General features: G+C 34.9%; 1 protein-coding gene across 1 annotated transcript; it reads right to left on the reverse strand.

The window, feature by feature from the left end:
- Positions 1–23,077: 23,077 nt before the first annotated feature.
- LOC132554983 (probable G-protein coupled receptor 158) lies at positions 23,078–120,380 on the reverse strand. The gene is made up of 14 exons (XM_060219311.1): positions 120,311–120,380; positions 118,337–118,987; positions 70,965–71,148; positions 45,123–45,246; positions 44,263–44,406; positions 42,783–42,977; positions 37,964–38,032; positions 36,749–36,858; positions 35,955–36,100; positions 34,669–34,737; positions 32,730–32,868; positions 31,087–31,198; positions 29,965–30,165; positions 23,078–23,498 (listed from the first exon to the last, which is right to left on the reverse strand). Exons 1-14 carry the CDS (start codon positions 120,378–120,380, stop codon positions 23,289–23,291), a joined length of 2,424 nt encoding a protein of 807 aa, XP_060075294.1. The 3' UTR covers positions 23,078–23,288.
- Positions 120,381–144,179: the final 23,799 nt, after the last annotated feature.

Below are 144,179 nucleotides of genomic sequence, written 5' to 3' on the forward strand. Positions count from 1 at the left end.
TGTCTTATCGTGCACCGTAGTCTTACAGAAGTAGTTTGCAGGAATCCGTGACAATGCCAGCCTAATGGAGCCTTGAATGGCGCCACTGCATTAAGAATTTATTTTGTTATATGACAACGTCGCAATCATTGTAAATTTATGATTTGATCATTACATGATAATCGACAATTTGCTGTTAAATCAGACATTACAGTCGAGCATTGCTATACAAATTCATATCTGTGGCCGAATAAATTACTGTGTATAGGCTTATTATTTGTGAAATTTGTAATTGTATCAGTAATTATGTTTCTAAATGAGCGAAAATCTAATTTGGACAAACCAAACTATTTCGATTAAGATTTATTGTATTATGGTGTCGCCAGTGGACCAGAAGGCGCTGAACACCTGATCTTATTTTCCTTGAACGTTTTCAGGGGTCGCCGTGTAAATCTTACTTTTATTAATATTTTGCCCATGTTTAATTGAATATGAGTACTGCTGACGTGTCGGTATTTTCAAAATGACGACAGCTTCAGGAGTAAAAAAAATAAAAGAAATTACCTAGAGGTGCGAGCTAGCAGATGAATGACATTTATTACCTGAACGATATCTAATGGACGATTGCATTTATATTTTTACGTGTTCTTTTTATGTCTGATCAATATTTGATTTCGAGGTTCGTTTTTATTTTATTGCCAGTGTACAAGTGTCTTTAAACTGATAACTATGGCCCAACTGGACAAAAAGTGATTGATGATTAAATCATCATTCACAATGTCAAGCAAGGAAAGGCTGTAAATATCATGAAAAAACACTCATTGATTAGGAGATGAATTTCAGGATAATTATGAATTCCATTGAACACCATCTCAGAGAATGGGTAAAACGAGAACATGCTGGGGTGGATTCACTTTCTGAGTGTGTTTAACCTTTCGGTCCATCATTTTTAAAGGAATTTGTAATTTGAAGTCAAATGAAAACAGGTCAGCTTTCCTCGATTCTGATGTTAAATCCACACTTCAAGCTGTACGTGACAGGTATATCATCGTGCCTGCAGATAAGACGTTCAGTAACTTGTCTGCAAACATTATTACATTTCCTGTATACAGAAAGATCTGGGCTTGTTTGACAACGACGGAAGCCCCACCAATACCTTATCCACTTTCCAAAAAATAAATACGTACTAAACATCTGCGTCGAGTTTGGTAGTAAGATATTCCAACAGACTATTGGCATACCTATGGGAACTACAAAGTAATTGTGCCTCTGAGCTTTTGTTTTCATACGAGATTGCATTTTAGTAGAGCTTATCGAAATAGGTCAAAAAGACTTTGCATAGTCGTTCAATTCACTTTCGGGTATGTCGATGACGTCGCGGCTTTTAATAACTAGAAATTATCCGTCGTATATACCCAACAGAATTGGAAATCTGGAAGACACGACAGACTCGTCTACAACAGCCGCTTATCTCGATCTTTTCCTACAATGAAACCAACATGGACATCTTTTCATAAAGCTGTATGATAAGCGTGATGATTCCGTTTCCCTATCTGAATTTACCATTTCTGGATAGCAACAGACCTGTATCCCAAGCTATGGTGTTTTACATATCGCAGTGAAATCGATATCCAATTTCCTGCTCCCAATATCATGACATTCAAGCAAGAAGTCGTCAACTGACGGACAAACTCGTAACACAGGGTTTTACGGTCATCATAGTGTTCTCATTGAGAAATATTCCTGTTCATTGTTCATAAAAGCTGGACTTCGGGTATCGCCGATGAATAAGATGACGCTTTCCCTTCCGGAACACCTGGTCTTATTTCCTTTGTCCGCTTTCAGGAGTTCATATTTTACCATAATTCTATTGAACTTGAGTTTGTATTATGATTATGTTGGCATGTTGGTATTCTCTTGTTTTCATGAATTCATAGCTTAATGGTACGTTTTATAACAAAATTCAGCTCAAAAATATCGATTTTATTGCAAGACAATTTCATAATTTCGAAATAATATCTTGGAGTATTCTATCTCATAGGCGTTGATTAAAGCTGAAGTTGAAACAAGAAAATACCATCCTGTGAACAAAATCTTCTTTAAAACAAGAAATTGATTAATCGAACGCAAAAGCATTGAAAATAATTATCGAGTGTCTTGCGACAATATTGAAACCATACAATGTCAAGCAATTGTCAAAGTAATCTTTTATTACACGTTTTCAGAAATGAGAAAAATCTAATGTAAATCGGGTAGAAAAAGTGTGTTTATTGAATAGAAAGATCTAGTATGTCACTTGTTTCTTGAATAAGGACAAGTGCATCAAAGAAATTTAATTTACGTGTCATTTGTTTTCATCTGACAATTCTTACATATTTTGTTATTTTGATGCGCTACACATGAACAAGTTGGTTTATTTCTGCTTTTCAGATATATGTAACAGTGTATGAGAATTGATATCATAACGCGCATTGATCGGCAGTTTTATTTTTGGGAACGGAAATTATTTGCCTATGCAAAACAGAAAGCAGCTCAAAGACAGTACAAAAAATGCGCATGTTAATTGCAACTTTTAGTGCTGAACAACGAATTAAACGGACGTCTCGCACTTAGAGTACCTTTATGTTTACTTGTCATTGATAACGATGGTGTTCGTTACTTCGTATGAGTGATATAAGTTATAAAATATCTATATTATATATTGTCTTGCCGTGACAATGCCCACTTAATGGAGCCTTGAATGGCGCCACTGCATTAAGAATTCCTTTCGCTATATGACAACGTCGCAATCATTGTAAATTTATGATTTGATCATCACATGATAATCGACATTTTGCTGTTAAATCAGACATTACAGTCGAGCATTGCTATACAAATTCATATCTGTGGCCAAATAAATGATTTTGTGTATGGACACATACGTGTTATTTCTGATTACATCAGTGATTGTGTTTTATTGTATTACGCTGTCGTTAGTGGGGCAGAAGACGCTCCACCTTCCAGAACATTTTTTTTTTCATTATATTTTTTCAAGGATTTCCATGTAAATCTTTCTTTTGCTTATATTTTGCCCATTGTCGAATTTGATTACTGTTGACATGTCGGTATTTTCAAAATAATGATAGCTTCGGGATTAGAAAAGTAAAGCCAGTACTTACAGGAGAAAGCAAGACTTTTATTACCTAAACAACATCATCTTCAATACTCCAGTGGTCACTTTCGCTCTCTGCACCCCTGAAATATGTCAGGGCAAAGTTGAAGGTACAAACAACGTAATTTGATTGGTTTTCAGGAGAAAACTGGCCAATCACAGGCACATACGCTCCTTTTGAAGATTACAAAGAAGCGACATCCAACTTCAAAGCCTTAACAATATATCGTTATGCGACCTCAACATTCCTTTGATGTACATCAAAGGATCAAACTAGTCTTTTCGTCTTGTCTACAAGATGGAGCACATGGAACTTTCAATTTTGCCAATACTTTGAACCATTTCATAGTTAAGATCACCACTACTTGGTTTAGGTCTGGTTCTTTAATGTTCGGTAATCTTGTAATGGAGTGTCTTTTACATGGAAACTTCATGTCAATTATATACCATTCCTTTTAACTTAATACGTCTTATTTCGTGTATTTAAAGGTGAATTGAATATTCGACAACATTGGTAAGGGTTGGGTTTCCTTTTGTTTGAACACGTATCCATTTCTTATTTTTCTTAATTATATATATATATATATTTTTTTTTTTTTAATATTTTCGTTTAAACACACGAGATAAATGAAACAACAACTTTAATACATAATACCAGTGTAGCAGCTGAACTTAAAAGTATTGCGGTTCTGGAAAAATCTATTACAGAGTCTCATCAAAGAAAATCATGTTACATTAATTTTCAATATTCGAAAAAGCCACCGATTGCTCAGGTGTAGATTGCATGTTTTTTATAAGAAAAACACCTTTCCTCCCGTTTAAGTGTTATAATCATAACTTGATTTTGACAAACTACTGCAGCACGTTCATATGTTCGTGCACTATATTGGATTAAAGTACACATGATGTGATTGAGAATATTATTAAAGAAACATCGTAAACAACTTTTTTTAAAATTTCTATCTCACTTCAATCAATTTGGATATCATATTTTAAAATTGTTATTGGATAGAGATCTCTTCATTAATTTAGATTTGTTGATATGACATAAGTTATCCTTAAGTGATTTTATTTCTGATTACGAAAATGATATTTATATTATCTAAATGTGCAAAACGAGCATTTTTTTCTTTGGAGAAGTTTTAGAATACATTGCCTGCACTTGTTGTCGATAACTCGTCTGCAGAACACATACCAAGTATTGACTGAAATCGCTAGATAACACAGTTTTAATATTATCAAACAATCTGAGATTTCTAGTATGAATTTCGAACACAAAAGGGTGTGGTTTTATCTGCTTGAATAATATTACAACATATTCCTTTTCCCTCTGAGATATAATGAATAGCTGTCGTTATTTTGAATCACAAGATCATAAGATTGATAACAAGCGGCTTCCGCTGATTTTTATGACCTTGTTTACCAATATGTTCATTCCCACAGATGATGGTAATTATTGTTGGGTTGATCAGAGTTAACACAACACGACAATGGTTCATTGTCTTCCGTGTCACGCAGTTGTTTTCTGACAATGGAAAAAGTAGTGTGCCTTCATTAATGCTATATTTAGATGCGTTTCGATTGATAGAAAAACAAGTCTTAATTTAAACCCGCAAACAATGAGGGAAATTATGCCAAACTGCAATCAAACGACATATTTACACGGCAACCAATGGAACAATACACGAAAAAAATAGACCAGGTGTTCCGAATAAGTAAGCGTCTTCTGCTTCATCGACTAAAACCTCCATGAAAACCTCGATTAATCCAAAGAAAGCAATTTCACATTCTCAAAGGAGCAGCAAGTTAAGGGCATAGAAACCACACAACAAACGACTATCACCGTAAACATCTACTAACCTATGGTAAAAGAAAACACACCATTTCCCAAGGTGTTGGAGACAGAATAAATATGTGTACGACTGATGACTTATACAGGTTTATAGTCACCTTCAACGTCTTAAAAGACATGTTCGTATATAAAACTATATATCACATCATACAATAGACTTCATTTTTGTTTTCCTTACCATCTTTTTCCAGAAAGTGTCTCTTTGGACAGTTTTTGTTCCTATTTTGCCTCCGTTTAAGAATCTATTACTTCTCAATTTTTTTTAAAGAGGTTGTGTCTGAAATTGCGTATAGTGGCGAAGTGATATATTGACGACAAAGGATGCCTTCCCTTTGCCTGTGCCCTCTAAAATATTTGTAAAATATGTATATCTTGTCTGTCGTTTTCAATCAAGCCTGGATTCAAACAGTGTCTTCTGTATATATAAAAGTGATGCATCTGACAAAACGGTCAAGTTATATACCAACGAATGGAAATTTCGCCATCTAGATTATCTAATACCCACGTGTCCTATTATTGCAGGGATTAAATTTTCGCGCTCACGTTAATACCGTGATATAGCGAAAATATCATACGAGTGAAAACAATCCGTCTAACGGTTCTGACGATATATTTTCATCATTATGTTTAAAACGTATATATTTGTTGACAAATACACTATTGAAGCGATTATTTGGTTGATATTTGTCTGAATACTCACTGAATACAACTAACGTTACTGGTGTCCTACTCAAATGAAAAAAAAAATAAAAAAAACGAACAGCATGAAAAACAATTAAGATCAATCTTAACCACGAGGATCTGATTCTTTTTTCTCGTTTTTTCAAAGCAAGGACTTATCGGATTTCCTTCCTATCGGATTTTACATTTGTTACTGGAACACATTCTTCCAATGCTTGGATAACCAATGTATCATTTCACGCCGTTAACGGTGTTCAAACATAACGTGTTCAATGCCGGTTTTACCTGAAATTGTGACTATTTTCTTTGATAATCCCGTAATTCAATAACGTATACTATATCCTTTAGTGTGTTAATTAAATATGTGAATGTATCTTTTTTATAAATTCATAATTGAAGTATTGTGTCACTTTTTTGTAACAAATCTTTCTTTACAATTTATATTTTTCATACTGACACAGCGAATCAGACAATCGGATAACCGGGAATGAAATTTATAACCACAGACAGGAAATCTGGAATGCTAATTGAGTTTCACAGTTTCAATGATGCATCCCATAAATCTACGACGCGTGGAACTCAAATTAGACAGAAATTTTTGTCGCAGCAAGGTTTGGTTTCTAAGGTAGAAGTCGTTCTATTTTATTCCAAACCATACGGTAATATAATCTCCTATAGCTCACCCTTAGTAGGTATAGAAAGGTACTTTTTTTACTTGTATGTCTTGCGTACAATCTCTAAAATATAAACAAAATGTTACGGTACCAACAGATTTTGTTTCATTTAATGTTATTCAATGCATGTTTTTCGGCTCACTGACGAGCTTTACAAAAACTATAAGAAAATACCAACATTTCAATAGAATCATAATCCAAACTGAAATGCAATATATCAAGAAAAAAAATCGAACAAAAGCAAGATTTACACGACGACATCTCAAAAAGCACAAGAGGAATACGACCATGTGGTCTGGAAGAGTAAGGGTCTTTTGCTTTCTCGACGGCAGCCGCATTGTAACGCTTGGTCAATCCAAGTAAGAAATGTTACGTTCTCAAATGAAAGCAAGGTAAACAACAGCGGAACAGACAAACAAACAGAAGAATGAAACAGTTGTCTATAAAGAATATTTTGTATCTAATTCTGAACTATTCACTTATTGATAGGTACTTGTTATTTGTGCATATTTTGTAAAATCTTTGATTGTAGAGTATACATGTACATAACGTTCTCATGGAAACAAATTATATCGACATTTTTGTTTAATTCATTTAATTTGCTGGGCTAGTGCAACCTTACCAATCTGATTTCCAAGAGTTACTTTCCTTCGTTTCACGGTGTCAGTATGGTATAACGACAACCGATGGGATGCTCCCCATCTGCGTTTGATTTTCTGCATTCTTCTTCTAACTTTCTACATTTAAAGGCGTAAGCATGTTACTTCACTATTCAGCTTAAGGTGTAAGCCTTACTGACGAGATCTACGTGGACGAAACCGATGCATGATGCAGTTTACTTTACGATTCGGCTTAAGGTGTAAGCCTTACTGACGAGATCTACGTAGACGAAACCGATGCATGATGCAGTTTACTACACGATTCGGCTTCAGGTGTAAGCGTTACTGACGAGATCTACGTGGACGAAACCGCTGCATGATGCAGCTTACATTTGTATTTTAAAGTTCTTATCACTTGTGAGACTTTTGTATATCATCTATTGAAGTACTGCACGTAGCAAACTATAAATGCTTCGAAAATGATTAATCACACTTGCAATCAAGAACTTGACCTCTGTGTCCTTGCGGTGAAAAGAACATTTCACTTCTCAAGATTCAAATTTGTTATTACACATTAATTTCCTAGCTGAGAGTTGTATGGAAATGTTACGTGTAAACTCCAACATATCAAGTTGTCAATTCCATTTCGGTCTTTAAGTAAGACAACTGTGGAAGTGTAAACATGAGACAATTTATAAGGCTAGAGTTATCAATTGTTGTACAAATGACACACAAGTGAATATCTAACATTGTTTCTTTTTCACAGCAAAACCTCTAGGATATCCATTCCAGGGATCATTTCATTATGAGACAAGTATTTGCCATGTTTTCTTAACAAATATTTTCTTATATGTAAAAAGTGTACTTGTAATATCTCCTCTCCTGCCGAGTCCTTATGTGCTAACCACGTGAGGTTGTGGTCGCCTGAACAAAAAAGGTTACCACGTCAGTGTGGATGCGAGATTCCTTTTCTCCAGATTGTGAATTGCTTAAAATTACGTTATTCCATCTTCTCAATTAAAATGAAATAAAAAAAACACTGTGTTATTTACTGTAGTAGTGATGCTATATATCTAGTATCGGCAATGGAAACCCTAGATTACACGTTTTTTTCATTTGAGCATTACGCATGCGTACTCATCTGATTAGACCATCACATTAACCAGGAATAAACCTCTGCCCTAATAAGATCTCTAAATGCAATCTTTATGGTTCCAATTAAATGAAATTTCAAACTGCTCTTTACCGCTTGTCTCGATGATTGTGATTAGATTTGGTTCACTTCTATTGACATTTTAACCTGTTCTCCTACAGCGTTTCTAAACAATTCTTGAGAATATCATTTCTCTTACGGATATGATTTAATGAATATGATATTGAAATGATGATGAGCTGAATCAATGAGGAGATAATGAATCATCAGTAAAAAGTAAACCAGAAAATGGGTGAATCGTGCGCAAAATACTGTAAAGTTGGAAATATTCGGGGGTTTAAATTTCGTTATACTTGTGGTAATTGTTTAAGATGCTGCCGCAAAGTTGAATAGTCAGCAAATATTTACTAAGAATCAAAATCACAAAAAAAGTGATGAGCCTATTAATACGGATACCAATTAGCTATTGGAATGCTTGCGCGAAATTTAAACTCCCTAAACTAGACCAAACTGATTCATTGGATGAAGACTCACCAGGGAGTAAGATGATATTGAATTAAGAAGTTCCGGAAGGATTCTGCTACATGATGATTTAACCGGCGCTACCTTAGATACAGAAATCAATTAGTCGATTTAATCCTTTTATACCTCATTGTGTTTTTTACTTCCTGTTTTTTTTCCCTTATACAAGACTTTTAACGTTTAAAGTAACCTTCTTATATAATGATGTTTATTTTGTGTCAGATCGACGCAAGCCATTGACCTTATCTGCTACTTCTTGAAGCAGCAAGTGATTGGATACAAATCACGACATTTAAGAACAAATGTTTACCATTAGCGAGAAAACACTTTCAGCTTTCTCGATTTTCGATTCTTTTAAGGCTGGGAAAAATATTGCATTGCAGTTTTCGATGGTAGAGCTATTACGTGTAAATGTATATTTAAAATGACTTATCCAACGAACCATTGCTGTTCGATACCTTAAACAATCAACATGCAATTTTTGTTTTCTTTATTTTCTCGGTGAAAGATTATTACAAATCCTGGCTGGTTGAAAGAAAATGAGTTTCTGCTTTTCGTTAAACTAATATGGGTTCTTTTTATCTTAGTAGGTATTGAATGGCCACTGTAAAGCTAGATAAGTAACAGAATGTCGCCATGGTAATTTGCTTGTACAGAAAATAGAGATTTATTTGTGAATGTAAGATGGAAAGAAAAAGATGATTAAACTTTACTATAAAATCCTCGGATTTTGAAACTAAAGAAATTGGTTTAAAAACCAATTTCTGTATTTTATAAGATATGTTTCGCTGAATGATCTTTATATTTTCGCAATGACAAATTTCTATCCTTATGATCTGCTTAGAGAGTAGAAAATGACAAGGTTTGGGCGACTTTATCGACTTTCGTGATTTGATAAATACATAATGGTTAAAAGGCTCAACAGAAAATATTTATGAATGATTATTGGCTTTGTGAATGCTGCGTCGTAACAACGAGGGAAATTAGTTGTCGTTTCCCTTATAAAACATCAAGTCTAACTGGCTATGTTGAAAATATTTTCACGTATTTGACAATGGTATTACCGATAACTGAATTTAATATGCATTTTCTATGTTTATTGTATCAGAAAGGAAACAAAAATCTTGTTGTTCGTATTGTTTTTGTCTGTAGGAAATAAAAAGGTTTAATTTATCGTGAACTACGATTTTCTGTCACCTTCATTCACCTAGGTCGTGAAGTGCTTATCCTAAATTGCAATCACAGCAAAAACACTGTAATTGAATTTAAAATGAAGACGTCTGAAAATTCTGCTGTTAGTTGTTTTGTTCAGTATTGAATGTCTCTTTATCAAACAAATGTTGATACAATGGTTGGGACAAGTTCATTGCTGTGATATTAAGATGATGCTTTTTGTGTGGTAGGTGACATGTGGTACGTTCAAATTCAAATATATCTAACAAGACAACAACAAAAATCAATAAAATTTTTAAAAAAAATTACTGATGTAATATTTTATTATCGTTATTATTATTTTTGTAATTTGCCGAGAACATAATCCAGCGTTGCGACTGGTTTAGGAGTACATTGGTGTCTAATACTAATTGTACAATGTTTTTTCTACTTTAGGCAAATTTTGTTTATATCCTTGTTTTGAGAGGAATGAACTGTTTGGCCTGCTAGCAACTCTATTTCATGGCTAACATGTCGAATGAATGTGATTTACGATAGTTTTCGTTTTGAATTGCAAAAAGGAAAACGCGCGGTGAAGAAGATCATGATGCTCCGTACTTAATGTTTCGCGTGAAGTTGTATTACTCGGGGTGATTGGGTACGGGCAATAACTGTTCGAAGACATAAATATTTCAAAGGTTCGCTGAGGTTAATATTGAGGATATACTAGGCAACCATACGAAAGAGATGTGTTTAACGAGAACATAAGAAACTATAGTTGGTTAAACGAGTTGTAAGTGCAGATTATTGTCGATAGAAAATTAATTGTTTTGTATAACGATGCATAGGGTATAAAGCAATCTGAATAGCCGGGATAAGTGGACAAACAAATATTATGATGGTAAGAACCCAGAAAGGCCTAACATGATAACACTTGCAAGATCAAGGCTGTAGAGAAGTATGATTGTCGCAACTATTATCTCAATTCTAATTGCACATAAATGTGTGCGATGCTCATTAGTATGCATGGCGGTTTCATTGTTGTTTTATCCGGTTATCTTGACCAAGATGCACAGTATACATGATGGTTGTCTTCAAAGAAGCAGAAGACGCTTAACCCTCAGGAATGCCTGGTCTTATTCTCCTAAGCGTCTTCGTGCGTGAAACTTTCCTTTGTTCAATAATTGCACTCGTTTAATCGATTTGGAGTGTGAATAACGAAAACATGTCTTGCTTTCCTGTTGTTTACCTCGGTCGGCTTTGTGTAAGACAAGAAGGCTATCCAATACATCATCCAACTAGTACTTGATATATTTGAAAAGTAAACGATCTCTAAAGTTTGAAATAAATTACGTAATATTACATTACGGATTCTTATGACTAATTTTTCAACCATTGTTTGGTAACCAAATGTTATTGATATCATGGGACCAAACATAAAATGAAAGAGGCGGAGAATCAAGTCTTCAAAATCGCTTATTCTATTCGGTCGTTAGCAAGCCACAGAGACCTTGCAAAGACCTTCAATTTCGCTTTTATTAAAATTGATGACGTCTTGTCTTTAATTAAAAAGATATTTATTGATCATATCCATCGTATATACCTACCAGAATCAGAAATAGAGGACGCGACAGACCCATCGCCGTCTTGCGCTTATCTCGATCTCGTCCTACAATGAAACCAACATGGACAGTTTTTCATTAAACAGTATGATAAGCGCGATGATTAATTTCCTATTGTGAATTTTCCATTTATGGTTAGCAACAAACCTATGATTGTTACATGCCTCAGTTGAATCGATATTCAAGGTCCTGTTCCCAATATCACAAAAATCGCGATGGACAAACTCAGAACAAAGGGTTACCAAAGATTGAGGCTGTTATAAATTATTTGGAAGTTTTACGGTTGTCATAGTCATCTCTATTTTTATGGTGGATATGAAGTTGGTCATGTTGGATGCTTATTATTTTGATTGTTGGTTTTGTTTTTATATACCTTGTCACGGTCGGGTGGCGCAGTGGTAACGCACTTGCCTTTCACCTAGCCGTCCGGAGTTCGATTGCCCGACCACCTTGGGTTTTCCGCAGATACTCCGGTTTTCTCCCACAGTAAGACCCCTCGCGCGCTTCCATCCGGGTCAACAAGAGTGACTAATATAAGTAGGAAAAGCATGCTCCGCCATTGCTGTGAAATAAATAAATCTTATTATTGTTACCTTGTTCTTATGTTAAAACGTGATATTACTTGGATTAATCAAGATTTATAGGTGAGTGCCGTCGATGAAGCAGAAAATGCTCTTTCTTCTGGAAAACCTGGTCTTATTCTTCTTGCACTCTTTCATTTTTCTCAACGTAAATCTTTCTTTTCTTTGGTAATTTTTACGCTGTTCTTGAAATATTAGTAAAATGTGAATAAAGATATGTGTCGGTTTTTAGGTAGGTTTTGGTGATTGTCAGGTCGTTGGTGTAGTGTTTGGTGGCATGCATCCATTTAATGTTCCTTAGATATTTTTGTACTTTTTGTCAGATAATCAAATACATTATATTAGTCCTCGTCGTGTGAATGTTGTAATGTTAAGACGTATTTACACTAAAGTGCGCTCAGTGGTGTACACTCGTTCATTACAGCACATCAGCATTACATATCATGTAACAAGAGGTGACATTCCGCCAGCAGAAGTCTTGCAAACGGTCTTGTGTTTTTGTTGTTCAATTTATCTTAAAAGATCTGTTGATCTACCAACAATTGGGAAACAAATTCTAATGAAATGAAGTACAACAGGAATTGTGATTTTGAAATCTGGAACACTTCTGGAAAAGTGCATGTGATCGGAAAGGTGAAACAACTGCGGTCGTCGTGGTGTTTTATCACAAATTTCACATTTGTGGTTCTTTCCATGAAAAACAGTCTTCGCCTCGAATAAAAATGGAAGCCGCAGGCTAAACGATGAAGCTACAGGTGAAAAGTTACTGCGTTACAGAATAGGAGTGTCTAACTAGACAAGAAAAAGGTCAAGAGAACTAGCGAAATCGACACAGTCAGACGATATTTTTTTTATTGTACGATAAAATATAGCGCGTAACAAGTTAAAATGGCTGGAACAAAATCAAGTATAACAATACACAGATAACATTACAGCCGTAAGTCCAGTAATTGAAATTCTATATACTTTTATGAGCATGTTTCACAGCTGTCTATTATATTATATAAAGCCATTGAGAGTCTGTCGTCAGTGTCCTGTCTAGACATTTGCATTTTATTGCTGTGTGTACTTATCATTAACCAAATCGTAGTTGTTGAATCAGACATACCAATTAGGCCATACTCTTCAAACCTTAATGGGATCTTGATTTTGTTACCATGTCTTACAGAACTTCCTAGAGTGGTTATAAAAAAATTTGTGTAAGTCACCCTCAGGACAATATAAAATTTACATATATACAGGTTCGATAAATTTGATGAGATATAAAACAGACATACAATATATCTTACTTCCTTTTCGGAAAACACGCACTGCAGTTTTGGACAAACTAAAATTTAGGCAATGTTTCTTTATATTTTTTATAATTCTTTATATTATTTCCCAATTAGAAGGTTATATGCCATGCAATTATTATAACTATGGAACCATTCTACATTTTCCCTGAACTCTGCGCGGAAATATTTCATATACCGTTATATGTTACTGTTCTAACTGCCTATCGCGTCTGGAACACGAGGTGGTCTGTTGAAGTAGTAGTAACGTACAAGGTGACCCACGTTCACCTGTCCGACCACATGGGCTTTCTTCAAGCCAGCAGCAGTAATTGATATCCATTTCTTTATCCGGGTCATCAAGAGTGATTAATAAAATGTCCATCCGATTCAGACAGATTTATACAAATTGATATAAGTTCCAACTAAATTGTTCTGAAACAATAAAACATCATATCTACTTATTCTAGAAAAAGTAGCGTTACTGTAGAAATTTTCAAGAGATTCAAGAGGAAGAAATAAAGACACGGAAGTAGATATCTTGTGAAAGTTAGATTTAGTTCAGAGATCTAAATTGTAATTTGTTTCATATCTTTCTTGAAAAAATCATTTTGATTGTCAATATACTATAGTTACCAGTGTTTGGGTTCGTTTGACACCACCTCCCCCTCCATTCTGATAAGATTATAAAGTAGTTACACACATGACTCATTCGTTGAACTAAGATTTGTAATTCATCAGACAGACTTCAAAACAGTATATTCTATTCTCACCTAAATCTGGCTAACGACATGTACGGTTCCCCGGCCATGGTCGATAAGATGGAATAAGGAGTGAGAATATAAGTGCTTCATTGTCACTATTTTCTCTGTAAGAAGAAGCTCTCTTAATTACTATCGTGATATTCATACATATATCTATTAAACAAGTAAATCAAGGAGACACTTCGCCTCAGATTTAATATTTATTTATCTGTTGAAAGTTTAGTACCATAAGTAAATACATTATGTAAATCCCTTTCTCAAGACGTCACATAAACTCGGTCTTAAACAGTGATGTTATACTAAATTCATTTAAAAGTTAACTTTTATACAGCAGACGTAATGCCAAAGATAAAGTAAACGCGTTGAAAAAAATTATAAAAGGCGAGAATCAAATAACATTTTCGTGTTAAAAGGCTTGAAATATTACCCAAAAATCTGTCTTCTAAAATCACAATGAGTGCTTTACGTTACTTGCATTTCCTGACATTTCCCATCAATAATACCTTATTATCTTAATACTTTGTGTTTATGATTACAGTGGGTGGTATATACGGTGTGTATGATTACAGAGGGAAGTATATACGGTGTGTATGATTACAGTTGGTGGTATATACGGTGTGAATGGTTACAGAGGGTGGTATATACGGTGTGTATGGTTACAGTTGGTGGTATATACGGTGTGAATGGTTACAGAGGGTGGTATATACGGTGTGTATGGTTACAGTGGGAAGTATATACGGTGTGTATGGTTACAGTGGGTGGTATATACGGTGTGTATGATTACAGTGGATGGTATATACGGTGTGAATGGTTACAGAGGGAAGTATATACGGTGTGTATATTTACAGTGGTTTGTATATACGGTGTGAATGGTTACAGAGGGAAGTATATACGGTGTGTATGATTACAGTGGGTGGTATATACGGTGTGAATGGTTACAGAGGGAAGTATATACGGTGTGTATGATTACAGTGGGTGGTATATACGGTGTGTATGATTACAGTGGGTGGTATATACGGTGTGTATGATAACAGTGGGTGGTATATACGGTGTGTATGATTACAGTGGGTAGTATATACGGTGTGTATGATGTTAGTGGGTATTATATACGATGTGTGTGATTGGAGTGGGTGGTATATTCGATGTGTATGATTACAGTTGGTGGTATATATGGTATGATTACAGTGGGTGGTATATATGGTATGATTACAGTGAATGGTATATACGGTGTGTATGATTACAGTGGATGGTGTATACGGTGTGTATGATTACAGTGGGTGGTATATACGGTGTGTATGATTACAGTGGGTGGTATATACGGTGTGTATGGTTACAGTGGGTGGTATATACGGTGTGTATGATTACAGTGGGTGGTATATACGGTGTGTATGATTACAGTGGGTGGTATATACGGTGTGTATGGTTACAGTGGGTGGTATATACGGTGTGTATGATTACAGTGGATGGTGTATACGGTGTGTATGATTACAGTGGGTGGTATATACGGTGTGAATGATTACAGTGGGTGGTATATACGGTATGATTACGGTGGGTGGTATATACGGTGTGTATGATGTCAGTGGGTGGTATATACGGTGTGTATGATTACAGTGGGTGGTATATATGGTGTGTATGATTACAGTGGGTGGTATATACGGTGTGTATGATGTTAGTGGGTATTATATATGATGTGTGTGATTGGAGTGGGTGGTATATTTGGTGTGTATGATTACAGTTGGTGGTATATACGGTGTGAATGGTTACAGAGGGAAGTATATACGGTGTGTATGATTACAGTGGGTGGTATATACGGTGTGTATGATAACAGTGGGTGGTATATACGGTGTGTATGATAACAGTGGGTGGTATATACGGTGTGTATGATTACAGTGGGTAGTATATACGGTATGATTACGGTAGGTGGTATATACAGTGTGTATGATGTTAGTGGGTATTATATACGATGTGTGTGATTGGAGTGGGTGGTATATTCGATGTGTATGATTACAGTGGGTGGTATATACGGTGTGTATGATTACAGTGGGTGGTATATACGGTATGAATGATTACAGTGGGTGGTATATACGGTGTGAATGATTACAGTGGGTGGTATATACGGTATGATTACGGTGGGTGGTATATACGGTGTGTATGATGTCAGTGGGTGGTATATACGGTGTGTATGATTACAGTGGGTGGTATATATGGTGTGTATGATTACAGTGGGTGGTATATACGGTGTTTATGATTACAGTGGGTGGTATATACGTTGTGAATGGTTATAAACACAAAACAAATACCTTGCGAAAGTGAATGTTGGCTGGAATTTTTTTTTCTCTGTACGTCGGGAATAACCATTGTGTTTTGTTATTAGTTATGTCGTATGTAGTAGATTTATATATACGACTAATGCTGTTTTTATAAATGGAAAAATCTATTTATTTAATGGTTTTGTAACGACAATTTACCCTTTCTAGGGGGCGGACTTTCGTTTAAGTATCCCCATGAGGAATATGTTTCATATGGTGATATTATTGCGACCATAAAACTATTGTAACAAAAGTTGGAAGTAAACCTTTGAAGGAGAAAACTATTTTTCCGGTTAATAGTGTCATTTCGATACACATTGCGATGGCCTTGGAATGCAGACTTCAAAACAATCATCGCCGAATTATATTGTGTAAATCAATTTAATGTTGTAATGTTTCAACTGTTTTATACAGCAAATCGTCTCCGTTTTCAGAATCGAATAGTCTCTGTTTTTATAATTGGTTCGGTTTGCTGATTTTTTTCGGGTGAATGAAATCATTCACGTAACAACGAGCAGAGTGACGAGTGACTATTTATGTAAATGATTTTGTCAGCTTATCACATACACTAGTTTCACTTGATGCGATCTCCAGGATTTTCTCCTTTCGCTATATCTATAACATAAATAAATAAAGTTTCAAAACGATATTTTATCGACTAGTTTGAATTTTTCTCTGGATTATAAGGAGTGATGATAAAAACTTATTAATTCTCCAGAAGAAATTCAAAGGTTTTTATTTTAAATGAAAAAATAAACTGTTTGTTTGATTGTTTTTATGTTTTATCAACAACATCTATTAGGATGAACAGACACAAGATAAATCTCCTGTGTTGTTTGTCCTTAAATTGATTGCGTAGTAGTCATTAGAATATCCTTTAAGAGAAATCACATCAGTTGTTGAAGGAGTGTGTATAGACGGGACTGACAGTAACGAAATCTCATGGGTTTATCAACTCTCCCAATGATCAAGACCGGTATGTTTTAATCTCTTTCATCAAACAAGAACTTAATTCTTGAAGCTGTAATCCCGCATATTACATTGAGAGGAGGTGTTGTTTTTAACATTTGGAGACACTCCATCCTACCCCTATGGTGTTATATCATTAATTCAAACTCGGAATAATTTATTGCTCTAAACTTGTGAGTTATCTCAATCTTACGTTACCTTCTCCATTATGTAGGTGAAGTGCAATATATTAATTAAGGAACTAAATATTAAGTTCCGGGTGTAGATTTTTAGTTTAAATTGTGGTAGAAATATCAGCAAGTCCTACATTTTGTAGCGTTCTAATTCTGAGGTTAAAAACTGATATATCGACATGATAAATTGTACACGCAAAATCTACCAATACTAAAACACAATATTGAATACCGTATCATTCCTGTGACGTATGGGATCGAAGATTACGAATAGAACGATAAAAGATATTAAGTACACGGTGTAGATTTTTAGTTTAAATTGTGGTAGAAATGGCAGCAGATCCTATATTTTCCCACGAAAATTCACTCGACCATTCGTTGACTTTGAAATTGTAAAAAATGTTATGAAATGACGAAAGTCTCAATGACGCAATGTCCGATAACTGCGCCATGGTTGAGGTCATCGAAGAGCACACATGGCCAAGATACATGGTGGTCGATTTGTGTAGATTTAAGGCAAACTGCTCCAGTTTACAGGAAGGAATAAAATCGTCGTCACGTTTTGATAAAAGTCGTCATAGGCAACTACCGAAAGAGTTCGCTAAAGATCTCTCGCAACTAAATCAATCACTGTCTGTAATAAATTGACATTTAAGCTTATAGCATTAATATTTGATGTTCAACACAAGTAATAACTGTCTATATTCATAGAAACATATCTGTCAAAGGCCACAAATGGCACAGTTTAGTATGTTAAATGGCATCTCGAACTGTCATCACCTTCAGAAGTCAACGACCGGAAGCTGACATATGAAACTAGCAAACCCACTTTTGGAAAAACCTCAACATTTTACACCTGTCTAAATCCGCCCCAGACACATTCGAATGTGTAAAACTATACATTTTCATGAAACCCATAAAATGCAAATTCTTTTATATATTAAAATTATAAATTTAAACCCCCAGATTTAGTTGCGTAAGTCCAAAAAATACCAGTACATGTGTTATTATCCAGAATCCTTCATATCGAAGAGGAGGATAAAATATGTTAGATATCGTTAATAGCACCAACGGACCTTTGTTTGACGAAATATCTGTTGAAACTAATCGGGGAATTACACCTTTCAATATAGAGTAATCTCATTCCGAAACAATTTCCTTCGATGGAAGGCCAAAAATAACGTTTTTAACAACAGATAAAATGGCAAGTATTGTTACCGTGCCTCAGTAGAAGATAAGGATCTAGTTTTAATCAGTGTGGTTGTAGGTTAACTTAACCTGTGTATGTACTTTTGTAATCACGAAATTACGAAAGTTATTCGATAATTGGACGTATGCATCTCCACATCTAAATTTTGACATTTGTTTTGATAAGTTTAGATTTTCCTCAGTGTCACCTACTGGGTTTCAAAATTTAGGCCCGTAGAATCATTGACGAGTCCTAAATGATAAAAAGTTGTATGATGTAGTTTAATTAATTATTTAACTCTACTGTATCAAATTCTTAACTTGTATTAAAACACTATCTATATGTGTATATAAAAGTATAATGTATATAAAAGAGTAAAGCTATGACATACTGGTTTATATTGCAAAATCAAATTTGAGTCTACAACGTATTACTCATTCCGATGAAACGATACCGATTCAACATTTCATATCAGGATATGATTTGAACAATATAAAGTCGATACGACAGTAAGAAAATATAAAAAGAAGACTTTTGTGCCTCATTATAGATACTGTTGTATAAAGCATTTTGTCGTACATTTTATTTAAATGACGCAGGTATGCTAGTTGTAATACTTTCACAATGCAGGAAAGTGGTTTATCTCGATACTATGGAAGGTGTTGTCTTCAACTTGGTTTCGTAACGTGACGCTACTCAAAAAAGAACGCTTCCCAATATACAACGCTACTAAAAATAGAACGCTACCCAAAATAGAACGCTACTCAAAGTACAACGCTACTCCAAATAGAACGCTACTCTAAATAGAACGCTACCCAAAATAGAACGCTACCCAAAATAGAACGCTACACAAAATAGAACGCTACTCTAAATAGAACGCTACCCAAAATAGAACGCTACACAAAATAGAACGCTACTCAAAATAGATCGCTACCCAAAATAGAACGCTACTCTAAATAGATCGCTACCCAAAATAGAACGCTACCCAAACTAGAACGCTACTCAAAATAGAAGGCTACTCAATATAGAACGCTACCCAAAATAGAACGCTACTCAAAACGGAACACTTTTCAAATATTTAGTGGCAATATAAATCACAATTCTAAACGGAAGCAAATATAACTCCAAATGATTACGATAGGTTTTATTCAGTCTTCTACGTTCTTTATCATCTTTATTTAAAAGTGAAAAATATGAAATGAGAAAGAACTCCCCGGAAAAGCTTGTATATTTTTACTAAAAAAGTGACTTTGATTAATGACATTTAGGAGGCGACCCAATGTTGGTATCCGCATCTATTGATACGCTTGACATGCTGTGTTTTTTCTATACACACATGCTCCTGACATGAATCAAAAGCAGGACATGGAATTTGAATAGGCCTATTTGTGAATTATCAAAAATAGTGCCGTATTTATACACTTTACAGATATTTTCGTTACAATTTTCTTCAATGTTCAAATCCAGGTAGCGCCACGTTAGAATCCGTTATATCAAGTACATTGAAAATAACAAACGCCAAATTTTGAAAAAGCATATGGGAATTTTTATTTCAATGAACACATTTGATTATTACATATACATGATTGTATGCATGAAGTGACGTCATTTTGACGTGAAATCTTAAATTTGACACAAACAAATATTTATTTATATAATCAGACTGATAATGTCAAAACATTGCAAGATGATAATAGTGTGAGAAAAATTATTAATATGACAACATATTCTATAATTTACTTCCCAAATAATACATTACATACAATGTTTATTTTATTACATAATTGTGTATATATATTTGGTAATCAATATCACATCAATAACACACATCACAGTCACACTAATGTCAGTTTTACTCACATTTAATCATAACATTCATTTTTCGTTCCAGCCGACCAATCCACTTTATTTTGGTTAGGATCAAACTTTTTTTTATATTTGATATTTTCGAAGGCATGGATAGATATTACATAATTGTAAATGAAAAGTGTTTCTTTTCCTTTGGTATTTTGTACATCTACAAGGAAGTGTGCGTATATTCTGTTCTGTGTTATAAAAATTGACGTTATTAGTGACCAATAAAGTAAAAGATTTTTTCTTTGATCATCAAAAACCTGTATTTCATGTCGACACAACTATACATCAATCTCTTTCTGATAACCCATAGATCATTAATAAAAACCAAACGAAGTTCGTCATTAGAACGTTTCCTGGTTTAAGAACAATGATAATCTTGATTAATCAATTAGTGTTAAGCAGGAAAACCTATTTGAGAAATCCGAGTTAAAAATCAACCTTATTTGGACTATTTACTTTGGCATGCATAACTGACAATCTTTGTAAATGGATAGGTAGAAGATACCTGTCTGTTACATCTCTTTAACATACATATATATGAATTCTGTACATAGCACCTTAGTGATTATCAATTTCGATCAAAGTCAATTAATTATTGAAGACTGTCATCGATCAATGTTTATGTACATACATATGTATAACGAATTCGAGCAAAACTTTTTAAAGATGCAAACATGTTTTTTATCGACAGTTCTATTTACAAGCGAATGAAAGTGAAAAGATCCACTTACTCTTTTTGTAATATGTAATGATTTTGTCTCTGATTTGCATCAAACATGACGTCGCCATGAAGTCTAAAACCTATGATTGGTATCGATCATGACGTCACCAGGAAGTCTAAAACATATGGTGGTATTCATTATGACGTCACTATTAAGTTTAAAACCTATGACTGATATTGATCGTGACGTCACTGTAAAGTCTTTATCCTATAACAGGTATTGATCATTACGCAAAGGGGGACATAAAGATGGCATGACGCCATGAAGTTCTTCTTGAAATGAAAAAAGGCGCACCTTAACGCTCTAATCTGGTGGCTGACGTTTGAAATAGAAAACTTGTACCTATGTTAAATAATTGTTATCTCGATCTTTTCCAACAACGAAACCAACATGGACAGCTTTCCATCGAGCTGTATGATAAACGTGATGATTTCAATTTCCCTATTGTGAATTTTCCATTTCTGGATAGCAATATCCTTGCATTTCCAACCTATCTTATCTATATGTTACAGCTGATTCGATATTCAAGGGCCTGCTCCCATTATCACGATTTTCGTGTAAGAGGTCGTCAACTGACTAACAAACTTGTAACACAAGGGATCAAAAGATGCAGGTTGATGAAAATTATGGGGAAGTTTTATTGTCGTCATAGAGATCTCATTGAGAATATTCTATTTCTTTGCGTGACATTTTAAACTGTTGTGTTTATCTTTTCCGTTTTGTGCACCTTTCCACCCTTTCATTGACAATTTTTACGGCGAACAGGTAATGTTTTAATTGTGTTTACAGGTACTTTTTGTAAACATTTGGTAAGATCTACGGAAACATAAATATACAGGTGAATTAGTGGCAACGTCTGAAGCGAGATTGTTCTGCTGTTCTAACGTATGTGTTTAATCCTAATCAGTTATCAGTATTTACTTATGATATTTACTAAGATTTTACTACAGCGTTTTGAAATTAAGTCCGTGGTTATTGTGACAAGTGAGATACCTTACGATTTATATAACTCCTGTCGTACGGTTTCATTTGTTGTCTGTGTCAGGCTTATTTCTTGTGGACATAAGTATTTGGCTCTGAACATTTTGATTTCCAGTCCTAATAGTCACCAGGAATAGGTCAAGGTCAACAGTCACACATGTGATTTCAATGACATACATTGTATTAGATTAAGTTGGATAATAGATTTTGTAAGGGACGAACTTCAAGAAAAATGTTAAATGGAGCATATTATGAAGTGAAAACTATTTATTTATTAATCATTCGATTAACTTCACTGATGCTTTCTCTGATTTGACCGCAACCTGACCAACTGTTTTTTTCGTATCATATGCACACTAGTAAATGCATGCAATCCTAGTATACATGTATATCCCATGTAGCCAGTTCATTGTGTGTTATCTCTACATGTAGTAAGATATCAAAATGCTTGAGATATAATTTTAACAGTTGATAGATAATAATTCAGAATTAATTTGTCTTGCTTACGCACTGAAGTCAGGTTCCCAATAATATGTGATATCTAAAATTCCAGGAAGACGCAAACATCATTATTATTGTGTATCGGATTCATTGTGATTACGATTACATAGCGAAAATTTAAACGGAAGGAAACCTGCTTTTCACGGCAAAAATTAAATCGAAGAATTCGTATTGTATTTGAATAAACATGAATGTTTTGAACGAGGAATACAGGGAAATTGTTGTCTCTTACCGATGTGCTTATAGTTCAGAACACATAAAAACTATTCATACGTTTGGATTTGCTTATTTCTTACGAAGCATTACCTTTCACCTTTATATTTCGGAACTATATATTGCAGTACCATTATTAATATATTATGCTATATACATATACATACAACTGCGTATTCACACAGCCATACAATTAGTCATTTAAGTTTGTCCCTAATCATTTCATATCACAACAGATGCATATTATTTCAATCGTTCAAGAGTGCTGAATCAACGCCTTATATTTTTAACATAGTTGAACATATGTATTCAATATAATGTTCCTTTCAAGAAAAAGACACCAATCCTTTACGAATGAAACAGGACAGATGTGCTATAAAGTTGTCGCCTCCTTGAATGAGTCCAGATTTATCACAACCCGTTTCCCGTTCATACTTGGGGAAGAGGGCGAGGAATTAGGCGAATCCTCCTTCTGGGCTGCTTCTGTCATCGCAGACAGTTTATGTTGGAGATGTCTATTTCCTATTTTCATATTCCTCTGTTTTAAGAACTCAAGTTGAGTGTAAAGTCGCCGAAACTCTTCCTGAAAAACATAAAAAGAGAAGCAAATTTAATATAAAAATGACTGTATGGTCATAATTACAGAGGAAAATGTCGAATTTTTCGCATGAGTAGAACAGAACAATGCGGAATGAAGCACATACTTACGCGATTTTGAACCTATGTTGATTAATGTTATTGATTAAAAACTAAATTTAAGTTGTAATTATGACCGAATTTAGATTTTACAAAATGACGTTTTTGGATATATGAGTTCATCCGTGATTTGGCATGTCAGTCATCAAATTGCATTAATAGAAGTGTCAAATGTTCTGATATTTCTACATCTTAGTGGAAACTGAGCTCCTTAAGTAATAGATTTACCTACGCGATATAAGATATCCCCCCTTTACACGGAGATTCATGGAAAAGTACAAGGAGAATAAGACCAGATGTTCCGAAAGAGTATGTGTCTTCTGCTTCATCGACGACATCCGCCATTCGAATCTTGGTCAATCCAAGTATGTAATGCTGGCCGTGTTGGTTTCGTTGTAAATTTGAAAAGATCGAAATAAGCGGCAGATGTAGAACAGTATGTCGTGTCTTTGATTTACAATTTTGGTGGGTATATACGAAGGACGTCGTCAATACATTTCTTGTTATTTAAAGACAAGATTCCAGTAGTATATCTGAAAGTGAAATTTAACGACTTTTTGTGACCCGTTTTGATAAGCTATTCGATAAATTCAGCCTGGTATGAATACAAAAACTAGTTAGCCAACAGAGGGGCACAGTTAGTTTCCATCTATAGCAATAGTCTGTTGGAAAACCATACCACCAAACTCGACGAATAGGTTGTCAACCGGAAACTTGATTTTCTTTTATGATTTTGTTCTTCGCATGTTTCTCCTTTGATTTGGATAGATATTTTCCGAAATACGCTTCAGTATAGTTCACAACCCTATATTTGTGCAGTTATTCACCTTTCGTGGAGAAGAAAACTCCAATAACAAGACAACAAGGGCAGTCTTTCAGTTAAGAATGTGGTATGTTGCTGTACAGAATGGAAAAATCAAAGGATCATATGGAAACTATTGTTCTAGGAAGACAGCGATTGTCATACGGTCTTTGGAGTTCTTTATCATCTGCTTACTAATAATTCCACTTCTTCAGTAAATAGTATCACAATCAGACTGTAACCCAGATTTGGAAGCATTCAGAATGTTAGTAGTTTTGACAAAGGCTTGGTTGAACAGCTAGACGAGTCAGCAATGAAACGTTGTTTAAGAGAATCCTTGTGAAGTTAAGGAATCCAATAAAATCGGGGGAGGTCTGTATTTGTATCATTAATAGGTAATCTTAAATGAGGAAGGTCCGTATCTTTATCATTAATAGGCACTCTGAATGATTGTAATACCGAAGCATGATTAGTCGGTATTTCTTCTTTGGAAAAATTCATAATACATCGGTGGGATTTCCTTCGAGTAATTGGACTCCATATTTGTGGGCACAAGAACATCAGGATCGAGGAAAGCTGACCTCTGTTTTGTTTTCATTTTAGACTTCAAGCTGCAAATTCTTTTAAGAACAATGAACCGAACACCTTTAACCTACTCAAAAAGTGAATCCAACACAGCTTGTTCTCGTTTCGTCCATTCTTTGGCATAGTTTTTCAACACAGTCCATAAGTATCTTGAAATTCATATTCCCCTATTCCTATTTCACGATATTTGGGACCGTTAATGAAAAGCTCTCGTACAGTGTACCTTAACATTTTGAATAAAACACTAGTTTGATACAACGTAAAAACCGATTAAAATCGGATCCAGTCCATGTTGATAGGTTCGCAATGTTTTCTAGTTAAGGATGTATTCACAGTGTCTTTTTCCGTGACAAATATGAACGGTGTAATCTCCAGAAACAGATAAGGGTTGTTGGATGAAACACCTCTTTTTGTAGAAATTTTAATGACGCTTTCGATTAATCAGTTGTATACCATCAAAACTATCTATCAGAAAGTCAATGTTCTTTTGTTTGCGACTAATTTTGTTAGTATTTCCACCGCATTCTGTCACTGTGTCACCACCAAACAATTCAATCAGGACTTTTTTCTAGCTCGACTTATTTATCAGGAGACATTCAGGAGGTATTCGCTCTGTTCTCGCTCTCCTAAACACGTTTAGGTTATACAGTTCAATAGGAGCTGTAATAGATTGCCACGACTTCAGAAATGCCAATCAGCTTTTCATATATCATATATATTTCAACATCGGAACACAGTTGATAGAAGAAGGTGTCTTATTGTGTCAAGTCTCTTCATGCATTTTAATTATAAACTATAGAAATGGGAAGTGTCAAAATTTCCGTTTGAAATTTTAAATGAACATATCAAATACTGCAGGATACAGCACAAAAGACATTTGACATGAAAAAACAACATCAGTTTTTCACGTGTTCTCAAACATTATTATAAGCACTTGTAAATTTGAATGCTTGATGAAATAGATGAAAGGACGTGGAAAATATTGTTAAGAGAAAGAATATGCAAAATGACCATGAAAAGCATTAAAGTAAATGGTAAGCAGCCAATGTATCAAAATTTAACATTTTAAGTTTCGTATAAATAATACGAATTCGGAAATATCTTGTGAAATAAGTTTAATAAAACAAAATAAAAAAAAAAATACCAACAGAGCAATATTTTGTAGCAAAGGCACGTAATAAAGACACAAACAATGGCTATATAACATTGTGATAACAGCAATCCACCCAATGTTTTCACAATCATTGTTGTGTACTGTATGCGTCGCCACCTGCCTATCTGTACAGGTTAGACAGAATTTACTACGACGCTAACTTGCGAAAGGTTGTCGACTTTTTCATGGGTCATCGTTTGTTGCAGTAAGAAAATAGAGAATGAAAAACAAATTACAACGGCAAACTGACTGATATGAAATGTCTTTTCCTGTTGTATCTATCCATGGTAAACACAGACATAAAATCTTTAAGAGCATTTTTTCTTGGTTTACTCATCTTTGGTGAAGGATGATCGATGATATAAAACGTAAAACACGTTTGAGATTCTAGTCAAATACTCTTTCCTGGATCTTTGAGAAGAAATGGATTGCATCGAGTACTCGGCAATGAAAGACACCTCATGACAACGAAGGGTTTGACTGGTGTAAACAAGCTCCATAATATTTCAGATGTTGGCATATTTCATATTGATGCAGAGTGAAATTCGTGTCAATGTCATTTAACAGCGCTTCTTCTCAAGAATGAGTATTGCTTCTTAGAACGTGACTGAGGATTGAGAATGACAAACAACAGTGGACAGTCTAATACAGCTCCTGAAATCCGATAATTGTTCCCGACTTTAGGTGGCTATGACACGCAAGGCGCTGATTCCGAGACAACCTATCTGTCATTGAACCTATTTTGTTTCCCCGTTGTAGCATTGTCGCACACTAATGTGAAAAAGTTATACAGTAAATCAGTTTCATCTACTTAGTTTCCATGGTACAACGTAAATCACATCGGTGATATTGCTTTCAACTAGTACAAATACAATAAAAAAATATTAAAGTGTTTGTACACTGACTGAAATTAAAGCAGAAAAAACAGAAAGGGATCAACTATTTGTCAAGTACTAGCGATATACAACGTAACCCAAGAGCTCGGAAATGTGATGATTTCTATATGTCACGGTTTTTTCTTCTTTTGGTATAAATGATTACTTCGCTTTCTGTCAACAGTTTAATTTATATTTGCTGTATCTGTTTGATTCTTGAAATTAAAACAAAAGGATAAAGCAGTGTTTTCAATATATCGTGGAAATGAACCTAAATCGATTGGTATTCTTCTTCTCTTTTTTTTCACACGATCATTTTTTGAAGTGTTGTATTTGTTTTAATGATTGTGTATTTGCCCGAATGATTGCTGGTTGTTTATGCAATGTTAATATCAAAACAAATGTTATTCCCTCCAGATGATTAACATGTCCGTGCAATAAAACATGAAAAGCCCAATCATTATAGGACAGATAGGTAAACATAGCATACGGTATGATATCACGTGCGATGAACGCGACGAATGGTGTTATTGATATAGGTATCTGGTTGAACTCGTTTCTGAGTTATATGAACAGAGTACAGCAAATAAAACGAAAATGATATATAAATGTTTATATAAGTTATTGCCAAGTAATATGAAGATTATTTGACTTTTCGCGACCACGGGTCAGACTACATATTGTTTTCCCATGATATATAAGCAGTGTTGTGGCATTAACAATACGACAGACTGGACATTCCATTGTGGCTTGAAATCAATTTACGTTTATAAAAAATCTAAATCAAGATCCGTCACCGCCATCCTCCATAAAGTTATGAAAACAAATAAAAACAAATAATGACAAATAAATAAATTGAAGTAATAAACGCATTGTCGTGGAAACCGCCTCACTCATTTTGTAAACCACCAGGTCTCAGATAGTGCTCTAGAAAATCATGAACTAGAAGTATATGCATAGATACTACAATTCATTAAAACTTGTTTGATATGAACCTCAAGACCCGCTTTTTTAACATCAACCTATACATTTACATGTCGTACCGAATATAAAATTTACTGATATAACGTAGTTTAATCAATGTAAAGATCTATTAAGTATCCCCAAGAGTACACGAATCTGCCATTTACGATGTAAAGTACACGGGGATCTATTTACAGAAACCAGTTAACTTCATCATCAATAAACCTGCCCTAGTAATAAGACTTTTCCTTGCAGTTTACTGATATGGCACCGTATTTGTAGGACCTATATTGTACTTACACCTAACACGGAAAATATCAATATATCTCAGTTGACAGTAAGATGTCATTATCTCAATGGTGTTTAGGGCTTTAATTACAAGACTATGCTAACCAGGTTATATCTAAATAAGCATTCCATTCTATCATATGATCTAACCATCGTATATCTTACTAATTCATGTTATTAAAAAGAAACTATCGAGATGAAAATATTGTCTTTCATCATAATAGTGACAGTTATGGCAATTAAGCACAATATTCAATATACTATAAGAACAATTTGTCAAAGTTTCCAACGGTAAAGCAGTTACATGAAGCGGTGACCTACAAACGTGGAGGCATAGGCATGAGGGAATACAGTGTAATTTTTTCCGCGGAGAAGTTGTCACGCAGTATATCACATGTAGAAAACCTTCCTAGTCCATGAGAGAAGGAGCCAGACACCATTACTGTCATATTAACACTCCATAAAATGATAGATATTTTCTCATATACCGTCATAAAGATGCTGAAGGCAAAAGATTAAGGAATGTAGGTCAAAGATATAATGACGTCAAAATAGGATGTGTTGAATCGATTTGAGTAATATTAAATATGCACAAAATATATAATCAAATGACTTGTATGGAGAGATGGAAAAAACATTCAATTTTTTTTTTATTTAAATATTTCTCTAAAATGTTAAAGTGAAAATGCAATTACAAATATACAACAATCATTCTGATTTCTTTCTGCCATAATAACACATTCTTTCAAATGGGAAACTGCGTGATTACGTTCTTTTAATATATTGACTTTTTGTTTTCAAAAATAGATTTTTTAAATCGATCGGTACGTTTTAATTTCAAATATCATTTTTTAGAAATTGAGAACTGAGTCCGATTTTCAAAAGTTTAGACACATAATTCTCATATTTGTCATAAATGTTTTGATTCAAAGAATTAAATCACCACAGTTTACCGTGCATAAGGTACACCTGGTAAGTAGCGCTACTTGTGGATTAATGCTTAATTAACACTAGGAAGAATGATTTTCGTGTTACCTGTCACTAATCTAATTGATATCTCTAATTTCAAGGCCACAAGACTACTGTTCTTCCTAGTGTCACATTCCTATTTTGATCGTATCTTGGTTTCTATTTCCAGGCTACTTTACCAGACATATCTTCAGACATCACAGAATTATAAGGCTAGCTTCGTTGCGGAGACATGCATTGAATGTATTGATTTTTCACTATATTGTACTCAGTTAGATTTTAAGAACAGAGATGTCTTCTTTTATCGGAGTTTTTTGCCGCAAAATAATTATGAAATACCAAGCGACCCAAAAGAAATAAATAAACTTAGGACTATTGGTTTACTTAGGTATACGTATTCTTATAACCGGCCTAGTCATCTTAAACTATTGTCAGTCAAAATATTCCGATAAAAGAGCATAGCCGTAAGCACGAATGCATAAAAATTAGTAGCAGTGATTTAGTTCTTCAGAAATATGTTATTCCAAATATCTAAAAAAAAAAAAAAAAAAACCCATAAAACGTTGTTAGTGGTGTGTTACGAATGTATACTATTGCAGCAAAAGTAGTTCTTCAAATATAGAAATACTATTTTTATGCAAATATGCAAGATATATGACATCCTTTTACAAATTAATCAGATATATTTTCATCCTGAACCTGGGGTAGCGCTACCTACCTGTATATCTTTTTCTAGCAAGCTTTCACACTCCGCTTCGTCCCCCTTCTCCGAGTAGTTATAATTACAGGAAGAATTACATACGGAGGCGTTAAGGGTCGATGAGGGTTTACTGGAGTTGAGGTGCTGCTTGGAACCTTTACTTATCATCGTTGTATGATTACTGTTTTCTCCTTTGTAACCTTTGTACACCAGGTAGGCCTGGATAATAACATAAACAAAGTTATAGTTAAATCAATGTACATTATTACGAAAACGAAATATTCAAGGGGTCATCAATGAGTAAAGCAAAATACACCTCACATTTTGAGGCAGGGTCTCCTCATATTAACTGATAACTACCTTTCTGAATAACATACGGGTGGCCCATCATATGGTTTCAACACGCTTTTAATGTGTTGACGCAAGAACACAACCACTACAGTACAGTTCAATTAGTTCTCAGTTTACTGAGCAGTAATTGTTGAACAGCACAGCACATAAACAACGGTAACTTTAGGCTAACCCCAATTGCAATACCCGTACATCTGATATGCCTTATAGATGGTTAACATAGATTTGGAAAAAATGTTCTTTTACGTGCGAAAGAAATCATTAGCAAGATGTTAAGTGCAAAAATAATAATGTCACACTGCAAAATCATTCATATTTGAGTAGGGTTTATTTCCGTCTAATTAGTCGGCACTCAAAATCCATTGAGTTATATGTTGACATTGATTCGTGAATTGTGTGAGCAAGATTCATCCACGAAATTAAGTGCCAACGAAAACGTATATTTTTGGAAAATTACGAAACTATATGATTTCAAAGTAGTTGGCTTAATTATCATGTAGTAAAATTTAGTTATTATCTTAAATTTAGAAACTGTAACAGACCTAAGCCAATCAAAGAACAACTAAATGGATTAGTATCAAATTCATCTTTCACATGAATGATCAATCACTCTTAACCATTTAACTGAATGTTGAGAAACGAGAATAACAGAGAACGCACCTACAGAATTTTAATCCAAACTTGATAAAACTAGCGCAAAATATGATGAAAAGAGAGATTGAAGAAAGGTGAAGAATGCTGAAAATGTGCTAAGGCTTTGCAGTGACATTTGTATCATCGAATACTTACCTTACTTCCAAACAAAAAAGCTAACGTAACAGTGGTGGTAAGTTGTGTATGTATAAATAGAACTAAAAGGAGAAGGTCCGGATTCGTGGGGAAAGGATCTTGTAAAAATATCCTGGAAAGAAAACAGATATATAGAAGCTTTCAACAAACATAATATTATATTTTACGTCGTATTATTTTATCCATTGACACAAACGAACATATATATCAAGATAAAATTACAATAAACCAACTTTGGTCGAATCTGTTTCATTTTTCTTTTATTTTTTTCATACTATAGAAAACATCAGTATTTTCTAAGGAATATTTCAATTGAATGTTTATTCAATACCAATGCCATATATACGAAAAACATGCCATTATCAAAATCTCGTGCATCACTTACTCTTAACTTTCATTGAAGACTATGAATTGCACAACAAACCTTAAACAGTATATCTCGAAATACAGATATAAAAAAAACCACATTTACTTATTAAGATGAGGAAGTAGAAAATATCACTATGTAAATTCAATCAATTATTTTTGCATAGTTAACAGATAATTTTCTATAGAGTTACTGGAGAAGTGAAAACATCCATAAACGAAATAGATAAATTCCTTTCGTGGCGATAGTTACACATACCCGTTGGATTGTTTATTGTTTACCTATATGTGCATATCTGCAGCATGTATATCACGTTTGATGTAAAGCATTTACCATCATTTAACTTATTGATCTGATTCAAATAAACTGAATACTAATGAAAGACCAAACGACCTCTGCGATTGATGGATTATCAACGTCAGAATGTCAAATGTGAATATTGTCACATATTCGAACATTTTTTTATTTGTTTATTTAATTTGATTAATTGAGTGGAAAAGCGAGCAATGCATTAGGACTTTAAGCTAAGTTTGAAGCTTTAGTCTTTTACTGCATTGACGGTGCAACAAAATATAGTTTTCTTGTTGAAAAGACGAAAACCTTAATCTCCTGTAATTGACCATGTTGAAACATTGACTTACTGTAGAGCTAATACCGTCAGTTTTATTTCTTTACCTATTTAGGAGAGATAGCTATCAAAGCAATAAAGGTCATGTCCTATTTAAGATAATGTGTCTGAACTCACATACCGCTACGGATATCCTGTGATATATCCCCTATAAAAGCAGCGGACTAGACGATATATATTTCAATTTCTAATCGATCTTCAGACATACTCATTAGCACCAGAAATAGTATAACTTGATCACTATCAGGATAAGCGAACATTATCATAGGTAAAAACTTTTTCTAAGGTGAGACAAATGTCTGTTTATTTATAGATTTAGTATTTATTGTGTTCATTGTAGCGTTGAGCTGAACGCAGAAATCAGTTATTTTTTTTGGACAATATACATATATATAAACGTCAATATTTCTGGTGTTATGAAATGTAGTTGTAAAAAGCATTTTTTTTTTTCTTTCGAATTTTGTTGTCTTAAAGTATAGAATCATATGCATATGAAAAAAATCATATGACTCTTCTTAGCAGAATAGCTGGGGATGGATAACGGTCACGTATTCCAACATGAAAGGTAAACAGTTCCAACACTACGAAACTACGAGATGAAAATGAAATTCCGCTACATGTAAAATTGAGGTCGACGTGTAAACTTACATGGAAACATTAAGAAATAAGGAAAGCAGTGTCTCGTTGTAGATTGCCCAGCTAATAAAGCGACTCTCGTTGAATTCTGAAGGCGCTTTTCTCACGACTATACACAGGCGAATTCCCCACAGTAGGAATATTAATTCCGCTAAAACAGAAACAAGTATACAATCATTTTAAAGAGATGAAGTTATTTGATTTAAAACCCATTTCAACTTATTAGAAGAACATGTGATAATTAGGTTTTCACTCATCGAATACACGAATTCGGCTTCAAAACAATATAATTATATAAAGAGTTTACCCAATTTCAGACGTCATCCTTTAAGATTATATCATAACACTTCTTTTCACTGAAACATTTAACCCATGCTAACTTTTGCTGACGCTATCAAATTAACCCTGCATTGTTCCGACTGTTATCAATTACAAGTAGATGTGCCTAATATATTACCGAATATCTAATTTGTACTGACGACAACAATACATTGATTGCCATCCATTTCAGGCATGCGTCGTGCTTTACTTAGCATTATTCTGATTTACAGTCGACATATTAATGATTGCATATCGTATAAACATCTAATCGATAGAACTACCACAAGACAAATTGTCATCTCGACTGACGATTGCCGCGAGAATTTCAATTATGGAATATAATAGCTTCTGTCAGCATTAAATAAATGGATATTTACGCATGACATATTGGATAGTAGATACATGAAGTATTCACTTAGTTTCGTATCATTAATTTAGTTTCGTATCAATTCGCAATCTGAAGGTGTCAGACTGCTATTTGGAAGACAGACAAAATGCAATCTTGTCTTCACCTTTTCCAGTTAATGTTATGTCATGATAGCACGTTCTCAAATCCCTAAAGGTATATATAATTTATGCTGTTGTAATGTTACAATGGCACGTCGATTATGTAACTTTGCGGCAGAAACGGTGTTTTTAAATCTGTTTCGGACTACATTTGAAAAAAAATAATCAGTTAGATTGAGCTTCACAAATCACACCTATTAAATGAGCCTTGTAAAGTTTATAGATAGATAATGTTGAATATTGATACATTTCAATGTCATTTCTCTAATTGTATAAAGCACACCAGAACAACGCCTCATTAAAGAATAGAGAAAGTTGAGGCTAATTTAAAATATGTTATGTCGTAAATGAATATGTACGTCAACTGTTGAAAATGCATGTGTATCTGGAGGCGCTATTAATGCTTCAGTTGAAAATCAGACAGAAATTTCAACTTTATACGAAAACATGAAAATGCATCAGAATTCAGAAGATTTTTGCTAAATGAAAATAGGGTTATTTCAAACTGCTCAAGATACCAAAGTCAATACTTGAAATACTTAAAATTTGCTCAAATAAGCTGGAAGAACATTTTTGAAATACATGTAAATACATTTTGTTACAAATATTAGTTTTGATAATTGAGTCTCATTTTTGTGTTGAAAAATATGAAAAAGATATGGGCATCAAGACAACTTTTGAAGTTTTGCCTAAAACTCTCGGCCCAAATTACGCCTTACATGTATTATGAAGTTTACAAATATAAACTAGATCAAACTTACAAAAGAAGACTTAAGCTGATATTAATCTTTCGTATTGGCCTGGATAAAAGCGCGTGATGTTATTGTGGGAGGAAACCCAAAGAAAACCCGTATGAGCAGGTAGGTGAACCCCATACCTTGCCACGTCAATTCTGGGAATCTAATCCCGGAATTTAAGGTAAAAATCCAGTGTGTTACCACTGTGCCATCTGACAGCTCTCTGGAGTTTATCATGATACCATGGCAACTGTGGTAATAATGTCTTGATTAGAAATATGACGATTATAATTAAATGATCATTTTATAATCATATATGTTAAGTCATTGATGATTATATCATAATCACAATTATTTTTATTAATGTATATTGATGTTCTAAATACCGATAGCTGCCGAATGGTCCCACCAATCTGCCGAACACTGGAAAGCCTTCAGGTCATCTACATTACGACCTGCAACAGACGCAAACAAACCTTATCCAGGATGTATTAACATATCCGACGTAACTGTTACAGCATTGCATAGGAATCACATGGCATTTCAAGTGTTTTTATAAAGTTTAGATGAATATGTCGGCATGACATAAGGATTCTATATACTTACTGGTAGTGTATAATATTTGTAACTGCCTTTCCCAGTGCATGATCGTAAGAACGGCCTAACATTTTTTATTTGCTCTCTCTCTCTCTCTCTCTCTCTCTCTCTCTCTCTCTCTCTCTCTCTGTCTCTGTCTCTGTCTCTCTCTCTCTCTCTCTGAAGGTCTTTTTCTTCCTACATTTCCTCTCGATACTTCTTCATCGCTGGATATTAAATGAGCGTCTGCCTTGGTGAGAAAGATCACGCTCTGTTCCCTTGCTGGCTGTGACATACACAAGTTATTGAACAGTTCCTTCTGCTTCTGTGTGTTGCTCACCATCGAAAAGAATGTAAGTGGGTAGGTTAGTCTGTTATCATTAGAATGTGACCGATACCTACTGTCATGTTACTGTATCCAGTTAAGACATTTCAGTGTGGTGGCACTATCAAACATGAAGCAGGTACTTTATCATTCGTGGACAATATGGTGCTAACTTTTGTGAAGACGAAAATTCAAAGTAATAAACACACAAGACCAAGAACTACAATAAAGTGCGATTCGATATTGAATGTTAGGTTAATGAAGAATTATATGGCAGTTATAAGGTGCTCTCACTGAGAAATAATCCATTTCCTAGTGCGATATGAAGCTGGACATATTTGATGTTCGTTAGTTTGCCTATTGATTCCGTTGTGGTATACTTGCTCTCATTTGGGAAAGCGGCTTTATTAACTTGGATTTAACCTTCAAAGTTTTACATGACGATGTCGCTCATGAAGCAAAAGACGCTGAACTTTCGAAACACCTATGTCCTATTCTACTTGTACGTTTCTAGGAGTTTCCCTTTTATTATTTCTTTAGTTCATGTTTTACACTAGTTTCATCGACTATGAACTTGTTGAAGATTCTGTTGACGTGTCGGTTTTTTTCCATTTCCCATCTAAATGGATATGTGAAGCAAAATCAGCTTTGACAACTTGTCTATTTGGAGTATTTCGGAAATTGTGAAGATTCGGAACACAAATGAAATGCAATATTAGACAGCACGTAATATCATCAAGAACAGAAATAAGATGTGTCTGCCCTACCAACCTTCTATAACTCTCGGCGTGCCGGCTATAGTCCTCGCTGTGAGATAAGCTGCACAGACGAAAATGATGATGAGAAGACGTTTGATGAGGTCTGCGTCAGAAATTTTCACACGTTGTGCTGACCTCACCCGGAAGACGACCGAAATTCTGTGAACGAGTTAAATCCAGATTGCATGATTGCAAGAAACCTTCAACTTTTTCGTGTTTGTCGCATACAAAGAATGAAATATGTATTTCATATATGATATAAACATTTTGATTTGAACAAAAAATAGTTACAAATAAAAATACACATTTGATAATATTAAGCATCACAATATGAAAAATTTAACACAACGAGGTGATATGTTATGACGATGACAAATATAGCGAAACTTTTTAATTTAAACGAAAATATTTTCTCACAGTCATCGACTTCACTTATACACGACAGCAACTTCTACTGCCACATATCAACAATAAGAAAAATAGTTTAAAGTCCTTGAAGAAATAACCATCAAAATCCCTCAGTTGGAATTTTGTTTAAATTCATCTGATATTTCTTTGGATGTGATACCGTATACATATTATATGATGATTTTCTATCAAGCGGGAACATGTTCATTTAGAAAAAAAGTTTTAATAAAGTACAAGAAAGTCAACGGCCGAGTAATAGAATGAGGTGCGTGCGACATTCCGCATCCGTCTAGACAAATTTGCCACTGATGTTGTGAATACAGTTAAAAAATCCAGCAACTATAGGCTTACTTCCTATTTGCACATGTGTTGCAAACACAATAAAAAGTGTTAACTTACCGCCATGTTTTCAAAAGAAGGGCCCCATAGGATATTGAAAATCCAATTTCTCTAAACCAAAATCTCAAAATGCAGGTGATAACTGTTGCTTCGAAGTATCCAACAATTAACTGCAAAGATAAGTACAACGGAATATAGAATTGCTTATTCTCAAAAGAGCAGTAAATGACAAAATCAAAAAAATATTTTTCTTCATGGGTAAATAACACGGAATACGTCCACTATAGGTTAGAAAGAGTTGTGTTACCATTCAGATTAATCAACAGCTCGGAAACAATTCAATCATCGGACGTGATAAGTGTTTCGGAACATGAAACCGTTTGCGATTGTCTGGACTCTCGTCTCTATTTGAATCAATTGAATTACCTCCCTTTATTGACGTAATGTCTATCGGCTTTTTTAACTGTGTATATTTCGTTATACAACCATTTCGCACTTTCAATAGTGATAAAATGTAGCAAAACAAAATTCAGTCCATAGAAACACTATTTGATAGCACTTTTACCTAAGAACTAGTATGACAATGTTGATTATTATATGATTATTATATGATATAGAATAGGACAGTAAGCTAGACACGCCCAACTACTTATAACAGTTGTATAATACTTCAGGTGATGAAACAATTCGCAAACGATCGCAACGGTAACACGTTCCCTGAATTAAAAATGAAAAAATACCGGGAGAATGTCTTCAAGACATGAATGTCCATATCCCATTCAGATAATGTTTAACGAATTTACCCAGAAATGATGAAAAGTGATATTTGATTCTTTAACCTTGACCTATGACCACATTAAAATGATAAGCTAAAGAACTCCATACTTTGATTAAATTATTCAGTTTTGCTTGATTCTTTTATATATTATATTGTAATAATTTAAGTTTCTATTATACTGATTTATTTCTGTTTGTTAATGGTAAGAATCAGGTAATCTTTTAAAATTGATATGAATCTCTGAAATGATCCTTACGGTTTCTAATAGTAACGCAAAATAATATCACTAAGTTTCAAAACGTGTTCACGGATTCGGCACTCAAGATTAGTTTATGAAACGTCATCGCAAAGGAATAAAAATATCATTCACAACCAAAATTTAGAACTATGTTAACACAAATTGACATTGCCTTTACTGTTACTATTACCATTACTAAGATTCCTTTAAAAAAGCCTTTCTATGAAGATTTCTATTATCAGAAAGGAAGGTTACCAACCGGACAATACAAAAGAAATGCTCCAACGAGAATTATCCTCATCAAGACAGGACTGCATGCCTTAAGGACCTAGAACAAAAAACATAACAGACGATGAAGGCAACAATATTGTTAGTCTCTGAATCACTACAAAGTCTGGAGTAAAACGGATTAATAAAGGATTATTGCATTTGCTTCCACCATGTATACCGTGTATCCTGTGGTTGCCAGCGGAAGTTTAAATTTCTCATTACATAAGTTGTTTTGGTGGCTATAAGCTATAAACCAGGAAATGTAAGCATATTATATCAAATTACGGAAAGGTCAAAACGAATGACTAGCGAATGACCGAGAAAATGAAAGGAGAAATATCATGTGTACCTGGAGAGTCTTCTGCTGCTTAGAAAATATTGGATTACAAAGCTATTTCAATAACAAGACATGTCACGTTCTCAAAAACAAATAATTCCGTACAACAATAATCACTGCATGGTTAAACTCGCGCGTGTGTGTATGCGTGTGTGTTTGTGTGTGTGCGTGTTTTTTATTCTTCTTGCTTTTCTTTTAAACTTTACTTGACGTAAATTCTCCAAACTTTGCGTCTTTTAACAACAAATAATGATAACGACTAAAAATGAAGATACATGGCCGCACCATTTTGGCTCAATAGTTTTTGTTCCCATAATATCACAATGTTCTTTGACATGTGATTAATGGACTATCTTTAATGACAGTATAACGTTTTTTTTCTATATTTTATGACTACAGTGTATTTGAAAATCTATCCTTCATTATTCGAAATGTTTTACTGCTTCAAACGAAGCTGCCATCATTCAATTTTATAATCGAATGATTTCCCAGTTGTCAGAAAACCAGTCGCTTCCAGTACATACCCTTTGATACTTAAGTACACATGTAACAATTAATTGAACCGAATGAACAATTTCCTTCTATGATGGTCAGGTGGCTATCGTTGAGCATGTTGACGATCTGAAGAGGTCGAATCAAGGGAGATGATCAAAAAGTTATCTTTGACTGAGGGATCCATGTGGAATGAAAACGAACTCAGCAGCCACTTTGAAGTACATTGTATTGTGTACATTTCCGGAAGGCGATAGAGTAGTAATCAATCTTTTTATCTGGGGCAATTCTAAAAGGCAGTCATTAACAATATAACAGCCAAAACAGAAATCTTCCATAACATCATTGCATGTGGTTATAGAAAAAGAAAAATTGAACACGTCAACGACAAGCCACATACTGTAAAATAAGGTATTTGTGGGCCTCAACTTCCGCGAGTGAAAAAATAAAACATGGTTTACGCTTGACACTTACCTACAATGTAAACTAATATTTACGGATATTTCCTTTTAGCTGATTATCATTAAGTGAACATTTGGATTGAATTTATAATTAAATACGGTATACATATATGCAAAACAATGAAATTGTTTCATATAACTATCTCAACTCCTTAACACTCTACAGCAGTGGCGGAAGCCAAAAGTCTGAAACCAACAAGCCGAGATATGACAATCAAAATCAATTGCTCTCATGATTTGAGACACACATTGAAATTGATTTAGTAGAAAATGAAGCGTGTTTGTAGGATTAACAGAGAATAAGTGACCATGTCGCCTTGAACTCCCTTAACTAGTCTCATTCTTGTCGCTAGATAAACTGACATCGTCTGACATATTCACCCTAACAGCACTTTATAAACTGTCTTTGATATCTGCCGAGAAATTATTCAACGACCTTTGCTATTTTGTCTGATCTTTTGACAAGTACACATAATATGTACTTATCCATTATAACCTCATGGGTGGTCTTTGTATGTGGATGTTTTAGAGTCCTGTTGCCTCTCTGATCTGACTTTACGGGCCGTCTTGTTTTTAGCGCAAATACATGAAATGATGTTTATTTCTAGGACCATAATAAAACAGACAACATAATTATATGGGATGCGTAAAGGAATTACGGTAATAATATATGTTCAAATCAATAACTCGCCATTAAGTTAATAATCACTTTAATTTGTTTCCATTCGAAGTATTGACAAAAAACGATCATTTTTGACAGATTGAGGTCTTGTGTTCTTTAAATCATTTGTTCAATAGTAGTGATCTTTTTATTTAAAAAAAAATGATTTTAAAATTATGGATAAAAAGCTATTGAGTCATATTTTTAATTGAAATCATATTTGTACATTTTTTTTTACATAATGACCTCATATATACACTTATATTTGAAGTTTAAAATACATACTGTTTTGAATTTTGAGATAGAAACTTTAATATCTGGCGCTAACAATGACAAAGTAAAGAATAATGCTCTTCATAATCAAAGGAAAATTTAAGTAGTTATGTTAAGCTACACCGTGATTCTTGTAGAATTGACTTATAAATCTCAGTATAATAAGCAAGTGTAAAGTTAATGAGAGTTTGTCTATCAACACACTTTACAAAGAAATTTTTTACGACACTGACGATTGATAAACTGGAAATGATAATAAAAAGTACATTTTGACGGTATAAGTGGCATAAGCTGTAACTTTCACTCTTCTCTCTCATTGTTAGACTCTTTAGCTACCATTTTAACATTTTTATTGCTTGGTTCCAAATTTTGTCCTAGTGAGTTAAATCCATTGTTTTTGCACCTTTTTTATCCATACATCTCTCGATTATTATTGGCATATTTCAATACAAATTAAGAATAGGATATAGTAGAACCAAATGAGATTAAACACTACACCATGCAGCTGTTGCAACCTTATAGGACTCGTCAGCGTCTCAAGGGCCTAATACTTTGAAATATTATCTCTTTTATAATGCACAGACTCATTTGGCGCAGGTTGTTGTGATATGATATGTATGAATCATTCGCCAAAGTGATAACAACATGTAGACGACCGGTTATATAATGATCCATTTAGAATAGAAACAAGGATAAGCCTTCGGCTACCTCCGTTTAAAAAACGGAAAAAATCAAGTGCACTTTGGTCACATATGATTAGTCTGTTAGCTGCAAGCAGTATGCAATTATAAAGAAGTCTAAAGAAGCCTTTTTTTCTTTTCAGACAAGGTAAACGCGGCGTCGTTTAAATATCGCAAGCCATTTAAGGCACAAGTCTCCATACATCGATTTGCTATCGGATAGATATCGGTAGACTTTTGATGTCTAAAGAAATCGTAAACGTGTCGTTGACCGATCTGTGCTGTAATTAACACTTATATCTTAATAGCAAAAGGTTATTAAAGCCTTAATAGAATATTAATGTATGGCTTTGGAAAATCCTGAAGAGCCTCCGGTGTTAAGTAACAACTATTCTGAGTCTACTTTTGTGTAAAGAGCTTTTTGTGTGAGAGAGCGATACCTTCTGGCTGTCGATATAGCTATGCTAACGTTTTCATGAGATTCGCTATTAGTTATTATTGTTTTTAACAATTTTCGCTGACATGAAATTTCCTATTTTAATTTTATATAAATAACATTTGTATCGATTATTAGCTTACAGATTATTCCGATTAGAACACCCAGCATATTGTGCTAAAATGTCGCTGTAGATTCGACATTCAAGAGCTTGCTCCCAATATCACGATGTTGCTTTGAACACATGACAGAAGAAAATACATAACACTGTGTGATTGTGAGATGCAGGTTGATGAAGATTAGGAAGAAGATATGAAATATTTTATACTTGTAAGTATGCCTGATGGTTAACCAAAAGCCGCTATCCTTTACATCTATCTAGTCTTTTGCCATTCCCTTGATTTGTTTGAAGTCCCCTTATGATTCTTTCCCTAGCTCATATTTTGTCCATGTTTCATAGAATTTGAATGAATCTGTTTACATGTCTTTATTTTTGTTGTTTCAGATACTATTTTGAATTTTTTTTTCGTCAAGTTATGAATAGTTTTCCTTGTATTTTCATTTACTGGTAAAGCTGATGTAAAGCTCTGTCGCGCGTTATCCGAGATAATGCAGGACAACATGGCGCCAAAATGACGTCACAATCTTGGTTTAATACTTATATATACAATAGCGCAGGTGAATTTAGAAATATGCTGATGTTAATGGTGACACCATATCATATTTGTGTCTTTTAATATTCGCTCTACCACATCACAAAAGCAAGATGTTCAGTATGGAATGTGTAGTTTCCTACTACAGTTGATGTGGAAGTGATTCCTAAAATACTTTTTTCGGGAAATGGTATACCATCACAGTAATTAAGGCTATCAGTCCGCTGTAGTTTTAAAAAAGAGATACAAGAAGTCTCATATCCAGTCCATTTAACATCCATGTATCTAATCATAGATATTTATAGATATTTATTTAATTATTAACGAAATCCTATTGCATAAGATGTAGGCTTCAGGTTTGGTTAACACTTTTAAACGTGTTGTATTTCTAGTAGTTACAGTTGTCTAATGAAAAATCATCCTTGTGCAATCTAACATCACGAAGCTGACTGACGGCGTCACGCATTTAACTTGAATGTCCATATGACTCAGCAGAAATAATTAAAGACGGTTCGTGAGAGAAAACAGCATGAATTTTTATACATACTCTACTGAATGTGGTGAAGGTCTTACAGTGGATGATTGGAAATAGACACTAGTGATAAGATAAAATGTTTCTTTTTATTTTTTCCTAGATTTGAAAAATCAACCATGCCACCACATTGTACTCGTGTGATGTTTTAGCCGCGATATTCATTCAATTGATGCCACTAGACGAATCAAAATATAATATACTTTAATAGTCTATAGTTTATATAAAGCTACTGAGTATGATAGTAGAAGAGGATTACCGAATATTGGCAAAAGAAGTTTACCTTGACATCTCGATAATGCACCGTAAACCATATCAGTAAAGGAATGCAACACATGATGAGTCCCGAGACACCCAGAACGACGCTACGCTGCATCCAGTTAAGTGTTAGGATACAGGGAGAGGGATCCTCGCAGGTGTCACATCCGGCTGCGCATGGCAGGCATTCAAACGATATATCATACACGTTCTCTTCCCCCTTCGATAGAACAAAATGCAAGTTGATTACTGCTTGTGAGTTTAGAAGTGATAGCATACATTTTAATCGTAAATTAATTCCATATAAATCTGCATTTTGATTATGTCATGTGGTGCACATTCGCAAAGGAAGATTGTACGATAGAAACACAAACATCTTAATTCAAAACTAAACCATATTTTTAATAATTTTTTTTTCAGATCTAGTGACTAAATTAAATATATACAATGTTGATCGCTTGGTGTGCCAATATATCTCTATATATGTAACCTCTAAGTATTCTTTATCACAACCAAAGGTTTTTCCCTTACTTTTCCCCCTACACTTTCGTTTCTTACCTATATGCCTTTTTTTTTTTTTTTTTTTTGTCGAAATTAATTGTTATTATTGATCATAGTTCTGACATGCATTTCGAGTTACAAGATTAAATAGCTGCTTATCCCTTAGAGAAATATTGATTTTAGGCCGATTACACTTATGAAAATTTATAAAGACATACAATTTAATTAACGAGAGATCCCAGTGGAATCTTGGCGCCCACCATTGTTGGAACTTTTCCCATCTTTTCTCTTCGTATATCTTTTTTTGCTCTTAATGATAATACATTTCAGCATTCCCTTGCAGAAATTGCGATGATAATCTTTACCTGCCAAATCCAAAATGGCAGCCTGGGAGCCATTTTGTTTCTTCTGATCAGTCGTAAAAACAAACGGGCACAAGGAGAGACCAAATGAAACATACGTATGAAATGTGAGATATCCATTCAGTACTTCAGAATTGGAATAACAATATTTACAAGCCGAAATCAAATATGGCCGCTTGCGTGCCATTTTGTTTCTGATCAGTACCAAAATCAAATATGCACAACTGGAGACCAAGGGAACCGATGTATGGAATTTGAGAACGATCTATCCAATATCGCTCGAGCAATAGCGATAACAAACTTGAAAAGTCATAATCCAAGATGGCCATCTGCCAGACATTTCATTTCTTTTGATCAGTCCCAAAATGAAATGGGTACAACTAGGGATAAAAGGAAACTAATCGGTGCAATCTCAGAAAGATCCATCTAGGACTTCTCAAGAAATAACGATAACAAAAATTGTTTACGGCGGGATGGACGGACCAAGGACCATTGACGCATGGTGATTTCAATAGCCCATAAAAATCGTATTTTGAAATGCATGTGACTTTAAGCGGACTATTCTTTCAAACCACCTTACATCTTCATGTCTATAAAAATACCACTAAAATGACACGCCCCCTTGGTAGTTCTGATACATACCCTCGACCTTTTGGCGTACTCGTACTCCACTTCGGTACCATTGAAGTAGCGATGAGGCGAATCAAGGTTTGGAAAGTAATATCCATCGAGGCAAACACATTTGTATGAACCACGACGGAACCCCAATCGTGGAATTGGCTCACACTAAAAGGAATTAGATTTCATCATTAGCCAAATTAATGTGAAGTGACAATCGACTCCATCAAAATTCGAACACTGAAGCGCTACAACCTATAATGCTGAGTAGTAAAACCCAAATATCAATGTGATTTATTAGTATTTTTTAAAATTTAAATCCTTTTTTTAGACACAAAAAGGATGATTATGCATATAGTGTCAAGTGAGGACAAAACATTATCGCGGCTGATTTGAAACATAATAGGGGACAATGTAAGTGAAGCTAGTAATTGCTTTTATGGATTCCGCCAACAATGGGCGTAGGTGGAAGAACCATCGAGTACCTATATGTTTGTTTATTTAAACAAATGTATCAATTTATTAATTGAACAATTTTTTTTAACAAATATATGCATTTACCTACATACTGTAAATTCATAATTTTTCGTTGGGGGACTAACTTTTGTTGATTATGTGGATGGTCTAACTTTATAAATATTTGTCCACGAAATAAGAGACAGATAACATTACATATTACTTAAGTACTGATGAATTTTGTGATTTTAAGGGTAACATATATATCCATTAGTTCTGGTCAAATCAACCATCACCGAAGGATCCCCACTGAAGACGATATTACTTTGTAGGTTAAAAAAACCTGCCTATTCCGATTTTCAGTACAATGTGATGTCAAAAATTGAAAAGGTATAAATCTGTTTCAATGTCATCTGAAATATATTTACCCTGGTTGTGGAGGGTTTACATCGAGCTGAGCCCGCAAAGACGTTTGGTTCTGTGGCCCCTTCAGGCTGCGGACATTGGTCAATATCTACTTTCTGTAAGGCTATGTCGATACCACTTGTCCCTCTGAAAAAACAAAACAAACATATATATCAACATTTAATTTGAACAAAGATGTTAATTTACGTCCCTCAGTAAAATAATAATAAAACAGCATTAAAACTACAACAGTTGATATATGATCAAAATTTAAACTTAAGGTCGACGGAAAGTCATGAAAATAGGAAATGAAGTGATATCAAACAAAAGCATATGTATCTCTTTTATCTTACTTATTTATTTAGGTGACTAACTTATTAATTTTACATATAGTCTCAATTATAGAAAGTTTGGAAGGTCCTATATGTTATGCCTGGCAATATTTTGCTCTTGTGTGCCCCATAATATGTGAAAAAGATATATGGTTCTGGTGTTCCCCATTATATATGAAAAACATATATGGTTCTGGTGTTCCCCATTATATATAAAACATATATATGGTTCTGGTGTTCCCCGTCATATGTGAAAAAAAGATATTTGGTTCTGCTTCTGGTATTGTGGTTTCCTTCAAAATAGTCAGCTTTACTTATTTCACAATAACATAGAAATGATACACACATAACACACACGAGTGAATAGCGCCTTTTAACGTGACTTTAGAAGTAGATAAAGGAGAGCCCAACAATGAATAAGACTGCATCACAAAGCTGTTTCGTCCTTCTAAGAGTCGTCAGTGATGCTAAGGGACTAAGATTTAAAACCTAGGAAGTGTTTGAAAGAAATGTCAAAATCTTGATCGGGAGATGCACTATTCTCATAAATAAACATATTTTGTAATTTTTATGTTTGACGAACTTTTAATACATTAATAAAGTGTCATGCAGGTTACGGCAAAACTCAACAACTAAAAGTTCATCAGCAGTATCTACCCCCAGCCATCAAGAAGATTGTACAGAAACACACAAGTTAATAATACCTTTTAATATAATGTTAGTCTTAGATATTGTAGTAACATTTTATAATTCCTGCGTGTCATTATTAATGAAATCCAAAGTAACCGACATGATATGATAATATTCTCGATATCAAGGTAAAAAGCAGTAAAGTCTTTTCCTATACGTATTTGTGCCCTCGAGAGAAATTTTCTAACTCCGATAAATTTAAGAATAAAATCTAAATTTCTTCATTCTGGAAAATCTCAACTGTGTCACATGACTGTCGTGCGTTGGTAGAAATATCATTGGGTTTATAACTACCACTCTCATCAAAGAACATTTACTTTCTCTCCCTTATAGACAATTACCGATTAAACACATTATCTGCCGTTAATCGTTTTATCGCAATATCAGCAATCTACAAAAACACTTATATCTGCATAAACTGGGTTTGATAAAGATCTGTATCGTTTAATATCCTTCGTACAGATGTCTTATACCATTGTATTTCTAGACTACCACAAAATTACAGTTTTAGGTATCGATTAGTGGGTAAACCAGTCTCCATACAGTAATGTTGTGTTGTGCTTTAAATTCTTGGTGTCATTTTTTGTTTAATTCATGAAATTAAGTGGTGTTTTTAATCTAAAGAACGGATCTGGCCCTTTAATAGAACCCTGAAGTATACCAGTTATAATGTTATGGTCTGACAACAACTGTGAACTACGTGGAATCTTTGATTTGGCAGCAGAATTTTTCTTTGTATGTCTATGTAGCTGCTACAGACCTATCCATAATGTTCAATTGCACAATGATTGTTGCCGCTTACATTCTGACGCTTAATGGTTCACATTTAATTACCTACCAAGGAAATGTTGCATATAAAGAATGTGTTGTCAGTATCAAATCGATATTTTGTTTATTATCTATAAAATCTTTTTTAAAATGTAGCGTCAATAGATATCATCAAAAAAAAAACATGTGTCGCATTAACGATTAGCTGTTTTATCAAATGAATAATGAAGAATATTATGTAACCCTTTCCTTTACGATAACTATAAAATATTTCACTTTGGACGTTTGACACAATTCCTGAAATATGAATACTCTTATATTTCTATATAATGTGTCTGGTTTTGCCTTCATGTTAAATCTGACAAAGGATGAGTATGTCCGATCATGCGTTTAATTCTATTTTCATAGAAAAAAAGTGTTAACATCATTAACGTTATATAAAATCGATGTGGCATAACCTATTTGGCTTGGCCGCAATTGCTACCTAACTACCATTGATGTGAAGTTATAAATTATCCTGACCTTCTGCCGAGGTATAATAACATGGTCCCTTTAGAATGAATGGGGACAATTTGTCGTGGCAGCAAAGACTAGGTGAAAAAACACTAGCCACCGTTCTGCGCGGGCAGTAATTTGGTTACTGAGGACGACGAAAAGGAATTCTCAGCGGACACCAACAACGGGAAGCAAAACAGCAATCATATGAGTACATATCAAAAAGTTTAAGTATGGTCAACGAATCTGCTGAAGTAAATGGACCAAAAAAGGAAATAGATAAGATATGTAATGTTGGGCAAGCGTATTACACCAAAGGGAATTGAATCATGGTATGATTACCGCATTATACGGTTAATACACTGATGTAATACCTGTGTGTATTCTATTTGTGTAATATCACATGTTATGAAGTTCATTATCCACTTACGTCACACACTCACAAATCACAGACCACCGATACAGATCATATAATTACCTCACAATGGAGACTACCAGTGTGGTGCTAAGGTGGATTTTAAAGTGGCATGGGAAACCACGTGATAATCTCACATTTAAACATTCATGTGACCAAAATTATCTTAAATTTCCTAAATGACGCAGAAGACGCCTACTCTTCCGAAACACCTGGTCTTATTCTCAGTGAAATTGTCAGGAGTATATTTTTATATATTTTGAGAAACACTTTCAGACGGCTAAAGGGGAAAATCTAAAAATGATCGAAAAAAGTCAATATCCTGAAGAAGTAATGAATTTGCCCCATGATTAAATAAATTTCATAATTCTCATATACGAATAGAATGTCGTATCTTTTTTCTATTTTCTTAACCATGCCACTATTCGAGTGAATTAAACATAGCATGCAGGTTACAACAAACCTCGGGAATTAACATTAAGTGATTTTCGGAACCAAATAAAATATATTGCATATGTTTTCTCGCGGAAAACCTTTAGGGTTTATATTCTACCTGGTGTAATAAGTATACTAGGAGCCTTCTTCCAGGTGTCATTATTGACTGAATTTACCAAGGACTTTGAGTCACTACAATGCACATGTCTCCTTTCACAATAAATGTCCATATACACTCACAGCTATTTACACAACGTATGTGTTCGTGACGACACGAAAAGCGTGTGACAGTTTAATGGTTTTCTATGGAATCCTTTTGAGTCTACGTCTGTTTTAGATCTTTTCCACATTATACATGCTTACGAAATAAACGATAGAAACAATGTAGCATGTTAGAAATAAATTCGTCATCAGCGATTATACTGAAACTACAATCTGGAGGACATCGCCACTTAAAATTCGTCTCACATTCACCGGAAGTACTGGTCGTAACCTCGCATTTGGATTAACATATGCACGCAATGATATTAAGGATTCGTGTAATGGAAAGAACGTCTTAACGTTACTACTCCTTACATAGTTCAATTTTCACGATAATTTACACAACATACAGCAGAAATCGTATAACTGTACAGGTAAATCCATGACAGATTCCTTCGTAAGGATTAAACTTTCTTAAAGTTTAGACAAAGTAAGAGTGATATTATCTTGTTGATAGTATTAGGAACGTGAAGTGTGCCTTACTTCGGAAAGGAACCGAGGAACCCAATGCTTTTGGACAAGTACGATCATCAGAGCATAACTCTGCTGTCACCTGAACAAAATGTGGTACCAATCTGTCGACCACTTTTCTTTGTGTGTTGGCATCTTGGCAGGACCGTGCCATGATGAAAAGCGTTCCTTGACGACAACGATGGCACTGAATCACATTGAAATATATGTAACATTTTCTAACGACTACAAACATTGTGGTGCCTTGTGGAATAAGTAAAGAACGTCCAAAGGTCACGTAATACTTTTTGTTCTGTTTAAAGGAAGCTATATTAGAATCTGACAGCATGTACCACATAGCAGCACTATAACTACGGAATTATATATTACAATTAAAAAAGGATGTATATAAAGTATAATAAAAATCAAACCATAAATCCCGTATAACTAGGTGTTTCCACAGGGATGATATTCTTTACCGTTATATTAACGTGGTTGCGAAAATTAAACCCATACGATATTGAGACTAGAGTGTATTGGACACCGTTTCACGTCCAGACGGCAAAAATTTCATTCGTTGAAATATCATTCGGTCGTTTTAAAAGAAAATATTAGAGCGGTGAAAATAGTCAGCCTTCCACGTATTGTATACATGATAAATTTCACTAGTCAAAATTTCCATGATATTTTATTTAGGACGATCGAACTGTGTTTTAACGAATTGAAATTTCGCGGTCTGGATGTAAAAGAACAAGTCAAACACACTTGTCTCATTATTTCAAAGATTATATTTCCTGATCACATTAATGTACCGGCAGAAAGCAAATATAACATACCCGCGAAAATAACTGGCTACACGGTATTTTATAGAACCATATGTTTGTTTTGACCGCTTAGTATTGGTCAAATAATGCACGACAAGACTGTCGAAAATTTAGTTGAATTATTGTAAAACGGAAAGGTGTCTAAATTTCTAAATTCACTTTATCACGTAAACTGACATTTTACTGCAAAGTGTTACAAAATAAATTTCTGCTAAAACGTCAAGTTAAATATCCGAGACTGCAAATTCATCAACACTGTCAACAACACCAATGACGTAATATTCTGACCTTTGACTACGTAGCAAGGAAGCTCCATATCTCGGTAAGGCAACGTAGAAAGTAGAAGTACATATCTTACAACAAAACGAAGCCATTACAGACCTATAACTATTTACAGCCATCAGTGACCGTTTCGTAATGTCAACCAAACAAAATTATAAGATACTTAAAGAAGAATTTTGAAGTGCAAAGATCCGCGTTTTATTCATGATAGAGGTGACAATGTATTTTGACATGTCACGACCAAGACATTAATTGAAATATATTTCTTTTTGACACACTCACTTATCCCACGCGTGCAAACAGGTTCGTGTTTACGGTGTTTGAATTTTGTAGGTGAAGACGAAATGTAGATGGAAATATTACCATATCATACACATATGACTTAGTGAAACATAAACTACATGCAATTATACATTAGAATATAATTACGCTTTCTCTTTGCCATAAGTTAAGTCTATGAATTTCATTATGAAATTTTAATCAAGACTGATTCTTTTTATTCGTAAAAATATGAATAAATCTTAGGATGTCTCCATTTGTGCTTGATGCGGTAATACACCAAGAGATGCACCAAACTGAACGATAACCCGAATTCAACTGGCAGACCATGAACCAATACAGATGAAGAAGATTGACTTCGTTGTAGACAGGCATGACAACCCCTACTCATCATCGCCATCAGACTCAAAAGACAGTGGAACGTCTAGGTCCACGTTAACCGTTGTACCGTGAACAGACATTTGAGCAATAGGCGACTTCGCTTCCGCCGACCAGCAAAACTAAGTCTGTTGACTGGAAGAGGAAAACGAGCAAGACTGAAATGGGCACGTGGCGACGGACATGGAATATTAGGTCTTGACGGAGAGTTCACTGTTCTGATAAAAGCCGCTCTTTACATAGTCCGACAGACGGCAGGGTCTGTGATTGGAGACCAAGAAATATGGCATATCATCAGAATCACATTCCAGGCACAACAGCATTTGGTGGTGGCGGATTTATTGTGAAGTGATGCTTTTCTCTAAACAGTAAGCTTCGCTTGTATATCCTTGGCGAAGCTTTAAATGGACGATAATACCGTGATCAGATTCTTCGACTTTTAGTTGTTCCGCCTAATCACGCAGTGTCTGCAAGGCTTCAACAAAAAGTGATAGGGACGTTTTCATGCCCTGGAATGTCAACAGACATGAACCCAACCGAGTGTGTATGGGACTCGAACAAAAAGTCAATGTACGGGATCCAAAAAGCCACACAATTACTACATTGATTTAGGAGTGTCAGATGTTTCGTCAAAACAAGCTTCGGCGTCTGATCAATGGTATGAGACTGAGACTATGGGCACAAGACTTGTACCAGAAATGTTATGGCTATACGCAACAGAACTCGGTATCTTCCTGATCAGTTAACATGTTAATCGTATTTTGATGACGTAACTGTTAACAAGACACGGTTAAAGTCAAACTGTTTTCTAGAGTATGGGAATGCCTTTTTAAGCACGTCTTTTTGAAATGATACAGCACTTTCGGTTCTGTAAATGTCTATTCCTATTGACTGTTACGTTTCGATAGATGTCTACAAAGCATTCCAATATATCTTGTTTTATTGCATTTGTTTTCTTTTTAATACAGCGAACAAAATCGACCCCAATTTAAGCTATGAGTGGTCCTTAACTTCAGGTCAAATCTATGAAATATTTTCACAGATTCTGCTTAAGATCATATTTGCGTTGACTTCTTTATGTTATGATGTTGTTAGTATTGTATGTTAATTGATTTATCTGAACAAAATGATACAATGTTAATTTACTGTTGGATACACTCCAGAATGTATTATGTAATTTCCGCATTGCAATCACTTGCTTCGTTTTGTTTACTCGCAACAAGCAAGGTCATTTGAAGCCGATGTCCAAGACTGGTAGGGTAAATGACAGAGACTTCTATAAGACTGAACTGTCGTACTATAAAATCTTATATATTCGTTGGGCTCAAATTTCGTCGTGTTACAAAATTTGCGTTTTCGTTGGTACTTGATTTGTATCTTGTTCACCGGTACATTAATCAATGTCAGTATTTGCTTGTTTTTATTGTTTCCAGGACATTTGAGTCCATGGGTTTAGAGTTAACGAAAATTCAACAAAAACAAAAACCCACGAAAATTAATTACCTTACAGCAGTCTAATCTTGGTAGCATTACTTCTCATCTGGTCACATTGTAGACAACGGACTTAATAAGGTGCGATGAACAGTGAATATGAAAAGTCGTGTTATGAATATGAACGATGACTCTTCACTGCAAATCAAATAATCAAATTTCGTTTCTTTTTTTTCTTGTGTGTTCATATTATTAACTATCTTTTGCTTAAACTGAATGTATATGTATATTTCGTTTTGTGTTTATGTTTGTTTTCTCAACAAAAAAAGTACATAGGACTTTGTGTTCGCATAGGATACATTTAGTCTAGACATATTGTAATTTGATATTTTAGGAAATGTTGCATGCCGAAAATGACAATATAACAACTAACTTGCTATATCACCAATGGAAAAGTCAATGATAATGTTACAAATGTTAGGTCAAAAACAACCCTGGAAAATACATCTCAACTGTATTGTAACAGATTAACACACCAACCATGTATATCATATGTTCTAAATAACAGATAAAGAGGAAATAAGATTCAACGGATAGAAAAAATCACCCTTTTATAGGCAAGAGCAAAGTCGTATATTTCTCACAATTCAATTCCGAGGTAATTTTATAAAAAGCACAGAACAAGATCTAAATATCCAAATCTAAACTTTTGAAAGACATTTATTAAAGGTGTGAACCTTAAAAGTACGAAAAACTTATTCTAATAATGGTATCGGTTAAATGTACAAAACAGACGTAGATCCTCATTTGTGTGGTGTCCTCTTCGGATATTGCATTTTAGTTTTTGTTAAAAGTTAGATTCTGCAGCAATGTAGAGTTGATAAGGCAGATATGTGGGGGGAAAAAGACACAAAAGTGATAAAACACCAAATTCAAATAATGAAATTCAATGCATTACACAGCTTTTCCGTTCTTCTAGAGCCGTCAATTAATGCTAAGGGCGTTCAGTGTTGGCACCTATAAGGATTTAAGACGGAAAATCCAAAATGGCCAAATAATGCATATTGATAAAACAGACTATACTTAAGTTATAAGACGTTATTGAATCGTTTAATCTATTACTGGCGATCAAGAGTGATTTAACACCTTCGAACCAATCCCTCAAGCATGCAGTTGTACATTTTTTTTCTGTCTGAATGCACTCACTAAGGTGATTGATGTAACCGAACACCTTTTCATCCAACATCACATCAATCACAGACGACTTCAAAGGATAACATTTTAGAAAAACAATCTATTTATAATAGGAAGTAGGTATCCAATTTTCTTTTGTGTCTGATATGTTACATAACTACCTACTCATTCGTTGCGCTGTTGGGATATTTCTACTCAATCTGATTACGGAAAAACAGTTTTGTTATGTCATTCAGTATCACGTTAAATATAGTACTTCAAAGAGATAAGGAAAAGGTCATTCAGCGAATGTCAGGACAAGAAATTACCTGACATCACTTAAAATACTTTTTAAATAGAATTTGTATGAGATAATCACTGTTTTGTGCATCTTCTCTAGTTGATCAATAGACTGTTAGAGACATCTTCTAGTTGGTGGTGTTGGCATGAAGAATGCTTTGTCTGAGTTGTCTGCCCTTTGGTTGTTAAGACTACTTAATCCCGGACTGCATATGTTGACCGATGACATTTACTCGGGATTTTCTGATCGTTGGTTATTACGTACTTAGAGAATTCGACCTATTGATTTACAGACTATGCAGTCCACTTTTTATAAGTATAATCAGATACAATATGATATCGCTCTCTGTTGATAAATATACCACTTAGTTAAGGCTTTCTGTCTTTTGTCTAATATATTATTTATTATTGGAGTGGTTGACTAATAGATTAGCGAGTCAGGGATTTTACCTGTTTACTAAAAGACTAATTAAGGTTATCTAAATGTTGGCCTACTTAGGGAGTTAAACATATCAACAAAGAGATTACTAATGAGGGATTCAACTTGCTGACAGAATAAGGTATACGAAAAAAAACATAGTCATTATTTTCATGAAAATTGAGCTTTTTAACGCATTTCAGAAATAAATGTTATATTCATGCTATTTAACAAGCCATTTGTTTTGTAAACGACGAACGCTTCCTCTTAACGCAGATTACATTTGACATGACAAAACTGTGGAGCAACATCAATAGAAAAGACACATCTTGTTTGTATAATTGACTATCAAATTTTTACCAAAGGGAACATGATTTTCCCGTTGAAATGTTTATAGCATTTTTACAGCTTCATATGAAATATTGATATTTCATAGATAATAGATGTCACTTTTGTAGATGTTGGTTGACGCAAATTATTTTGATCGGTCAATAAACACTATTATACTGCAAATGAGAAGTTATCACTTGTTCCCTGCTGATGAAATATTTATATTATGACGATTGGAAAATCAATTACGGGGAAAGTTATTGCAGAAAAGAAACAATAAACCAATCAACAACAGCAATAGGATAATTGTAGCTAATGTATAATTCTAAGTCTTTAAAGCGTTTTCAATATATGTTCCATGCCATTTGAAATAAAAGCGTTGGTTGTTCAGTGTGGATGTTTTCCAGTTTATGCACAAAACATAAAACTCTGACTACGCTAAAACGAATTATCAACATTTCATAATTTCAAGTTATTTACAACAATGTAAATATGTTTGTTTGACTAATACGTCTTCTTAATTATAATTCAATTTAATTGTCATTGTTCAAGCAAACTCAATGAAGATCATTTAAACATCAGTATTTGAAATGAATTCCCGCTTTATTAAAATGGGATAACTGGTGTGAGCCTTAATGGAAATATACGATGATAATTGGCGTGAAGTATTGTAGATATCTATTAGGAATGTGATGATGCAGCTATGTCATTAATATCTCACTTCTAACAGGGAAGTCGGGTTTTAGGTTCAAACTAAGCATAGAAATAATTGGTAGGTGTACATATAACTATGGTATTCGTCAATTATGCAGAATTTTACTTCACGTAAGTATGTTTGAGTGGCTAATAAATCTTCTTAATTCAATTAGAAGCAGAAAAGTTGAAAGTTTCATGCAGAACCAATGAAGATCATTTAAACATCAGTATTTGAATTGAATCAACGTTTTCTTAAATTGGTGTGAACCTTAATGAACAATGGACTTTAAGTATTGCAGAGATTTATCAGGGACGTGATGATGTAACTATGTCATTAATAACTCATACATATGCATCAATTGACACTTAATGATACCTCTTACAAAGTTGTTTGGTTTTAGGTTCAAAATCAGCATAGAAATAGTTGTACGTGTACGTGTAACTATAACACGAATGCATGTTATTCGCCAATTCTGCAGAATTTTACTTCATTGTCTTTATAGCAGCGATTAGCATGATAGATATTTGTCTGCCACCTGGACCCTGAAGGAACTACAAAGAACAGACGACGCTTACTCTTCTTGAACATATAGTCTTATTCTCATTGTACTTTTTCAATAGTCTCCGTAAAAATCTTTCTTTGTTCATATTTTTGTTTCCTAGTTTATTGAACTTGAGTTTGGATTATGATGGTGTTGACATGTTGGTAATTTGTGTTGTTTATTTTGCTTCCTGCTCGGGCACTATCTTCTGCACACATAATGACGATAATTATACACGGTTAATCTTTGGTGAGACGGTGTATTCACAGTAGGTCACTCTGACCTACATTTTGACGTTTGATGTACACAAAAGAAAAAAAATATCCAGACTCTATCTTCTTCATTACTAGTCAGTAAACTCCATTCTTAAGGTATGGGTTCACCTCGCTGAGGCGGTGTTTCCATGACACAAATATAGGTCAACCTAAACTGTATTTTGATATTGGACCTACATCAAAGGAATATTTGTGTGTGCTCGATTTCCTTTAATACTATTCACTTAAACTTTGTTGGACTGGTGATATCAAACAAAATGTAAATGTGATACAGTCGGGTAACGCATGTATATGGTTAATGTTTTGATTGGATATTACCATTAAAATAACTTATCATCTGAAATGTTCAAATTGGTATATGAAAACTCAGCAGAGACGAAACTCGTTTCTTCATCCTTGATAAGAGACATTTTACACGTCAAACACCTTCCGCTTTTAACGATTCTTTATGTTCTTCATTAATTTTTGTTCTCGATTGTCATTTCACAAGATATCAATGTATGTTCCTAGTGATTAAGCTAATGGATCGCTTTAAGTGTGTATAACAAACAGGTAGCAGTAAAGGAGATGAAGCCTCCATTAAAGTACACATGCATATTTAGTGCTAACAAATAGCAATACCTACATATTACATGTTAAAAGTTTCGTGTTCTCCAAAACATTTGACAATATCAACATGTCAAGACAATCATAATCCAACCTCAAATTCAATCAAACTAGAGCAAACAATGAAAAAGACTGAAAAAGTAAATAAAACAATGCGTTCCTGAAGAGTAAACGTCCTCTACTTCAATGACGACACCCGCGATATAAATTTTAGTCAGTCTAAGAAAGTAAGATCACGTTCTTGAAAATGGGAATAAGGTATAAAACAACGTAACTAACAGGCAAACTAAAGAGTATCAAACACATCTAGCTTCATATCACACAAAGAAATAGGAAATATTGCCACCATGGCGACAGTGAACCTTCCACATCATTTTCATCTATGATTCATGTAGACATGAAGGGAGTCGCTAGTGAAAACTTCCTTGCCATTAAACCATTAGTGCTTTTAGTCTATGTTAATGATACAGAATCAGATTTTTTAAATAAACGGATAAACTACACTGAAAAACGTCACGATTTTCTTCACTTGCGAATAAATTTGATTTACACTATCAAACCATATTTGACTACTATTGACTAACAGAACAAGTGTATTTAATTTTAATTAGCAACAACAGAAATACGTTTGTGTATAATTGGGTATTTGTTAGTTTATAAGAGCTCTGTGCCTGTTGCATTGCAGCAGTACATATATATGTATAATATATACCAACGACACACAAGTGAATAAAACCATTCATTACAAATTTAGAATTGATTACAGTAAAGCAGGATAATGAATACATTGAAATAGGAAGGGAAACTTTTTGCTAAAACATCACTAATCAAAATTAACATGTTTTTGTTCGGATATTTTTTCGTTAGCTTTAACCCGAATAAGTGTCCTTGTTTGAAACCTGGAAGGTTTCCCGCTACACTCTTCATAGCGGAAACAAATTAGTCAACCTAAACCTGTCGAAGTAAGATCCGCCAATAGATTAGCATGTAGTCAGTTCCAAATGCATTACTTATATTTTTGTAGATTCTTGATTAGCTCCTAAAACTTATACACCAACGTCCCGGAAATGGGTCACTATTCACGCTACTGTCGCACTCTAATCACACATATTGATCTATTTCCTATAATCAATAATTAAATTCGTATTAATTCATTTTCATATCATAAGAAGGTAGATCAAATAAATTATTTATTAATATTTTCTAGATGTATTTGTTAACAAGTTCGTTAAGCAGCCTAACATGTAGGAAATGTTATCGTTACCTGATCCACACGTCTTTCACCTGCAAATGTAATTCTACTTTAATTGTGTCATCTAATAAATACTTTCTTTGCAAATTCGGCAAATGTAAACAACTGTTATTGAAATGTGTTCACCTTTTAACACTTACTCAAGTGTTTATGTAAATATATCATAGATACAAGTTGGTGTGGTGAAATACCCATTTAATGTCAGTTATTGGAAAACGTGACAACACGTTTCAAAAGAAACATATTTACTTAATAAACAAACAATTGTTCAATGTATTTCTATTCATTCATCTGTAAAAACAATTTTGTCCGACTTTATGAAGTAAAATGCCATTCATAGTACTTTGATAGAGATAAATCACATACGCTATCCTTATCATAAATGCATTAACAAGCTCCTATATTTAGCTAACATTTTTGATACATTATGACTAAAAGTCTGAATCAGAAACAGTTTACATACATTAACATTCATTTAGAACTTCTGGCCCATTTCATGTCACCAAATGACTGTATAAAAGGGCATTGTAGCATGAAGCAATTACCGATTAATGTGAAAATTTACAGTTAAACTGCATGAATTCATGACAAATGGGAATACAGAGGATGTTGAGGTAATTGACATTCATGAAATATTTATGGATAATGTTATTTAGTACGAATATTGATCATGTCCTTTTATCGACCCCTGTTACGTTTCTTTCATCAGAAAATTTGACTTTGTAAGATTTACTTGGCGTGTGTCGTCAAAGAAACTGAAGACGCTTACTCTTTCTGAACACCTGGTGTTATTCTCCTAGTTTGGTATTATCTTGTTGTAGAGAACGCCTTCGTTCTCATAGCGCGACCGGAATTATATCGAAATAGAAAAAAAATTATGGACTATTTTGAAAAACTTTTTGCGGAAAATGTGATACAAACCAAAATTTAAAAAATACTGATACAGAAAAACCGTGAAGATCAAAAGCAGGACAACAAAGAAGATAAGTCTACATAATCTTAAAAAACTCGAATCCGATTAAACTATTAAACACTAGAACAAGGGAAATAAGACGAGGTGATCCAAACGGTAAAGCATCCTGTCAAACTTCAAGCTTTGCCATTTATTTTCAAATTTCACTGTCGTCATATTGAGTTGATTTAGACTTAGAAGTACAATTTAAGCATATGATTATTTTTCGGCTTTTCTTATAAAACTCTTATTGAATCATCCTCTTAATCTATACGATATATATGCATAAAACGTTTTGTTTTGCTCTCTTAAAGCTTATCGACAGCATACCGCACACCAACCGTAAAGAAGGCATTCGTTATCACACCACAATTTTATGTACTTTTTGAAGGAAAGAGTTCCAAAGACGTTTCAATGGTGTTCATATCATTAACCATTGCCATCTCTCGTCAAAAGTCTACTTTTCGAAATATGAGACTTTCTGCTATGAAAATATCATATGTAAATTTTAGTAGTTCAAGTGGGTTTGTTTGCTTACTCGGTAAAGCAATCGCACGACAGCCTGAGTCGTTTTGAAGTTGAACCCATGTCGTTGTTGTTGTTTACCTCACCGAGCAACATACAGGACGCCAGCCGCATCGAAGCAATGCAATTAAAATGTTTAACATGTCTTACCCGAGGACCTATGTAATACCTGTAGGAGCGGATGATCCATAACCGTTCTGAGAATATATCGTCGAAGCTGACACCCCAGATTAATTACCACTTAAGGTTGAAAGTTCAACACAATACAGACAAAGGTATTCCTACCTCATTTTGACAAGGAAGCATAAGTGGAACTACCTATGATACATCTGTTCTTTTCATATATCACACAGCATGGCCAACTAATGTAAGACTTAAATACATTCTTGGGTAGACACTACAATTCCTACAGATATTACAATTGATTTAAGATGGGAAAATAATTCTATTTGTGCTAAAGACTTAAGCTGGTTCCGTTGTTGTATACCTTGTCTTTGTTTGAGAACGTGGCATTACTTTATTTGATTTACCAGGGTTAACATGGAAGTTGTTGTCGATGAAGCAGAAGACGCTTTCTCTCTTTGGTACACCTTATCTTAGTCTCCTTTTAAAGGAACTTTCATGTATTTTTTCTTTTGTGTAGTTTTCGCCCTATTTTTTTTTATTGAATATGAGTTTGAATTAAGATTATGCTGACATGTTGGTATTTTCTTGTTTTGTTTTAGACATACATGTACGTAATTTAGGCAAAATGTTTGCACGAATGACATTGTATAGTATATACGAGTGATAAGACATCTTATCACGTCAATAGTGATTTAGTATAACATGTCCAAAAGTCATTTTCGAATAGTAAAGCCGGACAGTAAATTATTTTTTCATCATCTGGTCGACATGAAGTAGGTCACGATGACTTCAAAGGTAAGTTCTCCTATTTGGCCGTGATTCTTGATAAGCCAAGCAGTAGGTCAGAGTTAAAAAACATGAATACCGACTGATACCATTGATGTGTTTTGACCCTGATCTTTCCTTTCAATTAAAAGTTCTTATATCACAACGCACGTGGTTTTTTCCCGAATGATAAAAATGTAATTCAGGACAATACATGTTTGTTTTTTTATGCTGGTTTAATATTTTGAGTATTGATATTTCTGTGCCGGGATCATGTGCCTACAATGTGCCTACCTTCAGTCTACATACTTTCAGTGAGGTTTCGTCCATTTTTATTGAGCATTATTATATTTTCCAATTCAAATTTTGAAGAAGGGTAGTCATTACTTAAATAAGATTCAATGTCGTCTATTATTAGTGATTCCTATTGTTGTTTACAGAAAGCAAGTCATCATTGTGTTATCAAAGAATATTGCTGCTAGATAATGGCATGAAATGACGTCATGCTGCTCCTGGAATGAAACCCGTATACCAGTTAGCCCTTCGATCGATGCTGATAATTAATACATAACACATCCTATGGTCCTATTGAATAAATTTTGAAAAAAAAAAATTTAAATAAAAATAAAAACAAAACAAAAACAAAAAAACAAGAAGTTTATTTTGTTCAACCATGCCGTAAGGTTTGAACACGATTACTTCATTTGTTTTGTTTTCTCACAGATGTTTAAAACTTCTTGTTCTAACAAATGTTACCAATTAACAGCATCCATTATATCGATAAAGAAACTTCCGCTGAGTAATGTCAACAACCCTGAGCACTGTAAACGGGACAAGCTGATAACAAACAAATAATACGTTTGAGCTGGTAGTATTAGCAATGCGGGCCCGTGTATGTCATTGTTCCAACACAGCCACCTATAATGTATCACACGTGGCTCAAAAAGGAAGCTGGTCTTTATAAAAACCTCACATCCGGGTATTTCAGTATACCTCCATTAATGTAAATACGCAGGGCAGAATAACACTCATGGATAAGGATACTTTTCTCAGTTACTATAGGTTGTTTTATTCCAGTTCAAGGCAATGTTTTATTACTTTGGCTAATGGTTATGGACCAAATTGAATCCGGCGACTCTATGAGAAAATAACATTGATTTACCATTTTAGTTAAGGTACCGAGCACATCCGTTAGAACGGAATGTTTTTTAGGTGATTAAATTTCACACCTAACGGGCGATTCGAATATATGAGGTAGAAAAGACATTCAATAAAATCAAGAATAGATTTGATCTAATGTAGGTCTTGGACTCACTTTGATATAGGCGGCAAGCTGCCATGACGTAAAGTAGGACATTGGCCTCATTTACAAAAGTCACTATAACGAAATGTCGGTGACTCAGACTGATGTGCCGTATGTTGCGGTGTAATGATTATATCTAAGAAGTATAAAGTAGATACAGAAATTACTACAAATTTTTTACAATGTCAATGTTCCCAGGACATTTTCGTTCTTTTTGTATTTTTGTTTTATGTCGTAACACTAACTGAGTATTTTCAAATTATTTGCGTCATAAATTTACATTAAAAAATATTTCTGTTCAATGAAACGAGAAAAGATGAGTGCATGTTCCCAAACGTGTATCTAGACATCAGCTAGAGCGAACTGCAAGCTCAAGCTTGGGACATTTAGTAACACTCAGTATTTATTTTGTTCACGGGAGTCAGTTAACATGTCCATAGTAATATCTTTGTAGGCACAAAATAAGCACGTGGACTTTTCAGAAAATCCAATTTCACGAAGGATAACGTTAGAGTAATGGATTTCTATTACCTCTCAGACTTATTTACGACAGTAGCCTAATGGAATAGAACTAATAAGTAGTTCAATTGTTCTCTGAAATTCACATTATAGTTTATGAACTAACTGATATTTATAGCATATTGAAAAGAAGATTAAGAGTTCGTTCTATATGTACAGAATTGACGATGAGATGTTAGTAAAATTTTTATGAGGTAGATAATTGAATAATGTTCAAAAATGTGATTTAGTCAACTTTTCAGGATTTGCGTTAGGTTTTCTAACTTAAGAAATTGCAGAGCAGATGAAAATATATATAAAAAAAGTTCTGTTTTGAAATATAATATTTTCCATTGGCAATTTCTATATCTTAATTAAACCATTATTGCCGATACTGCTTTGAGAAATGTACAATATATCCTTATATTTACAGTTTGTGGTATAAACCAAATTGATTCTTACAATCAGCAACTGAACTGTGTTTTCCCTCAAAATCTGCCGAACATGCGCAATTTCAACTGAAACGCAGTAATATCATGGACAAAACGCCATGTTCTATAGATCCATATGCAAAGTCTCTATATGAATAAGCATGCGGTATGTGTCACTTTCGTTTATAATCTCAAGGTCTACGGGCTTCGACTTACAACACATGAGTGACGCAGTGTAGGGAAACACATTAAGATTACATATGATTACATCATATGGTATGAATTATATAAATACTAAATATTGTTTTTAAAAACACAACTTGCTTTAAGATAACAAAGTAAAAAACGAAATATCGATCACATTCTTGTTTTTTTTCGAAGAACATATCAACAGTAAAACTATTTCACCTTCTGGAACTCTTTTGTGTACTTGTTGTCTCATAGATTGGGCGGAAACTTTAACAACAAATAACAACTGTTTCCAAAAGGTATTAAACCAAACGATAATATTTTATTCGACCTCCGTGAGAAACCCAACTCCTGACCAAATAAAGATTAAGCGTAAATGGAAAAGTATATATTGGTCCATTCCAAATATGGATTCCATAATAAGCTGTTCTCTTTGATAAGACACTTAAATCCTTTAGTGTTTTAACTGCACAACAATTTATGAGATCAGGTGAATATATCGTCATTCAACTTAAACAACTTATTGTGACATTAATTTCAGATAATGAAATGACGTCACAAACCTGCAGATTGTATTGTGACGAAAAATGGTGACCACAGATATAAAGCCAAAACTACTCTTAATTTGACGTTAGAATTGCCCGTTTTACAAAATGTTATGATATCATGGAACATATGTTACATTGGCGGGATCACACAATGTTACACACGAGGTGCAAGGCAAACACGATGTCTGAACGATAGGAAAACTGGACGAATGAACCTATAGCACGTTGTGTGGTTCTTTCATAGTTGATTTGAATTTAGAAATAACTCAAAGGTAAGTGTATGAAAAGGTTTATTTACTTTTCGTTATACAGAAGAGTACAATAAAGAATATTTCCTAATTAAGATATAAACATATTGGTTAGACGTATAGATCTACCAGGTATAGACTGAATAGTTATATACACTCGTATTTTTAACAAAGTGCCGCACGTGACAAGCCTTAGTGGTCAGACACGCATCACATCCAAATTACATATGCACATATTAAATGTAAGTCTCTTTTTGTCTCGGTAATGAACCATTTAAACTCTTATACAATCAGAAACAAAATTTCATTTTCATTACTTCTGCATCATTCGCATTTCTCTATCATTTTCAAAAAAAATATATACTCGGGTAAATCTTAAGTGTTGAGTTTGCTACACTGGCGACCTGGTCGGTACGGATCCAAGCCTGTAACGCATATACCTATATATTTGAAAATTCTGTTGCCTGAGACATACCACTCGTTTGTGGTCGCATATAAACTTATTAAGTCATGATGATTATGTAATTGTTTGCTCAAAACGCAATGTTGTGAAAACTAAGTCAATAAATATGATTGATATGATTTGAATATTATAAATTAACAATTAAAAATCACAATTGTTAGCTGATTGTTCAACATAAATCATAAACTGGATTACTTTTGTCGATCCTGTTTACAATAACTCGGCTTCACAGATTCTGTGGGGATAAGAAGAAATGGCCACCAATAAAATTTATTGTGTTTGTGCTGACAGATTTAATTTAAAGAGTGGGGAAACATTGCGTTGATTTATCAGGATATTCAAACTAATTCTAAATTGGACATTAAAGGACGCAGTATCTCTTGAAAGAAGGCAATATATTACAAAACATCAAATTTTTATCAATTAATTCTCAGATGAAATCGTTATTAATAATGGATAATAAACTCATCAGACGCGCAATAGAAAATGAATTTTACAGGAAAAGATATAAGAATATAAAGGACCAGAAAGTAATATGAGTGTTGTACAAAAGACACACAAGTGAATAGCACTTTAAGAGAGTTTAGAGTCAGATAAAGAAGAGCCAAACGATGAATATAATTGCATTATACAGTTGTTTGGTCCTTCTAGGACTCGTCAGTGATGTTAAGCGCCTAAATTGTGAAACCTAGGAGGCGACAGATGAAAATGAAAGTGATCGAAAGTCAAAATAAAGACGGGGTGTTGTAGCAGCCCCGTAATTTAATAAATTTGTAATTTTATATGTCAGATAATTTCGAACAGCGTCCTGTACATGTGTATATTCTCAACAGCGCCACTATTCGAATGAATTAAAACGTGGCATGCAGGTTACGGCAAACCTCGGAGACTAAAATCCCACCAACAGTGTCTACAACCAGCTATGTTAGAGATTGTATAAAAGACACAAGTGAAAAGTACCTTTTAATAATTTATAGTATTAAGCTACATTATACAGCTGTTTCCTTCCTCTTAGACACGTCATTGATGCTAAGGGCCTAAAGTTTGAAGTCAAGGAGGCGACTAAGGAAATTCGAACGGATCGAAAGGAAAGTCAAAATCTAGACGGGGAGGTGCAGCAGCTCCGTAATTAGATATCTTTCGTGATTTTTATATATCAGATAATTTTAGAAGAACGTCAAGTACATGTGTATATACTAAACCGCGCCACTATTCAAATTAATTAAAACGAGGCATGCAGATTACGGCAAACATTGGAGACTAAAAGTCCACCGGAATTGTCTACCACCAGCTATATGTTCATCACATTTCTGAAGCATGTTTCATTGTTGCTCTTCTTCGGAATATAGTTATTCACTTTCCATGTCAGGATTATTGGAAGTATTAGTTTCTTTTGGGAATAGGATGGTCGTGGCTTGAGCATTTTTATGATATCTTTGACATTTTCTTTGTGTGGGTTTGCTTTCCATTATTCTGAAGTTGTCATTTATTTTAATATTTTGAGTGTAAGAGGACATCCTCTAATCATCACATTTTAAAAAGTAACATTTGGATTTTTTTATTATTATTATCATCTTCGTTTTTCACTTCAATTGCCCATCCTCGCTTTCGACATTAGCCCTGAGTGACTTCACTTTTGACAACTTTAATGTTTCTACTCGGTTTTAATCTATTCCAATGCTATCTTCGCCACTGATATTTTTGTTTTTTCTGTGTAGGCTTTCTGTTTAACTATTCCCTGGTGTATCCTTAATTTTCAATGCAGATATAATCCTAAAAAGCTACATGTCATCGTTAATACTATTAATACAAGATCTGTTCAAGCATCTTATCTACCAAAACGGAAAAACAATCAATGACAAAAAATGAACATTCTGGACTAGTTAATTAAGAATATTAATTAAGCTGAGTTCAAGCATAATTCTATCGATATCGAATAAAAAATGACAAGGAAAACTATAATAAAATGATCAATCTAAACAAGGCTGGCGCATTCCTGAGAACATTGATATTAATCAAACTGATTCCCGAGCAGAGGTCAAAGCAGATTGTATTATCACACATGTACAGATACAGTTGTCAACAAACTAAACTTACTAGGTTATTGCAACTGTTTTATGATCTGAAATAAGTAACTGGATGTGTCACCAAATGAACAATGACATTTGCATGCCGCATTTGATTTAATATCAAAGCCTTGCTCCCAAATATTACACTGTGGGGAATGATACCGACCCGTAACTGAGTTGTGACGGTACAGGTTGATAAAGAGTATGGGAAAATTGCATGATCGCAGTCATGATGTCATTTGGTAAATATTATCCAATGTATTTTCTTTTGCAATATGAAGTTAAATATATTTTATTATAACATATTCTATTATTACTTGTATCTATCATCGATAAAAGATAAGACGCTAACCTTTTCAGAATACCTCAGTTGAGTTAGACTATGAAGGATTAAACATCTCTATCATTAAGTATTAGATAAACTGAAAACACACCTTTCTCTCAGTTAATATACCTAGTTCAGATAACAAGAAAATATCTACAGGTGAACATAACCATAATCTAAACTCTAATCCCATACAACTAGTTCAACATATGAACTAAAGAACAAAATACACGGAGACATCAGAATAAAACTGAAAGGAGTATAAGACCATACGGTTTGGAAGAATAAGCGTCTACTTTGTCATGTAAAACTTGGTCGATCCAAGTAAGTAATGAAATAAATATACTAAACATATACAACAAAAAGATGCTAAAACGCAAGGCTGAATAATGAAAACTGCATCAAATAAATCGTCATATTTGTTTGCATTGCGCAGATGCAAACGTGTTGTGACGCGATCAGAATCAATTGGCTTAGCTACATCTATACAGAATTTTGACGTGTCAAATATCGGACATTGGGTTTTGTGTGGGATTGAGTCCTACGATTTCCCTATGAAGATAATTAGTTTTTACAAAGCATATAAAAGGACACTAAGCTTGTACATACAGAATAAAAATACAGAATAAAAATGAGGCATCACTGAGTTGTTGGCACGCATGATGTGAACGCAAGTATTCTTGTAGATTTTTAGTAAAATAAAAAGAGTTTTTGGAATGTCTGGTTAAAAAACATAACGGGATTAATGTCTTTTATGCGTACCATGAGAGATTTAACGAAATAAAATCTGTACGAAGAGAAACATATGCTATAAAATACAAAAACGAAACCAGGCTAAAACGAGTTTAGTTCTGCAAAGAGTGCAACAAATCAGTTTTGCTTCAGCTATGTCCTATGACAGACGACGATTTAGAAAGTTCGCCTTCTGTACATCAACATGAGCCGCTTAACATTTACATTCAAACCTATACAGCATTTATATTTAATATGTAAATACGAATTGAATCATTAGACATTTCGATAGAGTTGTAATAGGTTAGATAGACACATTAAGCTCAATTAGAGATATTACTACATGTTATGTTGAACGCAGTTACAAGTTTCTGCATCGGTACAACCGAGAGAGCTTATGTATATATTTAAAATTAGAGTGAAGTTTTGAGGTTCGAAATCAGAAGCAATGTTTTAATGTAAAAAACTATATTACTAGGATAGAACATGAATTAAGATTTACTTAGTTACTCCTGAAAAGGTACAAGGAAAGTAAGATCACGTGTTCCGGAAGGGTAAGCACCTTCTGCTTCATCGACGACACCTACCATGTAAATCTTTGTCAAGTCAAGTAAGTAATGTCATGTTTCAAATGAAAATACCAACGGAACCACCAGACAGTCTAACAAACTCGCCTTACTTAATTCCATACAAAGAAATAGAATATTACCAAATACAACATTGTGACGAAAATAAAAGTTAAAAACCTTCAACCTGCATCTCTCAATAGTATGTGTTGTCAGTTTGTCTGTCTGAAAATTGTGTTTTATAGGGAATATCACACGGTAAACAGGGAAATTTGAAAAGTATTATGAAATAACGAATTGAAGAGAAATCTGTAGAAAAATTACAATTTGAATAAGATCATATAATCGTTCCGGATTTCAAGCGACCCGCATGCTTTGATCAAAATGATTTTCCAAAGTCATATTAGATACAATTTACAAATGATACAGAACATTTGTTCCAACAGTCAATGACACTTTTTTCTTCGGGATGTGATAAAATCGAAAACACTATTCTGTTGAGTAACAATTATGTGAGAAAACAAATATGTTTAACCATTAATCACTGTAAGGATAGTTTCTAATGATCGAAGGTTTACAAAGAACATGAACAAAAATGTACATCTTTTTTTTTGAAGGCATAACACGTCATATCTTACAACTGTTTTTTTTCAATACCACTGTATCAGTTTTTTTTTCGTTATTTCATTCAATCTTCGAGAAAAAATAGAAAATAAAAAAAAACACCTGTAGTAAGACATCTTTGATAGAGTGAAATTTGATGATCGTTATAGTGATAACATGGAGAAATATTCTATTTCATTGTGCGATATACGTATTTGACGTCAATGTGTATATTGTTCTCATTTGAGATCGTGACATTACTTACTATATTGACCAAGGTTTACATGGATGGTGTCGTCGATGAAGCAGAAGAAGCTTACTTCTCCAGAACACCTGGTCTTATTCTCCTTGTACTTGTCTTAATGTAAATCTTTCTTTTGCTAATATTTTGTCATAGTTTTATATGAATTTGAGTTCCGATTTTAATTATCTTTACATTTTGGTATTTTTCGTTCTTTAATGTCACACCATTAAGAAAAAAGGTACTACAAAACGGCTGTATCTGTTTGATTTTGTCCTTAACTTTTTTAATATATATCCTGTCAAAGTGTGTCCTCTGAAAAAAATATAAAATATAAAAAAAATCCTCTCAAAAATAGAATTCCAAGACGAGTGTCATAAAATACTTCATAGGAAAATACTTCATAGACCTTGTCCTAATATTGTTTGTTTACAGTTAATGGATTTTGTTTATATAGTTATGAAATATGATCGTTAATTTTGTCTTATAAAGTGATTTCCGCGATTTTGGCATCGCCTCCTGCTGCTGCCGATAATCTAGTTTGGATTTCAATGTCTATCAATGCCAAGCTTAATTCAATTTTGTTAGCATTGATCAAGTTTGAAGTACCTGAAGACTCTCTTGAGTGACAAATCCCGATCTCTAGCGGAAACCCACGTTCGCAAAGCTGAAACAGCTTAGAATTTAGATCGTATTATGCTGCTCTGATTGCTACTATCGAAAATCTCTTCATACCAATACTCAAATACCATGTGGCAAGAGTCTAATGTATGAAAGTTTTTTTTTAAATAAAATGTTAACAAATTAACGGTAACTTATGTGCAAAATGTCTAAATATCTCAAGTTCCAAGAACAAAATAGTATGTTTATCGAATTCAACGAGAATAATACTGTTGTTTGAATATAAAACATTTATGTTACATATCATGACGATAATGTGAAAATTTTTATTGTAACTGAGCAGTAGTAGGTCATTCAATCTCAGCTAATGTGTTTAAAAAACAACTATTTTGACCAAGTTGATCATTTGATGAGACGAAAACGATTTATTTAACATAAATTTTGTATTACTTCTGTTCGTCTCCATTCAAAAACAATCCATCAAAGACATGCTGCCTTCATCATGGTGCACGAAAGGATGTCCGGATTAGTCGGCGAGGTCTGTTTTCGAAGAATTACGTTTGGAAATACACAACATTTTCGGAAAACTACCCGTGATAACTCAATTAGGAGAGAGAGGACAAGTTTCTGTAAAGGTTGAGAATTATCCCTGAGGAGGAAGTTAATGCGTGTTTGTCTGGACCCAAGTGCTCGATGCCGGAACTCTTATCTGTCTTTGATGAATAACCTTCATCTTACAAAGTCGTAGAGTGCAAACATGCATATTTTTAGCTTTTTGTATATGCCGATTATGAGAGTTTACCATCACTAATGTTCCATTTCAGAACGACTGCTTTTAAAAGCGAACATAAAAAGCAACATTCACATATAAGCAATATTAGTATAATACGTCCAGTAGATTAAACTCAACGGTGACAATTTCAATATATGAATAAAATAACATCTAAACTCAAAGGTGCGATAACCGCCTGACGTACCTACTATATAAACAATAGGAAATACTGATGTGTGAACAAAATCACAATTTTAATCGATGAAGCGAGAGTCTTATGAATAAGAGTAACTCAGATACCTAGGAAAAGCAAAAGTACTTCTCAAATTAAATCACTATAGCGACCGGCAATTACTCTACGTCTATCAAATTGCAACCCTAGAAACCCTGTTTAACATCCGTGAAAAATACACAGAACGATTGTTCATACATGTCATTGTTTTCTCTTCAGACAGTATTTTCTGATGATATGTGGTCTACCAATCTTGGAAATATCAAAAGTTGGTTTAGTCTTTTCACTATTTGAGATCAGCACTTTGACGGTAAAATGATATGTAACACTGTTGAGTTCAAACAAATATTCCTATTGTGCCTTTTGTGAATCGTTCTTTTTTTACTTACTTTTAGGTAGTCTATATATAGGTTCGTTTGAGAGAATAACTTCTCTAGTGCATCATCTGATCAACAACTGTACTGCTATCGCAACAAAGCAGTTCGCGAAACAACATCTTTAGAGATCTATTACAATAATCCATTGTCCTTGATGAATAATACATCGTGTGGTCTATTGTTTAGTGCGAACGTACATGCAAAACCTGGCTTACTCGTAGACGTGTGCACGAGTTGCAGTATCAAATAATTTGATATTGTGCTTTTGGATGAAAAACAGCAGTAAATGTTCACATTGTATATCTCCTGAATTTATAAATCAATAAATTGCCGTCAAGAAATTTGAAAGTGTTGAACTAGTATTCGTTTTTTCTGAGGAAAAGGAGATTGAAATACAACTGAACCGCCATCCAGACTGGTAGTATCTTGTGCGGTCTCGCACCCACCACCTTGTACAAGACCAAGCCAATCATTTGTATATGAGAATTTTCAAAGATATTACAAAAAACTTACAGGTATTCAAAACACCTCATGGTTAGGTAGTATCAAAATATTTATGTGCATATTTGCGAAATATTTGAGATCGAGACCATACAATAACTTCATCAATGTAAAGCGTAACAATTGCAACGTTGTCAATAACTTACTTGAACTTGAACTTTCCATCTTTGAAGCCAAAAAATGGAACCGTATATGTCATCATCCAAATATAGCCGCCCCCACAATCAAAGTAAGGGCGAGACCAGTGTCCATCGTCATACGTCACTGTGATAACCTTGTCCTGCACAGCTTCAAGATGAGTAGTCTGGTTATAGCGTGGCTCAGTAGTCCCTGAAAGTATACATAAAACGAACATAAACATAAGAAACAGAAACAACCTACATGGCACACGGTTATAATCCAAACTCAAATTTGATACATCTATGGCAAAATATGAACAAAAACAAAGAATACATGGAGACTCCTAAAAAAGTACGGGAAGATAAAGACCACAATAAGAGTCATTATTTTGAAGATTATAGGAAGTACAGGAACTCATTTTATCGAAATCATCTAGAAGATGAAGTAGCAAGTATAAAAAAAACACAATTAGAAACTTAGATGATGGATACCATTTTTACATTATTATTTAATACCAATTATTGCCTCCCTTGGAACTGAAAAAATAGGTACTTGTTTTATTGATTTGTACCAGTTATGACGACAACAATATTAACAATTCAACAACTTACAGCGGTCTCATTTATCAATTGAACCCAGTCCTGCTACGTTCTTACCCATCATTACAAGGTACATGATGGGTTTTCAACCACACAATATTAGGAACAAGTGAAGCAATAATTCTAAATTGCATGGTGGAGAAGTCATAAATGGTAATTATTGACTACTTTTATAGTTAATGGCACGACATTGCGTGTTCTTGAAAGCAACTAATAACACTAACTTCTTAAAACCTGTCTGCAAAGGCAAAGGACAGTATCATATATGCTGCCCTTTGCCTTTCAGACAGGTAAACAACTTCATTTAAACAACTTTTTGTTATCGTCTGTTAAATTCCCTCACCGATTACGCAACAATACAATATTACTATGATATGGAAAAAAGACATGACGATCCATAATTTGGTGGGAAAATGTGATAGTCACCTAAACTCAGTATACAACGGAAAGCATATATTTTAGTGGTATTATAACAGCGCAACATTTTTTAACAGGTCTAGAGTAACACAGATATTCAGTATTTAATAAGGGCCGATGTCAATTTAACTTATCCAACTACCTTACAACTGGCACAAAAGTTTGTAGCCTTCGTTCTCGTCCGAAACACAATACAGTTGAAGATTTGAGTTCTGTAAGATTATTTTGTTTCTTGACCCGTTTGAAATTCTATTTGGCCAGGGCATAAACAGATCAATAGCAATTCCAAGCACCTGTTAACTCTAGTTGTCCGTCTGTGTTTAAGACCAGTTGTCTTGCTATTTATCATTCCGACTGATATACATATCTTGCCTGTATCCCTCGGAATTTCAGTTGTGTGCATATGCATAAATGATTAATGTAGGCTTGTTTTGGAAACGTCGCCTTGTATAACTTAACGACAATGACCCTTCTCTCCATCTTTATCTCAACACGACAACAACAATAAGTAGCCCATATGTTGAAACATGATCATAATCCAAACTCAAACTGAGAAAGTAAAGACGATTAAGACAAGGTGTTTCTAAAGAGTAAGTGTCTTCTGCTTCATCGACGACATCCGCCATGTAAATCTAGGTCAACCCGAGTAAGTAAAGCTACGTTCTCTATTGAGAGCAAGATATACAACGATGGAATCAACAAGCGAATTAACGTGCATCCAACACGTTAGGCTTTATACTGCACATAGAAATTGAATATTTGTTCATGTGATCACTATGACGACCGTAAAACATCGTAATAATTTTCATCAAGCTGCATCTGTTGAGACCCTGTATTACGAGTTGGTCCGTTAGTTAGCGACATCTTGCGAGCGCAAGGAAATCGTGATAATGGGAACAGGTCGCTGAATATCGAATCAATTGCGATATGTAAGCATCGCGTTGGTGATGCAGGGATATTGCTATCCAACAATAGAAAATCAACAGTAGGACAATTGAAATCATCATGCTTACTATACCACTTTGTGGAAAGCTGTCCTCCATGTTGGTTTCGTTGTAGGAAAAGATCGAGGTAAGCGGCTGATTTAGAGGATTCTGTCGAGTGTTTGATTTCCAAGTCTGATAGGTATATACGATGGACGTGGTCAATAAATCTCTTGCTATTTAAAGACATGACGTCATCAATGTATAAAATAGTGAAATCAAACAATTTTACCAGGTCTCAGTGACCAGTTTTGATAAGCTTTACTAGATATTCATTCTCGTATGAACACAAAAAAACAAGTTAGCCAACAGAGGGGTTCAGTTACTTTCCAAGCATATACCAATAGCCTGTTGGAAGATCTTACCATCAAACTCGACGAATATGTTGTCAACTACAAATTCGATCATTTGTTATGATTTCGCCCTCTTCTTGTCTGATTGCAGGATATTTTTAACGTTTCAGTCCAGTTCAAAACCATATGTTGCTAACGCCGCCCTTTCATGGAAAATAAAGTTCTCATAATAATAGATTAAAGGAGTTCTCTCAGTGTAGGTGGTGTACAGGGAGGAAAATCAAATGTTCTTAAAGAAGAAATGCTTTTAGAGGAGGGTATTGAAGTCTAGTCAATGCCTTATCACAATCCTTTACTTGTATATTTGTCTTGTAAATCCTGAAGTACATATTTAACATCAGGACCGAGGAAAGCTGATGTGTTGCTTTCATTTAAAATTTCAATCTGCAAATTCTTTTTTTAAGAATGCTTGACCGAATCGATTTGACCTACTCAGAAAGTGACTTACGTAGCATGTTATCGTTTCCTCCATTCTTTTGCATAGTTTTTAACAGAATCCATAAGTATCTTGAAATTCATATACCAATTAACGGGTGGGGTTTCACAATAATTGATGGAGGACTAGTTCTAAGGTCATTTACATTCAGAAGTTTGTTGCAGGGTATGTGTATAGTTGAAAAGTTTAGATGGAATGGGCTTAAAGTAACTGTAGGAAATGACGGGGGTATTTCTGCTTTGAAAGTACGGTGGAATGTTAGCTTTATGCGGTAAGTGCGTAAAGTGCACCTTCTCCCTGTGATAATTGTTGGCATTGGTCGCCTAAAACTTTAGGCCATATGAACTTTATTCTAAATTCAAATTTAAATATACTTATCACTAGCGTGTATTTTGCAGAACCTTTAGAATCATTTAAATCATTAAAACTGTTTTAATTTTGTTCTCTCTATTTTGATCACTTTTCCCCCGATATGAATCGTTGAAATCTCAACAATATGTACAATTAAACATTTCGCAACTTATCTTTAAAGCTATGTTTTTTTATAGAAACAACTCGAATTCACTATCCATGTTTCCCAGCAATGAATGACAGGAAATTGTACAATTTTCATTCCTTGTCACCACATTCAATGCGTTTGTGTTTGCAGTCTTGTATCTTAGTCATGACTTTAACTGTAAGGTGTATTTCTTTTAAGCATTAATCTGCATTTCAAATGATTAATTTTCGTTTTAATTTGATCAAATTCTTAATTAAGTTGTTGTAGAGTGAATAAACAAGTGTAAAATGCGGGTCCGGGTCAAGTATGCAGGAAAAGGTCCAATGACCTAAATTTATTTGAGGAGTGTACTATTACACCCGTTATTAATTGCCGCTTCAATTACTCCCACTAATACTATCTGTACATAACAATTCCGCAGGATTTTCAGACTCAACCATACACAATGACAACAGATTACAAGTGTCTCCACGGCACAATATCAATGATAGAATAATTCTCGCTCACAGTGTCTCCACACACAACGATATAGTTGCAATAGACGCTACTTTATTGTCTTAAAAGCACAAGCAAATCTCCTTATTTCAAGGAGTTTTCTTGACTTCGAGTTGCTAGCCCTATTGTCGACAACAGCGGAGAAAAATATCATTTAACATTGCATTCCTTCGAGCGATGTGCTAAATTTGTGATACCAGTATTAACCTAAAAAGTGGGTATTTTATGTCTAAACAAAGCTATTGGCTTATAAATCAAGCTTGATTGTTGGGATTCTTGTACTCATGGAAACGGCAATCATTTAGGGGATCATGCATTGCCATGGTAACCGAATATCTGCTGATTTAATTACATATAGGTATTGATTAACTGATTGCAAATCAGTGTAGTCAAGGAATGTACTTTGCAATGGCTCTCTCCAGCCCGTTCCTAAATTTGTACGTTTTTGCGGGGTTGACGATAATTGTTAATGCTGGTTTGAGTTTCATGGATAAAGATTGTATATATACCCTGTTACGGTCAATTTAGTCCATTATTGATATCCCTACAGCGACAATTAAAATCTGATGTGAAAAAGAATCTGTGTACACAAACACATATCAGAATAAATCACAAGGTTTTTTTTTCTCTTGGATTAGTTTTAAGAAATCACATTTTTTATTATCAAAAGTGCGCTCGACTGGTAAAAACTTGCGTTTCTATGGTCATCACACAGTCAAAATTGTATGCGTTTATCGGTCGTATTTTAGTCACTTTATCAGAAAATCATTGGTTTCAAAGATAATTTTGCCAGAAATACGCGACGTATGGGCAAAAATGAGAGTTTGCGTGTTATGGACATGCTAGCTGTTGGAATATATCACAGCTATGTGACAAGTCAGTTTCGGGGTGCACATTCATACGATAAATGATTTGTGAATGCATTTTCAGCAGACGTACACGGTACGGGAATGCCCACAAACAGGATGTCCCCTTGTGACGTCACGTCGGCAAGACATATGTATATCGACGTCGCATTAGCCTAATCAGTTCCAGCGATATTCGTCGACTGAAATGATTCCAGGACTTTAACGGATCAGTTCCAGAACCGTACGAAACAGACAGTGACAGGCCAACATTTGCCCGCAACATCCCGTTCTCCGAGTTGCGCCCTAAGCTTGTTGGAAGAGGCACCTGCGATTCACAAACAGGCACTTATCTGAAGTGCTAGTCATAAATGAGTCTTTCATTTATGAAATATTCATATTCATTAACATTACTAAATTAATTAAAATAGCGTCATTTAGCAGTATTACAACGTATGTGTTATTGGGGTACGTCTACATCAGCAGAACGTTGCCGTGCTAGCTTGGCCTGCTGCATATTTAGGATGAAATGGAGCGACGTCTGAGTCAAAAGTCAAACCTTTCACCGACGTTGGAATCATAACGTCGTACATTGTGGTATACGGCTGAACATTCCCCAAACATTTCATTGTTATTTGATCAGGTGCATGCATCGTAGATGAGTGGAAGGCACCAGTTTCTGTGGCTATATATTTGAAAGATATTCTTTCACTCGACACAATGTATAAAGAAAGACCACATTTACAGTGAAGATGTATTTCTCCTTTCTAGTATCAAGGAGTCGTTTATAATATCATTCTGCGTTTCATTTCAAGATTTTCAAGACGTTCTTGCCATTGCCAAAGTCGTACTATTACGATGTATAATTATATAGATTACACAAGCTTAAATAGGCATCACTTTACGAAATAATGTATCAGTTAACCCATAGAAAATGTATCATATGTTTGAAGCCTTTTTATCAAACCATTTATTGTCTTGGATGAGCATTCACTCAAGGTTTTTGCACCTGGTATAAAAATATTCATTTCGACCGATAAAACACTCGCCGAAAGATATACAAAAGCATAACCTTTTATTTTCACTTTGCTGGCAACTGGGTGAATATTTTCTAGTACACAATGTATACTTCATTAAGGAGGGGCCATCAGCTTTGTTTTAATCATTATATTTGATATCGGATTTAAGATAATACTACACGTAAAGATTAAGTTAAGGAATATCATATACCGAACAATGAAATTAGGTATTCCAGAGTGATTATTTTCAACAAAACGTCACTCTTAGCCAGATAAAGTTAAGCTTTGTTCTAACACAGTGAATACTTATTGTGTCTAAGAAATCATGTGATTTAGTTATGAACGTAAAGTGTTGAACTTCCGATTTCGAGTTGTGTGTGTTTTGTATAATCTTATCGAGATGAAATGAACTGTTTTCTAGATACTTTATTTACGAGAGGCGTGTGTGATTTGGAAGTTACCAATTTACAGGAATAATTTAACCTTTTTTTTTACTACGAAATGTAATGATATACATAAACCAAAAGATAATAACCAGCACATCGGATTTCAGCAACGTACAAGAAAAGTAAAAACTCGCGGCAGAAAATGGAAATAGAAACCACAGCCATACAAAAACTAAGAAGAATATATAATGCTTTCTTGCATATTCGTTTCAACGATCGTTATTTTCCAGCCGAAGACTAAAATTGGATAAAAACACGAATATACCTTACAACATCGACTATTGTTATTTTGCTGAGAAAGATTCTGCTGACGAGTACGTGGTATAATGGTAATCATGACTCAATGTGTAATGATGTGTCTGGGATACTCAACCCTACAAAGCAAATACGGACATGTCAACACAATCTTAATTCAAACTTGAATTCGATAAAACTTGGGCAGAACATGAACGAAAGAAATGTTTACACTGGAACTCCTGACAAAGTTGAAGGATAATACTACTAGGTACTCCGGAATGACAAGCGTCTTCTGCTGCATGGACGACACCTGCCATGCAATTCTTGGTTAATCCAAATAAGTTATGTAAGTTAGAGGACTCGTCATGTCATTGGAACTTTCATTTACTTATTTACTTATTTACCAGCAGTAGCTATTGTCAATGTATCATTTTTCTATTTTGTTATTTGCACAGGTTGTTTGAGTCATTTTTGTTACTGTTTTGGATGTTCGATAGCTCTTCTAACATGGGTCTATGGTACATGGTAGTTGTTTATTTCAAAGAGATTTACATACATAAAAAAAATACTAGTATTCGATTTTGGCGGACATAACCAGCAACAGGAGTAACTCTATCTTCAGTAGACACAGTCTGGAATTTTTATACATTTGTCTTCAGTGCTTGCGTTTATAGTGATGCACATGACAGCTGGAAATATATTTGTAAGGATCATAAGCACATGAAAAGTGTGGTTGTTCATGTTATCAATATTTCATTTCTAATCTTGTCAAATAATGCCAAATCAGTGATTCAATCAATGTTTTCTTTCACGTGCCATGCCAATCTTAAATATCATGTCTCGATTTACGTAATGTAGACCATTATATTTATCTTTACAAATTACACTTCAGATGAAAGCATGTTATTCTGCATCATCTAATTTATGTGATGGATACACCTGACATTGGGTTTAATCGCTTCTACGGAAATTCGATGTTTATGTTTAGATATCTTGCTGATAAAGACATTTATTCAATTCTGTTTACATTTGTAAAGTCAAGGAACACAAATGATAACTTAACATGTAAAAGTACGTTTAGCACCCGCTTTATATTTATCCTGAAACCTGCTTTGTCTTTCTCAAATACACTAACTAAATATGTATCCTGTATCAATGGAACACAACGGTATTTTAGCACGTGAATGTATACGCCCAAAAACTTTTGTTTATTTAGATATAATATTTAAGAATATTAATAACTGTTGGGGAAACAAATTTGTTGAGATTATTAAGAATAACGAAAATTTCTCTTATATCTGTTGAAGTTTGGAACTACATTTCCACCGCAATTTTTTTGGTATTCGTTATCAGGCATGATTAAGTTCACCAAAGATTTGCCGCTTTTGTTTTTCTTCATCCTCGCCAAGATCAAGTTTATGTTCGACGACACTGACCGTGTATTCCTTATATATAACACTGAGAGGGAGGCAGTCCGTGGATAACTATCAGTTGATTTCATTGAAATAATTTTACTTGTGTATCTGTTGGAATTGTTAGGAAGAAATAGCATACAAAGAAAAACATAATAAAAATACAATAAATACAAATTCATGAATGTCATTTAAAAACCATTACTAAACAAATAGATTCGCTGCATTAAATGAAAACTGTATACCGCACACTTTTGGCCTTTATCAAAAGAGAAATAAAACGACAAAACGTGAAACAATTTACCACTGTTTTTAAGTTCATATATTGAACTTTTGTTGCTAGGAAGGTGATGTAGCAACGCTGTGTATCCCTATGAGGTCTGTATTGCAGCTTGACTGTAATGATGCTTGTTAAGGAACCAACGCACTTTATAGTTTTACTAAATAGAAATATATTGGATATCGTTAATACCTTAAAAACGGCTGGGCATATAACAGTATTACAATAAGACCATTCCATCCTGCTCGAGATTTTATGAGGTGGCGTGAACGTGGAGACGTAAATTGGAACATATAAACATATCATGTGTACCTCTAACGTTTAGCGGGTTTATATCAGAATTGTAACGATTTTATCTACATCAATAAGTCTAGATTAGTTTTAGAATCTGTCTTACTCTTACTTGCACTGACTAGAACATGTCCTATTTCGCTTCATTTCCTGAGCCCCATTTTAGTCAATACAAATGTATTTTCAATCTAGCAATTCGAAATTGAAAAATGTGTTCGAGTTGCTTTTTTCACATTTTACACTTCAATATTCTGCAGTGAAATCCGATTTATACTCTTTTCTCTTCATTATAATACAGGTTGGCACGTATCTTTAGCTATGTATATAGCAAACATGACACTTCTCATCTGAGGCTGTCAATGGCATCATAGCCGGTATTCTACAAACTGTAAAAAGAAATTTGAAGTTAAAGTATACAGGATCCATAGACGGACCAATAAATTTGCAGAAACTACAAGCGTTCGTAGGCAAGCATACAACTGAACTTTGTTCTTCTGTTTTCCTATCTTTCTTTCTCTTCAAGCTAACCAACTGTCAAACAATCTAGTGAATGTTCCTTTCATCATTTTCTCTACAGCTAGTGAAATGAATGTTTAATTGTGCAAACGAACCTATGAACAAATTACGATGATTATTCTGAAAATGGTAGTCAAAGTAGTCAAAACGAAAAGGTCCTTATGCGAGACTTTTTAAAAGGCATCGTGTATCTTTGTTTCATTCAATAACAAAATATAGATCAGGTGTGATCATCATATCGATTAAACGATTGTTTTTTATTCAAAACCGTAAATGCGTTTTTACTATTAAAACTAAGATATTTTACCGGAAGTTGAATATACAAAAGCTATGAATATATTTTCCTGGAAATCACGACAGAGATGAGATCTCTTTATAACTAAACAATTTTCCAAATTAGTGCGAGGAAACCCCTTGAGCTTAACAAGTTTTATAGTCATTAGAGCGGTCAAATTATAATCTACATTTTTATATACATACAGAATCTCAACTTTGGAAACCAAATTGCATTCCTAGAATCCTTAAGCTACGTTTTATGTCAGCATCTTCAGAGGATATTTACCCGATACAGACTGCTATCAATGAAAGTAGCGAAAACCAATGTTTTATTCACCAATTTAAATTCAATTCACTGGAGATGTACACAATTTTGACATCAGGTTATTATCTTTTCCGAAGAATGGTTTTCCAACTAAAAGCAATATAAATAGCTTACAGTCTTACGTTTACTGTGGGGGAAACGCGCAGTCTTTCTATTTCTGGTGCTCCCACACCAGGATGCAGGCATTGAGTGATTGATATTAACAAAACATAGAATGAAGGTCGGTGGGTAGAGAGATGGCTGTTGGATTACACGAGGCGGTGGAAGGTTCATATCAGTTCTTTCGAACCGGCGGGACTTGCCATGGAAGAGGTTGTTGTCATTGGGTAACATATATCTATATATATATAAGTCAGCAGAGTAAACCAAGTAAGAATATATGCTTTAAGGGACTTTTTTCAATTTGTCAACATTTTGAAGTAATTGCAACATTTATATGCATTGCATCGTCAACATGTAGCACAGGTAAACTACATTTGCCACCTTTAAACTCGCAAAGCCAAACACACTTGTTCTTATTCATACTGATCAGACAAAAGTGTAAACACATACATCAGCACCATCTTTTAACCACTGCCAAACTTGAAGACATCTGTCCGATCGTCTTTCGCATTCACATTGTGGTAACGTTTGAACGAAATTGTGCAAAGACGAACAAGTGAACAGCATCATTTAACTCCGATTTAGAACATGCAATATGCAGTTGTTTCGTCCTTCTAGGACTCGTCTGTGTTGCTAAGGGCCTAATTTTTAACCTAAAATGAGACTGCAAAATCCGCCATTAGAACGAAATGCCAACATGTAAATGAGGAGGTGCAGCAGCCCCAGGATTAAATAGGTTTCTTAATTTATATAAATCTGATCATTTTAGGAAAACATCAAGTACGTGTATATATACCGTGCCACTATTCGTATGAAGTAAAACGTGGAATGCAGGCTACAGCAAACTTCGAGACTAATAAGTGCACCAGCAGAATCTATCATCTGCAATCCCAAAGACACTACAAGAGACACACAAGTGAAATTATTCAAGTAAACACACTGGTTAACCAGATGGCTGACGCTGTAAAGTAGAAAGATAATTTTTATGAAAATGCGCATTGTAGATTCCGGACAGTTAACACCACTCTTTTTACAACAACCGTTTTTGATGAACAATAGGCATTGATGGCAACTATTTAAATTTCATCGGTGTCCTGTTTCATGCTCAAGACATGCACGGATCATGCTAAGCTTCCAGGTGCATCAGTTTATAATCTGGAATGTACTAATATAGTTAACCTAAGACAAAGTACATGTCAGCTTTGATAAGATAAATACGTAGTTTATAAATAATGCGATATCGTTCTGCACCAACGTAGATGATGTATATATATATATACACATTATGACAATAACAAACTGGTTTTACTTATTCGTTAAGATTATGTGAAAATATGTCATTCATGAGCAATAAAGAGTGTCTTTCAGGAAAGAAAACGCGATAATTGCCAGACGACGAAAGTTTGCATTCGAAGAGTTCTTTCATTTCTGTAATGCATTCTATAAATGCATACGTAATCAAAAGCACCAGGCAGTTCAAAGAGAATAGACTATTAAAAGAAGGTCATTCCAGCATTGTGTAGTTACATTATATAAATGTATTACACGTGCATGTCGGAAGACTTGTTCGAATTATTTTTTTACACATGCATGTCGGTGGCTACATGCTACTCTCAAACACCATGACGGTATAGGAAAACCTCATTGAAATATTTCTAACATGACAATTTGGTCTGAGCTGGCAAAAGTATTTTAAAATCTTCTTTCACTGCGTAAAATACAATAACATTTTTTTCATGTTTTGAAATGTCCAGAATTAAGAACAAATCATGTATACATTGTTTGTAAAACAGCTAAATAACATCGATATCATTCCGTCCTTTGAACCAGAACCGACGTAGTACTAACCAATATATCTGTTGTGTGTTATGTCGAGCTTACTAATTATACTGCGGACTAATTAGTTAACGACTTTACGATTAATTAGTTACCAAGTGCCCTATGCTTACTTCTGATAAATAATCACACGGCCTATGAACAAAACCGTATGTATAACATCATAAAGACCATTTCTGCCGGCCTTCGTTTACCTATATACACAGGTAAATATCATACGCAAGTGCTAATTAAGGGTCACCAGGTACAATGTGGCCTTGGCTTTATTCTTAATCGATATATAGATTGTTCTGATTAAAATCACACATGTAGGGGAGAAAGTAGTCGTTCGTGTATGACCTTTTAAATAATAAATTTGATGCGTTTCATGCCTTTCCTTTCGAGACAAATCGATCTTGTCGACATTTCTACTAGAAATATGAAAAGTAGCAGAGCCTTTAACGCAGTTGACAAAAACTTGCTTTCAATCAATACAGGCTATATAACCACAACACCACATTACGACAAACAAAAGTTTCTATAACAGAAACATTAGAAGATTTTTTTCTATAATCTTTTTACCACTTCGTCACTCCCTTTTCGACCTTAGTGTATATAGGATTATAGTACAGCCGAAAACGTTGATCGATTCGTTGCCATCTCGTACACAACGTACGTCAGAGCTAGTACTCTCCACACTGGTCAGTTGTCTGATGAAGGTGACCGTGTTGTCAGATAAGAATCTTCTGCCGGTTGTGTTATACAAACATTTATTCTATTGACATAACTAACCGGGGAATATGCTTCAAAATATCTCCCTTTTTGTTTATAATAATTTGAAACTATAGATAAGCAAGCATTTTCAAAGGAAATTGGTTAAATTGTGTAAAATGTCCCAAAAATCTAATGCATTGGTATGCACTGTTACGAGATAAATGTACCTCTCTGTACCTGCCACCACCGCCACTACTTTCTCCGGCTGAACGTTCTGTTGCCGTGTTGTTTCAAAACAGATGAAGGTCTGTTCATTCATTGTGGTTGGTTACTACCAATATTATACAATGATGTGTTAAGGATGACACAACGAAGTATAAAGAGCAACATGATGACAGAAAATGATATTCTTGCAACGAACTGAAAGCATTCTATAAACATTAGCACCACGACAACTTCAGTTGACAAATTATGTGACTATCCATCACCAAACAAGTCACAGTCAAGCAAAAGTGTAGATAGGCTTAAAAGAGTCATGAATAGTTCAGAAAAAGGTGCGTGTGTAAGTCAAAAGGTCGCGTCTGTGTCTTCAGGGAGACATGACGGTAGATTGTAATACAAATACCAGCATAACACAGGATAAAGGGGCGTGTTTAAGTCAAGTCAAAGGTCGCGTCTGTGTCTTCAGGGAGACATGACGGTAGATTGTAATACAAATACCAGCATAACACAAGGAAAAGGTGCGTGTGTTAGTCAAAGGTCACGGCTGTGTCTTCAGTGAGACGTGATAATGGATTGTAATACACAAACCAACATAACACAGGAAAAAGGTGTGTGTGTAAGTCAAAGGTCACGGCTGTGTCTTCAGTGAGACGTGACAATGGGTTGTAATACACAAACCCACATAACACAGGAAAAAGGGTCCTGTGTGAGTTAAAGGTCACGTCTGTGTCTTCAGGGAGACAAGACAGTAGATTGTAATACAAATACCAGCATAGCAAAGGAAAAGGGTAATGTGTAGGCTAAAGGTCACGGCTGTGTCTTCAGTGAGACGTGACAATGGATTGTAATACAAAAACCCACAAAACACAGGGAAAAGGTGTGTGTATAAGTCAAAGGTCACGGCTGTGTCTTCAGGAGACACAATAATGAATTGTAATACAAAAACCCACATAACACAGGAAAAAGATGTGTGTGTAAGTTACAATCCACGGCTGTGTCTTCAGGGAGACATGATAACGGATTGTAATACAAAAACCAACATAACACAGGAAAAAGGGGCGTGTGTAAGTTACAATCCACGGCTGTGTCTTCAGGGAGACATGACAATGGATTATAATACAAAACCCTACATAACACAGGAAAAAGGGGCGTGTGTAATTCAAAGGTCTTCATGGAGACAAGACAAAGGATTGTGGTACAATGAACAAAAACATAGCACGGGAAAAAGGGCATGTGTTAGTGAAAGGTCATAGCTGTTTCGTCAGGGAAGAATGACAGTAGATATTGATACAAATACCAACAAACTTAACACAAGGAAAAGGGGCGTGTGCAAGTCAAAGGCCACAACTCTATCTTCAGGGAAACATGACAGTATATTGTACAAATACCAGCATAACAAAGAATAAAGGTGTGTGTGTAAGTCAAAGGTCACGGCTGTGTCTTCAGGGAGACCTGATAATGGATTGTAATATAAATACCCTCAAACATAGACAGTTGTATAATAACAGTATAAAAGACACCATGTAACATTCATCCTACAGAATACTATATAGTGTCTAAGTGTTGAAACATGGGAATCGAAATCTGCAGAAAGTTCAGAAAACATTTACTGACATTACCAACACTGGAACAAAAGCGAAGAGATTACTGCCAAAATTCGGCAAAAACAATTCATGTGGTTTTATTTCTTGAGAAAAACGTTTAATACTATTGACACCAGAAGAACACTGAGCTTGCACACAAATAAAATCTTATTTCAAAACTCATTTATGGTTTAGATTATTCAAACATCCAAAATAAGAATCAACCTTATGCTGTGACTTCCAGGAGAGCCCCATCTCAAGGGGAAGTAATTGATGTAATTACTTATCTGCAGATATCATCTAAAAGAAATCCATTCCTATGCTTTTCGTCTGGAATGTCTGATGCATTTAAGCATTATTGCTGCAAACTTAGCCTAACCTCTCTCTTTGCCCTTGAAACAGAAGACGAATATGTCGATATGGGAAATAGAAAGAATACTTAATTGCATTAAAACCGTATCATTGGGTTTTTTTCTGTTTTAGTGTAGTTTTAGTTAATGACGTCGACAGGTTCTCGCGGGATTTTCATACAACAATGTTAGCCTTTAATGACTTAACGATGAAGAGTAAACCAGTTTTAGAAGAGAAAATGCATCACATTTGAATATGGCCTTGGCTTACAATGCTAGATATATGCATTGCAGAAAGCAAGGGGGAGATGTTTTCCCGAGTGATGCTACCTGCATATCTTATCTGTTAAATCGATCTCTGTAGGGATTTTAAAAGATGTTTATGATCATTAAATCAAAATTCGTTGCTGTCGAAAATGTATTTTTTACTGAAAGAGCATAAGGCATATAGATAAGCCTTTTAAAGCACAGATAAGTAATTGGATGTGAGTATATAAATACCGATGTTTTTTATACAGTTTGACATTACTCGGTTAGGATCAGAACCGTTAAAATCCGTGAACTTGACGAACTCTGGAAATAATTGGAAGTGCATTTCAGCATGTTTCCTGTAATCTGCATGCTTGATGCGATTTTTGTTCTCAGCTGGTAGAGGTAGAACATTGCCTTACCCTATGGCCTCTCAAGCTACTGACGAATATTGACACAACACTATTGTATATGGGACGAATTAACATTTTGTTAACATTTGCTTGACAAATATTCGCCCTGCGAATAAATGCTTGTATCTATGACAATATATTTTTGTTACCTCTGGCAGCCATTGTTACTGGAGAATTTTGACCCTATAAGCTAAACACCACGCATCTGTTGTTTGTGGGACGGATGAACATTGTTACTATGTTTGACGAATATTCGCCTTCCGAAATAAATTCATCGAATGTTGGATATCATTATAATAATGTATTTTTTTTACATTTCTTTCGTTACTGGCGAATATTGATATCGTGGACAATGTATTTACACAACTCATCTATTTAAATGTATGAATAAAATCTCTGTAAACATTGTATGACGAATATGCGCCTTGCGAATGAATGCACCAAATATTTGTTTTATTTGTGATAATTTTTACAGACCAATTTGTAATGTTGCTGTTGAATTTGATAAGTGTTTCTTCATTGATTTTTTCAATCCTTGTTTGGAGATGTGTTTGCGAATACTTACTCTACAAACCCAAGGTTTTATGAAGTCCCGGACGAGTATCCTCTTCTTGCAACTAATTTTTGTGTGCATTCATTCTTTGCATATTTCTACTGACTCACAATATCCTCCAAAAGCAACCATAGACATCAAAACTGTAACCAACTCCTTAGGTCAAAGGTCACAACTAAAAGCATACTATTTATGATTGTCTAAAAGATTATATAAACTTTGATATACCATTTTATTAAAAAAAATTATCGATAACCTTTCTATATTATATGACGGTTGTCGTCGATGGAGTAGTAGTAAATAATATGTATTTTTGTCCCCGTCTCATAGTTTGAGTTTAGATTTCGTCTTTTTTGACATGTCGGATTTTTCTTTGTTGTTTTCCTTGAATAGAATAGAAACAATTCGTTATATATGTGCATTGATAACGTCTGGGGTTTCGGTCGTTGGTATTCATGACAAGCTGCAGTCAATACGCTTGCTTGCGTATATAATACATTTTGCCTATTTCTGAAAAACCCCTACGATGAGCAGCATACAAACACAGAGAATACAACATGTATCTCTATGTAGTTTTTTAGGAGAATTTGATCCAAAGTATCTGTCTTATTTACTTTCTATCTGTGATAGGCGGAATTATACAAAATTGGGTTCAAAACCATTTGCTAATGCCAAAAATCATGTGTTGTAAGTGTCTGTAAATCACAAATCCCGGAATAAGAATTTGATATATAGGATCAATTCAGACATCACTCTGAAAGGGAGAAAGAGAGACAAATATAGAGCTAAACAATAGACAAACAGACAGACATAGAAGGAGAGAGAGACAGTGAGATAGAGGCACACACATACACACACCCAAACACACCACCACATAGACAGACAGATAGAAACACACACACAAAAAAGATACAGACTGTCAGAGAATGCAGAAAAACCCGTGTAAATGATGTCTATAGGAATAAAATTGCCCTTATCTCCTGATATCATGTTGACTTAATTTGTCTATCATTCATAGCCAACATGCGACAGATGACTTTATTCCCTAAGAAACAACACCACCGTTTTTATCAGAAACTGAAAATAAAAAAAAAAATCATATCCACTTATGCATCTTTATCGCCGACAAACGTTATTTCCTCACTTCAGATGCCAGAAGAGAAAACTAGAAAGAGACATCAGGGAATGTGCCAGACGTTTCATACGTTGATATAATCCATTCTGACCATTTTATCATTTAAAAGTACAAATCACATGTCACAGACATGTAAATGACCGTCCTAATAGCAATACGGACGATGAATGAGATTTATGTGAGAACAGCAGAAATATGTAAGGGTTGTTAGCCAATGAATGGATGAAAAGATATTACTTAATATGGCGAAATCAAATTTCAGCGCATTAATATTTTTTGGCAAATTTGGCGATGTGCCATTTCTACATCAACGAAGATATTACAGAAGACATACAAGTTAATAGCACCTTTTATACACATTTACAGTTAGATATGGTAGAGCCAAACAATTAATTAAACTGTACCATTTAGTCGTTTTATCCTTCTGGGTCCATTAGTCTAAATTCTGAAGTCTAGAAGGCGACTGAAGAAAATCCAAAGTGATCGTAGGAAAAATCAAAATCTAGATTGAAAAGCGCTTTATCCCCATAACACAATTAATTCCTTAATTTTCATATATCTTATAATTTTGGAACAACGTCAAGTAAAGTCAAACAAAAAATTTAATATAATTTCACACATGTGTTTTGTTTGGTCAATGAAGGTAGGAACTTGATATTGAAAAAAAACCAATAAAATGGCTTAGAAAATCAACCGATCGCAAGAAATGTCAAACTTGATATTTCTTCGGGTGCACGAGCCCTATAATTCAAGTAAATTTTATATATCTGATTTTTTTTTCAAAATGCAAGTACATGGGTGTATTATGAACCTTGTCACTATTCGAATGAATTAAAACGTGGTATGTAGATAACTACAAACCTCGGGGACTAAAAGATAAACTCAAAAGTATGTACATTAACGGAATCTTGATGATAAGATTAATGGTGACTCAATCAATTTCTTGACTCTCATAAAAAAATCCTTAATTCACTTCAAGATTTTTCACGTGACTGCAAAGAATTGTCGGTCGAAAAAAAAAACTTCACGGTATTTTGGCTAAAACGGAGACAGGTATAATTATATCTGCCACGTATCTGTAGGAAGAAAATCACTGAGTGGGCGAGAACTCGTTCAGAACAGGAAATCTGCGACAGGAACTGAGAGAAAGGGACCGGAAGTCGACAGATTAATGGTTAATATTGTCCATTCCTTTTAATGGAACAAAGCATAAATATAAATGTATCTTTTATCAGACCACGACACTGTATTGTGTAAAGTGCAAGGATAACAATGACAAGTGAGATGATTTTACAATGAAGTGTGTTTATATGTCAACCTTCATTACATTGATGATTTGTCATTCGTTCTCCGTGGTTTCATTTGAATGCTACATAAAATTCCTAATACATATGCTATCTGTCAGCGCCTCAAGGAGAAAGCACAAACATGTATATGTTTTACGTTCCTCTACTATCGAAAGGATTTTGCCATTTTTGAAATGTTCATTATTTCAAGAACGTTTCAATTTGTATATAAATAGTAATGAAGAAATCAACTAAAATATATAAATAAACAAAACCATGAAATGTAGTAAAGTACATTGTTGGCTCTTCAATGGAAATTTAGAAATTGCATTGTACAGCTCTAACGTCTTCCGTGAACTCATCATGCCTGACAACTAACATCTGTGAAACCTAAGTTGTGACTAAAGAAAAGAAAACTATGGAATTTACAGACAAATGTCTCAACAACGGTGCCGCAATCCATTCGAAAAAGGCAATTCATTGTAGATGATCACCCCAGGTGTGACAAATGCCGAATCATCAATCAATTAAATTCCCGAATAATTCTATTTTCCATTTCAGTACAAGAACAGCATGAAAATGGCACCATGTGGAACAAAATCATTATCCAAATACAAATTCAATAAAAACTATGACAAAAGAAAGATTAACACGGACTGAAAAAAACACAAGGAGATTAAGACAAGATGTTATTAAAGAATAAGAATATTCTGCTCAGTAAGTCTAGATCAATGTTTTTTATCAAAAAGTTACACTAAACTAAGTCAATAAAAATGACCAGAGATAAGAACATAGAGAAAGGTGCTGAAATGTATCGATTAAGCCATATCCACGTCGTATCACTCAGTTTCTTACTAAACAAAGCATACTAATTCGGAAACGAAAGATATCAATCCGGAACGAACTATTCGCAGAGGTCGAAGACCTTACGTCAACATTTTGAGGGATAACTTTCGTGAAAAGCTGATATACCAGAAGGAAATTATTTCATCTGAGTTTGAGGAATAAATCAAATTTGCCAAAGGGTCATTAACGTCATATTTGCCCATGGGATAGCGTTTCCAGCAATAGACTTGTAATTACTATGAACGCCGTGGTTTCGGCATGGCCATTTCTCAAACCTATTGTCTATACTACAGTATCGAGGTGAGAGGCTTAACGCCATCGTACATCCATCAATATTCTCCAAGCAGTATCTTGTCCGTGTTTTCCTGACCCTTTTGGCTGTTTCCAAGGCTAAACTGGTATAAAGACTACCATATGACCTTTCACAACTTGTGCAGCTCACTTTGATGAGGGTCAACGCGTTTAGCTTTGTCTCCTAGGATACCGTCATAGCATGTTTTCTACACAAGTCTACAAAAACCATGAACCTATCCTCGATATGACAGGATTTTATTATCATTTAATTTTCATGAACAGAAGGAAGAGGTCCAGTATAACAAATATACAATAACAAAGGGATCAAGTCGTGCTAAGAAACCAGAAGTGATGTGAATATATCAAGTCTGATAACCATACATATTCTTCTCTTCACAAACAATCACAGCTGCCAGGGCATGACTTTTGAGACATGAATCACGAAAATAATTACGAAAGTGTTTCAAGCAAATGTTTGTTTATAATGCCCCCAAGGGTTTCTTATCTTTGTTCAAGTATACTAATATTTAACGTATAATTACAGCAGAAATTGATAAACGTTCATATCTAAATAAGGTGAAAAGTAGTAGTTAACTGGGAACCTTAATATATATTGAATAAATGTCTTTAAAACCCAGACGGTTAAATCAATGTTTTGAAATACATATATATATATTCTTTAGTTTGTAAAATATATAGTAAGCTATCCAATCGCAGATGAATGTGTAGATTTAGTTAATACACTTAACTAGACAATTTCCTTTAAAGTCTAGTAAAAATAGTTTAGTTTTGACATAATGACAGTAAGTCTTTCAGTATTACCTGCAGACTATTCATTTTGCAGAGAATATTTGGTGCTCTGGAAAAAATGCTTTGTTTCTATTGAGAAGAGGTATCTCATATTCATATGAATAACGGACGTGGGTTTATGTTCTTTCATTAATAATGGATCAAACATTGCATGGAAGTTGAAGGTTTCTATTCTTTCATTCATGTTAGGTCAAGTATTTCATAGAATTTGTAGGTTTCTGTTCTTTTATTGAGGATACGCCAAACAATGCATGGAATTTGTAGAAGAAAAGCTAGCAAAGATTAAACATGATACCATGATTATCCTCTAAGTGTATTCAGTGGATTTGTTAATTAGAAAGTATTTCCGAAGTATTTAATGGTTATTAAAGATAATGAAAAATTAATCTGCTCCTTGCAGACATTGTTTTGTAATTGAATCAGGCACCACTAAAACGAAAGCGAACTCCAATTCAATTACTATGCGAAAGAAAGACAGTTGTCTCAAAGCAGCAATATTCTTTGTTGAATCAAAGTTTCTGACCGTCTACTTCACGACGGACTCGACGTGACTTGTCATTGTCCTTTCAGGATATTCTGTACAAACATACATACACACATACGTACTAGAAAGCCTTTCAGAAATAGAATGGACCGAAAGACAAAAGAAAAAGAATTGTTCAGAACAGAAGATACAAAATTAATGAACCATTCTTCAAAATGTTCAAAGACACGACAGTAAAGCATAGAAAATGTTCATGCGTTTGGCTGTGAGTGTCTAATCTATGGACTAGCAATAAAACTAGGAAAAGATAGCAGACACATCTTGTAATAAAACAAATGAATTACGATTCCAATGTTGACAGTCTCATAAGGTGTCTAAGTCATGTATATTTTTAAGGTCCACGGTGGCCAACTGGTTTGTAAAGTGATAAAGTAGCCAAGACAATATGATTGGAAAGTTTTTTCAAGACGGGACAACAAAAACAACAAGTGTTAATTATAATTTCACCTGCACTGAACTAACCACTCACTGTAGCCTGGCGGATGGGACTTTTAATGGTGGCCCGTGTGAGAATTGCCCACTCTCGCACGCTATAGATCCCCAGTGACTTTTCGTAAAAAGAGTAGGCGTGATAACGCCGGTTCAGAGTTCCAGGGATAATGCCAGACTATACAATTATTTTCAAGACTTCAAAATTGCCCTTACAAAAACCAAATCTAGATAGGCAGCCAACTCTTCCTTTCCAGCTTCTGGACACGTTTCAGCTGCTAGAGTTAGGATAAGGCACTATTATGCTCTTGAGTCGTCTTCTTGAACGAGTAGAATCAAATGATCACCGCTACTGAGGGGGATACAAGTCGCCCCCTCACGTCGCTAGAACACTGACGTTCGTCGGTGAGACGATACCCGGACAGGGGAGGAGTCTCGCGGAGACGAAAAACCTATCAACCACCAAACAATCAACCGAGTTTGGTCAGTTTCCGTCCACTTTTAGATTGCGGGTTCGAGGCGTATTTTGGACAGTCGCCAGGTACCGGCCACAGGCTCGTGTTTTTTGAACAACAGTACGAGGAGGTGAACTAGGCTCGTTATTCATGTTTGCCATTAAAAACCATAAAAGAATTTTTTTTAAACATTTCTCTTTTCATATTTTCCGTAAATGTGCCTAAGGAATAAAAGTACACTGTGTCAGTTTCTATATGTATTTAGTAATTACTCATATGTTAATTAACTGACGTTTTGATATCTCGATATGTGGCGGACTTCCTGAATGAACTTCCAATCTGTTTACAGCTACAGGCATCCGATAAAATGTCACCGGGATAAGAAAAGTCAGTCGTAGGCGTCATAAGACAATTAGAAACAGAGGGGCTCATAAAAGCTCAAACAAAATCCGAGTTCGGTAGGTCATGCACCTTAAAGGCAAATAGTACTTATCCTTTGTTATTTCATTGCTATTTTCACGTCTCAGCACACTTTACTTTTGAAAGCAAAGATACTACATCGGAGGTTCGATATTTAAGGAAACAACAACGTTAATAATATACGAACAATAAGCAAAATGCTAATTAGAACACGGTAAGGAAACATGGAAAGAAGCATGTTGATTTTATTTCAAAAAGACATGGATGGATCTTGACTGACCTTTGTTCTTTCGGCTTCTGGATAATAAACGCTAAATGATGACCAATTTTCTCTAACTACTTTCATAAAAAGACAAAAGATGAAGTGTTTCCCCCCTAAGGTAAAAACAGCTGGTTTGAAACGAGGCGAGCTCGATATTTTTTGGGTACACACGGGGTCGTTAAATGTCGTGAAACATTAATTCGGTAGAAGTGCTCGGCATTTCACATGTCACCGACGACAGTCTTTACCGGAAGGTCACCGAGTGTTCCAACAATCTACTTCTCCATTCCTCAACATGTTCCATTATGTTACATGTAAATGATGACATGACATGGAAAAGGTTACACGATCCAATAGAATACAGTTAGTGACAAAGCATTTGACCACTTAGCTTTAATTCTTGGCTGTGTGATTAGAAACATAGAAAAATAAATTTAACAAAAAAACGAGAAAAAACAGCGGTCATCAAAAATGAAAAGGCTAACCACGAAATAATCATATTTGTTTAAATTTTATTTACATTTTATTTGAATTAAAAGTATTCACAAAAGAATACAGCATATCACTTTTAAATCATGCTGACAAAGCTTTACGTAATTTAACCATGGTTTAACATGTAAAATAATAACGTTTCAGCAATTACGATCGGATCTAGTGGAGCTGGGAAAGGGCATTCCATCAAACACCAACGTCGTTTCTGAAATCCAAGCTGGTCCCTCGCCGGTGCGGACAATCACATTAGATTTCACGTCGTTGGCGATAACTGTATTAATCCAAACTTGCAGACAAATGATCAAGGACATTAAAAGAAGAAAAAAATAACTTGGAAGATGATCATATAATTCAGCTTCAATCAATCCAAAATGTCACTTTTGGAATTACTTTTTGAGACGAGCAGGTAATTACACGTTCGAAAAATATCAGAATTATGAATTTGATTCCTCTTACTTTCCTTGAGCGTTTCCAGGGAAACATCTTGTGGCGTCATTTTCTTATAGCAAAACATCTACGGTGCATAACAACGTAGAATTAGATTTTCAAGGGTATGATGTAAAATATAGATTGCAATGAACCGTTTGTTTAACGAATTTCATTCGATCTTAATCTTTGCAATTACGCTCACCTCTCAGATATTTCTATGATAAATTGACAATAAATTCATGATATTGTATTTTTATAATGGAAACAAAAAACAAAACTTCGTTGAAACAAATTGAACTTATGACAGCTGCTAGAAGCCATTTTGAAACATTTCTTTTTCATGATGCATCATTGCAAAGGTCTGTGGCGCATTATTACCCTATTATCTGCTCAGTGTTTTCTTAAATCATTGCGATTTGGCATGTTAAAGTTATAATGTAGATATGAGATCATAGTGTTTATACGTAATATATAAATTGAAAGCTACCTCATATGTCATAATAACCGCTCATATTTAGAATCACTGACAATGACATACCCTAGAGATACACAAGACTTCTGAAGGACACGGCATAGATTCCTCCACAGTAATCACACAAAGCAATTTGCAAAAACCTCAATAATTCAACAACCGTACAGCATAGACTTGTTACGCAAGCTGTTGTTTTTAATTAAGATCCCCATAAAAGTACCTGTCGTATTTCGGATCGGAGATGGATAGATCAGCATATCAAATTGCCTTTGTGATAATAATTACACTGATAGAACGTATCGCGTCAGTAATTATATTTCTCATTGTTGATGATGGATCGGCTATTGTCACAAACACGACAGCCTGAGATATCACTCGTGATTGGGAGTAGCACGTGCACACGTATCTGTACACCCAAAGCCTTGTCATCGCTATGAAAATGACGCCAAATATTTTCTTCGTTTCTGCATCACGTAACAGCTTCGTAATTACCATCTATTAAGCTGCGATTTTATTTTTTAAAACAGCACTGCTATTTTAATGCATGTGTTGTCAAAATTCTGATATCATTCTTATCTTAATCGCTTTTCATGATTGTTGTGAATATGGAAGAGTTTCAAAACAATTGACAAACGCACCAAAACCCCACCCCAAAATAATTCAGACAGTGCGAATTCTATTTTAAATGAAAAGTTGCCTAGGGTTAATGCTAAGTAAATGTAGAATCCTATAAACTAAGTGTACCGCCCAAATTGTGACGATTCATTATTAGATTTGTTGACTTTATGTTCGTTGGATGTTCATTTGATTCTTTGAATGATCAGTTTTATAAAGAAACGTTATTGAGGTAACACAATAGATTATCAAATAGATATGTCACATATTCACAGATTTTATACTGAAACTGTCTCTTACCGGAAGTATCCTTATATTTGTATATATAAAACACATGAAAACAGATCTTCTATTAAAACTGTCTCTCACCGGAAGTATCCATGTAAATATATATCACATGATAACAAATCTTATACTGAAACTGTCTCTTACCGGAAGTAACCATATATATATCACATGATAACAGATTTTATATTAAAACGGTCTCTCACCAGAAGTATCTATATGCATATATCACATGATAACAGATCTTATACTTAAACTGTCTCTTGCAGGAAGTAACCATATATATAACACATGAAAGCAGATCCTATACTGAAACTGTCTCTTACCGGAAGTAACCATATATACATTTGAAACACTTGATAACCGATCTTATAGCAAAAATGTCTCTTACCGGAAGTAACCATATATATAAAACACATGAAAGCAGATCTTATACTGAAACAGTCTCTTACCGGAAATATCCATATGTATATATCACATAATAACAATTCTTATACTGAAAGTGTCTCTTACCGGAACTGTTCATATATATATCACGTGATAAAAATATCTTATACTGAAACTGTCTCTTACCGGGAGTATCTATATATAAATATAGAACACATGAAAGCAGATCTTATACTGAAACTGTCTGTAACCGGAAGTATCCATATGTATATATCACATCACATCAGATCTTTAACTAAACCTGTCTCTCACAGGAAATATCCATTATAAGATTGTAAATGTTAAATGCATAATAGATAACGAATCATTTGGTGCATTTACATTAGATATATCGCTCTGAAAAAAACCAGTCTTACAAGAAAGAACACAAATACCGACAATGATACATGTTCATAAAACCTAACAATGCATTTTAGCTTGTCTGTGATTTTGATGCAGCACAGCATGAAAATGGCAAAGTTGATACCTCACAGAATGCAACATATTCCATTGAGTGAAATTGATTACCTGATGTCTATATCTGTATAAACATACTCAGCCAGCGGTAATCCGACACATTCAATTAACTACGTGATGAACACCAATGTATTATTCCGTGGTAAATAGAGATGACTGACTATGTGTATTGTAAATAGAGTAAACATAGTTTCGATTTTTAGATGCGATATATCAACTTTAAAAGGATTGATCTACTGTACCCGTAGGCAGTTAAACAGCCAAATCAACAGATGTTGAAAATCACTATATTTTCGTCTTTAGACACTACTGATTGACTTTTCGTCCCCGGGGTTTTTCCGTAACCTGCATACCGCGTTTAACTTAGTGGCGGGCAGCATATACACATGAATTTGAAGTTGTGCTAAAATTATCAAATAGATGAAAATTATTAATTTCCTTATTTATAGGGCTGGTAAACTTATTCATCCAGATTTTTACTATTATTCCTGTTACTTTGGATTCTACTCAGTTGCCTCCCAGGCTTCAAAATGTAGACCTTATCATCTTAATATTTTGATTTTCTCACTTGTCACCGAACGTGTTTGGCCACCGGCATCAGTGATGAGTCTGGAAGGACGAAACAGCTGTGTAATACAGATTGTCTGACTATACTCTATCTAATCTTAAAGGACCTATTACGGGAACCGTTGTATTGTTCCAACGAATTAATAAAAATATAACTCAGCATTGCCTGTTTGTTGCACCTAGAAAGACGACATTTGTTGATATTAAAACGGGGCCTGTGAGAACGAATGTTAGTTGCATAATTGGGTTTACTATTTTACTACCTAAAGCAGTGATGTAAACTTAAAAATATTTCCCCGTTAAGATATAGACTTTCCTTTTTATCACTTCGGATTTTCTTCCGGCTACAAAATTTAGGACCTTAACATCGCTGATGACTCCTAAAAGGAGGAAACATATGCATGATACGGTTTAATTCATTGTTTAAACCTGCTGTATCTAACTCTAAATTTGAATTAAAAGGTGATATTCACTTGTGTGTTTTAAAGGTATTCTTTATACTACTATACTCACTAACGTTCATTTGTATTAACGCAGCACGAACGTGTCATCACAACAGACACTCTGTTGGAAAAGACACATAAAATTTATAATGTCGAATATTTAAGATGACTCAGCCGGGAGATCCAAACTGATAACTGCGTGAATAAACAATAATTGTATGTATAACATAACCGTGGATATTGATTATGATAAAAGGCAGGTTTCCAGTCACCATCGAAGAGAAAGAAAATGTGGATCAGTCATATTTAATACCGCGGAGGAATAAATAAACAATCCTACATTTGTATTGAAATAGAATTACTTTAATTTGACGTGAAAACGAAAAATGAAATTAAAATCTTCTTCTTGGAAAATTGTCCTTATTTGGCTTGAAATGCTAGATAAATAAGGAAATCAAATGCAATTAGTGAGCGGAAGTTATAGGTTGTACAGATAATTAACTTATTATGGCTCCAGATTTTCAGCAGGATTTTTTTCATATCGCACTATACACAAGTGCAAGAAGTAACGATCTTAAAAAGTTTCCCTTTTCCAAATTTTAGATGAGGGTCGAACCTCAAGCTTGCAATTTTATAGGAAAATCGTAAAACTGAAATGTCTTTATCAATAGGGTTACATTCCGATATATACCAGATATTATTAAAAAAATAGGTTTAGGATGCAACAACAAGACCTGTATAGCAGAAAACACGAATACATGAAATTGAATCCTTTTAACAACATAATACAAAATAAATCGAAAACTATGCGATGTCTTTCGATGACAACTCTCAGACCACAATCATTCGGCTATATCAAGATGGCGGGACATGATAGACAGATATATTATAACTATTAGAAATTTATCGTGTTAATCAATCGCATATGGACACAAGAGAGGAGGCATGCAATACACACATATCGACCGTCTCAGGTTAATGGAGTCTCCACTGAATCAGTATTATACTATTTGGACACCTTGCTTGTCCAAGGACATGATGATTTGTTATCGGGTTGTGTTGTCTTGCTCAAGGATGCAGCTATCTGTTAAGCAAGGGAAATCCGATACGTTTTTCACGTGGTTTACTGACAACGATCAATGTGAGGAAGGACACCCGTCATGCGTCTGTCCGAAGATTTATTTTAAGGAAACACGTGTGCGACTGATCCGAGATCACGCGAGATCCTATTTCCGGATTTTTGGTTTTAAAATTACAAATTCTTCACTCAAATCTTGTATCGAACTTTGGGAATTTACTGTGGCCTAATTCTGATCCAGTTTTTGCTTACAATTCTAAATTCTGAAATCGTAACTGCTTCCTTCGCAAGTAATGGCATATAAATTAAAACGCTTAATGAAATTCATTTTAATGGAATTTGAATAAAATCAAAATTATCCGTAAGAAATGTCTTTCATTTATCATTATAATCTAAATTTCGAAAGGAAACAATGTTGAGTTAAATACATACAAACTGACTTGCAAACGGACGAACAGATAGAGTTGTTTCGAGGTTATACATAATCTCCTTTCAAACCCCATGGAGATGTAGATAAAGATTAAGGAATTACTTGTTGCTTTACACTACGTTTTCATCCACAAGTGAAAATTGCTGACTGTGGACAGCATATCATTTACGATATCAACACGTAAAATGTATCGAATCACCAGCCCTCAACGATTTGATTCAGAAGACAACAGATAATAGGTAGTGAATGAGTACAACCCTCCAACTCCCCTCTCCTCAGTAGTGAATAAGTACAACCCTCCAACTACCATCTCCTCAGTAGTGAATAAGTACAACCCTCCAACTCCTCTCTCCTCAGTAGTGAATAAGTACAACCCTCCAACTCCCCTCTCCTCAGTAATGAATAAGTACAACCCTTCAACTACCATCTCCTCAGTAGTGAATGAGTACAACCCTCCAACTCCCCTCTCCTCAGTAGTGAATGAGTACAACCCTCCAACTCCCCTCTCCTCAGTAGTGAATGAGTACAACCCTCCAACTCCCCTCTCCTCAGTAGTGAATGAGTACAACCCTCCAACTCCCCTCTCCTCAGTAGTGAATGAGTACAACCCTCCAACTCCCCTCTCCTCAGTAGTGAATGAGTACAACCCTCCAACTTCCCTCTCCTCAGTAGTGAATGAGTACAACCCTCCAACTTCCCTCTCCTCAGTAGTGAATGAGTACAACCCTCCAACTCCCCTCTCTTCAGTATTAAATGAGTACAACCCTCCAACTCCCCTCTCCTCAGCTATGAATGAGTTCAACCCTCCAACTCCCCTCTCCTCAGTAATGAATAAGTACAACCCTCCAACTCCCCTCTCCTCAGTAGTGAATGAGTACAACCCTCCAACTTCCCTCTCCCCAGTATTAAATGGGTACAACCCTCCAACTCCCCTCTCTTCAGTATTAAATGAGTACAACCCTCCAACTCCCCTCTCCTCAGTAGTGAATGAGTACAACCCTCCAACTCCCCTCTCCTCAGTAGTGAATGAGTACAACCCTCCAACTTCCCTCTCCTCAGTAGTGAATGAGTACAACCCTCCAACTTCCCTCTCCTCAGTAGTGAATGAGTACAACCCTCCAACTTCCCTCTCCTCAGTAGTGAATGAGTACAACCCTCCAACTCCCCTCTCCTCAGTAGTGAATAAGTACAACCCTCCAACTCCCCTCTCCTCAGTAGTGAATGAGTACAACCCTCCAACTCCCCTCTCCTCAGTAATGAATAAGTACAACCCTCCAACTCCCCTCTCTTCAGTATTAAATGGGTACAACCCTCCAACTCCCCTCTCCTCAGTAGTGAATGAGTACAACCCTCCAACTCCCCTCTCTTCAGTATTAAATGGGTACAACCCTCCAACTCCCCTCTCTTCAGTATTAAATGGGTACAACCCTCCAACTCCCCTCTCCTCAGTAGTGAATGAGTACAACCCTCCAACTACCCTCTCCTCAGTAGTGAATGAGTACAACCCTCCAACTACCCTCTCCTCAGTAGTGAATGAGTACAACCCACCAACTACTCTCTCCTCAGTAGTGAATGAGTACAACCCCAAACTACCCTCTTTTCGGTAGTGAATGAGTACAACCCCAAAAACCCATTCTCCTCAGTAGTGAATGAGTACAACCCTCCAACTACCCTCTCCTCAGTAGTGAATGAGTACAACCCTCCAACTACCCTCTCCTCAGTAGTGAATGAGTACAACCCACCAACTCCTTTCTCCTCATTAGTAAATGAGTACAACCCCAAACTACCCTCTTTTCGGTAGTGAATGAGTACAACCCCAAAATACCCTCCCCTAGGTAGTGAATAGATACAACCCTTCAACTACACTCTTCCCGGTTGCGCACATGTACAATCCTCCAACTTCCCTCAGCCAGGTTGTGAATAGTGCAGAAGACGCTTACTCTTCTGAAACTCGTAGTTCAATCTCAGCATATTTCAAATGTATCGATATAATATGAAGGTTTTTGTACTTGATGATCTCATCTCTTTGAGTTCAAACTGTGGTTATGACTATTTACTCGTTTCACGTCATATGCCCTCATTTAATCTTATCTTGCACTTTTCCCGCTTGTACTTCTTGCCACCATCATTACGATGCACTGCGAACGATATTTCTCATACGTTTAATTATATAGAAAAAAAAGATGCTTTTGAAACAATTTCGTTTTATTATCCCGTATTTCCACGTTTTCGTTTCGATTATTGCATGTCGGCACGGTGTCTAGAGGGTTATCTTAGGTGTAAACAATACGAGAAGATTTTTTTCTGGTACATTTGTGACTTAATATACTGACATTTGTGCGGGATTGGCGAATTATCGACAATGAACATCTTCCGATAGAGACACGTATTCGCACAATTGGATATGCTTTTAAAAGCATCAGCCGGGCCAGCTTATGTGTCCACAGAAGGAACATAAGCGACACTTATCTGTCTAATTTATAGATGTGAAATGGTTTCATATTCAGCGGAGTAAATACTGAATAGAATAGAAATCCTAGCTACGGATTATCAAAACTTTGCGATAAGTAAAAAGGTATTAGATATCGACATATTTGGTACTCGCTTATCGATTTTTTTAATATTGTTTTTGTCCATAAACACTTTGTATCAAAGAATTACAGAAGCTTCTCGCGTTAACAGTTAAATTTGCAGATTTCTGGGTAAGATCGATAAACATTTTGCCCGCCGTTAATGAACGACTCGTTATCGTTTGTCCATCGAGCTGAACCAATGATTCGAGAACTGAGCCATCAGTCAGCTTGATAAATCCATTTTATCTATTTTCTTCTTAATAACAAAATGTCTGTATGTTTTTAAACGACTTCAAATCTCAAAAAAAATGTATTGCGACTTCATCAAATTGTTGCTTCCAAATTCACCATCTAGTTTGATATTTTTTTATTTTGAAAATACCGACTTCACTGAAGGTTAAATAAAGAAAGCATTGCAGCTGTGGATTGATTACTCACAAGTAGACCATGGTCTGGAACGCAACGCTAGGATAACCTCACCCTGGCGTCATAAAGTATGTTCTAATCAATCAGGCCTGCATGATGGTAGCGTTAATAGTTCATCAGGTAGATATAGGTAGAAAGAATAGGCCATTTCATTACTTCCTCGTAAAATACATCGATTGTGTTTCAAACATTATGTGGGATTTTGGCACATGACCGATGCTGTCATTGAATCAGGGGACACTTACATATACAAATCTTTTTTTTTAGAATTTGTTTTACACATTTTTTTCGTTTAAGGACGTGACATAACTTACTTGGCTTGACCAAGATTTACACATTAGTCATCGTCGATGAAACAGAAGACGCTTACTCTTCCGGAATACATTGTCTTATTATCATTGTACTTTTTTAGGAGTTTCCGTGTAAATCTTTCTTTTGGTCATGTTTTCTCCTACTTTTATAGAATCTGACTTTGGATAATGATTGTTTTTAAATGTTGCTATTTTCTTGATGTTTCTGCACGCTTTATAACTCGTTTTAAGAGTTAGCTGGATTATACTTCAAGTTGTCAAGGAAACGTTTTTAATTTTGAAATCATTATTCGCATACATATTTAATCCAGGTTTAAAGCCCCAATTAACATATAAACTTATTTGTAAATTGAAGTTCATTTAACCTTGAACATTGACATATCCTATGTATTTAAACTTGAAGATATAATCATGCACTATAGTGAGTGAATCATACTTTAATCCTTGTGTTTACGGTGATATGAACGTAATGAGACTCATACATATAATGACATTTTAGAAAGGATACATGTCTCCAGAGATTATTGAATAAATGAGTTTTTTCAACCTCACAGAAACCAGGCTCACACGTTCTGCTTAGACAAGAACAACACAAAGGAGACATTTACAGCTGATAGAGCAATTCAAATGAGATCTTTAGAGCTGATAGAGCTATTCAAAGGAGATCTTTACAGCTGATAGAGCTATTCAAAGGAAATCTTTACAGCTGATAGAGCTATTCAAAGGAGATCTTTACAGCTGATAGAGCTATTCAAAGGAAATCTTTACAGCTGATAGAGCTATTCAAAGGAGATCTTTACAGCTGATAGAGCAATTCAAAGGAGATCTTTACAGCTGATAGAGCTATTCAAAGGAGATCTTTACAGCTGATAGAGCAATTCAAAGGAGATCTTTACAGCTGATAGAGCAATTCAAAGGAGATCTTTACAGCTGATAGAGCAATTCAAAGGAGATCTTTACAGCTGATAGAGCAATTCAAAGGAGATCTTTACATGTGAGAAAGCAATTCAAAGGAGATCTTTACATGTGAGAAAGCAATTCAAAGGAGATCTTTACATGTGAGAAAGCAATTCAAAGGAGATCTTTACATGTGAGAAAGCAATTCAAAGGAGATCTTTACAGCTGATAGAGCAATTCAAAGGAGATCTTTACAGCTGATAGAGCAATTCAAAGGAGATCTTTACATGTGATAAAGCAAATCAAAGGAGATCTTTACATGTGATAAAGCAATTCAAAGGAGATCTTTACAGCTGATAGAGCAATTCAAAGGAGATCTTTACAACTGATAGAACAATTCAAAGGAGATCTTTAAAGCTGATAGAACAATTCAAAGGAGATCTCTACAGCTGAAATAACAAAAACGGGCAGTTTTCACAAATTGTAGATCAACGTCTTCAAATGTGATATAGACTACACAAAGAAGCGCTCTTTATATTAAAGAACAGTTGAAAGAAGTCCATAACAGCTTAATGTTGATATTCACATCTGAAGAGACTACGCACGCTCCAACTCAAAATGTCACATCTATGACATATGCTTATCTCCATTCAACAAAATGACATCACACCTTCTTCTTTCAAAACTGTTATCCCTTAACTCCTCATAGCAAAACTAGAAAACTTTTTTATCGTTATTTTTTGTGGTGTGCTTATATTTGTTGATTTCGTACGTACTGTTAATTCACGAATGATTGTATCCACGCGCTGTAGAGATAAACAACAAAAGTGTAACAAAAGTACACACATTTGTATGATTTCTGAATTCATACTAGGTACAATTGCCAGGAAATCATATTCAGTATGACAGGTGACATCCGACAGGAATATAAATCCGGCCATCAGCCTGTTGAAAAAAATAAATGACCAGAGGTGGGTACAAAGGCTAATCGCTGCAGGTTATCTGAATATAGGTGAAGCTGGTGTAACAGAAGACGTTAATTCAACCAGCCAACCACCAGGGTAAAAGATGCAGTCAGAAGTGGCGAAAATTGTCAATATCATTAAGATTTTGCCTCCATAAATATGACTGATATATCATTCTGTTTAAAATAAAGTAAAAATAAAATACAAACGACACCCTGTAGACAGGCAAGTATTATTTGCCGTTTTCTAAATCGTTATTTCATTCCTCCTCGGTCGATCAAGATCTTCCAGCGCCGCCACCATATCGCCCCCTTTCTGCTTCTAATCCATCCCGCCTCTCCCTCTAATGGTTTCTAATGACACAGCGACCCCTAGTGTCGATATCAGTAAGTTCGAATGGTAGCTTAATGGCTACATGAAAGTAGAAAAAGACGATAAATACAAGTCGTAACTCTTATCCAAACTCGTTGAAATTCAATAGAGTTTTATCATTATTGGAATGTAGCATGTATCTTTTATTTCTCCGACTTACGTGAGAAATAAACATTTCTTTACCTAACATGGAAATTATCGAAAAACAAACGTTCAGATGACCGAATGTTTATATTTTCTTCACGCGAAATGCTTATTATATTGCCGCCGCCATATCGTATTATTGTTTTTTTTTTTTTTATTATTATTTTATCTTAGTTATTTTATTGTAACAGAACGTATTTCTGTAAAGTGTGTGTCCTACAACTATCGGAAAATTGACCTGAAATTATCTATCAAACATAAAACTGTACTTGTTGCGCTCCTGGCACCATGCTTGTTCACAGTCTACCGGTAATTAGCATTATGAGGAGTGCCATGTGATAGATCTATATTTCAACATGGACGATTCGTCATATTTTGGCCATAAAATGTAATTGGACAAATATTGACCTAAGTAATTTAAGAATTATCTGTATTTGAAACGTAAAAATAGCATTTAGTGTGAGTAGCGTATACCAGAAGTAATACATCGGAGCCCTTATTACATCCTGACTTCGTTATTCCGGATTAATTTGTTTACATATAAAGTCCTCGGTTACCTGGTTTAATTTCTAAGAAAAGAAAGAAAAGGGTTATTGACCAATTTCTCCCTCTTGTCATTGTCCATTAACCTAACGTGTTTACCTCTCACTATCATATTGGTTATTGGTGAATCTATCACATTAAACGGCGAGTAATTTTTGCGACACATTCTGATATGCGAACATCGTTAAGGTAACTAATTGGGTCGCTGGTTCCAGGCCAGTATTTACGTGTGAGAGTCGCCAGGTACTTGCCAAAAGTCTGTGTTTTTCTCTCCGGGAATTCCGACTTCCCTCCACAACCCAAATCTGAACCGTCCTTAAATGATCCCGGCTGATAATAGGACGCAAAACAAAAATAAACTAATCATGATATTGTACTATGATATCCAAGAATGATTGGCAACAATTGAAATTAATTTGATAAAATAAACTACTATTGTACACTTAACAAAAAAGGATGACAATCCAGTGTCAACTTATCATATAAGTATACACATTACAGATACTATCCTGTTGTTTTTATATAATGGTTATTGAATAAAACAAATGTGCCGTTGAACAATGTGAATAATGACAAATAACTCTAATAACTATTTTCCCAAACTGACGGCCATATCGTTTACCAAAAAAAGATACACAACAGCACTTATCGTTAGTTGGAAATTGATGAATATTATCACTTTATGTGTAATAACACGACACCAAAAGCTTTTGGTGACGTCAGAAGGTGCAAGGGTCGGATATCAGAAACGATTCATCTTGACATAACTCATTGGCGTAATCTCATTGGTCAAACTAATTTGCTAAAGCCTATTGTGGATAATAGGTTCATAGAGAAATTCATCTCTACGGTATCCGGTCTGGATGGGAGAAAGGTAATTATATACATTATATTAGTAATTGTATATCTGGTAATTGATAAAACGAAATGGTCTGAGCGTTCTCAATACTTCAATACTAACAGAGAGTACACTTTCCAAGATAGGCTTTCGAGTGTAAACAATCACTCCAAATTTGGATTTTCTCATTGTTTTTGATGGTGAAATTATGCTTTTCTCTCCGATAAATAAGTCAAAATGTGTATTGTACATTTTGCATGGCGCCAACTTCCGCCTCTCTGAGAATTCCAATTTTTACTGATTTTAGATAAGTTCGAACTTCAAATTGTTTTTAATGGTTTGTTTCCTTTCTTACATACTTCTCTACAAACAGAATCCTATAGTAGGACAGCTGAAAAGCAAACGTCAACCTAATGTCAAGAACATTTTGTGTTTGGTAGGTTTAACGCCATATCTATAACCAGAGTAAATTGAGGCGAGGTTCCCTTGTAGTAGCTGGTCATCGACCTCACAGAACAACATACAGGAAACCAGTCGAATGTTATGAAGGGCAATCAGGATTAGGTGTAGCAAAGGACACTCTGTTTAGCAGTTTCTTGAGACAGACCGCCTTAAGTGCGTTTTATCGTAGCAAAACACCCGAATTTTCACTTGATGACAAGATCGCTAGAAAACAAAAAACATGCTTTCACTTCGAATGACAAGACACCAAAAATATATATTCTACTGCTCTCAGTACAACAATTAAGTCATCATGGGGTCGAGAATTCATCAAATCGGACATATTTAGACTTATAGTCAGAATGCAACTAGGCCAGGAGACTAGGCGTGTATAGTATAATCAGATACCCTTGTATGGTGTTCCCGGCGCTTACTTCGTTCTTATTTAACTTACAGGAAATTGTCCAGGGACAATAAATGTCAAACCATAAAAAAATAAAGTAACGGAATCCGAATCAACACGCCTGAATTATATCCAATCCAAATCAATACAATAGACAATTGGACGTGCATTTTCAAATAATGAATAAAGTAGCAAAACAGAAATTGCATTCATGTTTAGTGACAAAATTGTTTGAGGCATGCAAACAATTCCTATTTCAAAAATGCCATATTTTATTACACAAAGACCTATAGAAAGTATTAATTACGAACAACCACGATTTTAATACAATGTTTTAATTAAAATGCACCTGGCACATGAATAGCGATGTTTTCGTATTTTAATATGCTCTCTATAGGTGTTTATCGAGAACACAGTATGTGTTGGTACTGAAATCGAATGCACTCAAACAGCCATTTAACAATAGAAAAGCGTTTTGTTCATTTTTAGTCCCTTTTAAATCGATTGGTTTCAGGTCAAACTAAATCAACAAAACTCTATATCATAAACTTAAACATGTCATGTTATGGTTATTATTTTTTTTTTTGGGGGGGGGGGGGGGGGGGAGGGGGGGTTGAACAATGCATCGCGTCATCAATTTAAGACAGTGGTGGAATTGTTTTAGTGCAAAGGTCGATATGTACTCATATGAACTCCATTTCAATCCTGTTTATTAAGTAAATTAGAAAACACTAGCTACACTTCGTCCATCTCTGTCTAACTTGAATACGTCGTCCTGTACAATGCTTCGTCTTCCAGGTAAATGAAATTTTGAATTACTTTTAAAAGAAATTTATATTTTCGTAAATTTATGATACAAAACCAAAGCACTACTTCCATAAAACACCTTTTTCTAACTGTTCGGTTCGCCTATTCGGTCAAACACGGCAAACTATGATTGTCACTACATTGTATCACTGCCTTGTTGTAGTTTTGTTTCCATAAATCCATACAATATGATATCTTGTATCCCGCCAAACCAAATTCCCCGAATTACCTGTGACCGATTGATTAGGGAATGAAATCGGATGCTGGCGATCTAGTTGTCACATTGGCCTGCCGATAGATTGGCAGTGTCGACAGAACCTGATAAATGTGAAACTTAAGAAGATTTACTTTAGCCGTATGGCGAATGCAGATGTTGATGCCTTTGTGTGGCCGAGATGGCGAGTCTTTCCAGATTTCAATGGGAATTTAAGAAACCTTTCCACAATTTCTTTCTTCAATAACCCGTTTTTTGTTGAAATGTTCTAACTATATAGCCTTAGTATCAACAAACGAAGTGACATAATAAATGGCGCCATCCTTGATCTATACTGACCTTGAATTGATTTACGTTGTAATATCCTTACACGACAAACGCACGAGCGATGGACATTTTCAGCTGTATAAATCAATGTCATTTTATATTAGTGTAGGAAGAAGACCTTAAACATTTGCGTTGTTGTAGATGCATTGCTGAGAATGTTTACTTTCAGGGTTAAGAAGAATTACTCCTAAAACCGGAAATCTTGAGGAGAGTTGTCTTCAATGATTGGATGCAGGTCTCTTCCGGGTTAGTAGTACAAATATGTATCCTTCTGTAGCATTTGTCAGTACAGTTATATTAGACTTCACGTTTAATTTGCGGTTCACATCGAGAAAATAACTCAAAGCAAATGTCTATGGACATTTTTTTCTGATTTTTAAGAAAGCATTAGAATGACTTCCAGAGTACTCATTTGAAAATAATTCCACTAAACTGATTTTTGAAAGGATGAACTATACTGAGCCACCTGTGAAAAGTAAATGAATATATGAATACTGGAATCTCACAGGTTTCTAAATCTAATTACGTTAATTCTTTGTTAATTTTTTTTTTATTTAGTGACGTCAAAATCGTATGACGTCATAAGTGCTTGGTAAAAGTGGCGTCATTACTCAGCAATTACACTTCCATAACTCTTTTTCATCAAACTTAACAGATATTTAGGACATAAAATGGAAATTCGTTCAACGAAACATATTTTAGGAATCCCTTTACGTGTTAGTGTAACATATGGGTAATTGAAATACAAATCGCTACATGGAGTTGATTGTTTTAAAGTTAAAATTTAAACGACGAGGAACATTATAATCATTATAGCTTTACCTCTCAAATAGAAAATGCCTTTGGGAAATACTTGCGCGTCTATTTCAGCCAATCAAAAGGCAGCGTATCAACCAATGACGTCATTATTGATATGATGGGTTGATTTAAGCCAAACAACTTCTTTTAACAAGCATTATCAAATTATCAAAGTGTTATTAAAGTACATGTACTAATAAGCATACCTCGATTGGCAAACAGATACGGCTGTGATGCTTGAACACTCCAGCGCACTGCATCATTCAGTTTCTAGTCACCGGGACTCCTTTACTTCATGGAAGTTCTCGTAATTTCCTCGTAATCTTAAGACATTCGGATATATGTTATTTAACACATACTGACATGTAAACACTATCAATCCCGCGTGCTCGCTGATTTCACTCCAGCTTTTATGTACACACTTATATATTATGGATGTGCAGTGTTTTGCGACTGCATATGGCCCTTATCAAATCGTTCGTCACTATGTCCTAGCTTAACCAATGATCGTACACCATGTATATGACCCGACTTGAGATGCACTTTTACTGTCCACATGCATTAAGTATGACCGAATATTCCAACCCGATAGTAACTCAATCGATGGTCGTTTTAGGCGGCCTCACTCTTACTTACCGCATATCTGGTAACTTTCGCGAGTCAAAGTTTTCGCGATTTTCTATCAAAACTGTCAAATAATATAACAACGAATAAAAATTTTGCGATTCTGATGTAAGAGAACCGTCTACCTCACCAGTGTCTTATTATTTCACGGATAAAATTTCCGCTTTGACGTTAATTTACCGTAAAAGAGCAAAAATATTCCATCCTATTTATATTTGGTGCGACTATGCGAAATCTCTCTAGATTAGTGGTTGTAAATATACTAATATCGCCAATCTCGCGTGAATTTAGTTTTTGGTACGGTCACGACCACGAGTCTTGAGAAAATTAACCACGATCAAAAGGTTAAGGTTGAAATAAAAGAAAAACGTAATGCAGTTATTTTTGTACTCTCGAAGGCTCAAAATCCGCATCAAGATGGTTTCAGTTTATATTCTGCTAACCATGACTGGCACAAACCAATACTTTATCCAAGATCAAGGCGGTAAAGACAAAAACATTTCAACAAAAATACGGTTCTGGGTCGCAAATTATTGGCAGCATGCTGTGCTGTTCACGGTAAGCGTGAAAACACAAAAGTTAAACTGACAAATCACCACTAGTGCGTTATAACTGTAAGACCTTCCTCACTGCCTGATCGTGAGCGGCGACTAAATTAAGTATCTTTCGCTACCTTACTTCAAAGTCGATTTTGTCAGCTTAAACGAGGAAGACTGTGGTTCTATCACCATGCCGCGACATACGTAAGTTGCTTGGTGATCTGAATTGAAATCTAACCTACCAAACCTTAATTTTTTCAAGTCTTTGGCCTGTTGTCTCTGGTCCCTAACCTCGTTTTAGCTAAAACTCATTTTCTTCATCTTACATTTTTCTGTACTGTACGGGTACATGATCATTTTATATACTTAACTATAACAAATTACCTTATACTGAAGCTCGAACACCCAGTCCGTTAATAAAATTGCTTGGTTCAACAGAATTTACATCTTCTGTCGCTAATCAACATGGCCCGTATAGAAGAAGGAGTCAGGAATCCTGAATCGTCTGCCTGTAGTCAGCGCTATATCAAACTATTCTTATTTGATCAGCTGAAAAGAGCTGTTTTTAAAACGCCTATATCCGGCCAACCATAAATATAGGTTTTCTGCAGGTTTGTGCAGCATCCCGATATCGAACGTCTGTGTGGCATACCAAAAGCAGAACGTCTTTACAAAGAGCAATGTTTATCATTTTAAGTTACAAACCATGTCTTGCTATCAGTTCTGCAACGAAATCTTACATTTATGAACATTCAGTTTCGAAGTTTTACCACCTGATAAGCGGGTTCCTGCAGAAATGTGTATTTCACAAAAACAAAGGTTATGATATAAGGGATTTAAAAAATCTTAAACTAACAAAAGTACACAGATATAATGTTCTACGAACAATTTTCATTGAAAGATTTTTGAATAGAAGCAAAGCTAATTGACCTAAACATGAATGAAAACCAGTCTCTTTTGATTTCTTTTAAACATAATTTCTAATTGAAAATTACATACCATCAATTTTACATGTGGAATTGGCAATAGAAAACTTATATTTAATTTGTTTCAAAGGAAGACTCAAACAAGAGAGAGAGGAAATCGATTGTGACGTTAGACTCTCATTATTTTGCGCAATATTTTGAACCCCAATTTCCAAGGTAATTGAATTTCAAAGAGCAGAGAAAAAATCATTGCGTTTCATTCTGCTCCGAGTAAATGAGTTTTTATTATATTTATTGTTGTTTATTATGTATAACGACAGAGGGATGGTTTCCTGAAATGTTTAAAGTCCTCGCGATGTTCGACGTCAGTTTGAAGATGGGCAATTAAGGCGACAACGCTGAATTGAATGAAATGGTAGGAGAGAGGAAAGGACGGCAGATGATCGAAGTGCTACTATAACTACTGTAGATTATTTATATATCTAAAAAAAAATTCTCGGTCTCCTAGATACCGCAAATAGAAGATAATATAGTGGTAACGCACTCGCCTTTCAACTACATTCCCTTGGTTCGATAGCCCGGCGAGAAACGGAATAGGGGTTTCCTTCCATATTAAGACCACCTCGAACGCTTTCATCTGGTTCAACAGGAGTGATTAATGTAAGTTCAAATAAATTCTTCACAATTGCTTGAAAAAATACGAAAATCATTTAACATTTCGATAAACAAGTCAAGATGATCGAAAAATTTCGATCCAGAATTGAGTAACTAAAGACTTCACTTGATGTAAGCGTCGCTGTGACTTAAAATTCATAAGGTTCCACATTAGGCGTCTCCCGATATATATTCGAGGCTTCTTTTGTATATGAGCAGAACTGTTGAGGTTTCGTGGGTTCTTACAGCCACATCATGTATTTTTTATAATGGTCGAAAGGCGAATACAATCCATACTGTCACCTCATTATTTATTTGTGACGTCACAATAAGTAATACATGCTGTGGTGTCATATATTTTTGTCTATTTTATTTCAATTTCCCTCTAATGTTTGAATAACTTTTACCTGATAACGTCGGGCCATAATTCGTATTTGTTCTCGCGTGTTAACGATGTATTTACAAATTATAAAAAGTTTTCAGATCATTCACCGCGGCTGCAAGATGAGACTGTCGGTAAAAGTACGACATGTATATACAACATATGGAGACATGGTTGTGATGAGAGTCGCTTTTGATGTCCCTAAGGACACTCAATTAAGACGTGTACATTGATCAAATACAATTTATCAGCATCGCATAAACATTCTTATCGATTAACAGTGACAGCATATTACAAACAAAATTCACATGAAATGCTTCGTGACTACATTCACTACATGTATATCGGACCGCTATCATCTTAAATCTTTTCATTATTATTCGAGCATCACATTTGAACGGCTGATAATTGGTAATGCAGCAAAGATCACATCACTTTACAACATTACTGTGTGCTGCTAGAGATACCGCTCTTAAAAAGAGGACAAGTGTGCCAAAGTATGGAACACGCCATTCTCATTTTCCATCCTAAAAAATAATTTCATTTTTTATTAAATTGACATATTAACGTTTTCGGTGTAACTAGGAAAATTCAACCATCTCTTTAACTTAATTGTTTGCATTCTTAGATTATCCTTTTTCGTTGCTAAGGAGCTGTACCGGTCTACTGTCCATAAAGGCTTTCGACTACCTTCGGCTGATTCCGGTTACCTTCTCCAATAGTTACGGAATCAGCCGAAATGTGACGAGTGTCTTTTTATTGTGTTGTGAAGTCCTGGCGGAGGGTATCGTAACTAAGGCTAGGAATGACCCCACGCCAGAGTTATCGTTCCTTATAATAAATGTCACGAAAGTGCTATTTGCATAGATATTTTATAAATTCGTCAACAGCGTTGGATTTTTTCATTGAACTTATTTTTCTGTTTTGTCTTTTTCAATACATATAAAGATAAACAATAAACTGTGAAATAGTACGGTGAATATTTGTACAGGTGAGATACTACGGCAGGAATCATACTGTATCTCTCCTGTGATGTTAAATCAGTAATAACATCCACTCATACGCACTAATGTCACAAGTTGATTAATATATTAACACAAACTTCAATAATACAACTGGGATATAAGAGACGAAATCGAGTATCGTTCCTCCCTAGTGTATAATAATGGCAATTTAAACTGAGGGGACACATGGTGAAGTGAGACATTCGGCATGCCTCGGGTTCTTTCCCCCTCGAGCTTTAATCTTATTGCATTATGCCTTTCATTACGTAGACACTGCTTACATATTTATATATGTATATTGTTATTGGATTGTTAATAACACTAATTAGTAATACGGCCCCAGAGATATTGATGATCGTTATCTTATCAAACAGAAAATATGATAGGTTCGTAATTTCCTACAGTTTTTTTAGACTCTATCAACGCGTCTCAATGACAAGGCTTTGACATAGATCTAAGCCGCGTTTGATTAAGATTTCGCGGAGCGCGTGATTTATCCAATCAATCAGAATGTTCTCAATCTCCGACTTCAATGGAGGATTCATCTCCTTGTGTTTATTATACGGCGTTCATTATTTGATAAATTAATAAACCGAGGACACGTGACAATGCCTGTTGATTTGTATATACAGATGAAGGATTGAAGGCTTCAATCATATCACTATGTGACATGCTTTATGTCGATTCCCTTGTTGTTTTGTATTCATATTTGTTTGATTTTTTTGTTTTGTTTTTAAAACAGACATAAAATAAGAAAAAGATTTCCTATTTGAGGGGACCAGTGTTTTATTCATATGCGTGTGTATTATTAATCACTTTCAGTTTCATGTGTTTGAAATACAAAAAAAAGTTTCCTATCAATCCATTTACGTAAACCGTTTTGGTTTTCACTCTGACAACGTCACTGTGAAAAATATGCTTAAAGATTAACTAATTTTTGCAATGGCTGGCAGCTGTGTTTTTCTATGAAAACAAGATTCCGTATTATTACACCAAAAACAAGGCAGTTATGTGAAAAACTGAGGTAACACAACAAGTGAGTTTTGCATACTGTATTTCTTTAACTTTTTTTACTTATTTTTTCAAAAATATTCGCAGTAGAAGAGATACTCCAATGATGATTTGACCTGCTCTATACCCATGTGTGTTTATTCACAATTTGTCTAAACGATATGACCCTTAGTGAAAGGCCGCTAATCTAATATTCAAAATAGACCATTTCAGAAATACACTGAAATATTGTAATTAAATACCAATATCAACTAGTAATTTTACTTTTTTAATATCTTCATAAGGAATACCTGGTCAGTGTCTTATAATATAACTGTATTTTGTCTTTCTGACAAATTGCGGCTTATGTTTTCAGACACTGACCAGGTATTCTATTTATCCTGAACATTGACTGCAAATCAACCCACCAAAACTTTTGCCTGATGACGTACGCCAAAATAATAGATCCGCGTGGATATAGTTCCAAACGGATATGACAGCCATTCTATATCTTTCTTAAAATAAACTTGTTCATTAAAACATATGAAATCACTTATTTCAACAATTATTTACAATGATAAACGTAAGCTGTTAGTAAAAACAGAAATTAATTCCGTAGAATTCACGTACGTGCTACAATACAGCTGTTTTCCTTCGCTGCCGAAAACAGCAAAACTATACGTGCAGGCGTACTCCGACAATGACACTGACAGTTGCAGGATCATAGATAGACAATAGACGATCAGTGTCTTATAATAGAAGTTGTATTTTGGCGAGGGTGAAGAAAGACGTAAGTGCCGAGCCTCTGGTGAACCACCATTGTTTTTCTGCCCCGAGCGTGTCTTGAATACAAAGGAGCGGTTTTATCAGTGGTGTGGATGTTTGTGTTAAATGTGACACCATGAATCAGGTACTACTTCAAACTAGGTGCAGTCCTCACTGTACATTTAATCGTGAGCGTTCAGGATGATGACGTCGACAAGCACGAAATCGTCCCGGTCAAAGTTCATCGTGTCGACCAATGAGAATATACTTTCATTATAAATGATCGACTAAAGAAAACAAATTATTTTAAATTTTTCTTTTTTTTTTTATTAAACAAAAAAAAAAAAAATTCCGTCGTCCTGTATACCGTCATTTTCAGAAGAACTGGAATCAAAATAGGTCTCAAACTAGTAAGGATAAAGTCCCACATCTTCTTCAAGTTTCTTCATGATGACAATTTGCAATGATGGGAGTATCTGAGCAAGATGCATTATCAATATATATACCCCTTATGACGTCATTTCCGCTTCATAACAAAATCTGCGAAAGTCAATGTCACACTTATTGGTTTCTCCAGTACAAGTATATAGCGATTTCACAACAACATATCAGATCCCGATACACAATAACTGATGTTTGTGTGATATTCGAAGAATAATTTCAGGTTTGGTAATATGTTACTTCAACAAAAGATTGCACTCAGGTTGGCCTTCAAAGCGACGACGTATTTAAAAAAAAAATCATTTCCTCATAGATACACATTGCATAAGGTCTATTCGGCTCGCAATTGCCAATCACTCTAAAGTCAGACACTGTAATCGATTTGTATCAGAACATTACACCAGCCAAATCCCAAGGACCCGTCTTGTTTACTTTTGCTAGAAACCTCGTCTTCGTAACGGGTGCGTACAACCTAGAATCTATAAATATATTTTATAAAAATCCTTATTTAAAAAATGTGATATACCAACACGGGTAAATGTTTTTTTTATTACAAGTATTGATTGTGTATCTTAAGATGAACGATAGTATTTCTTATGTAAAATAAACAAAACAAAATTAACAGTTTATAAGTAACAAGGCGTTGACGTCCAAGGTGTCCCGAGGATCGTTTTAGCCTTGATCTTCAAAATCAGAACAGTGAATCCTATCATTGACATTGGTGTAGAGGCTGATGTGTTCCGACAAAGCATTTCACACCACAGATCCTATGATTTGTTTATTTATAAGTTATCGGGGGGATGCAAGGGAAGTTGGTTTGGGGGGAGGTGGTAGAGAGGAGGGTATCATGTTTAAGAAAGAATCAGCATTTAAACTATCACGTTTGATGCTAAATTCAGTCGTTAGATTAAATAGTATTCTTATTTAGATGAACGGGTATATTAAGTAATAAATTTACAATACATAACCATGTCATTTCTCCTCATATTCCTTTTATCTAATCTTAAAGTCTTAAAAACTGAACATACGAACGGCTTGGCATGCTACCGTAGAAATGCTTGCATCTTACAGTACTTGTGGTGCTATTAGGCGCGATAGTCTAACCACCATGCAACAAAGTATACACATAATTTAAATAAAGTTAGAGTAATAGTCAGAGTACTTGTGCTGTCGTTGCTGTTCTTTAAAGTTTACAACAAGTCAACGCTCTTTGTCACTTCGAGTAAAAAAATGACAATGGTAAGTTGTAGAGCTACTAGTCCTCACGGATGCGGTTTAGAATAACTGTAACTATTGACGTTTTGCTACAGGTCCTACAAAATACATAAATATTTCGCATGCAACAGTCAACCGGATCCTTTTGGGAAATATCAGCATTCCGTAACAAACAGCTTGTTCGGTAAATAGGTCGCTTTTGATAAAGCGGTGACCTTTATTGACAGTTGCTAAGCTTCAATAGACAGATGGTCGTTATCGACAGGTATAGGATATTTTGATAGAGACATGGTCGGTATTGACAAAAAATGGGATTTTGATATAGAGATGGTCGGTATTCACAGAAAGTGGGATTTGATATAGAGATGGTAAGTACTGACAGAAAGTGGGATTTTGACATAGAGATGGTCGGTATTGACAGATGGAGGAATTTCGACATAGAGATGGTCGGTATTAACAGATGGAGGAATTTCGACATAGAGATGGTATGTATTGACAGATGGTGGAATTTTTATATAGATATGTTCGGTATCGACAGAGGGAGTAATTTTGATATAGAGATGGTCAGTGTTGAGATAAAGTGGAATTTTGTTATAGAGATGGTCAGTATTGAGATAAAGTGGAATTTTGTTATAGAGATGGTCGGCATTGACAGAAAGTGGAATTTTGACATAGAGATCGTCGGTATTGAGATAAAGTGGAATTTTGACATAGAGATCGTCGGTATTGAGATAAAGTGGAATTTTGACATAGAGATCGTCGGTATTGAGATAAAGTGGAATTTTGACATAGAGATCGTCGGTATTGAGATAAAGTGGAATTTTGACACAGAGATCGTCGGTATTGAAAGATGGTGGAATTTTGACACAGAGATGGTCGGTATAGACAGATGGTGGATTTTTTTTTACATAGAGATGTTAGGTATTGAGATAAAGTGGAATCTTGTTATAGAGATGATCGGTATTGACAGAAAGTGGAATTTTGACATAGAGATCGTCGGTATTGAGATAAAGTGGAATTTTGACACAGAGATCGTCGGTATTGAAAGATGGTGGAATTTTGACACAGAGATGGTCGGTATAGACAGATGGTGGATTTTTTTTTTACATAGAGATGTTAGGTATTGAGATAAAGTGGAATCTTGTTATAGAGATGATCGGTATTGACAGAAAGTGGAATTTTGACATAGAGATGGCCATTATCGATTATTAGAGGAAAGTTGGTGGAGGAAAGGTGCAGTTATTGTCAGGTAGCTAACTTTAATAGAGTAATGGCCGTTATCGTCATAACACCTGATTACCGACAGATAGCAATATTTGATCGAGAGATGACCGTTATCGACGGGTAGCTAACAGATATGGTCTTCACAGATAGCAGCATTTTGATACAGAAACGACCGATAGATAATGATATTTTAACAGAAAGATGACCCTTATCAGCAGATACAAGATGTAGCTATAGAAAATATTTATTGTATTGAACTGTCTTGTCAGTAGAGAATGTTGGTTCTTGTGAAAAAAATGTTATTTAGTCAATTTTTACGGACAGAAAATTAATATGTTATAATCCAAAAACATCTGCGAAAAATAAGTTTGTTTACATGCAGTTATACTGCCTGTCTTCATAAAACCGATGACCGTTATAGACAAGTAGTTATTGTAGACAATTGTCGTTATAGACAGTTGCGAGTCCTGTGCCTATTATATACACATGTCTTATTGGGCATATTGCTGTAAGTATTGATTATTCGAGATATCTACTGGATTTTTCAAAAACTGGATTCTTATTGATCATGAACAGGTATAATTATACAACTCTCTACAGGTGTTCAGTCATCATAGATAGGTCTCTTTAAAGGTAAGTAGTCTTTATAGACACGTCTTGTTTCACAGGGTGTTTTTACTAGGTATGCAAGGTGTTGCTATAGACAGATCATCTCATATAAATGGTGTCGTTATAAACAGGGCGTCTTTTTAAACAGGTTCTCGTTGTAGGCAAGTTGACTCTAAGCTGTGAGGCCATGACTTACATGTACCTATATGTTCTCAGCACAGAAGGCTAACCATGCGTGTCGGAATTGATTATCTGGGAAGAACGACAGAGCTGCTTGTATATTGTATGCATGAACGCAGAAGCAGTTAAATCATTTATCAGGAAGAAAAAGGTTTACTTACCTATGGTGTAGTTGAAGTTATGAACTTTGCTAGCTCGCATGCGTGCCGAATGGAACCATTCGGAATCATTTCCAAGATAGGGATACGCAATGGAAAGGTCCTTCACATTAATTGTTCCGTCATCCGTACGATATGCATACGGACAAAACATTATATAACTTTTAAATTCCTTATAGTCGTAGCAGTTTCCAGCTGCGAATATTTCAGGGTCACCTTCCAACATATTGCGCACTTGCGAATAAAAGAGGTATTCCGAATCGACTACTTTCGATTCTGCTTCGCGCCAAATTCTAGTTAGGAAGTTGGCGCGGTTTACTGATACCAGTGCCTGTGGTTTGAATCTGTTTTTTCCATACTGCTGAATGACACCTTTGCCGAGATTGTATTGAGTACCTGTAGTACAATTTTCTTTATTTTGTTCGTATTTTTCGACTTGTTCCAAGAACATTGCGACAACGTCCTCGTTGGGGTCAGTCGACCGCGGAGTAGTCGTATGCGAGGCTTCAGTTGAATAATTTGTCAGTTGAAATGAAGTCGGCATTGTATCCGCTGTGTAATTCACTACTATACTTGCTGTGTATGATAGAAATGATACTCCCCAGCATATTTTAAACATTGACCGAACACTCATCATGTTGCTTGACAGTAGCGCTATTAAAACAAAGCGCTATCACACACTTTTAAAGAAAAAAAAAACAAATTCCGGGTACAGAAATACGTCTAAATTCCTTTCAAGGTCAGCATACTACCGAAATAAAGTTCGGACCAAAGTTCCGGATTATCTTAAGAATAAATCAATGCCCGTGGAATTCTCAGTTTGTTGTCTTTACGTAAATTAGCTGCCTACTTGGAGTCGTCTGAAAGATCCAAGAAACATTGAGAGCGAAGATGGAAAACGAAATTCTGTATGAAGTATATGTTGGCGTTGTACTGTTCCGAGCTGGCTAGAGCGCTCAACAGAATCACCACAGCTTTGTCATTGCAGGTAGATCTGTAATCTGTCGGAGACAAAAATCGAAAAGGCTTTACGTCAAAGGATCAAACTACTCATGGCAAGAAATCGAGAATGTTTGCTTTGCTGTCTGTCCTGTTTCCCTAGTCTAACGAGATCTAACAAGTTCGGCAAATACTCTTTTCTTTTTTTTGTATTGATCGATACCATGTCACAAGTTCAGAGCTAGTCTGTGGACATTTTGTTTTTACTCGTTATAAATGTTACCATTCAAAATTCTACAATAAATGCTTCGTGCTTACTCTTTTTAGATATTCGTCATTGACCAAACAAACAAGCAAACAAGCAAACAAAACCTAATACATTATCATATCATAATGTGATGAAATTTGAAAACTAGTAAGACTATCGTTGATACTCTTTCAAGTGACAAAGACATTTAATAACACTATGTCGTTACAAAAGAATTGTTAATTCATCATATACCTATATGGGGTGTTTATAGTAAACGTCAATCATAAAATGATGACTTTGAAATGTATCGTTTTCAAATGTACACACGAGATAAAAATAAAACTATACATGTATATAAGATACTGGTATGTAAGCTTTCCAATGCAGTATTAACAAAGTGTATTGTGACCGTAAAACAAGGTTTTTATATCAGTCCAAACATATCCCACACAAAATAAACGTCATGAAATAGAAAAGTTCCATAACCTTATTGCATGATTCTTAATTCGTGTTTAAAAATGTCTACTTTCGGGAAATGTAGGTCCGGAACGAGTCATAATCAGAATTTTGTGACAGACAATTAAATACCAATGTAAAACGCCAACTTCGGAATTCAGTATTCAAATCAGATATATACCACACATATCTGAAATATTCATAACGCGTATAAACCGCAAAACTTTTACAGGAGATAATGTCGTGAGGCTTTGTTCTGAAATATAGTAGTGTAGGAAAGAGCTACTAGGGGTTCACCAGGTAATTAAGACTAGTACTGTACTGCGCCATACCTGATATAGGGCGAGCAATCAGTGCTTTCCAAAGATCGAAGTCGATCAACGCAAACCGATGCTGTTTCATAAGGCCACGTGCTCGTTTAGAACTACATCCAAGTCTACAAGCGATGTCTTTTCATTTCAGTTAAATATAAATCCTTTCTGAATAGTATCCGCGTTACTTCTGAAATTTCATCCACCGTCCATGAAATTCACGTGTGTTGCACACATAAAACACACTAGGTGGGCTCGCAATTATCGACTATATAACTGGTAAAGTTTTCTCTCACAACATCTTTACATATCGTACAGCTAGCCTGCTTCATCAGCACAGAACACGTGTAGTGATCGTTGTACACCCATTATATCTAACTCAGCTCTTCAATGATACCATTAATATGATTGGCTCAACGCAACGATGTTAGCCCCGCCCCTCAATTCCTAAAGGTGTTATATCACAAATGAGATAGTTGGGTCGATATTACCCTCCTCCTTCTAGTAGACCTCTGCGTTCATATTGACGTGACAGAACTTATTTATGTTCTGTATACACAAAGACGGCTCACGGAGTTTCAACATGACTTCTTACATGTCCTCGCGAAAAAAAACCATCACTCTGGATAAATATTCCTTAAATTAGCCTCACTCTCCCATTCAGGGAAACACAATCTATCTCCTTTCCGAATCCTGAATAAAAGTGCATTTTTGTCGTAAAAGTAAAAAATAATATGATCTTATGTATAGATTGTGCGTGTATTGATTCAAACGGGTTATATTATATCTCTAAACTACCAGTTTGACATAGAACGGTCATATTTGAGATCGTTATGAAGACCGTGAAAACGGAAAGAAGATTTACAGAATATGCCACAGAGTAATTAACAGCACTGTCGGTACTTATAATATCGCAAACTGTAGCCGATGTCATTTGTTACGGTAAATATGAGACACAGACTCTCTGAATCGTGTATGTTTATTGTATGACGTACATGAGATGGGGGTGGGGGTGGGGTGTGGGGTGTGGGTGGGGAGGGGCTTTTGCAGATTTTCGTAAAACTGAAAACAGCATCTGTCTACTCCATGCTTGAATTTGAAATTAACCTATTTTTTAAAATCTGAATGTAACTTCATATCTAAATTTGAATTTGACCTGACTTTCAATGTGTCGGTTTCCTAAGAGTTTTCCTATAAAAATCGGACGCATGAGTAGGTGATAATGTGTTTTTGACGAAGTTAATCGGATCTACCGCACGTCGAATACGACGCCCCCTTTACTCCAGGGTGGTTCAGTAACACGTTTATTTCTGATTTGATCTTCATTGCAATATTGAATTTTCGATTACTTAGACAATAACATAAATAAAATGGAATCACATTAGTCCTAGGCTATAGTGATATCGACTCCTGTTTCATGACCTTTTCTACTATTAGCCATGGTCGATCTACTGTTACAGACCTAGCAACAGCAGTATCTTAAAAGGAAAGGAGACAATTTGAAAATAAGTTTTACGAGCTGTCCGGGGATTCAACTTGGAAAACAAACCCCCAAGAGATGTTAAATACATGTAACTTCTATGCGACAAAATAAACCTAGGAAATTGAACAAACTCAAGGAGACACTTTGATCTTTGTTTTTCCAATCAATTTTTTAAAAAGACTAACAATTTTCCCACAGACATTGAAGCATTGAAACTACTGGAGGCGGAAAGTCCTTGAGAAATTAGATATATATGTATTCAAGGCAACACTTTGATCATTTCTTTTTAATCAATTGAAATCAGTGGTTGTTTATTTCAATTACGTAAGTGTGATATTTAGCACGACCTTTTCTTTCTTCAAAGAACTATTTTAAGTAGTTCAGTATTCAAAAATAGCTCGTAACCTTCTGGAGTTCTTTTAAGGGTATACGCTATCTTGTACGTGGCACTAAATGATATCTGTAAGAGTTATCTTCCTTGGCACAGGCTATCATATAATTTAAGTAGTTCAGTATTCAAAAATAGCTCGTAACCATCTGAAGTTCTTTTAAGGGTATATGCTATCTTGTACGCAACACTGAATGATATCTGTAAGAGTTATCTTCCTTGGCACAGACTATCTTATAATTCAGGCATACATCAGTAAATATGCCTGGTACTTTTTCTCCATCGCCTTCTATTTTTTCCTATCTGAAATCTATAAACTGTCACAAGCTATTCCTTACAGGCAGGTTTTATATTGTTCGATCTCAACAGTAAAACGTGAAACGCCGTGGGTTATTTCCTCGCGCTAATAATACAATCTTACAAAAATTAAAATATCCACTTTTTGACAAACATTATTTTGTATATGTAATTTTTCATGGTCTTTCCGTTCTTTACAAAAAGTTCTAAATATGAAATTTGAAATATTTCGTCCCATTAAATCCCAAATGAAATGGATACTATGCGGTACATAAAATACATGTCTGTCGGTTCGTCCGTCTGTTGAGTGCAGCAAATTTTGAACGGGGGTATGGTCTATATATAACCGTTCGTACGTACACGTGTTCGTGTGTCGATGACTTTTGTAGACGGTTGTTAACGACGGATGTTCCTTTAAGTACATGCACCTTACTTATTTTCTATGAAGCCACATCAAATCCTATTTTCCTGTAGAGTTATGGACGGACATATCGACTCCCTTACTTACATCTGCCTATATGGACATGTCATTTGCTCTCTCTTATACACGAACAGCAAAGTGAAAGAATATACTGCTCCTAGATAAGTACATGCGTTTCATTGATTGTTTACCGGTATTTATTTACTAATTTATTCTTATTTATTTATGTTAATTTCTACGGATAAATTACCCACAATACTAGAGTAATCAATTATATAACATCAGACATACATATATACTGTTCAAACATTGAGTTCGAATTTCTGTGAATGTCATGTAAACCAACTTAAACGATATTTGTACTGTAGTAGTTTTTTATTTCAAAATAACAACCATTAATCCATTTACATATAAAATGTGAATTAATGATAAGCGAAATTACAATGAGACATCATTCTTATCAAATTCTTATTCAAAGTACATGTACATAGCCAACAGTGGTTACATCAACAGTGTACAAGACACCAGTCCGTCGTAAGATTACGATACTGTATATAACACCTTAACGAAAGGAACAGTAAGTAAATTTGATTCTCGACTATCAGAACTGTACAACCACTCAAGAGCAGCCTTCTCGCTGACGTGAAGAGCCATCAGGAATTGTGTGGATTCCATAACACCAGTAATTGATACGAGATGTGTTTGACGAACAACCTCCTAAGCATTACGACCATGACAATGTCTCTATGTGTGAACACAATGACAAATTTAGAGCTTTTTTTTTCTTGGACGTCTAGCCTCACCTCCCCCACCAGGACACACACACACACAAGCACACAGTGGGTGTTAGATCAACGTCAAACATGATTTGAACATGTGCATAATTAGCGTTATTTGTCACAGTCAATACTTCTGACTTTGATCTTGCAGGAAGATATTCAATTTTGGTTGTAAAGATAGACAGTGTTATTGTGTTTTCGGTGTCGGGCAGTCCAAAGCACTCCTTTCGTGTCTTACAGTCATGTGTTTAACGTCTCTTCCATTCCAATTAGATGGACATTTGAACCAATCGAGACAAGCATCCCGCCAACTGCAGATTTTTGCATTACATATAGGTCTGAGGAACGTGACTATCGCCTATGTGCATGTTCTGCATGGCGGAATGTTTAGGCTTAGAATGTATTCTGTATAGTGTAAACTTTGACAGCACTCAGGATCTTTCGAGATTGAGATTTACCGGTTCTTGTAACGCAGAAATCTCTATGGAAACGGAGACAACTCGAAAACAAGTTGTCACACAAACCTTCTAATTTTTCACTTCACTGCTTAGTAGAGCTGGTCATATCGCCTATTTATTCTGCCGGAAAATTGCTTTCCGTCTTCGTTTCGAACTACTACACTCTACCTTTTGTTCCGAAATGGGATTAAGTATATATAAGCATGTTGTTTTGCAGAACGGAGAAGGGTTTAGCACCATTTCATAACCGTAATTAATCTCAAGGGGATTGAAAACAAAATTTCTTCAATAAGGATAATATATTGCTGGATCTCATGTGACTATTAATATATATTTATATCGGGTTTTAGAACATTGCCCTAGATTTTGACCCCGAGAGTAAAAACGTGTTTGTTAGATTATTGATCGAAAATGGAATAGACAGAACCGGTTTTTTTTCTTTTTTATCTTGAAGACTGGTGTTTGTGTGTTGTCCGTGATGTGAAAATATTTGCTTTCAATGTTATATAAAAAATCATTGCTTTGATTTATACGTAACACAGTATATTCTTACACATGTTAAAATATCAAAATGCTATGAGACGTGGAAAGAAAAACGTCAAACGATATTTGTGCCGGAAGAAATACTGGAAATACGACGAATTCGCAACACAACATCTCAAATTATATCGATATGTTTCATTTGAATTCGAATTTCTATCTTGACGTATAAGTGAAAATACATTACGTACAAATACATATTGGAATTTTTTACACTCTCACCAGCATCAGACACAATTTGACGTGCATCTGCACCGAGGTACACAGTGTGCGAGACGTTAATGAAGTTACAGGACCTTTCGTCTGATGTAAAATTAAGTAAAAAGTAGTGTGACGATATGGTGATAATCACAGTGAAATCAGGCCGAGCTTGTGATCTATACATGGCAGCAAGGTACTATCTGGTGTTTGTTTAAAGAACATCAATTCTGTAACATTTTTATCAGAAATTATTAACAATATGTCTTACATACACTGTATATACATTTCTCCACGAAAATGAAATGATATCAACTTTTCCGTGGTTTCGTTTTCCTTATACGTTCATCAACAGAATATAGCTTATAATTTTCGCTCTCTGCAGGCTTTCCCTACTCATATCAAATTACTGTATTACAAAATGCCTCCGTGTTGATCATTTACTTTTAACTTATTGGCGTCCTGTGATGCATTATACATTGGTTGTGGTGAAAAATTTTACGAAAATAAGTGGAAAAAGAAACCTGTGTGCCAGAAAACAAATTCTGACCCATGGTTTATATATATTTACTAGTTTCATACGAAAACGAGGGACGGAGAACAATAATAAAAAAATCTATGTGTATCAAAGATATGTTGTTTATTGTGTGCTGGAATATCATTTCATTTTCTTGTTGGCTTGAGTCCAAACTACCAAATAGGATCAGCTGATAGTCCAGTGGAATGAAATCGTTTAGTTCTCAATACAGTCTGAGTCTTTGTTTTGCATGATTAATTTTTAAAAAAAGGTGTCGGAAATTTATCAAAATAGCATGGCCTGACTGATTATTTAGTGTACTAGCTCTGTTTCTTAGTCTGATATGTAAAATATCTAATTTCTACTATCGCCAGTCAGATAATTGAGAACTGGGAAAAGAATGTCTAAACGCTGTATATGAAACTCTTTGTCTCATGTCGGAGTCAAATTTACCCCGAAGGCGGATTGTAGAAGGGGGAAAAGATGAGTTTAAAACCTGAAGTCGGAAAACAGAGAATAGTTATCGCATTACGGAGGTTGTAGTGTGATTTTTCCGAGACAATAGACAAATCAGATAGCAGTTTTCTCTCAGAACTCCTCTGAGATAAGGGTTCAAGCCCACTTTCAGAATACAGAGGTTACGTGCTGGAGACCGTAAGTTTCCAAGCATACTCATGTTATTTTTTATTCATTTATTTATGTTTTTTTAGCTTTCCAATTTGTCTGCGTCACAGACAGTTCATCCATCCCACACCTCAAAACAACATTCTTAGATAGAAATGTTTAAAATGTTTTGTTCAAAGACTGCCAAGTTGACGTGTATTTCAGTTAACACAGAATACTTTTCCTTTTTTATGTATAATCAATGGTGTTACTTCGTTTAGAATCATTTTTCACGAAGTCAACATTTGAATTGTTATAATCAAGGCCAATATTTTATATAAGTAAAGCTTTCGTTTAAACAAGGTTAAATTCAATCTATTATTTATCTGAACAGTTTTGAATCTATCACACAAGTAAAGTTATTACAAAAACAATTACAAACTAGTTGCTTAAACTCAAACATTTGTCAACTTCACACAAGTCAAACATTAACTAATTGATTTTCATTTCAATAGTCTTAGGAGATTTATCTAAACATACAAAATATGTGTTCTCGAGAAACGATTTGGATAGGATTTTAAGATCATCAGAAATAGCAAATAAAGAGAAAGATTAGTAAATGACTAAGAACCAAACCCTGCGAAACGCCAGAACTGGCAGTTTTCACATATGATTTAGAATCGCTAACAAACACCTGTTGTCATCTATCACTAACATAATTTATTACCCAATCCAATAGTTTTGTCCCAAAATGCCAGAACTTAATCAGTTTGTTGTCAGTCCCTTGTGCCACAACCAATCTAGGAAAGCTAGAAGACGACTGCGGAAAATCAAATGTAATCAAACGATATGTCAAATTTAAATGTGAAAGCACAATAATACTATAATTCAGTAAGTAACGTATTTTTATATATCTTATAAATTAGAAGAAAACCTAGCACGTGCGTATACATTGAACCGTGACATGCAGGTTACTGTAAACCTCAGAGACTAATAGCCCACCAGCAATGTATAGTGAATAGCACCTTTTGATATAAAATTTGATACGGTACAGCCAAACAATGAATTCAAGAAAATGGTATATAGGTGTATTGTCTGGTATCAGAACAAAACGATATAGAGTTCGTTTTTTTGCAAATGGCCGTCGGTGGGAAATTTTGATTAGTTGAAATTAAATATAGTCCCATATTGATGAACAGTTACTGCTGTGATGTTTCGTTTTCTTATTAGACAAAATGACTGCCCTACTAAGGTAATGTGTGGAACGAGTTCTTTATTTTGATAAATGGATCGAAATTCAAATAAAAGTAAAGTTATTACAAAAACAATTACAAACTATTTTTGCATGTTTTTGTTTTCTATGAATGAGTTGCTTAAACTCAAACATAACCCTATCACACAAGTCAACCAGAACCCTATCACACAAGTCAAACTTAACCCTATCACACAAGTCAAACTTAACCCTATCACACAAGTCAACCAGAACCCTATCACACAAGTCAACCAGAACCCTATCACACAAGTCAAACTTAACCCTATCACACAAGTCAAACTTAACCCTATCACACAAGTCAAACTTAACCCTATCACACAAGTCAAACTTAACCCTATCACACAAGTCAAACTTAACCCTATCACACAAGTCAACCAGAACCCTATCACACAAGTCAAACTTAACCCTATCACACAAGTCAAACTTAACCCTATCACACAAGTCAAACTTAACCCTATCACACAAGTCAAATATAGCCCTATAACACAAGTCAACCAGAACCCTATCACACAAGTCAAACGTAACCCTATCACACAGGTCAAACTTAACCCTATCACACAAGTCAAACTTAACCCTATCACACAAGTCAAACTTAACCCTATCACACAAGTCAACCAGAACCCTATCACACAAGTCAAACTTAACCCTATCACACAAGTCAAACTATCACACAAAGAACCCCCTATCACACAAGTCAACACAGAACCCTATCACACAAGTCAAACTTAACCCTATCACACAAGTCAAACTTAACCCTATCACACAAGTCAACCAGAACCCTATCACACAAGTCAAACTTAACCCTATCACACAAGTCAAACTTAACCCTATCACACAAGTCAACCAGAACCCTATCACACAAGTCAAACTTAACCCTATCACACAAGTCAAACTTAACCCTATCACATAAGTCAACCAGAACCCTATCACACAAGTCAAACTTAACCCTATCACACAAGTCAAACTTAACCCTATCACACAAGTCAACCAGAACCCTATCACACAAGTCAACTTAACCCTATCACACAGTCAAACTTAAACACACAAGTCAAATATACCCACACAAGTCAACCAGAACCCTATATCACACAAGTCAAACTTAACTCAAAGAACCCTATCACACAAGTCAACCAGAACCCTATCACACAAGTCAACCAGAACCCTATCACACAAGTCAAACTTAACCCTATCACACAAGTCAACCAGAACCCTATCACACAAGTCAAACATAACCCTATCACACAAGTCAACCAGAACCCTATCACACAAGTCAAACTTAACCCTATCACACAAGTCAAACTTAACCCTATCACACAAGTCAACCAGAACCCTATCACACAAGTCAAACTTAACCCTATCACACAAGTCAAACTTAACCCTATCACACAAGTCAAATGTAGCCCAATCACACAAGTCAAACTTAACCCTATCAAACAAGTCAAACTTAACCCTATCACACAAGTCAAATGTAGCCCTATCACACAAGTCAAACTTAACCCTATCACACAAGTCAAACTTAACCCTATCACACAAGTCAAACATAACCCTATCACACAAGTCAACCAGAACCCTATCACACAAGTCAAACTTAACCCTATCACACAAGTCAAACTTAACCCTATCACACAAGTCAACCAGAACCCTATCACATAAGTCAACCACAACCCTATTACACAAGTCAAACTTAACCCTATCACATAAGTCAACCAGAACCCTATCACATAAGTCAAACTTAACCCTATCACACAAGTCAAACTTAACCCTATCACATAAGTCAAACTTAACCCTATCACATAAGTCAACCAGAACCCTATCACACAAGTCAAACTTAACCCTATCACACAAGTCAACAAGAACCCTATCACACAAGTCAAACTTAATCCTATCACACAAGTCAAACTTAACCCTATCACACAAGTCAAACTTAACTCTATCATACAAGTCAAACTTAACCTTATCACACAAGTCAAACTTAACCCTATCACACAAGTCAACCAGAACCCTATCACATAAGTCAACCAGAACCCTATCACACAAGTCAAACTTAACCCTATCACACAAGTCAAACTTAACTCTATCACACAAGTCAACCAGAACCCTATCACACAAGTCAAGCTTAACCCTATCACACAAGTCAAACTTAACTCTATAACACAGGTCAAATATAGCCCTATCACACAAGTCAAACTTAACCCTATCACACAAGTCAAACTTAACCCTTTCACACAAGTCAAACTTAACCCTATCACACAAGTCAAACTTAACACTATCACACAAGTCAAACTTAACTCTATCACACAGGTCAAACTTAACACTTTCACACAAGTCAAACTTAAGCCTATCAGACATTTACAGGCGTTAATTCCACGTGTGGTTTATTTCATTGTTTACATAACACTGTGTTAATTTGTGGATATGAATAACACCTACATCAGGACTTAGAAATATACAATTATACAGATATTCTTCCTATACAGACAATAAACCTATGTTTACACCGAGGCGACTTTGCTTAAAAAGAAACATACCAATAGAATCGGATGATTTCGTTTCCAACCGGGAATCTCTGCAAGGATACAGTCCAGAAGTTCCGAAAATGGCCAATACAACAGATAAAGTCAATGGCATTGCGGGATGTCCTTGTGTTTGGTAAAGTGTCTTATATGGACTGTAGACACGTCAGGCAGTCGGCGTTGATCTGATTATTCCACGAACTCGATGCCCTGGTCTATTTTTAATACTATCTAGCTTTTAACACCGAACACAAATTTCCGTTATTATCCAGCGTATAGATACAGTGATACCGATACCAATCCAGTCTTGTTAAAATATATTGATCTAAATTCATTTTTTTTAGTCTAGGTTGATAGATATCATATGCACAATTCTTTCAAATGCGCATGCGTACATTGTATGAGTGGTCTATTGGCGGTATGTCAATGTCCTCTCGCCCGCTTGAACATTTTTATCATATTCGATAAGCAATCTTTTTACGTTGGTCACAAAAAGTGTGTCCTTGAAATCTTGATCTAATTGTAAATAATGTCTACATTATACGCGCATGCGTCCCTTTAATGAACTCAATTACCACCTATTCACATGTGCTTTTCGTGTCCATGAATTAGACCAATTATTCAGGAAAACCATACGATATCTTAAATGTTCCAGGCAATATATTGCTGACATAAGGACATGACAATGGAATAGAACTCTTTAATCACCTTTATCCTCTGAATTCACCAATCTTATATTTTACATAGAATCTAGCTGTCACAAGCGAAACATAACCATGAACATTTTCCAACTGCTGCGCTAGTCAGAAATCGATTGTGATGTCATATAGACAATGACGTGACTTGATGAATTGATTTTGTCCTCGATTCGTTGTCTTTAAAATGAAACTTTTCTAAGTTATTTAATAAAAATGTGCCTTGAATTTTTTTCCATAAGAAATTTTATGAAATTCGACTCGTCAAATAGAAAGAAAAAAATATTTCCTTTTGGTATTCCGGGAACAGCGTTTTATTTCTGACGTAATGCAGAAACAAAGATGTCGTCTCCACATTATGACAAAGGATTTTTTATTCTCTGCTATACTGAAGCGAGTATTTTGCAAGTTGATAATTTCAAAAACACACATATACGTAAATAGTTCGTGACGATTTAAAGCTGAGTGCCTTATGAAAAGAAAGATGTGATATATTGCTAAGGTATTATTGAGATATATTTCTGCATGTTTAAACCCTGAAAAGATTTTTTTTTTCTATTCAGACGATAAACTTCTAAGTTCAAGACATGACATTTCATATTGTTTTTTATTGTCAAATGTGAGAACAACCATTTTTTCGCGATACATAATTTGTATGATCAGCAATCATTCTTAGTTAATGTTGATATATTGGAAAACATTCAGGAATGTCGAATTATATTTTTTTCTAAATTTCTCAAAAACAGGAGAAAAATGCAAGAATACGTCACAATGAGCAATCCTTAATGTTTAAAACTTCCCCGAGATGTCGTTTTACTAAAACCACATTTTAAGTTTCTTTATAAAGTGTACCATTGGGAAACATTAAAAAAAATAAGGAAAGAACAGTCATCTTTTAAGACCCTGGACTTTATCCCAACTGTTAAAGTATTCAGTTCAGTGGAGTGGGGATTTTTTTTTTTTTTTTTTTTTTTTTTGTGATATATCAGTGGCTCTGTGCCTGGTAATTTCTGGTCGTTGACCTCATGAAGAATTCTCCCAAGAGTGTCTGTACTGCTTACTTTTGATTGTCTCTGTTCCTGATTTTCTATCGTGTCATTGCTTTAACTATTATCATCTCTATATTATATACTCGTGTGGTGGTCTCTCCTGTGTTATAGTAAATACGTCTGTCGTTACGAATAGACATGTCAACGTTGAGGTATATAAATGTCGTTTGGGATGGCATTCCAACCATTTGTCTTCATTATCGCCTATAGATTTTGTCATGATATCTTCATAGAAAAGCACATATCGTTTGAATTCCATCCTTCAGTTTGATAAACAATTTTTTTTTGTTTCCTTAATAACAACAAAAAAAGCAAATTTTAATAATGTGTACCCAATCCCTTGTTTAAATTCATAATGGCAATAAAATATGTTTAAAGTCAAAACAATCAAGACACGAAATTGTACATAGGAAATGAATTAACTGTAAAATATAACACTGCTTATTAACATATTTATAATCCACTACCTCATGACAAAATAAAACAAGGACCATAACTCTGTAAAAAAAATGACAAGAGAAAATACCCAAAATAAAAAAATTGTATAGGAGATATAATTCGGCGAAATTACGCACAAGAAACAAAGGGTCATAAATACATGACAACTGCAGGTGAAAATGTATCAAGGAAATGACGTGAAAACGCAGAGTCCCTTCCGGACTGGCATTTGAAATAAAAACCACTTTCTGATTACTTTTCAAAAGTGAATGTTGCTTGTGATATAGCTGTTTTCCGATACAGAGATACAAAATGTAGCGCTCGATGTCAAGCGGTGAATTTCATAATTGTCATAAAATCAATTTAACATCGACTGTGTACGTATGATGTTATAAGTTGATTCTCGATTATACTTACATATCACGTGTAAATATACATGTAAATATATATCGGCGAAAGATTAACTTAAGATATTAGTGTAGCTTCATAATACGTATTGGTGTCTTGTATTTACCCCTGGTCAAATGTACATGTTCAATAGGGGGTGGGGGGGGGGAGGGGGGATCCTAAACAAAATCATCGATCGCAGGCGTTTATATTACCATAAGGAAAGTTAACTTGCTCCTTAATCTGTGGTTATATTGAAGAAAAAAACGAATAAGAAGTAGGGTACTCGTGTATTCAGTCCAGACATTTAAAAAAAAAATTTCGATTGTTTGAAATGATCATAATTCTAACGGAAAGATATCATTGTGAGTTAAATATAAAATATGCCGAGTATGCTCTGTCTCCAATTTAGCAATTACTTCGAAATGTGAAGTGCAAGCATGTGCAAAGATTTCGAACAAAAATTGTCACGTCCAATATTGAGAAGATGTCTATCTTTGCAAAATTGTAACAACTTGAGATTTCTTTTGTGCACAAAAATCAAATATTGATAACTGATTGTGATTGGTTGATTTATTTTGACGTCTTTCTTTTCTTTTTCTTTCTTTTCCTTTTTTGTGTTAAGATTGTAACTGCTAATTTTGTCCAATACAAACAAAATAGGAAGTGCATTTATTAATTATTCTTGCAAGCGAACCGAAAGTGCTTCATAACTTATTACGTATGACAAAGTAAATGAACTTACGCTGAGTTCTGTAATTTTTTAGAAGATAATATTGCAGTTTGCTGCGCAAAATATGTTTCGCATGTGTGACCGATTACTGATACGAGAATTTGCGCCATAATTTTCTAGCAGTTTATAGCACCTTTGTTTTTTACTCTAAGGATTTTTGCCTAACTCTAGTTCAACGAGATCACGTGTTTGTGTATTAAACGGACCTCGTTATCGACGTGGAATCCATTCTTCAACTATATATATATATATATCGATATATATTTATGTTAGACAGAACAGCTTCATTCAAGGCACTATGTCCGTAATTGTTAATTCAAATAAGCGCAATATTGACAAGGCCACACGTCTAGGACGCGAGGTGACGTTAGTATTAGGTGATAACCTTATTTTCTATTCCACAAGGAGACACAAAACGCGAGAAAACGCTAGAAACATTAGCACCGATTGATAACGAGTCTGCCCACAGGTCAGTGAGCCAGCAGTGAATGGAACTTGGACAGCATTACGGAACACGTCAGTCAGATGTACCGTTGGAACACGACGTTTTCTGTCAATTCTGATATCTGAGTGGATTATTTCCTCGTTAGTTTCGTATTTAGTTTCGTATCTAATTTGTAAAACGTCAAGAAGACATCTATAGCCTCTCTCCCAACGAATATATATCAACCACGTCTCTCTCGATATGATGGAACATTTAGCTACTATCTTTCTGGCACTTATCTCTCAATGTTTCCACCTTGTTGATTCCGACTAATACCTTACACGTAGTGAATATCACTTTACCTACAATATAATTTACGTGACAATAAATCTATTAAAATTATTTACATTATAAACGATTTGAATGTGATACAAAAATCTTAACAAAATAAACCAAATATACACATTTTTTCTACTTATGACACAGAAAAATTATGACAGTAATTTGCACATACTTAGAGGGATTCAATGGTGAGATTTCGTTACTTTTTCCCATGCTTTTAATTTCGAGCAGGCATTGTTATACTTAAAATTAGACTCTTCACAAAATTATAACACTTTCTGGGAGAAATTGAAAAAGATTATCAGCTTCGAACTAACGCTAGTCGACACTCGCTGCTGTGTCTACGATGTTTTGATCGTAGATCGCCGAGTTCAGCACGTGACCTTTCAGAGCCTCGTTTTAACCCGCCGTTTTGATATGATATCTCACTATGTGTAATTACGTAATTTCGCTAAACTCAATCTGCCAGTCATGTTTCAATCCATACTTTGTAAATTGACCTCTTGCTTCACGCTGCACGCTTGACTGAGCGAAATAAATGAATTTGAAATAATCTGAAACTAAAATCGCATGCGTAAAGACATTGTTTCAGTCTTCTAACGATAATGATATCAATTAGTGTTGGATCGCTCCTATTTCATTTAAATTTTCTGACGTTGTTAATAAAATGATTATGCAAACTTTAAAGTATCATTATTGACAGAAAGTAAACAATTTTTAATAGATATTTAAATGTTATAATGCTTTTTATCAGCTATGAAACGAATATCTAACCTTTTAGTCCCTTTAATGATATTTTGGTCACTTTGATTCTAAACAGTTTCTAAAACAATTACAGCCCCTTAAAGGCCTTTAACTATCCATCAAAGTTCATCATCATTATCCTTACAAACCATGCATTTGTGATATTATCTTCCTACAGGAATTATCAAAATGCCCTATACCCCAAATCCCCCTTCCCAACCCCCAATGTGAGTATACAATGCAGTCATCATTTATTTATTTATTTAACACATCGTGATATTTACACTGTGCAAACTATTGTTGTTCTTTTTTTAATGTGTACTGACTGAACGGAAAAGAGGAAAAAAATGGATGGATAAGACATTCTGTCGATTCATACATATGTGGTTGCTCATCCTCAAATAAAGCATTCTTGAATCCATATTTGTTAAATATCATAGTAAATACTTTTAGAAAGAAATAATGCATAGATATATAATGGAAGTATGGCTACACTGTTTTGATTCTACTTCAGTTATTCAAATGTTTCCATACATGTGATTTGATGAGCTTTATCATAGAAACTCTGTGGCTTTACATTCTAGCAACAGCCAGGGTAACAGCCACTGACGGCCGTTTTTATAGCGTAGCCGCACTGAAATGTCACAACCTGGACATGGTAGCATGACATCTCAACCGATCGTTTTATACGAACTAAAGATAACAAACACAATACTGTCATAGTAATACATCTATAAAAAAGATAAGGTATTTAGCCAAACAGTCTAGAATCATCATACCCATATATTGAGAGAAGGAAAATTGCAATTTGTAACGTTTAGTTTTGACATTTACATTAACTTGACATTAAACATAATAAATGGCACATGAAGTAAGAAAACAAAGGGTTTTTTTTCTGTCAGGAGTAAATTCAAATATTTCATTGAAAGAAATGTTTACATAAGAGAAAATTGCTTAGAGGCATGAGAGACCACATATGGCGTGTTCGATTTACACCCATCAATAACCGGACAGGCATTGTAGGCAGGCAGCTGGTCACACAGTTTGCACATCAGGAAAAACGGTCTGTCCGAATCAAGCGGACCCATCCTTTTTATTTTGGCGGCGTTAATTAAGTTTAAACATACTTATTGCCAAAAGATACGGTTTGGGTCATGTGATGACTAGAAATATATTTGACATAAAATTTAAAAACTTAATCAAAGAAAAATGCATTTACTTGTATGAGGGTATCAATAAATCACTTATAATTCATACTTGAAATAAGATTACTGGTAGGATTTGCTCATGGTTTACACAAAATGTCGATATAACCTGACATGAGGACCAATGCCTGGACAGAACGCTAAACCGACAAAAAAGCATGGGTTTGCACCTTAACCTTGTGACACGTGTCGACAAATACCATTACATGAATACACATAATACGTTTTAGTTGTGAAGATAAGAAACGTGGAAGGGGAATTAGGGCAAGCTAACAATAAAACAAGAGTGTGCTCAGGTGGCGCAGTGGTAACGCACTCGCCTTTCACCTAGCCGTCCGGGGTTCGATTGCCGGAATGATATGGAAACGCTTTTTGGTCACCTGCCCGACAACGTGGGTTTTCCACAGGTTATCCGGTTTCCTGTCACACTAAGACCACTTCCATCCGAGCCAACAAGAGTGATTAATATAAGTTGGGTAAACGTACTTCGCAATTGTAATGAAATAAATAAAGTTTATTACGATAAAACGAGAGTACTGAGATGGGCAAGCCCGGAAAATCATAGTTTACGAACGAACAATACAACCGTTATACAACGGGCGTATTAAAAGAAATAAAGCAAAAATTTAGAAATTCACACTTTCACTGTGCTAATATTTCCCACCCAGACAACTCAGATAGCAATACTATAGAGGCACTCATATTCCTTCAACTAGTCCATCACTCCCGTGCCTTGGTGATCTTTCACTTGACCTTGCCATCTAGAGACCAACTGCCATTATATTGAAAACAAAATTAACGAAAGTATAAAGTGTATATCGTGATGAGAGGACACTGCCATCCACTTGAGTCCCAACATAAGGTATACACGAATGAAAACACTTGATCATATAGATTATTAATATTTCACATTTAAATGCTACATAATACATACACATATATAGCATACATGATACATATACGCACACACCGACCAACTCTTTAACGTCACACTCGCACACACCGTCAGACGCACCCTCACTCACTTACATATATTCACCCTCACACACATCCACTATACAATGCCGGGTACACATGTATATTAAATTCATACCCAACACACATGCACGTATTGTGTAACATCCTTGGAATATTTGTTCACCTAACAAGATACTTAGTTATATATGTATGCAAATATCCATGCATTAATATAACTGCACACAGTCATTACGTGTATATAATGTGCTTGTTTTATTAATCTATTTAGAGATAATCCGGCACCAGTAGCGGTTAGGTATGAATTCAAACTCAGATACACGCATTTTGTGTATATTGTCAACAAGCAAAGCTCACATCCCTGTCTCATTACAGATATATTCGGCGTTCATGGTAATTAATGTAATTACGTATCCTTTAGCGAGCTTTATATTTCAGCGGTTCAAATACTCGAGATTTTACCAAACGTTGTGATGAAGCAAGAACTATTTATTCTAGGTAATTTCAAGGTATACGATGTTCGCTATTTCATTCCTTCTCGTAAACATAGAAAAAAATAAAACATCTCGAAAATAATCATTTTTACAGTAACATTAGACATATTTACAGGACATGTATTTACTGAAGCCACATTAGGTATGATAAACAGTACACTTGTGTTATAATAAACATCAGCTGGGAATCACGCTTGAAGAACTATAGCCGCGTTTGACGTACGGGACAAAGGATAATATATTGCACGTGTTTATCAAGAGCTACAGACTCTTCCATAGCATGATTCTGACGTAACTGCCCGAATGAACACTTACATTTTTTCTCTCTCTACGAGACATAATAATGTTTCTGCCATTTGTTTCTAAATGGGAAAATGCTATGAGGCCCACCCTATCCATTCGTGATATAGGTGTGTAGATGGACACGTAATGGATATTACTACTTTACATCCCATCAATAATTCTCATTATATGTATAACAATACCTTGTAAAGTGTACGAAACTCACAATAATGTTCATCAGGAACGCGATTTTCACGTCAAATGTCACTAAAACACTTAATTGAGTATAAATATCTTCAGCAATCATAATTATCTTCATAAAAACTAAAACATCAAAGACAATCTCTTTAACAATATGCCTGACATAATTGTATCCAAATTGTAACATAACTCAACATTGAAATTAATTTTTCAAAAATCACATACAGTGCAGTTCATCAGAAAGAATGAAAATCGGTGACTGACGCCAGAATATAAACCGATTAAGTCTTTATTTGGAGCGGCGTTTTACCACCTTCACGAACATTCCCATTTGAAAGTCTTTTGTCGGAGAAAATACTATTTCATAGTCTGTTTTAAGTAAGTTTATCTCGTCGTGTGAGGTAGTTCTGAAATAAACAGCTGATACCAAGTTAAGACAAACTTATACATCTTTAAAATGATTTCTATTTAAAAGATGGCGACATCCTTTTTGTTGTTTGTCTGCCAGTCCTGTTTTTTTCCTGTTTTTTTTTTTTTTTTTTATCAGTAAACATAAGATCATGCTGAGCTGCAGTTTAACAGGTGGTATAATAGTCAAAGCACCGATGGATTGTGGTTTCCAAAATCATGATTAAATTGATAATAATACAATATAACCACACAATTAAAACGTTTAAGGGACATGTACCACTTCCGTCACTCATTTCCTCCAACCGTTTGAGAGTGGAATCGTAAAGATGTGTATATAAATTCCAGAATTCAAGCCATATACAGCAAGCAGAGCCCAGTTTGTGTTACACATGCTCTGTATTTGAGAGAGTTTTGGTATTTCTGTGGGATAGCACTATTAGATTAGGAGTCGACATGTTGATCATCCGATATACTTTGGTTTTATCAGGCAGATCAATTGATCCATTTCAAAATCACTATCTATAGAATGATAAACGTGATAACGAACTCGTTGGATGGATAAAATATATGTATCACGCGTGCCTTTTAGCATAACTAACATATAAATCTTTATTCCTTAATATCTCATATGTGTGTTTTTTAAGTATGCAGTAAGTTAACACAAAGTGAAGCTATACTACATGTATAGTATATCACAACACTGCACGAGATCCTTCATGGTCAGGAAGATCTGCCCCGTACACGAGTCCTGATGTTTTACGTACGAATTATAACCGATTACGATTTCTCTCCAAGTTCGTGACTTTATTCTGGAATATAATCCTCTCAGTGAAGCTCGTTCATTACATCTGACAATAATATCACTATGTTTGATAAATTACAAACAATCAGTAACCGTTGTTAACCTCTGTATTAGACTTCCGTGACAGAGACGTAGGAATAAAACGAAATGAATTGTATCTTGATGTGACACCAACATGCCTATCCAAAGAAAAAACATATATATATAGATATGACAGAATCAAAGTTATATGGAATTTGAACTTATGCTTTATATATTTACAGATATTTGTAATATTGATTTTTATGTCACCGAAGCCGACGTCATTATCAGGACATTGAGACGTCATCTAAATGTATGTGTCTAAATATCGTTTCGTTATACGAGGCCAGACGAGAAGTATAAGAATGACATTGATCAAAATATATTCACATCCATGTGAATACAATTCCTCTGAGAGCCATTACATAATATATTGCAGGAGAAATAAGAATATACTTGTTTATCGAACCAAACAACCTGATTCTTTCTGAAAATGATACGATATATTCTTATGCATTAAACATCTTTCTGCCATATTAGTTGGGCCTTATTGAACTCACAAGACATCAATTAATGATTTCAGCTGCGGTACAAATATTCGTGTTATATCACACATGGTTAAACAATTAAACGTGTTTGATTGGATGAAAGGTTGAACTTTGTCCGAAATAGCACTTACCACACACGGAAATTCGAACACGCAATAATTAAGTCAAACTTATGTTTGTAATACTTTGATTTTATTTGGATTTCTATCTTACTTTCTTAAAAAAAAAAGAATTTGTTTCTAGATTTGTTTTTCAAAATGTAACAATATTTCAATGTATTTCTGAAACCGTCATTTTTCATGTTAATCAGAGACATTTCACTAAACGTCAAATCATTATGCCCAAACTGATGACGTAATCATAGCACACATTGGTACCGACCAGTGAAAGAAATACATATACTGCTAACCATGTAACTTTTACCTATAAATCACCCCGAATACGTTATAATACTGCATAACTCCTACAGCTATTATCACCGAAGACCTCCAAGCCAAGAGTAAATCAGTAGGAAGTCTTATGCTTCAATTTTAATAATAAGGTTAAATATTTTTGAGATACAGAACTTGATAACATAATAACTTAATAAAAATAATTCAGAACAAACATTTTCGGTGAGGAAGTATTAGTGGAATCGCTCAAATGTAGATGAGAACTGACTGATTCGCATGAACATCATTTTTCTATTCATAGCACAAGTGCCCTTGATCCCCTTTAACCTTTGCAACTTGAATGTAGCCTTAAGAAGAAAAAACATTAAGAATCTTAGCTGTATTTTTGAGTGGGAAAAGTGCAAGAGGGAAGCACTACATAGATATGACGTTATAGACTTGGAAAGTGGATACCAGCAATATCTTTCCTAAGATCTCAAACAGAGTTTTAGCTATAATGTCCTTGCATTTTTAAAACTTCCGACCAACAGAATTTTAGCTATAATGTCCTTGGATTTTTAAAACTTCCGACCAAAACGAGATTTGCTCGGCGTTAGTAGAACGGTAGGGAATTTCTGTTAATGTAATATATCTATATAATTGTCGGAGTTTCCTCCATTTGTAACTATTTTGATAACAACCTATGATTTATAGTAATCCCTAAGATGTTTTCATCTTTGGTAAATATGATTAAACACTTCTTCTATGTAGTAAGTGGTTTTACCGAACCATATTCACATTGCTATGAAATGTTATTTTTCCGCCTACAGGAACTATTTTAGGAAATTTCAAACGTATTTCATATCGAACTCATACAACCTAGGTCCTTATGTAAGAAAGACGTACTCATTCCAATACATGAACGAGCCATGTGCACAAAATGTCACAAATTTTACATCTTATCTATAATTCCATTCTTTCTTAACAATGTTATACGTGTAACGTGTGACCCTTGTCTTGTCACCTCGGCCCTCGTAAATATAATTCGTCAAAAAACCCAAATGTTGGCCTTCATAGAGAGAAAAAAATTGTAATCTGAAAACTTTTTAATAAGTGTTTTATAAATTGGAAAATCATATACATCTATTGATGTTTTCAAATCCTCAGTGAATAAAAAAATATTTATAACAAAAAAGAAATATAATGTATATCGTCGGCTGGCTGACAAAACCTCGTAAGTCCAAAATTTGTTTTTTACAGGGGGAAGAAAAAACATTCTATAAACCAAATGCAACTGTGTTTCTTACTTAAAGTTGTTCCAAGGTTATTTTTACCGACCTTTATTTAAGATACCAAGGTCATGTTGTTAAATCAATATGCGCCTGATGAAGTAGTGGACATACAATATTTTGGTTCTGAAAATTTATGCCAATTTTGGACATACAACATTTTTGCATAAAATGTATGCTTTGATTTACGACTTTAAAATCTAACAAAAAACCATAAAAATAACGAAAGTCGTTCATAAATCAATAAAACAGAGTTTAATTAACATGAACAAAACCAAAGCAATTCAACAACAGTATCAATGAAATAATTAAACCTCTCGTATGACTAGAAAAAAATAAATAATTATTTCAAAAGTAAAACGTATAGCGTATAAACATCATTCATGTTTTCAGCATTAAAATTTAAAAAAAAGTATAAACATTATTCATGCTTTTCGGCATAAAAGTTCAAAAAAGGATAAAAAATGTAAGCAAAAACCACAGTCCTTATAAAATGATGATCACCTAATACAAGATTAGATATACATTCGGGAATCAACACAGATAATTTGTTAGACTGGCTGTCTGTTTTTATCAACAACAAAAAATACACAATTCAGCTTTAACTGTATAGCAATAGATTCACATAATAATCACATTAAGTATTTTCTGTAAATGTTACTTTTAAACACCTTTTACTTTTTGCTAAGCGTTTCAATGATTCAATGATTCTTAGATCTAAACAGTTTAAGTATAACATAATCCGATATGAAAACAATAGAAATAATTTTCAAGACTGAACAGGTTCATGTATGGCGTAGTACGTCATAAAACGGATGAAAATCCCGTGGAATCACATTTTTTAGTTCTTGAAGGTGTTTGTACTTTGATTCTTTCACCTTACATTGTGTAGCGTGAAGTGGTGCAACTGTCATTTCAGGTGTAGCTTGTTCATTAAGTTTGGCCTTTCTAGGAAAGTCACAAAACTCCTGATCATACATCAGCTTATACCTAATACCACAATGGGGAGAATATTCCAAAACACGAATGTCAGTCACAACAGGATCACCTACTTTAGTACCTGGCCTGATACTTGAATACAAGTTTATGTGCGAAAAGTTCTTGAAAAATGTGTGATCGACGTAGTGAACATGGTAAGGTTGAGACGGACGGACAGATTTGATTATATCTACGTAATTCTGTGGCACATAAATTGGCTTTCTCTTCAGTTTGCTTTCAATGGTGCTGTGTACGCTGTCTACCTCCATTTGGGTATGTCCTTTCTCCAAATATATTTGTAAGATAGTTAAACCCCTTTCTTTTGCTAATTTGGACAATGCGTTTGCTAACACCGTGTTCCGGTTCTGGTATGTGCAACCATCGCTGTAAAGTACAACTGTTTTAATCTCTTTATCAGATTGAGCTAGCATGTCTTCAATAAAGTGGACAATACAAGAAGCAAACGAATTTCCAGTCAGATCACCCTCACCTTCGTGCCAAAAGTACCAAGTAACATCTTTCGTTGCTAAGTCATAGAGTGTGAAATTATGGCATGCAAGCTTGGTCTTATAATAAAGAGCGCTGGCCTGAAGTCTTGGTGAAAGAAGAACGCACTGAAGATCCATAGTTACAACTCTGTAGGTATTGTCAGATATCGACTTTTCCTTGTCTCTGTTCTTTTCGTCTCTTGCAGCTTGTTTCCTTGACAAGTGTTTCTGAAACACTTCCTCTTTAATATTGCCAGTTTCAAACCCACAGCACAGATCACACTGGTCTTTTTTTGGAGAAAAAAGACTCAGATTTTGGTCATCAAACTCGGATTTAAACAACTTAAGACACGCTGCTTTCAAGCTATTTTCATCACAATATCGTTTGTATTCATGATGCAACTCCGTCAGTGTAGTAAAAAGAGGTTCCAAGTATTGCTTAGAGCTTGAGGACCTGCAGTAATGAGACTCTAGTTTCGGAAGTGTTTTCAAAAAGTCAACAACACTCGTCCTTAACCCTGCGTCTCTTTTTCTCCTCGTGTCTCCTTTCTTAGATGGAGGTGGATTGATTGGAATACCTGTGCTCGACATATTGACCCAACCATAAACAGTTTGTTCTCCTACAGCCAAAGTTGTTAAAAACATACTTTTACATACCACAACTTTTTCCTGGCCTTTCCACAATCTATAAACAAAGCTATGGCTTTTCCTACTTTCGGCTGCTGCTGTTCTTTTTCTACTTGTTTCAGATTTAGACACCAGCGAGTTGACATACACTTTTCGTTGATTCCAGTCAAGGTTATTCCAAAATTTATTAAAAATAACAAGCCTGTCATCTTCACTAAATTCTGCACACATTTTAACTTTTGAGTTTTGGCATTTTTTGGAACAACCTTTTGGGGCCAATATGCGACCTGGTCTTTGAGCCGAAAACTGATATTTGCCGTCTTTTTTTGTCAGTCCAGAATACTGTTTTCCTGACATTCTCAGCATTTTGTTTTTGTTTTTTACCCATTCATTACTATTACATTTCTTCCTTTTGACTGGTTTCTCATCGACAACTTCCTCATGATCTACCTTCATATCTTCATCTACAGGATCATCAGCATCACTCTCTGGTACGTAATCTGGATCATCAAAACTGTCATCAGCTTCTGAAAAATCATGTTCTGTTTCATCCAAAGTATTTTCTTGTAGATTTTGCCTTTTGCTATTTGGAGATTTGACGTTTAAACTAGAACCAGAAAATTCATTATCTGTTTCCAGAAGGGTCTCATAGCAAGTAATATCTGGAATATCTGCATCACTAGGAGCAATATCTGGAATCTCATTTACATTGGTAGCTGTAATTGTACCACCCTGGATTCTATAATGGACGTCTTCTTCAGAGTTTTTCGGAATACTGCCACTTACTCCATTATTTTGAAATGAATCCGTTTCTGTAAGTGTCTCACAAGAAGCAATACCAGGAATTTCTTTTACACTGGTAACTGTAATTGCACCTCCCTGGATACTACAATGAAGTGCCTCACAGGAAGCAATA

This window comes from Ylistrum balloti, unplaced genomic scaffold (assembly GCF_031769215.1).
Source record: "Ylistrum balloti isolate Yb309-2 unplaced genomic scaffold, AGI_CSIRO_Ybal_v1 Utg370450, whole genome shotgun sequence".
NCBI lineage: Eukaryota > Metazoa > Mollusca > Bivalvia > Pectinida > Pectinidae > Ylistrum > Ylistrum balloti.

Coding starts and splice junctions, on each gene's coding strand:
- LOC132554983 (XM_060219311.1), bottom strand. CDS start 120,380: ATGAAACAGCATCGGTTTGCGTTGATCGACTTCGATCTTTGGAAAGCA. Junction 36,859..37,963: donor CATTTCTTTTGTATTGTCCG/GTTGGTAACCTT, acceptor TTATCTTTGCAG/TTAATTGTTGGATACTTCGA. Junction 31,199..32,729: donor TTATTTCTTAATGTTTCCAT/GTAAGTTTACAC, acceptor TTTTCTTTCCAG/GATATTTTTACAAGATCCTT.